The 127,739-nt window shown below is 52.6% G+C and overlaps 4 protein-coding genes across 8 annotated transcripts in view; 3 read left to right on the top strand and 1 right to left on the bottom strand.

Moving 5' to 3' along the window:
• CREB3L1 (cAMP responsive element binding protein 3 like 1) overlaps positions 1–27,761 on the top strand; it is a 45,214-nt gene extending 17,453 nt beyond the window's left edge. The window contains exons 2-12 of one of the 3 annotated variants that reach the window (XM_041460172.1): positions 6,413–6,641; positions 11,584–11,744; positions 13,298–13,376; positions 14,293–14,453; positions 15,066–15,215; positions 15,992–16,050; positions 17,859–17,927; positions 20,207–20,306; positions 24,311–24,431; positions 24,882–25,125; positions 25,524–27,761. In XM_041460172.1, coding sequence (XP_041316106.1) covers positions 6,413–6,641; positions 11,584–11,744; positions 13,298–13,376; positions 14,293–14,453; positions 15,066–15,215; positions 15,992–16,050; positions 17,859–17,927; positions 20,207–20,306; positions 24,311–24,431; positions 24,882–25,125; positions 25,524–25,560 — 1,410 coding nt within the window. In that variant the 3' untranslated portion in view covers positions 25,561–27,761. The remainder of the gene's footprint in view (positions 1–6,412; positions 6,642–11,583; positions 11,745–13,297; positions 13,377–14,292; positions 14,454–15,065; positions 15,216–15,991; positions 16,051–17,858; positions 17,928–20,206; positions 20,307–24,310; positions 24,432–24,881; positions 25,126–25,523) is intronic. The other 2 variants (XM_041460174.1, XM_041460173.1) reach the window with 2 other exon arrangements.
• Positions 27,762–40,335: 12,574 nt separating this feature from the next.
• Positions 40,336–87,106, top strand: DGKZ (diacylglycerol kinase zeta). 2 transcript variants are annotated; one of them, XM_041459846.1, is made up of 33 exons: positions 40,336–40,899; positions 48,156–48,254; positions 60,333–61,133; positions 61,939–62,047; positions 62,754–62,849; positions 63,665–63,742; positions 64,066–64,122; positions 66,235–66,303; positions 66,701–66,772; positions 67,081–67,197; positions 67,282–67,353; positions 67,635–67,730; positions 67,997–68,079; positions 68,268–68,328; positions 68,722–68,835; positions 69,228–69,368; positions 69,888–69,966; positions 70,254–70,309; positions 71,386–71,448; positions 71,695–71,768; positions 71,875–71,986; positions 72,232–72,431; positions 72,728–72,828; positions 72,965–73,044; positions 74,451–74,520; positions 78,783–78,823; positions 79,407–79,597; positions 80,083–80,114; positions 80,867–80,910; positions 81,277–81,397; positions 81,925–81,961; positions 82,242–82,341; positions 84,708–87,106. In XM_041459846.1, exons 1-33 carry the CDS (start codon positions 40,364–40,366, stop codon positions 84,822–84,824), a joined length of 4,119 nt encoding a protein of 1,372 aa, XP_041315780.1. In that variant the 5' UTR covers positions 40,336–40,363; the 3' UTR covers positions 84,825–87,106. The 2 variants fall into 2 exon arrangements, with proteins under 2 accessions (XP_041315780.1, XP_041315781.1); XM_041459847.1 differs by lacking the exons at positions 48,156–48,254; positions 60,333–61,133 and having other exon boundaries at positions 40,342–40,899.
• Positions 87,107–92,781: 5,675 nt separating this feature from the next.
• Positions 92,782–95,647, top strand: MDK (midkine). The gene is made up of 4 exons (XM_041459999.1): positions 92,782–93,979; positions 94,080–94,241; positions 94,349–94,510; positions 94,927–95,647. Exons 1-4 carry the CDS (start codon positions 93,901–93,903, stop codon positions 94,950–94,952), a joined length of 429 nt encoding a protein of 142 aa, XP_041315933.1. The 5' UTR covers positions 92,782–93,900; the 3' UTR covers positions 94,953–95,647.
• Positions 95,648–96,181: 534 nt separating this feature from the next.
• CHRM4 (cholinergic receptor muscarinic 4) lies at positions 96,182–112,328 on the bottom strand. 2 transcript variants are annotated; one of them, XM_041459985.1, is made up of 4 exons: positions 112,233–112,328; positions 99,509–99,550; positions 97,474–98,974; positions 96,182–96,935 (listed from the first exon to the last, which is right to left on the bottom strand). In XM_041459985.1, exons 1-3 carry the CDS (start codon positions 112,288–112,290, stop codon positions 97,497–97,499), a joined length of 1,578 nt encoding a protein of 525 aa, XP_041315919.1. In that variant the 5' UTR covers positions 112,291–112,328; the 3' UTR covers positions 96,182–96,935; positions 97,474–97,496. The 2 variants fall into 2 exon arrangements, with proteins under 2 accessions (XP_041315919.1, XP_041315920.1); XM_041459986.1 differs by lacking the exon at positions 96,182–96,935 and having other exon boundaries at positions 97,420–98,974.
• Between the last annotated feature and the right edge of the window lie 15,411 nt (positions 112,329–127,739).

Consider the following 127,739-nt stretch of genomic DNA (forward strand, 5'->3'; position numbering starts at 1 on the left):
CGGTCCCTCCTAGGTCCTGTGGCGCCTAGCGCTGGAAATTGTAAATCCAGGCCCTTGGCACGGATGTGCGGTGGAAGAAGGTTTCCACAGTGAGTTGTGCCTGAGCCTTGCAGGGACGAGAGCAGGCTCAGGAGAGACCTTATCACTCTCTACAAGTAGCTGAAAGGAGGTTGTAGCCAGGTGGGGGTCTGCCTCTTCTCCCAGGCAACTAGAGACAGGATGAGAGGATGTTAGGTTGAACATTAGCAAGAATTTATTCAGAAAAAGGGTGATTGGACATTGGAATGGACTGCCCAGAGAGGCAGTGGAGTTACCATCCCTGGAGGTGTTTAAGGAAAGACTGGCTGTGGCATTTGTTGCCATGTTCCAGTTGATACGGTGTTCAGTCACAGCTTAGACTCTGTGATCTCAGAGGTCTTTTCCCACCTAAGTGGTTCTACAATTTTACAGACAACAGCAAATTTTGGGTCTAGTTCCAGATCAGGTTCAGTCAAACCCTGCCACCCTGGGGCGTCTGGAGTGCTTGGTCCACCATACATGCCAAGGTTGTGATGCTGAAAGTAGGCACAGGTGACTTGGGCATTGATGCAGTGCCTGGGAAAGATGGGGTGCTGCTGCTTCAGATGCTGTCCTGCTGATGGAGGGGAACAACAGTGGTGTTCACAGGCAGTTTGGCCTTTGGTGCTTTGGCCATGCCACCCATAGAGGTAACAAAAGCAAGGGGGTAGCAGATCAGTGGCAAGCTGTTCAGGCACACCAGGGGCCTGGGTGGACCAGGCATGGATCAGCAGGGATCTGTGATATGTGAGATACAAGAGCAATATGGGTTCAGGATAGAGGAGCAGCAGAGGGATGGCAGCCAAGGGGTGGTTGGATGATCACCTGTGCCCCTTGGGGTGCACATGCACGGTCTGGCTGTGTGGTGAAGTGTGCACAGCATCTGTCCATCCTGCCTGATTCTTATTAACACAGTTGAGAACTTCACTTTCATAAGGTCTAAAATTCTCTGCATTTTAAAGAGAGCAGAAGGACTGTCTGGAGTGTATGGGCTCTTCTTTCCTGGAATGTAAAGAAAACTTCGGCTGTGCAGCTGGAGTGCAGGGGGCTTCATTCCTTAGTGAAAGCAGAGAAGGGAAATGCAGATGTCACAGCTGGGACAGGAGATTTATCTTGGCAAGCAAAGAGGAAAAAATTTTCAAAAGAAAAGAGAAAACTCAGAAGAATCCCCTCCCCATCTTCACTGCTTGCCAGCACGAGCAGAACCTCCAACCTGCAAAGGCCTTTCGTCTCCTGGGCCTGGGCTGCCGCCCAGCTGGATTTAGCCCTCGCTGCTTTCTCTTTGGAGCGAGACCATTGTGGTGGGACGAGAGAGGCTGTGAGAACCAGGCTGATCCTGAAGGAAGACTGTCCAAACAACTCAGCTGGAGGTGGGAAGGGGAAAGTCACAGTCAAAGAATGGAAGCATGAAAGGGAAAAGGAGGGACAGATGCAGCCAGGATGAGTCCAGAGAAGTGGGTCCAGGGGGAGGAAGTTATCACCTCCTCAGCCATGCATGGTGCCACTGGACTACAAGAGTGCTACCTTAAGGCATCCCATGTGCAGCCGGGCAGGGGAGAAGGCTTTGTGCCTCTCTCTCCCCTTGGGGCTTCCAGAGTTCTAACACCAGCTCTGGATGGGGGTATATGTAGAGCTTGCATTTGGATGTCTGGATGCCTTGCATTAGCTCCCAAGATAACTGTTGTACAACAGGAAAGGGTGTTTGAATGAGAAGTGCACGCACACACATACAGTGTGCTATTTAGACAACCCTAAGCATGAGGTCAGGATGAAAACATGTGGTGGAAATATGTTTGGAAGAGTCAGTGCCTATGTCAATCACCAGGAGTGGGAGGGAGCAGAAGTCAGGAGCTGACAGATTCTCATTCTCTCCCCATGGCTGAGGTGGCCTCAGCCTGAGGAGATTCTACTGTGGCACCAGGAAAAGGCTGTCTGTAGGGCCTGGAGATGCAATGGTTGTTGCCTCCCCATACCTGTACATACTAGCTCATCCTCTTTGGGTGCTGCCTCCCTGTTCTCCTAGAGTTTGAGGGGGACGGGCAGCCAGAAATCAGGCTTGGATCAGGAAATTCAGCACATCCTCGCCATTGCATTTCTGTCCCTTGGCTGCCCCCTCCCTGACCGCTCACTGGTAATACAGCTTTGGAAACACATCTCGTGCTATTTCTTGGCTTTGGAGCATACTTAGAAGAAGAAGGAAGGAGAGTGTGAAAGGGAGGGGAAGATAACAGGAGCGAATAATGCAAAATGAGACTGTGCTCTGAGCTTTGTATCCCATCTGGAAACTGTTTTCCCTCAGTACACTGCACACCCACTCCCTCTAGGCCAGGATGGTAAGGGTCAAGTTTCCCAGTTGACTGGTCCCCCTTGCTAAAGCCAAACCCATCTGCTTGAAAGCTACTTGAAATATCTTAAAGGAGAATCTCAACACAGTTGCTGAGCCCTTCATTGTCACAATTAAAACTCTTGGCCATTCTTCTGAGGAGCAGGAGCTGGCTGATCTCAGCCTGGTTGGAAGGCACTCTCAAGGAGTTTTGGTCTTCAAGAAGCTGTGAGAGGATGAGCCTGCTGTGCTTGTGAGTCTCTGCCATCCCACTTTCATTCACACCCAAGTTCCATGGATTCTTTCTTGAACCTTCCCTGGTGTGCTGAGACCTTTGTTGCCGTTGTGTTGGAAAAAGTCTCCCCAGCCTAGTTATGTCATTTTGTGGGAGCACATGAAGACCTTTAGCTGTGCTGGCCCCAGCCTGGGTGGGAATGGAGGGCTAGTGACCACCCAGCACCTTCCATACCAGCAAGGATAAAGCTGCTATCCATTTGGTCAGGTGATAAACCTGCTTCTCTTCATTGCTCAGAAGCTTGGAGCACTGACCCTGCCATGTGCTGCTGTGATGTACACAGCCCTGAGTCACCATATCCTAGTTCCCTGAACCCTCTCTCACACATGCAAAGGAGAAGTATAGCTGAAGTTTTGCCAGATAAGTGCAGCTCCCAAAATTAGACTGGGTGGGAAAAAATTTGCATATTCTGGGTTAACAGGCTCAATCTAAGCTAATTGGTAGTGGTTTTGATGGCATCTACCCAAAATAAACTGGGCTGCTCCTCACTGTGTCCATCACAGTTGGATCTTGACAAGAGGACACTCTTTCTTCTTACCATGTGGTTGCATGCACAGCTGTCTTATACAAATTAGAAGTCTAAAATTAACAATACCTGTTGACTTCAGGAGAGAACAGTCACCCCAAGAGCCCCAGTAGTCTTCCTGGGATGTGGTGACAGCTTCCTGCTGGTCCCATAGTTTCCATTATGGGTATGACCAGCTACAAACCTTTGTTATTATTTTTGTTTGCTTTACTCTTCCTTCTGCTTCTTTCCTCTGCCTATTGCCACCTTCTTTGAGTAAAACAACAATCTCCAGCTTTGTGTCAGCTCTAGGTGCTCTCCCTCCTTGAGGGTGTTGGATCCTTGGTGCCCCCTTTGATAATAACTGTAGTTATGGCAAATCTCATGGGCTAGTTCCCTTCTCTCCGTTGTCTGTGTTTGGAGATGTTGGACTGATATCTGTGTGAGTGGTGAGAGCTGAAACAGACAGCTTTGATGAGAAGGCTTTGCCAGTATTTAGGACAATAAAGACCCAGAAGCCCAGAGAGGGGTAGATCCCACAACATTTCTGGACTCCCAGGGAGGGGTGCAAGTTTCATTCTCTGCTCATCAGCTATGTTTTTCCTGTACTGTGCAGTAGGCCTCTGTCTCTTGGGAGAGAATGGTCTCTTGGGGACCTGAACTCCTGCAGCTCTGGGAGAACAGTGTTGCCTTCGTCCTCATTTCCAAACAGAGAGGTCTTCCAGCAGCAAGTCTTCTGAGTGGTGTCTAAAATAATGAGAAACCTGAAATTACTCCTGCCACTGTTGGTGCCTGTGTTAAGCCTCTCATACTCAGTCCCTTGCACTCATTACTCATCTCTCACCTCTCAGCAGCTGCTGGGGTCATGTTTTTTAGTTTCAGAATAAAGCCAGAGACACATCTCCGCCACTTCCCTCTAGGTAGGTTTGTCCAACAATAGAGAGATTGTTGACTGACCAAGGGATCATTGTTCTAAATGTGGGTGGGATGCCGCTAAAAGATAATCTGTGTAACTACTGCACGGATGCATTTTCTTGACTCTTCAATCCCACCTCTGCCTTTGTTAATGCACAGTTGTGAAAGAAATTGGAAGCACGTGGCAGTGTCACAGACAGCTCTCCCCACAGCTGTCCCCCCAGCTCCACTTCTCTTCCATGGCTACACAGTGGTTCTAGTTTTCGTGGTCACAACATGAAATACGATTTGAGCCTGCTCTGCTGTGTCGTGGTGCATTAGCAGCCAGCACTCTGAATCCCTTCACTTTTCTGTGGTTCTCGCCCTTACCATAAGGCTATCGTGTTCACATCCTGTGTTTGCTTGTGTTGTTTAGAGAACACAAGACAAAGAACAGCTGTTACATGAGCAGACACTCTCTGGGGTTAATGCTCAGGACTCAAACTCTTTTTCCTTCTATGCTGTAGCATAGGACAAAACCTGGTTTTCTAGTGCTTTTTAGATAACTATCTAACCCAGTTCCATCTGCTGACTCAGCTCCCTCTGAAGTTACACTCCCCACAGATGGTAGGTGTTTTCTGTTACTTGATTCAAGTGCAAAAGTGCTCCTAGGCAACTTGGAAATGGCTGGGTGGATTTTACCAAACTATCCCGCCAACTCTGCTTCTGCTGTGGGAACAAGTGGAGAAAACTTTAGCCCTGACATCGCAGGGAGGGCCTCAACACTAGGATTTAACATGAGTGTGCCTTCTCCACCCTACTTGCACATGCAGTGTCTGGTCTCCAGGGAAGCCTTGAAGGATGATGTTGGAGGATGAAAGGCACTGATATGTTGGAGATTGCTGTTGCTTACCATCTCCCTCCCCCACGTGGTGGAAAGTGTGGGTCTGTTCATCTAGAGTCTACTTCCCTCCCCAGCCTCACCCCAAAGCTCTGACAGCCAGTGGAATGTTGACAGAGTGGTACTGCGCTCAGGTAAAACAAATATACCTTCCGGTAGGAGCAGGAACCTACAGGCTCCAGCATCCGGGGTCCTCGGGCCACCTCCTGCCTCAGTCCTAGCACTGGGGAAAGAAAGGACTGCACACAACCCCTGCTTCTCTAGAAGCCAGGCTCCCTCCTGAGCTGAGCTCTCACCCTGGAATTCATTGGCATTCATGTCTCCACTCTAGGACCTACGTGGTCTCTCCCACTCTCATTCATACCCTGTTGCTCTTGGTATTTCAGTATACTGCTTTCAATGCCTTTCTGCCCACCAAGATGCTTTTCCAGGCAGGGGGTGGGGGGACAGACCCAGTCTGACTCTGCTGAGCTCTCTCCAGTTCATTTAAGTTACACAGTTCTGTCTGTGTAATATAGTCACTTGAATCTATCTGTCTTTTCTTTCCTCTCCCTGAGCCAGAAGGCTCAATCTGCCAACAAATGGGATAATTTTTCAGCTGGTGTTTGGCAGCCATCATTTTTCTCCCTGCCCAACCAATGCTTTGTTGTTGCAAATGGAAAAGTTAGTGATTTGACTTCTGAATAGGAGGATATGCCTCAAAGGAAGAAGGTTCCCTGTAGCATCAGGAGCTCAGCTCTGCAGCACCACTGGCCAGATTTACTGACTGTTACTGGAATGATTAGTGGAATGATTGTTTGTTGTTAACAGCCCATCTGTAGTGTTTAAACTTCATCGGGGAGCTGAATTTCACAGGCATTATCTGGCTGAAGTACAGCCTCATATGGTCCACAGAGGGGCTGTTAAATCCCAGAGGAAATTAAATACAACAGGGGGCCTTCCTGTTATGTGGATCCAACTGATCTTTTTTCTCGGCAGCTGGGTTGATGTTCTCTGGGGCATCAATGTGCCTATTGCTGCTGGCAGAGAACATGAAAAATTGTCTGTCACTAAGGACAGGTACTGAAGACCATGACTTTGTGGCACACTTACATTCTATCATCACAGGAATCTCTTTCCTTGTCGTTTTGTTGTCACAGTGAGATGATGTTTAGAAGACACAGTTAGATACTCACAAAGGAAGGGGGAGACAAGATAATGTAGAAAAGTTTCATGGATGTTTGTGGCATAGATAAACATGCAGTGATGTACAGCACCACATCCCTTTCTATCTTAATTCGAGGTGTTTTTGTCAGACTGATGCAGGCGAGGAATAGAAACTGTTTTTTGCCATGCAAAAAGGTCCAGTGCTGAGGTTTGACTCTCAGTGCAGAGGAAGGCTCTCAGATCCCTCTTGGAGATGACACTAATGCTCTTTCTCCCTTTGTCTTTCCTCAGCATTTCTCAGAAAACCTGGATCACTTCTCAGAAAACATGGAGGATTTCTCCAATGACCTCTTCAGCAGTTTCTTCGATGACCCAGTACTGGCTGAGAAGAACCCTCTGCTGGACATGGACCTGGACCCACCCACTCCAGGCATCCAGGCAGAGCACAGCTATTCCCTCAGTGGAGACTCTGCTCCCCAGAGCCCCCTTGTGCCTGTCAAGACTGAAGATAATGCTAACGGTGAGCATGAGATGTGCACACTGCACAGCTTTGGGCACCTCTGTTAGCAGAGGCTCTGTCTGTCTTTCATATATAAGGACAAACTGGCTATTCCTTGGACTTGCACATGTCCAATCCGGGGAAAAATTTGATTTGCTGTTGTCAAATACAGCCCACATTTTTCCCTTCCATTTGTGCTGTGATAGTCACATTACTCCTTTGCCGGGCTTACTGTTAATTATGAGGATGATAATTGGCTGTGGCTTAGTGTGCTGCCAGCTTCTGGCAAGCAACAGGCAATGTCTTTTTAGAAACCTGCAAACTTGGGTGTGGATGCCCTAGATCCAGCTCCGTTTTGGCATCAGGCAGCAGGGTTTTGGCTTGCACATAGGAAGCATGAGTCTCTGGCTGCAACCAGTGCTGGTACATGTGGAAAGCAAAGTGGCTTCTTTACCAGCAGATCTTTTAGCAGGAGACAGAGGGGAACAGTCATTTCAAAACTTATTTTTAAAACAATTCATTTCGGGATAATTTATGATGGCTGGGTATTTTTAGAGCTGCCCTTGCAGAGAGTCCTGTAATTTGTGGGATTGTGTGGGTGTCCCAACAGCTGATGGACACCAGGCTGCCTGAAAAAGCAGTGGCAGAGGCTCAGGATACACATAAGACAGCTATTCCTTTGAGCAACAGTGAAACCTGGGACAGAGGCTTCCTCTCATGACTAGGAATGATCCCAGCTTTCTGGTACAAATGCCAAGGCAGAAGGAGAGAAGGCTGGCCTCTGCTACCTCTCTGGTCCTTGAAAAGGCACAGCCATCTGCCACATTCCTTAGGGGGATCTCAGAGAGATGCTGAGAGAGAGGTTTATGGCAGGCCAAGCAACTCTGCCTTGGTACCAAAAAAGCTTTCAATTTGCATTTCTTTTTCCTTAGTTTTAACCCCAAACCAAAGTCTTGGAGGGGACAACTAACAAAAAAACCCCAAACCAGTGTGAACAAATAAACACAACTTTCTTTTGCCCCTGAAAATGAATAGGAGGAGATAAGACTTGAGAATGAGAGAAGCCAAAAGAATGCATTTGTAGAAAGCAGTGAAATGAAGACTGCCGGCATGAAGCTATCTCAAGGACTCCTCTCTGAGACACTTAGCACCACTTCTCCTTCTCTCCACTGTCTGCACATGCCCTTCCTTCAGCTGTTATGTCTCAAAGGCAAGACCGTGACTCTCTTGAATGGAGTGTGACACTGATCCTTGGGCAGAGGCCAGCACAGGGTGTACAGTGCATAACCCAGGAGAGTTTGAGATGGGCCTGGCACTTGCTCTCTGAGAGTGCAGATCAGTTTTATAAGGGAGTAAGGCCTAGCATTACAATGGCAGGTATAGGAGTATCCATGCACCCAGTCCTGCAGCTAGATAATTCAGCTCATCTTTCCAGGGCTTTTTTGGCTCATAATTGCATGTGAGTCATATTCTAGTGAAACCCTGAGTCAAGTCCAGTATTTGCAACACTGTGCAGTCCTTTTGGCACAGCTCCATCCAGTCTCAGTCCTTTTAGACATTCAGTTCCAATTAATTACCCAGAAATGGTTTTTCTTTAACATTAAGCAAGCTCAGTCTGCAGAGCTCCTCAGGAATGCCCCTGCTCTGTCTAGGCTCGGAGCTGGCTGAGGCTTGCTTTTTATCAGCTTTCTCCCAGCTTTTCTGCAGATCTCCAAAACTCTTCCAAATCCTGCCCCTTCCCACATGGTTCCCACTAACACAGGTCAGCTAGGGCAAGCCACTGGGTGCATTGTGACCCTGCTTATCATTGGAGTCTGCTTTCCAGATGGCTTGTGCATACGGACTGGCTGCTTCATTCCTCAGTACCAGGCCTGAGTTCTGCAGGGTGTGATTTGATGCCAGGAGCAGGGAGAGCCAGGGTTGTGCAGAACAGTGAGCATTGGACCAGCCTCTGGTTAGTGCCTGCCCTCCTGTACAGGTTCTGCTTTCTCACTGCTCTTTGCCTCACCTCCTCAGCCCTGGGCAGCTGCAGATATCTCTCAGCTGTATTTCTTCCCAATACGTACAGAGCATCTACAGAATGTCTAGAGCAGAGGATGAGTGTCTTGGCATGCTTCATCCACCAACATACAGTGAAATCTGCAGTGTTACAGTGTTACCTCTGAAACATCCTCTCAGGCAGCAGAACCTGGACGTGTCCACAAGAGATGCCTACTCCTCAGTCCCTCATTGATCCTCTGATGCCTTATTTGTCTCTGATTCTGTAACCCAGTCACTCCCCAGAAGAATCTCTGAGGGTGGGAAAGAGAGCAGGGTCAGAATGTAGACAGGAAATGGGAGGACGGCACATACTTATTTGGGTGTCTGCTCCTTGGCCTGTCTGGACTGACAGCACTGGGGGCTGCTCCCTCACTGAGTCAAGTCTGATCAGGGAGAGCCCTTGGTGGTCTGCTCTCCCTTGTCTGGTAACTTGCTTCAGCAGCAGCCCTCACAGAAAGAGGATACCCCACACATCTGAGAAAAAGAGAAATGCAGATCTTTGCAACAGAAAGGATGAGGAGGAAAAGGCTTCAAATGACAGTAAGGAACTTCAGAGTAGTCAGTAGGCAAAATGTTCCCACAGTGGGCATAGCAAAACCAGAGAAGAGTTTAAATGGGGGAAGCTGTGAACTCTTCAGCACTTTTCAAAGGGGTAGGTTCAAGTGAATCATCTATCAGGACTGACACAGATTTACTTAAACTTGCCTAGAGCAGTGAGATAGACTGAAAGATCTCTCAAGATCCCTCATTTCTGTGAAAGGCAGAAGTCAGTCCAAATTTTCTGGGTACAAACACTTGCGGCTGTGTGACACTTTGCCTCCTTCCATCAGAAGGGGTTTGTCTGCATACCAGGGTAACTAGGACTTCACTACTAGCTGTGGGTTCAGTGTCCTTAGCAGGACAGAGAAAACACAATCCTCTCTGTGTCTACTCAGTAGGCTCTGTGTTGTCTCAGCTGTACAGTGCACCCGTGCCTGAGATGCTGCCTGATGACATTAGCCCTGCTGCATTGTGGGAAGCTCTAGAGAGCAATCCAGCAGCACTGAGAGCAGCACATGCAGCTGAGACACACAAGCAGCAGCAACAGGAGCTGTGTCTGTGCTTGACAACGTCCAGTCACAGAGGCAGCTGGAAGGAATGAGCATCTGCTAGAGAGACCTGTCTAGGCAGAAATAAGAGGTGCTAGACCAAAGACAGGAAGACAACACATTCCATTGGCAAGGCCAACACTGTGTTATCATATATAATTCTTGTCTGGTCTTTAACACCGCTGTGCCAAGCAAAGCTCAGAGGTAGGATTCTGCCCTGGCCTCTCCTGAAAACAGAGGCTGAGTAGGGCAAAGACAGTGTTAACGTACCTTTAATTTAGATCAGATGGCAGCTCCCACATGAACAGCTGCTTGTTTGTACTCTTCTTCGTGTGGGCTTTTCTGGAGCAGAGAAAGACCTTTATCCCTCTCTCCTCTTGCCAGGACATCTTCTAGACTGAGGCCTGTACTGCAGAAATTTAATCTGCAGATTAAACAAAGAAGTGTTTGTTCTATTCATTATCCAAATCACAAATTGTTACAAGCAAAATTGAGTTTTAGAGAAAACTCAATTTTTTTTTTACTTAATAAAGTAAATTATACTTTATATATATTTATACTTAATGAAGTAAATGCTTGTAAAAAATGTTGACAGGTATGATTACTTGTTTATACTGTTTTTAGAGAAAACAGAGCTGTGTGCTCTGGGCAGCAGACAGCTAGGCAACATCCCTGGGCCTGACTGAGAGTGCTGCATGCAGAAAGCAGTGCAGAGAGGTTAGAGAGTGAGTCAGACTGTGGCCTTGTAGAGGCACCTGGAACTCTGTCTGGTTCTCACTTAGCAATAGTCGGTCCTATGTCAAGCCAAATGTATTTTTGCTTGTGAGATAAAAAGGGAAAGGGAATGGATGAGGATTAGGAAGGAGGGTGCAAGGCTGCAGGCCAGCTAGGAGTAGCCTTTTGGCAGGCTGAAGTATTTGAAGGGCAAAGACCAAAACTTTAGAGCAGAGCCTAGGCAGCTCTCCTGCCTAGCAGTCCTTTTCCCATCTGATCTGCAGTTCATCTGGGATCTCTACTTCCAGTGGCAAGCCAGGCTCACACCACAGATGTGCAGGGACAGAGCAGACAGGAGGCAAGGGCAGCATGCCTCCATGGCTCCATTCAGTTCCTTTTCCCTCACTGGTGCTTCTTGTCCCTGCCATCAATGGCAGCAGGGTACAGCTGTGGACAGCCCAGGGGAGAGAAGAGTCTCAGAGGTGAGACTGAGGGGAGCAGCTGTAGAAGCAGCCTCACAAGCAGGTGCTGCAGTGGGCTTCCTTCCACAGAAATGGACCTTCCTCCTCTTCTGTCCTGCAGCAAAGCCCTGATAGTTGGCACATCATCAGGCGGCCAAAGCATCACTGTCAGCCTTTCACTGTCATCATGCTTGCTCTCTCATCATCTCTCCAGAACAGAGATGGTGCTATTCTTGGTAAATCACCTGGCAGCTCTGTGATGCTGACCATGCTGCCTAAGGAGCAACAGCCCAGCCTCCTCCTCTCACTGAGCCCTAAATATAAATAAGCTCCAGAGGATGAGACCTAGACATTACTGGGGGAAGAAACCCTGCAAGTGTCCTCCAGAGCTTGGGCTGTGTAGTCAGAGCCCAGCAGAGACACAATTCCTCTATCTCTATCATGTATGCTCCCCACACAGTGGGGAGCACATACTGGGGAGCACACACTGGGGGTTCATTCCCTTTTGTACTCTGTGTTGTGGGCCTGCATATGCTTGTGTGGTGACAGTGCTAAACTTGGAAAGGCAGCCTCCTCAGTCAGAGGAAGTTGTCTGCATGGCTTCTTTTCTCCTTACCCTCTTCTTGCTGGAGTTTGATTCTCATGTTGTGCATGTTTCAGAGCTGGAGAATGGAGTGTGGTCACTGGGGCCCAAACTCTGCTCCATCATGGTGAAACAGGAACAGAACCTGCCTCTAGAGCTGCCTGAGTCCCAGCTACCTGCCAGCTCCATACCAGTGCTGAACCTCAACCCTCTGCAGAGACTGCCACTCCCCGAGGAGGTGAGCCCATTTAAGATCTGTTGGGAACCTGGGCTCTCACACAGCAGCACCCCTGCTGGTGCAGACGCAGACATGTGACCGCAGGATCCTGCAAGGTGAACTGAACAGACAGGAGAAGGTGTTAGAAAGCCCAGATACTGTATTATTTGTCATTCTCCTCTTGAAATGGCAGCACAGAAGGCTTTAAAATCTTGCTTAAATAGAAGCATGTTTCCTTGGCACAAAAGCCAAAAGCTTTAAGCTTGCATCCACTGGAGATCTGTCCCCTCCAATATGCCAGTATTTCTGCAGCCACTCTTGGCTTATTTTCATTTTTCAGAGAACGGTGTCAATTAATGTGATGCCAGTGACCTCACTATTCCTCCATAGAGACTCCTGCTCTACCACTGTCTTTTTCATGGCTTTGGATTTGTCACATGGCCTCTCACTCTTCGTAGCTGCTCACTGGAAATGTTGGTCCCACTCCAGGTCCTGCTTGCTTTTTCCTATGAAGCAGCAGGATTTATTATTTCTGTGTAACCAGGGACCAACTCTTTTGGTCATATCTAGGTTCTTAAGAAGTCTGTTTGTCTGAAGGAGGTTCACTTATGCCACTGGTATGTGGGTGTAAGTTGAGGGCTTAGTTCAGCTGGCCTTGAGTCCAGCTGTGTTGGATGAGAAGGTCTGACCAGTCTCACACAGACCTTGCCTATCTTGTAGCAGCTCAGTAGATAACAGTAGAGCATCTCTGGGGTTCACTTCCTTTTTTCACTCATGTTGAACATCTTCCCATTTAAACAACCATCCAAAACAAATGGGTTCTTCCAGCCAAAACTGTGCACAAACTTCCTCTATTATTTACACAGCTTGAACTTGGTGTGCCCTCCAATCTCTGCTGTGTATGCTCAGCAGCCATACCATGGTGCTCTCTCAGCTGTGTTTACAGTCTGGAGGAGTTTGCAATGTGTCTGTTTAGTGTAAAAACTCCACTCTGTGGTGGGCTGGGGGCTGGCAAGCCAGGAGGCTGAGGGGCAGCATAACACAGATGGGAGTAAATCTACTCTTTATTCAGCTCTCAGTCCCCTTCAATTGGAAACAGTTGCCCAGTGGCCCTGGTGAAAGTCACATGAACAGGACAGCATGGTTGTTCTGTTTCTGTAAAACCTCTACACTCCCATTTATAATGAAGGCAAATCAAAGAGGGACTTCCCATGGTAATGCAGGGGTTGGTTTAAATTACACTGTCTGGGTCTGTCAAAGGAAGAACTGCCAAGAATAAAAGTCATCTCCCTTTTGGAGATACTCAGCTCGGTGCATTGCTTGGCAGCACATCCATCTTCCAGTGCCACTTCCTCTGTAAATGTGTTTGCACTCTGTGTGCCCAGCAACTGAGACTTCAGGGCTTATGTTTGAACTCTTGGTTTCCTCCATGGTGAGAGGCTCCTTTGGGGCAGAGCTGTGAGATGGGGCAGGACAGGCAGCAGGGGACCAGTGGCTATGGACAGAACTGGTGGGAGCCTCCTGGGCAGGGGACATGGCAGTGGCCAAGAACTCTTTCGGCTTCTCTTCCACAGGTTCCTATAGAAATGACTCCAGCACCTGTGATCAAAGCTGAACCCAAAGAGGTGAACCAGTTTCTAAATGTACCTACAGGTAAGAAGATAGAATTCCCTGGTCAACTATATTACTCAGCTGTAGATTGTTATTATACAGGGTGGAAAGACAAAACACTTAAAAGCAGAGCTGTGCATATGAGGTAGCACTGGGGCAGAGAAGAACAGAGAAGTGGGCACTGCACTGTTCTAACTCAGATCAGTGTCTGCATCAGGAGCCACAAACAAAATTGTTCAGACAGGGACTCCCAGGCAAAACAGGCTACTTCAGAGTTGGAAATATGCAAGAGTGCCTTTAAAATCCTCAGAGAGACTGTAGAGCTATCCAAAAATAACCATCTGAAAGTCAGGAAATTCAGGATCCAGTTTAATTTGAAAGAAACCCAAGCATCTGAAAATCTGCCGATGCACAAATGAAAGCACTATGGGAACTCCCACTGCCGCAGAGAGACATTCCTTAGGCATATTCCCACCTCCATTAAGGCCCCTAGGGCTCTCCAGTACAAAGTGGGGACAGTTTTCAAGTGCTTGGAAACCAACTGAGTGACCGGAGCCCTGTTGGATCAAGTGTGCTGGCAAGTGTGTGAGCCCTGCAGTGCTTTTGGAAGAGCTTTGCTCTCACAGTTTCCTGTACTTGTGAACAGGCTATGGAGCAAAACATCACAGGCTTTTTACTTCATTTTGGTTGACAGTGGAGGACCTTATTGCTTTGTAAATACCTTCAGTTCCTTGGCAAAGCCCTGCCAGCTCCTCTGCAGTTCCTAGTTTAGCACATTTGAGGTCAGTCTAACCTCTGTCTTGGGCAGTGCTCAGTCAAGCCTTTTTCTCAGACTCACCCCATCTTGTGAATTTCATCATCCTCTCCTTTCAGCCCTGTGTTATGGCAGGGGCATAACCCTATGCCTGTACCAACAGGCTGACATGAGAGCCATTGACTTGATCTCCTTATTCCTCAGTAGATGACCTGGTGCAGATGCCTCCAACTCCACCCAGCAGCCATGGCAGTGACAGTGATGGATCTCAGAGCCCTCGGTCCCTGCCTCCCTCCAGCCCAGCCCGGCCTGCTGCTCGCTCTTCTACTGCCATCTCCTCCTCACCTCTCCTCACAGCACCACATGTAAGGAGGCAACAGGGCTGGGACACAGGGCTCCTTGCTGCTCAGAGGGGTTTGTAGGATTTTCAGGGCTTATGTGGAGGTTCCTGCCCTTGCTGAGGTCTTCAGGCTGAAATGCTCTGTCAAGGCAATGTGATGTCAGCACAAGGATAAATGCTCACAGGAGTGAGAAGAGGCACAATGAATCTTGCATATCTACCAGCAGCTACCTTGTTTAGCAGGTGCTGTCTTTCATCCATACTTTGGGAAGTGGCCTATGCACTAAGAGGACTTTCTGAGAAGGCTAATGAAAGGGAGGAATTACTGGAAATTCCCATAACCAGACCATTTTAACTGTTGCCCAGAAGTTTGTTGGCACAGTGCAAGTGTGTAGCCAGACTCACTGTGAAGGAACAGATGCCCTCCCAAGTAAAAGAGGAAAGGAGTTGCTGAGCTGTGCCCCAGAATCAGGTTGAGAGTAGGAAAGAGCACTGCCCTGCACCTGTTTGGTGTCAGTGGGCAGCAGTGTATTCTGTTCTGACGTGTACAGCCTCTGGCTGCTCTGCAAGCCTTTAAGGAGGATCACTGGGGTAGAACTCCTTGCTGACACTGATGAATGCTCTCTGTGTGTTTCAGAAGTTACAAGGAACCTCTGGCCCACTGCTCTTGACTGAAGAGGAGAAGCGCACCTTGATCGCAGAGGGTTACCCCATTCCTACCAAGCTGCCCCTCACCAAAGCAGAGGAGAAAGCACTGAAGAGGGTCAGGAGGAAAATCAAGAACAAGGTGACTACAAAAAATGTAATCATTCAGTTCCCATGATTCCAAACCATCTTCAGCTGGCCAGTGCTATAATTACCCTCACCTCCTCAGCGCCACTGCAGCTCAGAAAAGGTGGGATTGTGCCTTTGGTGCACTAGCATGAGCCTCCCAACCCACAAAAATGCTGACAAAGGGCATCTCTGCTTGCATGCTTTGCATACAGCCATACCTGGGAAGTGTGGCTTCCAACCCAGTTCCTGGGAGTGTGTGGTGTGGAATAGGGTCCACAGATCAGACAAATTGGTCAGGTCAGGCCTTGTTGCAAGGACAGGGAAACCAAAGCCATTGCATGGTTCAGGACTGGTGATGCAGTGTTCACTAGCCAGGCAGAGGCTGTGATACTTCAGACTGGGATTAGAAAGCATCCTGTGGGAGAAATGGTGAGACTGAACTAATCACCCAGTGACTCAGAAGTGGCCTGGGGCAGAATCAGCCCGAATGGCCACAGCTCATACACATGTGAGTCAGTGGAGTGGAATGCAACCCCGAAGATGCTCTCAGCAGTAAGGGGCATAATGCAACAAATGGTTGCAGGCTACAAACCAAGGAGGGTTGCATACCTACAGCACCAATCCCCCCCACCCCAATTCTGACCTAGAGATCAGCAGGAATGTCAAACTGGAAGGCAACTCCCCATTTGCCTCTAGGATGCTGTGCGTGCAGGAGACAGACAAGATGCATGAGCCACAAAAAAATATCCAGAGGATTATGATACTGACTGCCCTCTGCCCCCCTAACAGATCTCTGCTCAGGAGAGCCGCAGGAAGAAGAAAGAGTATGTGGAATGCCTAGAGAAAAAGTAAGTTTCTTCTTCTCAGTCTTACTTTGAAAAAAGGAATCCTGACCATGCACAGGCTGCCTTTCTAGTGTTTTGTCTCTGAATTGCTCAAATAATACAATTCTTTGCAAGGCTGGCTGCCCAGGAGTTTGGTTTGGGATCCTGCCCCTACTCTCCTCCCTCCTAGAAATCCTCTTGCGGGATAAAGATTGGGCAAGATATTTTGTGTTTCCAACTGCTTCATTTGCTGTCCCCTGCAAAAGACAGGCCATTTTGGCTGCCAGCAAGGTGGGATTTTGGGTTTCCCCACTAGAAGTTGCTTCTATTTTGTCTGTCCCATAAGTGGCAAGCTCTCTGAGGGCACTGGTCATGGCTTTTTCCCCCTCTCTTCCCATGAAGGTGGACACACAAATACTTGACAGCAAGAAAAACTTTGCATTGCAGTTATTCCCCACTCTCCCCCACTTCCACTCTTTGCATTAGCTTTGTTTTTCTGCTTGCAACCTTGTTTTTCTATGCAAGGCAGGCATAAGCCTAAGGTGATGTCACATGACACTGACTGGGTGGAAAATAACTCCTATACTAGCAACCCCTAATGTGCATTCCCAGGCAAAGAAGAATGCTGCAATCCAGACACAAATTCATGTTTCTGTATAATTACCATCTTCTTCCCAGTTACTAGCACCATCTGAGATCAGCAAATGGAAAAAAACAACCCCCAAACCCAACTTTAAATTAACTCTTCTCCCTGATGCTATTTCTCTTCTCTAGTTGCACAGAAATGCTCAATTAAAGCAGATGATTCAAGGCGCCTCAGTGTGCACGGGTATGTCCAGGCATCAGAACACATCACCTCCAGCTAGTGTCCCATATGGGGACCTTCAAGCCAGGGCTGGGGAGCTGGCTGACCTCACTCAAAGGGCAGGTCCAGGGCGTTTGGTGCTGGGGCCTCCTCCCCAGATGTGGCTGTGGTGCCTGTATGTACTAAGCAGTTTGTTACGCTAGAGCATTGCTATGACAGATGGCTTTCAAACAATGCCAGGTTTAAATGTGAACCAAAAGCAGCATTCAGTGATTTTTTTTTTTTTAATAGAACATGTCTTTGGTCAGCTTGGCTTACTAAAAAGTGGTTTGTCAAAGCCTGTACTTGGGCCCTTCTCCATTCAGTTTGACACTTTTGCTGGTAGCCCAGTTTTTGCACGGAACGCCTGGTTCAAAGGCTGTGCTGCAAACCTCCAGCAGGATCAGGCTGTCTCTGGCTTGCTTTCCTCCCGACCTGGAGGCACTCCCCTTCCCTTGTCCCAGCTGCAGCCCAACCACTTTCCCGTCGGAAGCGGTGGGAAGGAGCCTGCAGGTTCTCTGCTGCCCTCAAGTGCCTGCAGTCGGAGCTGGCCCAGCATTTGCACAGAACCGCCTGGATTTCACAGCCAGGGCGCAGAGCCCAGGGCAGGTTCTCAGGGAGGGGTTTGACTTTGTCCCCCTCCTCCTTTTTCATGCTTCTTAGGGGGGTTTGGAAGTGATGGAAATGTCTGCATAACTTTGGGTCTGTCCTGACTTGATCTGCCTGTAACCAGGTGCTCCTGTCTCTCCCAACCCTCAGAAGACCCTGAACTGGGAACTGTCACATGTAACTGTCCACCTGCAGTCTCATCCCTGCTCCACTGGGGCTGGCTGCAGCCTGGTGGGCCAAGTAACATTTGATTTCAGGACCATATCTGCAGGTGACAGATGAAGCCACTGAGCCTCCATACCCCATGAGAAACGAGGACTGCATTGTCTTAATCTCTCTGGCCTTTGTGACTAACCGGCTGTGGGTTTTATTCCCATAGGGTAGAGACATACACAACAGAAAACAATGAACTCTGGAAAAAAGTGGAGACCTTAGAAAACGCAAACAGGTAAGAGGAGCTAGACTTGGCCCTCTGTGGGTAGGGTAGGGTGGGTAGGAAGGGAAGTCAGGAGCACTGGAGTGGGGGGACAAGAAGAGAAAAGCAGGCTTCTCCAGCTCCAGCACGGGTGCTGCTTGGTGAGGTGCTGGTTTTCAGCCCATGACAGCAACGAGGCAGCTGGGTTTGGTTAGCGAGCCTGGAATGTTTGTGTTGGGACACCAGGACACACTGCAGCAAGGGGAGGGAGGGAAGGCATGTTTCCCGTAGCGCTTCGTCCTTCTCCCTGCAATCCTTTGGGCTCATGCTGCCTTCTCCATTCCCCTCCAGGGCTCTGTCTGTCTCCAGGGCAGATGCATTGAGGCCTCTCGCAGCAGCCTCTCAGACCCGCTGTTTCTGCTTTTGGGCTCTTCAGAGAAATCAAAGGCCCTGGGTATATTGTGGCTGTTTCAGGTTTCTCTTGAGAGAGCTGAACAAACTTGGTGAATACAGGGAAAGCCCATTATTCTAATAAAAGTAGAGATCCCAACTCCCACCAGATCCGGGGCAATTTGTTGTGCTTGTGGTGTTCCAGCCCTCTCTCAGCCTCTTTTGGGCAAAGCAAGCCCAAAGAATCTCTCTCATCTGCTGCTACTGCTCACCTGAAAGGAGCAAGCTTGCTCCCACAGCCCAAAGTTCTCTCACCCAAGGCTCTGGGTTTCCTCACGGGAAGCTCTGGTGAGCACTTGTGCTTCTTATATGCAGAGCTGGCCAACCAATAACCAGGGGAATTTGCTTCCTTGGAAGCAAATAATGAAGACTTCCACCCTGCAGTGGGGATGGGCAGCTGGAGCTAGAGGAGAGCCCAGCTCTTCCCCCTCTTACTGGGCACAAAATGTGTGAGCAAGGGCAGGGTAAACTGCAGGGGATGCTTGTCTCTGTAGCTCCATTTTTATCAGCTCAAATTGAAGGGGAGAACCACAGCCAAAGAGCCAGTTCCTCACTCACTCCTCAGCTGCCATGACAGCTCATGGAGTACTCCTAGAGGCTTCACTGCACACCTTCCTCCCATCCACAACACGAGTGCATTGGCCTTGGCTTCCAGGCCTGACACTGGTGCTGGGACTGGGGCTTGCCAGGCATGATCTGGCTGAGGTGTGCGAGAGCCAGAGTCTCCTGTCTGCCAGAGATACAGCTGCTCAGCTGCTCTCGTGCATGGGGCACAGCTTGCCCCCCTGGCCTCTCTGGGAGTGCGGGCAGCTCTGCTGCTGGAAGAATGTGAGACCCACCCTGAAAAGTAGGATGCTGGCCTAAAAGCCAAGAGATTTTAATTTTTTTCCCCTAAAATATACATTGTGTTCTTTCTAATTAGGTTTGGATTTTGAGCACTGCCAGTGGGACACTCTGTGCTTCTCTCCCTCCACATGTACAGGGAGAAAAACAGGATTTGGAAAGGGATAAAGCTGGGATTCTCCTGCAATCTCCTGGTTCCAGGACCTGGCATTTTATGAAAGCTCAAACATATTTGTGTAAAACAGTCAGTGCTCCCAGAGGGAAAGTCCGCAATAGTCTCCATTTCAATAATATGAAACTCTTGGGAACTGTGCACTCTGTAGTCTCCCTCATCCCAGATTCCTTCACCAGCTCAGTAGCTCTTGGTAACACTACCACTGTTTTCTATTATGTGTGCAGATGCCTATGAACAGTTAAATGGGGCAGAGAGACCTTAGCATGTGTTCCAACCAGGGCAGTCAGAGAATTAATTAATTGCTGAACTCAAGATTTGGCTTTGCCTACATACCTCTGCAGAATTTGCCAAGACTGAAGAAGCTCAAGGGGATCACAACTGTTTCTTATTTCTCTCTCCACCACAGTTTGGGGCACAAGTTGAGCTTCAGAGTACGTCTCTGAATGAAGTGGGAGCAGGCAAGCCTGTGCTAAAGGTCTGACCTGTCTACAAAGTTCAGCCTCCATGCCAGAGCTTGGTTTTCATGGTATGCTGGCTCTCCACTGCTCTGGGAATTGACTGGCTGGGCTTTCAGGCACCCAGAAGTCCTAAATAACAGTCATTCATAATAGTGGGTAGGTGCAGTGAAGGTGGTGGTGGACCCACTGATAACACCTTTTTTTTTTGTTTCCCAACCAAGCCTGTTTGGTCAGAGAACTCAAGTAATGTACAGCAAAGGGGAGATAGTTGTTTGCACAAGAAGGGAAAATCAAGGTACAATGTGAAGCGGGTAGTGGTATTCTTGGCTCACTTACTGGCTTCTACCTCCTTACTAAGTTTTGATATGCATTGTTTCCTATCACAGGACTCTGCTCCAGCAGTTACAGAAGCTTCAGGCTCTGGTAGCTGGGAAAGTCTCCAGACCTTATAAAATGGCTTCCACGCAGACTGGGACCTGTCTAATGGTATAAGCTTCATTTCCATCTTCTTTATTGGCCATGCTTCTCCAGACAGCTTTGTTGATCGCCTGTCTCTGCCCTCTTCCCTGCTGTCCAGTTCTGTTGTCAGTTACATCTGCTCTTTCCTTTTGTGTTACAGTCACCAGAGCTGGGCCCTGTGTCATACATACATCAGTTGTTTATGCAACAAAATTAGAATAATTCCTGCATTTTCACTGCCTTCTTCTTTGGGCAAAAAAGCACTTTGTTTGCTTTTCATTACCTATTAGCCATTCAGCAAAAATCTTCAATGAGTTTCCATTGTAATGGGCAGAGTTTTCTTTTGCTGAGCTGGTAATGCTTAATGTTTAACTCAGCAGGGCAGATGAACACTCCAAGTATTCATCCCAGTGGGCTTTACCTTGTGTTTATCAGCAAGAAATGGCATCTGTTCTTGCTATGCCTGCACATAGGCTTTGTTAAATCCAGCTGGAATTCTCTTTGTCCTTTTGACTAACCATAATAATTTGGGGTTGTCTGTTGTTTTGGTAATCCCTATTTGCCTCATAGTGGAGGATCATGGTTAATAAATATTGGCTTCATTAAGGAGTTTTAGGGCATGCCAGTGTGTAGCCATAAATAGAATAAATTGCTTATTCTTCATCTTAAAAATAAAATCTTCACCCCTGTGATGTCTTTGCAGGATTGACATAGTAGCTGCTCGTGACAAATTTGTCAGTTAGTTTTCTATATCTGGTTATCACTTCTGTACTGTTAGCAGTCACAAAATGCAAACAGATGGTGAGGTACTTGCCCCACTTTCTCAGCATCCTCAGTGTCCTGAGGGATTGTTTTTTGGTCCCGGTTCAATGAGTTTCCTTGGTTCCAGAGCCCTCGCTCTGTAATTTCAAGCACTTCCTCCTTTCAAAATCTGCTCAACCTTTCACTACTCTTTGCTGCCCCCATGTCAGACCAGATTTTAATGACTGTCTTTTTTTTTTTCCCCTGCTCTCTGTCTTCATTCCCAAGTTCTTTCCACATTTTTGGGTGTGACCCAGCTGAGCCCAGTGACTCATTGCTCCTTAATGCAGCAGCTCATCAGAGCACCCCTGGCTCCAGCAATTCTTCATTGCTACTACCTGGAATAAACAAGTCTAGAAGAGGTGCCTTGCAGACATCCTCTGTGCTACAGGCTGATATAATATCTAATTTAGCTTCCCAACAATGTCCTAGGTCTCCTTGCTGCTCCCTTTGTTGCAGGCATCCCAGCCCACACACCCACTTCTCTCAGACTTCCTAGCTTTGAAGCATTTCAAGAATTTGTAATTTTCTTTTCTGTCTTTGACCAGTTCCTTTCATAAGCCTCTGAGTTCTCATTTTCCATTTTCAAATACAGCATTCCTTATTATGACAGATATATAGAATCATTGTGTCTTGCAGCATGGGAGTGGAGCAGGCTACCCTTCTTCTTTAGCCCTGTGTCATTGCTGCTGAATATTTGTACTGCCACTTCTTGAAGTCCTCCAGTGGTGAGCAGTCCTCTGCCTCCTCAGGCAAACCATTCCAGTGCTATGTTATCTTTCCCAGATAAAGCTTTCTTGCTATCTCATCTCAATCTTCCTTGCAGCAGCTTAAGCCTATTAGAACTTATTCTGCCCATTGTAAACAAGATCTGTTTATTCTCCCTTTGGGTACCTTCCTTTTACATATTTCAAAACTCTTGGTTTTGAGCAATTCCCTTCAGTTTGGTCTGCTAAATAACCATGATTTCTTCAGTTTTCCCTCAAAGGCTGAGCTACTGAATCACTGCTTGTTCCCAGAGCTATCTTCCAGATTTTCTCCAATGGCCCTGCATCTTCTTGGAAGTATAGGGCCCAAAGCTGGGCATAGTGTTCCACCTGAAGGCCAGTACAAATCCAGCCAGAAAGCCTGTTCATAATGCTTGGGCTGAGATTTGCCCTTTGCAAAGTGACACTGACCTGGACCCATCTTATGTATCAGTTTAACTCCCAGAGCCTCTTCTGTAGGACAGCTGAAACACATAGCCACTGATGTATTTCCCTTGTTAATCACTCCTGCCACCTCAGAGCCATCAGCAGGCCTCTACATTTGTCTGTACAGATCTTCCCACTGTTCTTTTGGACCACTTCTTCCCATGGTCAAGATCTTTCCAAATTTGAATACTGACCAGAAACCAGTCTGCTTGTAGTCTCTCCCATCTGCAGATTTGATACAGTCCATCATTTAAGTCAAGCTTAAAAACACTGAATCTTGCCAGATCTGTAACAGATCTCTCTGCTACTCCATCTGCTACTTCCTCACAGTTTGACAGTGAACCTTTGATAAATACACTCTCAGTATGTCTTTTTTTAATTATTAATTTTGCTTCCACCTTTCCAAATGGTTTTGCAGTAGTCTTCTCTAGCTTAATTTCCCTCAATTTTAAGAGGTCAAATAATGAGATGGTCAAAAGCTGTGACATAAATGTTACTCAGAATCAAGCCAAGAGTTCCTGTTATGAAGCGTTGTAGAGTTTGAACTAGAAGTGAATCAGAGCATCAGAGTTAACCTGAAACAAAACAGTAAAAACAGTGCTGTTTTGCAAAACCCCAGCTGAAAGCCATGTTAAAACAAGATGTTAAGTATACTGCTCTTTCTCAGCCCAAAAAGCCTGGTTTTTTTTAGAAGGAAAGAACAGACTTTACAGGGCTGGCTCCCTTTTCTCCAAGTTGTGTGTTTGGCTGTGATAATTCCAAGCAACATCCATTCAGAATTTATTTTTTCCTCTGTTTTTGTTGAATAACGATTCTAAATTTTTCATGTGCCTGATATGCCACGTTTAGACAGTGTCTATGCTGCCTTCATTTAATGTCCTTACTTTAAAACCAACCATGAAGAGTCTGGACAATTAAAATCCCTCTTTATATAACATAGTATCCCCATGTTACTATTTCATCTCCACATCTCCTGGAATCCACTGGTGGTCAAAATTACCTTCATGTACCAGCTTCTGTGTATTACTTAGGCACAGGTATTCCAAAATAGGTGACTTCTGAAAAGCAGTCAAGCAATTGCTGGTTGTCCTCACAGGCATCCACCCAGATCAAATTTGCTGTTTTATACATAGGTAGTAGACATCAGCAACAGATGCATCACCTCTTTGGCTGCTCAGTTTGAGCACTGAGCTGGCAGCAGGTAGTTACAGACCATGCATGGTGCATGAGTGTTCAGTAATTTGGCTCTGTACCATTTCCCATGTGTGTCTTCTTGCTCTGTACTGGCAGTTCCCTAAGCTCTATACAGTCCCTTATGATCAGCACTGGCATTTCACTCTGAAGCTTTACTGTTATGGCAGAATTTCCAGATAGCTCCCGACCTACCTGAGGGGGATTTCAGGGAAGATTTCCTGTATCTTTCTCCTGTTATCATTGCCTAGTAGCTCTGACTGAGCTGCTTGATAGCAGAAGGAACTGACACATGGTCCTGTGTACCTACATGTCAAGCATAAATTTAACCCTTTCCTAGAATTCTGCATCTTTACTATCAGGTATTAGGCAACTGCAGTTCTGCTTTCATTTCTGTCCTTGCATGGATAATAGCTTCACTTTTCTCTGTGTGTAGTTCCTCACAGATTTCTCCCAGAGGGGTTGTTTTCTTTACAGCCCACAACAGCTCCTGCTAAACCAATGGTCAGGTTCCGTTTTGTCAAGGCAGAATTTGTCCCTTCTATTGAGTCTCCCTTTTTTCAGCTTGTTTCTCAGCTATGCCTTCTACTATCTCTCCTCAATAGAACAGGCAAGTTCTCACAATTGAACCAGAAATACTCCAAATAAAGTAACAAGAGGAAGTTTCTGACTTTCCTTATTGAATTTGCAACAGAGATTAGTACAGCAAGCCCCTTCCCTGTCTGGGGACCACAGGTACCCAGTTGTCAGTGTGACCAAATCTTACACAGCCTCATGTTGTTGTGCTGTGGGGGGAGTGTTTCTTCATGGCTAGTGATACTGACTCTGTGCTGATGTCCTTTCCAGGTGCTGGCACTCTGCTTCGTTCTGATCCTGGGATCCCTGATGCCCTGTCTCCCTGAATTCTCTTCAGCATCACAGACAGTAAAAGCAACACCAGCACCAGACATTTACACAACTAGTAAGAGTGAGTCTAATGTGTTCCTCCATTTCAACTTGTCAAACCATTTCCAGCTCTTCTCTTGACACTCCCTGACCAAGCATAGCATCTTCACCTCTGTGCCTTCCCCATATGCTGGGACCATGGCAAGGGAAGACTCATATTCTGTCTGTGGTACAGACTCCATAACAACTCCTTCTTGGGCCTGTTGTCATGCTGTGCTAACCATTGTCCCAAAACTTGACAAGTGTCAAAGGAAGGAACATGAGGGAAAAGTCCCAGGGCAGACTGGTTGTCTTCTGAAGAGGCTGTATGTCCAGGGGGGCATTTGCTTCATGAAGCTGGGGGGAGGAGGGTATCCTGCACAGTTCCACATGGACAAGGCTGGGTGAGCATGTGCTGAAACCACCATCATGACCCACATCCATTGCAAGAGACCTTGTCCCCATTGTTAACCAATGCTCTCCTTTTTTCCAGTTCAGTCACGGAGCCTCCTTTTCTATGATGAGGGGGCTGGCTCCTTAGAAGAGAGCTATAGCTCCTTCCTAACCATGGACCATCCTGAGGGGTGGGAGGCCAAAAAAAGGCAGTCTGAAGAAGGAAGGCCTCACCTGGCCAGGACACATGAGACGGCTAAATATTTGAGCAAAACCCAGGGGGGTCCTGCCCAGAACCAAACCAACCCAACTCTCAGCCACCTCAAAGAGCAATTCCGTGAGAGGTAAGCAGGTGGGGCCTCCTTCTGAGCCCAAAACACGGCATGGTGTCTGGGGGTAAGCAGCAGGCACATCCATCCCCTCTGCTGCAAGCTAAGGACAGCTGAGCCGCCCAGGACAGGCAGCCAGCTAAGAGCCATGGCTGGAGGAGGCCAGTGCTGGCAGGGAGCATAAGAACAAGTTCATTTTCTAGAGCAAAAATGTGGCCATAAAACAGTGTTCCACTTGCATAAAGATGTGGAGGGCTGGATGACTCACATGGTCCCAGGTTTGTGGTCCATTTAGTGCCCTGGGGAAGGAGCTCATCCTGGTCAGAGCAAACTAGCTGGGCACACAGAGAGGTGGATTTGCACAGGAGGCTACAATGAACCTTGACTGATGCCTTGTCTTTTCTTTTTCTCAGGGAGACAAGCTCCAGTGAGACAACTGAATTCTTGTAGCAGCTGCTGGACCTCAAGGCCTCATCTGTCTGATTGCAGGATTCCCTCCTCACCAAGCAACTGAGGGGACTTGGCAGGAGAGGACACTGCATTTAGACACTCCTAAACTGGCCTTGGGTTCAGCTCCTCCCCTTCCCCATCGTCCCCATTAGTGCTGATCTCTCTGAGGGGAGTCACAGGACTGCCAGAACCAGCAATAAGTGTCTGGAGAAGCCCTGAGACTCCCTCTTCTCTGGCCTTACCTCCTGCTTAAATGAGCACTACCCTATGGATGTGGGCTCACCTTGGAGAGGAGGGAGATCAGGGGAAGCCCACAAACTATTCAGCTCACTCCCCCAAGCCTCCAGACCAAGGGGGCTGTCCCCACATGTGTACCCCTTGGCTACATCAGATGCACCTGAAGGAGAGAGAAAGTGCTGGATTTACTGTCCTGCCTGAGGGTTTTAGGAGTGGGTGAAGCTGGTGCTGAAGAGATGGCTCTGGAGAGTTTGAGCTCATTTCTTGCCCTCCATATGTTAGTATATTTCTGCTTCCATTGAGAGAAAACCTAGTTCTTCCTTGCTCTAGTTTTCTCTTGATGGACATGCCTACGTAACTTCAACACCAACTATCTGCAAAGATCTGCACACAAACGGAGTAGGGGAGAGAGATCCCAGACAGATAAATCACCATAAAAATTAGCCAGCAGCTTCTGGGTAACCAGAGCTCTGAAAGAGAGAACAACTTTCCCTCATAATCCACTTCTCCCCACCCTTAGCACTCCTCTTTTGGCAGGGGTGATATTTTTCTTTCTGTTCCCAGCTTGGGCCCTACAGTGCAGTGCTAACCAGGTCAGTGGTCTTCTCACTTTCCATTCTGCAAGCCTCCCCCTTTGAGAGTGAGTGAGAAAAACACATTCGCATAACCCAACCCCTATCCCAGCTCTTCATCCCTGATTCTGCTTCATGCCTAATGGGTCTTCCTAGGAACCACCAACGAGAGCTCTACAACCCATTGGAGGGCTGTCAGATTGTTCCCCTCACATCCTCTGTGTGCACAATAGTGTTGTAAAAGCCACTGAGGACATACTGGCATTTCTGGAGACAGCTACATCTGTCAGGAAAGAGGTGTTATGTTGGAATTGGCCAGGGTCACCAAAGATTAGACCTCTTCTTTCTAAATGCTGACAGCAGAGATAGCAAACTCTTGCCATACCACCTCTCAGGCCAAGTTTGGTGTTGAAGTGACATCATATCAAGCCTATGCCATTCTCTTTAGCACCCAGACACCCATTTCTGACCCTTCTTCCTCTCCAGCAAAATTCCTGCAAAAAGGCAGAAGTGTCTCCTCACACCATTCCTCAGCTGCCATTTGATGGAAGGACAATGTGGGACACGAGTGTCAGAGATCTGGGATGTGGCAGGGTGCCCCTGTGTGACATGGGAGTCCCTGTGCACTCTGCCAGGTCTCACAGCAGGCTCCTCTTCTGCTTGTTTCTCATCAAGCACCCTCGACTCACTCTGCACTGCCCCAGCCTCTCCCCTCCCAGGCCGGGAGTGGAGAAGGCTCCCTTTAGAGGAAGGATGGGATGGCTCTTGCTCAAGGACTGAGAGAGGTGAGGGAAGGGCCCTCACATCCTTCTTTTCCCCCTATTGAAAATTGGTTTTGCCCCTCCAAGTCATTTAGGAAAATTTGGACACAGCTGGCTGCAATCGTGCATGCGTGGCCAGTGGGGTGGTGAAGAGGAAGGCTCTCAGCATTGCTCTGCTCTCCCCACAGGACCCACTGGTCAGCAGATACCACTGCATTCCCCATTCTCCACCCCAGCACAAAGAACCACTGCCGGGTCCAAGCACACCCTCCTCCACCCAAAACTTCCACAGAGCATGTCCCCATGCCTCCCACTCCCACCGTTGTACAGAGATCAAGAGCAGAACTCGTTTGTACATAATGAAACTTATTTTGTATTATTGCCGATCCCTTAAGATATTGTATTTTGGAGACTCTCAGATCCTATTTTCAGTATTGTATTTTATTAAGAATTAATAGTGCGGGCTTGGCATCTATGAACTTCTTGTAGCAGCTCACTTTCCACTTATACTCCAGCAGCTGCTTCTTCTCTCTTAGTTTTTTTTTTGTGTTTTTTTACTGTTTTGTTTTGTTTTCAAGCCACCCTTTCTCCTCCTTCTATCACTTGCTCTGCATTTGCTTTATGAAGCAAAATAAAAATAAAATAAAAAGATGCAGCATCAGCCCTGGGTGTACAGATGCTTTTATTGAAGCATGGTTGTCATGCCAGCCCACATCACAGCTCCTCACCTCCTGCTCCCTCTCCTGTTTCCTGGCCATGTGCAAAATTGGTTCAGTACTGAGACTTCATGCTCCATGTCAGGAGCTAGAAACAAACTTGCATGTTTTATTTCCAGCAGCACTGTCATTGTAATTTCTTCTGCAATTCTGAACAAGTCAGAACTCTTCTACCTCAGTTTCTTTCCACCCCCTTGAAATACCACTATCATCTTCTTGGAAGGAGAAAGATCATGGAAGAAAGTATACGAGGAGCAAAGAGCTACTTCAATGAAGAGGCTGTGCAGGTATCTGTACAACAAAGACATAGCTCATAGCATGGTGGTCCTATCCTGTCTGAAAAAATACCTGAATCTTTTCATTAACTGTAAAAGCAGAGCAACTGTGCTTAAATGGGGAACAACCTTGGTCCTGGCTGTCTGTCAGCCTGTACCTCTGACAGTCCATTTACACTTGTGAAAACTCATAGGTTTTGTCTTGATTTTGTGTGAAACACAAAGTAACCGAGGCTCTAAAAAACAAATTTTCCTTTTCCAGCAAGCTTCAAGTGGGTTCGTTAGAATTTTGCCATTGAAGCAGCTCTTGGAGTCAGCCCTCCATGTCTGGAAGGCAGCCCAAGCAGGAGCACCTTTCAAAGATGCTATAAGGTGTCTTTATCTCCCACCTCTGGCTGGGCTGGTACAGCAGGACTGTGCCACAGCAGAATGTAAAGCTTGGGGCTTACAAAGGTCTCTTTCTGCAAATTATAATTTCTTTGTGGAGAGGAGTGAAGCTGTTGCCTCGCTGTTTTGACTGAGCTGGCCATTGAACAGTGTCTGGGAGAGACAGGAGTTCTCTCTTCTGAGCCAGGTCTGTACTGCCAAGAGGGAGTTTGATGTGTGATCCATGGCAGGTTAGTCTGACATGGTTTTGCAGACCCAAGCAGAGCTCCCTTCCCCCTGCCCACCCACCGATGCAAGGAAATGCCTGACCTTGCCCTGCAGTTTCTTCCTGGACCAGAACTAGTCGTGAGTTGACAATCTGATGTTTTCCCTGCAGTTCCCTGCAGCATCCCATCCAAAAGCAGCCTCCTCACCCTGCGTCAGTATGATGCACCTTCCCCCACTACGGGGTGGGGCTGCTCCATGCACTCATCAGATTTCATCCAGAGGAAGGGCTCAGCCCTGCTTTGCTCAGCCTTGTGAAACTTCACACAGCTCTGGGAATTGCCTTCCAGGGAGATTTTGGCCTGCACCCTTCATACACACTCCAAAACAGGTGCAAGAGGGAAGTTCTTAAAAGAATGAGTTCTCAGGCTTTGGCTGCTTAAACGTGGCCAGACCAATCAGAACCCTTCCATCAGGAGAAAATTTCCCTTCATCTTGACAAATCCTCCTAATTCTGCAGTCTACCAGATATCTCTGAGCTGCTCAAAGCAGACGCATTAGGATCTTTTGATCCCCACTATGCCTCCCAAAATGCACCAGCCAATCACACCTATCAGTTTGGCTACAGCGACTAATTAGAGCAGATTGAGAGAATTAGCAGAGCAAGAGTCACCTTCCTTACAAGTCACCTTCAGCCTCACTCAGTTGTGCTTGGTCTGCTCCAAGTGCCCCAGCTGAGTTCTGCCACAAGCTGAGCTTCTGCCCAATCTGGGTCACATTTCTCAGAAGCCTCTGTGCTGTCAATTCATACAAGCCCTGAACGAAAAAAATGCTAACAGAACATGGACTTTGTTTTTCAGAGACAAATTATTCCCAATTGTTCTGTTACCAGGCTAATTAAAAAGAACAAAAAAAGGTAAAATACTTAGGTTTTGTGGCTTGCTGCTGCCAAAAGGGTTACATGGCAGCAGCCTGGTGGGTATGTTTTATTTGTTTTAGAAGGACATGGGCTGTTAGGGCTCTCAGGAGTGTATCCATGCTCTCCAAGCCTGGCATGATTCCTCTTGCTGTTCCCTTTTAGGAGCTGTGCTAGCAGTTGTCTCACATATCCATCAAGGGATAAACAGGCTTTGGTCCTGCTACGAGGAAAGAAGCCTGGGCTTTTGGACACCTTCTGGGGAAAATGCGGTAGTTGCACCCCCTCACATCCCCCAGGTGCTTGGGGGGCTTGTTAACAGTGATAGCACCTGGATGGACCTGGCCTGCCTCAACAAATCTATGTTTTGATTTTCTGATCTGGTGGCTGAAATGAGGCTTAGAGGTGAGCAGGGTGGAGGATTTTCTTGTGCCCAGGGAAGGTGACTGTACCTTCACAGAGCTTTACTCACTAGAAATGCTGCTTCCTAGAAAGCTCATGTCCTGCCTATGCCTGCAAAAACAAGGATGGGGTCTGTATGGTAAATACCAATATGCCTTTGCACTGTCCCCCATGCCCACACAGAAGGAAATCAGGGCACAGGAGAGGCACACTCCTGTGTGTCCTGCAGGCACGCAGTAGGCACCAGGTAAGCAGGTGACTTTGCTCAGCTGAAGAGTGCCAGGAGGACAGGACTGACCCAATCCTACTGTCCAGCCCCATCATCCTCAGACAGCATCTGCCTGCTCTTCCCAAGTCTTCAGGGAGCTCCAAGTGAAGGGTGACCCTATTAATGACAAAACACGACACATCCAGCAGAGTCAGGTGGGCAGAGAGAGGTGCAGAAGCCTGTGCAATCCATTACATCACTTCATGCAGGCATATCCTGGGATGTCTCCTCCAGACAAAATTTGGCCCGCCCTGCCTGTGTGACAGCTATACAATGTGGCATGTGGGTAGAAAGTTAGAAATCCTCTGTTACCAGCTTCTCCCCACAGAGAGGATTTCTGTGGAGCAAGATCAGGCCCCTTGGGAACCCACTGTCCAGGCCTTTACTCTGACTTGACCAAAGGTGCTGTTAGTTCAGGGCTCTGCTGTGCCTGGCTCAGGGGTCTCCTGTGCCTGCAATAAGGGCCTCTGCTTCCCACCCTGAAGCTCCTTTCCTATGGCATTGACACAAACACCAGTGAGAAATGCTCTGCCTTCCTTCCTACCTGGAAGTCTGGACCCTGCTCTCACCCAACTTCCTGTTTGTCTCCATCCCTGACTGGTCATCCACTTCCTCAGCCTGGTGGCCACAAACTTTTTTAACCATAAAGGACAAGACAGATGTTTCCCAAAACTCCCTGGGAGCAAGAGGGGACCAGCATTTTGCATCCCCTGTAGCTCCTCTGGGTAGCCCATCTTTGTCCTGCCCTGACAGCCCAGCTGGCACAGATGAATGTGGCTCCCATATTCCATGGCAACAGAGGCTCCCTAGGCCAGGAAGAGCCCAGGGCAGAAAGAGAAGCATCTCACTGTGGGTGGTGAGAAGAACAGGTGCCACTGGGCACCCGCTGCTTCTCTTTCCACAGCCTGCTCCCAGCCTCTGTGGCAGCAGGAGGATGGAGCGGGGCCATGCACCCATGGTACTGGCAAGCTCCCAAGCAGGTCTGTGTCCCCGCAAGGGAGGATGAAGCTGCTTCCCCAGGGCCAGCTGTGCTTGTGCACAGTGCTGCTGGGGGAGGGCTCACCCAGCAGCGCTTCAGCTTTCAAGGAGAACAAAACCCCTGTGGGGGATGGAGGGGCTGAGTCACACAGTGAGGAACGTGGGGGTTCCCTGCCAGTCACGATTCCGTGGAGGAGTGGGCTTGGGGGCTGTTGTGGCCCTGAGAGAAGCAAATCCCCCAGGAGTGCAGCCAGAGAGAGATGTCATTGTGACTTTTAGGGCCAGACAAAGGTTCGGTAGCTTGAACTGGAGATGCCAGTGGAGTGTGGTTACCAGGAAAAGACACAGCACTTCCTCAGCCCCTGCTGCTTCCCAGGTTGAGGTGAAAAGTGGCATGGGAATGTGCTGTTCCACAGTGCCCTGTAGCAGAGGTGCCACAGGGCGATATGGAGGTAATGAAGAGTGCAGGCACAAGGGATGAGATGCTCCTGATGACTCCAATGGTGATACAACAGAGCAGGTTGAGGACAGATTCCTGCTCCCATCACGCCAGACTTTCATGGGAAAACACTGGGATTACAGGTGACTGCAATGTGCTCTTCATGCAATACATGACTGTAGGACCTTGCCATGATGCAGGGGATGGCTCTTATAGACATAAACTTTGAATTTTCCAGGGCCTAGCAGGTAAAAGCACAGCATGTGAATCTGGGACAGAACAAATCAGGCACATATGGGAGCTTTGTAGGGATCTCTTACTCCAGCTGACATCCACAGCATGAGGGTGGGCTTGGACTTGGGTCACAAAGTCCAGCCACAGCCCGGGACAAATAAATGATGCAACTTGTCTGATGTATGTGGGCAGAGGTCGTTCCTACCTCTGGATGCCAAGATTGGAGAAAAATTGACTTGAATAAGGAAAAATCAGGAATAAAGTAGCCTCCTAAGTGGCAAGGATCTGAGTGAGTCAACTGGAAAGATGGGTACCACTGTCCACAGCTGGGGACCCTGTCCCTGAACAGATGTCATCCGTGGTGGATGATTGGACACAACAGCAGGTACTTTGCTCTGCTGGGGCTGCTGCTGTCATGCAGTTTTCCAGGCCACCGGACTTCACCTGAGAGCAGGTCTGGTTAAGACAAGTGGCCAAGACCCAGCTCCCTGAGCAGCCCTTGCAGGCAGGCAGGTACCAGCTGGACTGCGGGCAGAGAGGGGCAACTGAGTTGTCACCCTCCTCTGCCTTCCCAGACTCCGAAGAGTTAAGTGCCAGTTTCAAGTGTCTCTAAGGTGACACCAGGCTGCCTGCTGGATGCAGCTCCCCGCAGCCCCCTCCCCACGCACACAGCACACACTCATGCTCACTTTCTGCTTTGTCTTTTGAGAGCTGCTCCAGGCTTTGTGCACAGGCACTTTCCTCGCTGCCTACCTTTCCTTGCTGCTCCTGCTCAGCTGCTGCTGCCGGGGACAGTGACGGATGTGCCTGGCTCCAGAGGGACCTTGCAGAAGGCAATCCAAGCTCTTTTTTGCTCACTTGCAAGCATCGCTATCCCTGGACTGTTCATCTTCAGTGAACACTGTGTCCCTCACTCCTTCCCCACTGCTCTCACAGTGCCAGCACCTCCGAGGATCAGCACCAACATCTCCGGGTGTGTGCCAGATATTCCTCCGCTTCAGAGTGGCAGGGCAGTAGAGACAGCAAGAGGCTGAGCTGCTACATCTGAGCTATTCAAGCTGCTATCAAGAGGCCAATAAATATCACTGCAAAAACTGGACACTGTTTTTTCTCGTGCTTGTGCTCCCTCAGGAAGTTAAGTCTTGCTGGGGTGTCCCACAGCCTTGGGGAGACGAAGTGGAGCAGCACTGTGGGACTCTGTGGGACAAGACCAGGCTGCCCAAGAAGTTCTGGGGGCAGAGTGTGATTCCTCGCCTAGAGAGACACATCACTCCAGCATGGCTGAAGGTCCTGGGAGCCTGAAAGACTTCTCCCCTGCCAGGAGTGATGGTGAGGTGACCAGGGGAGCCACAGCAAACTTCCAGGGAGCAGCAGATACAGAGAGCACTGGACGAGCACAACGCTTGGGCGTCCTCAGCATGGATCCAGCTTGGGAGGAGACGAGAGGGGCAGTGGCTGTGGCGAAGGTGGAGGAGCAGTTCCTGCACTTGGCCATCAGAAAGCAGGTCTCCTACAGGTAGGAACACCTGGGTACCCAACTGTCAGGGCTGCACTGGGGCACTGGAGTGGCCTGTCCCTGAGGCATCTCCCTCTCATGGGGTCAGGGTTGGCTCTTTCCACTGACCACCAGCATATTCCCACCAGAAACCATGTCAGCACAGACAAGGTAACCAGTTAGTCCAGTCCCTCCCTCACATGCAACAGCCTCCTCTGCAGTCTCATTATTACCTTTGCAGATCCCCTTATTTTCCTTCTACCCAACTCCCCCTTCCCATCCTGGGGCTGTGATGCCTCCTAGGCAGTGGTCTGTGCTTTTTGAAAGTACCTGGCAGCAAGAGGAGATCTGTCCTGTCTTTTGGTGTGACTCTTCTGTTGCAACTCCTGTGCTTTCCCACCCCTGCTATCACCAAGCAAAGCTGGTAGAGGTGAAGAGTGGTTCTCATAGTTCTCATGGGGGTTATGGCAGCCACTGCCTGGTGATACCCAGGTGAGCTCCTGTTCCCAACTCCAACCATAATGTCCAAAATCCTGCTTGGGTCAGTATCTCCAGGACTTCAGCTCTATTCTTCTCAGAACAAATAAGGTCTGGTGTACCTTTCTTTCGCTAGAAGAGTGTTTAAGCCCTTCTGTGATTTACTACTCCCCATCTTTGCAGAATGCCTCTCAGGTGTAAGTGAGGAGAAATCCTTTGACCCTGCATATGCCCTGACTAGACATGAGCATTGCAGGACTGACCCTGGACTGCTGTGAGAGTCTGGGACTGAGAGGAGGAGCTGCCTTCTTACCATTCTCCAGAGCTGGCTTGGCACAGAGATGTCTGTGTCGTTCTGAGCTTCATGTCAACATGTCATGCCATGCTCAGCAAGTGCCACATAGTTTACAAGCAGGTGGAAAACTGACATGGAGGACTTTGGTGCCATGCCCACTGCCATGGCAGACAGAGGCTGGAGGAGCAGTCCCGCCTCTGTCTGGGTCTTGGAGACCCTGGGGTGCAGAGCTCTGCCAAGGGGAAGATTTTGGGCAGGAGCTGTTGGTCACCCCCCCCCCCCCCATCTGCACTGCCACATATACAGCAGCCCTTTTCCCCCCCTTGCAAGGGCTTCAGTGCAAGCTGTGAGCAAATTGCTCTCTAATACTGCAGTAATGGGAATTAATGGGAAAAATTATTAGAGCCTGCAGAGCAGGAGGGGCCTCGAAGCTGACTCATCCCCAGCACTTGTTATTCATGTGGTGGGTGGCAAGCAGAAGCCAGGGTGGCAGAGACCTCCCCAGGTACCCAGTGTCCCTAAGCCTTGCCATGAGCTGGGCAACGTGCAGCCCTCCTGGTCCTCCTTCTGCACCTAGGGCTGCTCACTGAGGCACCAGACAGAGCTGGGATGGTCTCTGCCCTGATGGCACAGAAGATGAGGAATTACTGTGCCAAGCAGAGCAGGATTTTCTCCTCTTAGCTGTCTTCTCCAGATGTGCACAGTGCATTTTGTGAACAGATTAGCCAGCTGCAATTTTCCATCCTCCTCAGGGCAGGAAGGGACCATACTGCAACCTAAATTATCAGCCTGAATTTGTTCCAGAATTATCCAAGGTTGCTAGGGATTTTAAACAAACTGCCCATCCCACCCCAGCCACCCCAAGCAGGTGGCTCAGTTGACATACTCCAGCCTTTGCTGCCTTTACATAAAGCCCCTCTGTTCTGCACAACCCTCACAAGGGGTCTCTTTGCAAGGGACTTTGTCCTGTCCAATGCAGGCTTTGCAGAAGGGAGGATTCTGTGAGGTTGGAGGGAGTGCTGCAGCAACCTGCAGGCCAGCAGCAAAGGAAGAAATGGTGCTTGGATGGTGCTGCTTCCACCACTCCGTGTTTTGGATGGCCAAGCAAAGGGAAGGAGAAACGGGAGAGGAAGTGTCTGGGGGTGGAAATCTTCTTGTTCTGTCCTGTGACACCCGTGTAGCTTTGGGTCTGTCTGCTTCCTCAGGCAAGTCAGGTAGTAATGGTGCTGTTACCCAGAGGTGGGCTAACCTTCCATCACATGCCCCTCCTGCAGCATGCAAAGTCCTAGAGGACTGACAGAAATCCTCTTGCTGTGCTGCCTAGCTCTGGAGACACTTACTGAACCCTGGTACAGAGTTTGGAGGACCTTCTCCATGGGCTGTGGGCATCACAGTTATCCTCAATGTCAGCTGAAGGTTGGAGGCCCCAGTCCCCTTGCTGCCAACCTACTAGCTCCTGCTGGGACCCATTAGTCATCACGAGGGGCAGGTGGCATAAGCTACTATATAAAGCTTTTGAAATGAGCAGAAATTATATTAATCCCATGGAAATAAAGTTCCTTCCATAAATAGCTGCCACGGTGTATGGAGGCGCCTTGGGCGGGTGGAAGAGAGCTCAGCACTCAGGTTATATTTAGGGCTTTGAGTAGCAATTTCGTGCCAAACTTATTAATGATGCTGGCTTGTGCACCAGATTTGCACCTTCTGGGACAATTTGCCCAGTAGGGAGGTGCCTCTGCAATTCCAGAAGGACCCAATGCCCTCTGTCACCACAGCAAACCCAGAGCAAACACCAGGGTTGTGTGCCTCAATCCACAGACAGTCACTTCAGCCAAGGGGAGTCTAAAGTCAGCTCCTGCTTGTCTTGAGTGTCTCCACCAAGGTTTTGTAGTGGGGCAGGATCATCTCTAGCTCCCAGAGTGGGGTAGCTCCAGTGGCCATAGGGCAAGCTAGAGGCTGGCAGAACTTTGCTGTAGGGAAAGCCAACCTGGAGCCAGAGAGGCCAAGGACAGGTGGTGGCAGGTCACAGCAGCACCCTGCAACCTCTCCTGAGCAGTTGTGGGCTCCCTCTCTATTTCATCATTGCTTTCAGAGTGATGCTTGCAGCAGTAGCCTTTGTCACTGCCACTGCTCTCAGCAACCCAGCTCGGAGGGGTGTTTACCCAGAAAGGAAACCACAAGCGCACAAAAGCTCCTGTACGAGCTCTCTGCAGGCGCTGCCAGGTGTCAGACTCGCACCCTTCGGCTCTCAGTCACTTTCAGAGGTAGCGCCCAGACCAGCCCACGCACCAGAGGGCTCCACACAGCCATCTCTGGCAGCGGGAAGAGGGGGTCCTGTGTCCCTCTGTGCCCCCCCGCCAGCTCCCGTCCCCACTAGGGAGATGTGAGGCACCTCGGCTGTTCAGTGCGGTCCTCAGCTGGCAGATAGGACGCAGCTAATGCAACTCACAGGCTGTTCTGTGCCAGGGAGCTAAATATAACCCGCAGAGCGGAGCAGAGGGGGCTGCTTTGTAATGTAAATAGCAAGGGAGCTTGGTCATAGAGCAGGCAGGCCAGAGGGGAGAGCTGGCAGGAGCTGCTGGTGAGAGGGAGGTAGGAACCCTGAGCGGCCCAGGGGAAGACGGTTGCAACTTTCTGCTGTCTTCTCTTCCCTTTGTCTTCAGATCTGGACTCTGGACGTTTGTGAAGTCTCAGGATAGCCTGGGAAGTGCATGGGCTGAGGAAGAAGGAAAGGAGAGCCTCCACTGTCAGCATGAAGAAACAGACAGAGAGGCGATCTCCTTCCTCCAAGTCCTGCCTGCTGGCCTTTTAATCGTGTTAGCCCTGCTCTGCAGAGCAGCATAATCAAATTCCCATTCGTTTCCAGCAAGCCAAGCCCATTCTACTCTGACAGAGGCATCTGTCTCTGCGTCCCTCTGTGCAGCAGGAGAGAGGAGATGGGTGGCACAGCCAGAGGGAAGTGCTAGAAATGAGCAGGTGGCTCCTCACAGGCTTTGGTCAGGGGTGACAAGCATCTCACTATCCCCTGCCCCGACTCTTTCCAGAACCAGGGACAACCTCTGCTGGGTCCCGCTGTCAGACACAGGCTGTAGTGCATGACGCAGGGGTGGGATGGGTTTGGAGTTGGCATCACCCTGTGTTTGGAGCACAGTGCTGGTGTGTGTTCACTTTCATTCTGGGTCTCATTCTGCATGTTCCTACGTGCAAGACAGTGGTGACCTGGATATGGGACTGTGTGTAACAAGAGAGAGAAACATCCAAAGAAGCAATTTTGGAGAAACACTGAGTGTGGGTACAGCCTGGCTGTGTAGAGACATACCTGCAGCATGCCAGAGAGGGATGGCATAATGCAGCTCCAAGCCCTGTCTTAAACCAGACATACTCCCTGGTTTAAACTGCCCCAAGACCCTGCTGCTGCCGGAGGGGATGGTCCTACCCTTCCTCCTGCTGTGGTTTTCCACATCAGGCAAGCCAGGCCAGCTCTCTAAGGCAGCAGCACACAGCTACCCTCCCCTGCTTGTCCCCACAACCACAGCCTCAGCCATGCACATGGTGTAGGTGTGCCAGGGGACCATGGGGTGAGACTCCCTGAGTAGGCCAGCAGGGAGGTTTTTAGGGGCACTAACCAGGATTAGGGGCAATTCCAAGCTGGACCAAACACTGCTGTGCAGGGAGAGCCGGGATCCCTGAACCAAGAGCCATCTCTTCCCTTGATCACTCCCTCCCTTATCTGATCTCTGTTCACAATGAATCCCACAGGCAGGTATCCTGCTGAGTTTGGCTGAAGCAGGCAGCTTAATCCTTTCAGTACCAAAGTGATGCACAAACTAGCATGAAGACAAGGGTGCCAGTTCACAGTAACATCCAGCACAGTGATTCCCATCCCTCTCCTGCACTGCCTACAGAGAAGCCTTTGCAGCAGGGTCTGTCTCCTCTGGTCTTCTCAAGAACAGCCAGAAATGGGATTTCTAGGGGCTCCTCCACAGTTTTGCACCAAGCCCAAGGGACAGAACTGTGAAAGGACACATGGACACAGCACACAGAGGATGGTGAAGGACCCAGGGCAGGGTGTGTTACTTCTCCAACAGCCCCACCAAGCCCCAGTACTCCTGACGCTCCTGGGTAAGACTAGACATCAACACCACAAGACAGTGCATGAAACATGAAAGGGAAATGTCTGCAGGCAGGGAGAAAATGCAACTAACCCATCATGGCATGCAAAGCAGCAGGATGATGAAACCTTTCCGCAATAACAAAACTCTCCCCTCCCTGATCTGTGAGCTGGAGTTAGGCATCCAGGACCTGCCTTTTCCTCTCTCTGCACAGTAATTAATGCAGTGGGTTGTGTTCAGTTTTAGAGGTTGCCTGGTGAGATCAAGGTCTGTCAATGTTTTTTTTTTTTTTTTCTCCTTTTGATGATGGAGTTTAAAGCAAGACCATGTGCCCCTTTAGAAATGCCATCTGTGCAGGCTGCCAGGACCAGCTTTGCTTGTTTTCTTTTCTCTGGCCCATAGAAGCTGACCACAGACCCTCTTGGTGAGCTGAAGCTTTCCTGGAGCCAGAGCATACCAAGTAACATCTGGTTGTGAAGAGCTGGGGTTTTTGGAGGTGGGGACAGGCCGGGCCTGCAGGCTTAGGCTGTGCCGCCCCAGACTGGGGGATGGATGATGAATGTCAGGCTGTTTCTCCATTCTTTGGAGGCTGGCCGGGAGCCTCCTACATGCTTCTACTTTTCACACTGCCCATTCCTGGTTTACCAAAGCGTTTTTTCAATGAACTCCAGTGCAGATTGAGCAGATGCTGGAGGTTGTTTTCAGACCTGCCACACAGGGAGGACATATACACCCAGGGGTTGTGAGTGCTGTGGTGCCCTGCAGGGTCCAACCCAGAGGACAACCCCACTGCTATGGTCTTGGTGTGCATGGCGGTGCTGGAGCAGCTTCGGGAGAGGGGGCTGTCTCAGGTCTGGGGGCATTCAAAGAACCACCCAGCAAGGGAGGTGCGGCTCATCGGCGCGCAGCCCAGCGTGCCAGGACGTGCTCCTGCTTGCTGAGGGTGCGCACGAGGCTTCACTGGAGACGACCCGGCAGAGGAGGTGGCCAGCGCCGTGGGAAGAAGGCCGCGCAGCTGGCTGCAATGACAGCCGCCCTCACACTTCCAGGAAGTGCAGAGAGAGGAACCAGGTGGAGGGTGCAAACAAAGCCGGGGCCCCGGCCGGCGGCGGAGCACTGCCAGGGACCTGCCCTCGGGATGACTCCGGAAAGCGGCTGCTGGGGGAGGAAGAGCGAGAGTGAACCCCGGGCTGGCTGAGCGCATCAGCTCAAGCTGCGGCAGATGTGGCGGCATCGCTCTTGGGACGTTCCCCAGAGCCCTCCGGGGGACGTAGATATAAGGTACCCACGGAGCTGGGCTCTGCTGCCTTCCTCTTATTGTTGGGGGGTTAAGGTGCTGTGGCGAGTGCTGACAGCCCGTGATTTGGGGGCTGGGGGAAAGGCTTCCTGTGCTTGCCCAGCGCCCTGCCCGCAATCCCCTCCTCTTCTCGCAGTGCCTGGGCTTGCGCAGCACAAGCTCCCAGCCAGGATGTCCGTGGGCTGCTCGAGCGCTTTTGACGCCAAGCCTGTGAGCACAGCGGGCCAGCCCGGCTTTGCCCGAGCTATCGGTTTCGGGGAAACTGGCAAGTGTGTCCCCATCCCCACCAGTCCTCCTGGAAACAGCTGGTGTTCGAGTCTGCCAGTGGGACCTGACCCAGGGTGTTAAGGGTCGGCAGGAGCACCGTGCAGCGGGCAGCCAGGGCCCTGTCCTGGCAGCCCCCACAGCCCCGGCTTTCAGCCTGGCTCCACACCCTTGGGAAGCGGGGAAGCTCTCCTTGAGGCCGGCACATTTTCCATGCAAAGGAGGACTGGGAGAGCTGCTCTTTTCCTGGACTGGCAGCCATGGAGAGCAGGCCAGCCCCTGTCCCTGCCGCTGCCCGCTGAGCAAGCGGTGTCACTGGGCTCAGGGAGAAGCGGGGCAGGCGCTTGTCGGGCTGGGTAAGAGCCTCGCTGCTGGCCTCGGCGACGAGGCCGGTGGTGGCTCCCGGTCCCTGGAGAGGGCGGTGGCGGCGGCGGCAGGACTGCTGGCTCCGTCCCCTCCGTCCGGCGGTGAACAATGGGGGGCGGAGGCGGAGGCAGGGGGAGGCTCCGCTTCTGCCGCCGAACCTCTTCCGAGCGCGGGGCGGCGGCAGGGCTGACACGCGGCTTCCTGAGGCGGCGGCGCCGGGCGCGGGGCCACGGGACGGGCTCCGCCGCCGGCCCCGATCCCCGCGCTCGGCAGGCGGCGCTGGAGGCGCGGCCGCCGGTGCCACCGGTGAGCGGCCGCACTTCCTGCCCGCCGGCCCGTGGCCCCGGTGGGGCGGGAGCCCGAGCCGGCCGCGCCCCCCGCCCGCCCCCGGTGCCCTCCTCTGGCTCGGAACTGCGGTGGCGGCGGCGCCGAGCCTTGAGCTCGGCCATGCAAGCGGCTCGGCCCCCGCCGTCCGGCGGTTCGCTCTCCGCCGCCTCCTCCGACACCGCCGCCGCCGCCGCCACAGCCGACACCTCCGGGGCGTCAGGCAGCGCAGAGCCCGAGTGGGGGCCGGCGCCGCCGCCTCCACTGGGCCGCCGCCACAGCAACAAGCGCTTCACTGGCCTCAAGCTCTTCGGGCGCAGGTGAGCACCGGCGGGGCGGGCGGCGGGACGGCGGGTCCCGCCGGGCGGCGGAGCTCCGGATGGTGCCTGCGCCGCCGCTCCGGCACCTGGCGGCGGAGCGGGATCGGAGGGAGCTAGGCTCTCGGGCAAGGGCTGGCTGTAGCATCCGGAACGGAGGCGGCGGAGCACCGGCTCCCAAAGAGCCTTCCCCCGCTGAGCCGTCAGCAGCCGCCTCACCAGGCCCGGTCGAAGGGTTGACCCCGGCTGAGCGCAGCCGCAGGGGGATGCGGGACAGAGTGTGAGGATGGAGCGGGGTGAGTTTGCTTTTCCCTCCTTTCAAGCTCTTGGGCACGAGTGATGGGAAGTTGGGGAGCATTGCCCTCGCTGAGTGCGCTGTCGTCCCCGTGGAATCGGAGCCTCGTCTCTTGGGGATTCGCTTCCACCCGCCCAGAACTGCCTGTCTCCATCCCCGCACGCCTGTCCCGTGCTTCGCCTGCGACACTGGCAGCCCTGCCGCGCCGGGGGATGGCTGTGCTCGTCCCGTGCTGCCGGCTGGGATCCCGGATTCTCATGCGTCCGTCCCAGAGACAGCTGGGCTCCTTGTGCCTCCCTTAGCCTCTCTGTTCGTCTCGTGGGCTTTGGACCATGTAAGCGAAGTACCTCGAAGTACCAGACCCTGGTACCTCTGCTATCTGGAGGTCTTTGAAAACACTGAATAACTGAGGTCTGAAGGAGCCTCTGGAGATCGCCTGGTCCACACTGCTGTCTCAAAGCAGGGTCGAATTTGATCAGGCTACTGATGTTGAGTTTTTGAGTGTTGCCAGGGTGTAGAGAACACAGCTTCCATGGACACCCACTCCCACTCTGCTTCAGCTACTCAGAATTTTTTTTCCTCTAATAACAATTAAGTTTCCATTGTTGCAGCCTGTGCCTGGTCTCTTTCAGGTTGTCACCGTTCATATCTGGGCAGCATCTGACCCAGTCTGCTCTGTACTTTCCCATCAGGTTGCTGGAGACAGTAATAATGTTCCCCCTCAAACTTGTCTGCAGGCCAAACCGCCCCCATTATCTCATACTCTCCTTGTACTTGGTAACTCTTACCCCCAGCCATGTTGGTGGCCCTGTGACAAACTTTCTACATCTCATGGGTATTTTTGGTATATGGGAGCAGTTGAAGCAGGACGCAGTGCCACCAGAGCGGTATCACACATGCTGAATGGAGGGGAAAGGCTCCAATTTCAACCTCCACATCCAAGCCAGACCTGGGAGTGGATGGCTTGCAAGGTCACTCCACCACAGAGTGATGTTCTCTGCTCTGGTTTCAGAGCTTTCAGCAATGGCTGCCTTGAGCTCCTGCCAGTCTCTGGCCTGTTCCAAATACTGTGTGGCATCTCTCTCTGAGTCCTTGGGCTTCACACTGCTGTTTCTGCAATGTAGGTCAGAGCCAAGGGGAAATTCTCCACATGTGAACAGCGTTTGGCAGCGTGGACACATGTGGAGAAGCAAAGTGGAATGGCAGGAGAAGCTGGAGGAGGCCAGTAGGCCCACCAAGACAGCTGGAAATGGCCACGGGGTGGTTTAGTGCATTCTTGCCCTTCTGCTGCTGATGGAGGAACCCAGTTCTTCCCCCTGGCTCAGGGTGATGAATGCAGCACCCAGAGCTGCAGGGTAGTGAGGAGAGGTTCCCATGAACCTCTGAGACTGAAGGGGCTCCCACTCACACCAGTGGGAGGTAAACTCAATGGGAAGTCATGCAGGGTAATTGGCTGTGTGCCACTGAATTCCTGCCCACCTGAGCGTTGGAGCAGAGGATGGCATGAAGTTTCTTCACCTCCTCTGAGGGAATTACAAGGGAAGGCTGAGCTACGCTTCCTTTTGTCAATAAGTACAGCCGCCCCTACCCACCAAATGCTTTCCAACAGCTATCAGTGAGGAAATTTGTACCCACTTCTATTCTGAGCTTTACCCAGAGCCATATGTGGCTGGGAAACAGGCCTAGAAGAAGCTTAGGTAATTGGGAAGAATTTGCTCACTGGCACGAGTGGATCTCTGGAGAGCCCTGGCTTCAAGGAGAGAGATCTCCTGAGGTGGACACCCTGTGCTGGACTCTGTCTGTAGCAACACTGGGAGGCATGGCAAAGGGAGGCAGGGGTCTGCAAAATGGCAAGAGAGCCTGTCCTGTCTCCAGGGCACATGAGCCCTGAGGGGATTTGAAGCAACAGAAAGGTGAGCCCCCAGGCTCTGGCCTCCAGTGGTATGATATGTGTTTTGCAAGCAGGCTTATTTCTGTACCTTGTAATTGCCTTAAAGGAGGGTGGAGTAATTGGCTCTAGAGCCTACAGAGACAAGTGCACAATACATGCATCCGGCATGGATGGGTAATTCTTTTAATTGGGCTGATAAAGAGATTGGGGCTGATCAGATAAGAGGTGGTTAGGATTAAATTGTCTTTCTAGGTGCCCTGTTTCTTGTGCTATGAGTAAACTGCAGTTTACCCTTTCCAGGGAGGAACTGGGGACAATGCCTGTTTCTTGCTTGCCCCTGTGCCAGTGGAGTGGGATGCCAGTGAAATGAATCTTCCCTGTGGGCTTCAGAGCTTCTGTAACAAATCACCCTTCAAAGGAAGTATGTGTAATGGCTGGTGCGATAGCATAAGCAGGGGCTGTAAGCACCAGTGGGGCAGCTGGCAGTCCAGCAGAGCATGAGACCAAGTTTTTGGCTGTGACCCCTCAGCAGGTCTTGTGCTGGAGCCTGCAGGTGAGCCTGGGGGTGCCTGCCACTGCCCCAGGAAAGGTTTGTGGGTGGCACAGCCTGTGGGTAAACGGCACTCAAGAAACTGAGCCGAGCACCCGCCTACATCTTTCTGGGACGTCACTTGTCACTGTCTTTCTTTCAGCTTGATGCTTACATCTATGTGAAAGCTGAGAATAATGTACCACTGGGACAGCAGCCCAGCCTTCCCCATCCCTGCTGTGTGGGGGGTGCCCTCGAAGCTGCTGGCCCTTGCACCCACTTTCCCCCGTGCAGGTGTGGCAGAGAGGCTGTGCAGTGGTGTAAGGCCCAGGTGCCCTGGGGGAAGACCAGATGGTAGTGAGGAGCCTGAAGTTTGTGCTCTGGCAGGCTGACAGCAGTGTTTCCCTTGGGACAAGCTTTTTCACAAAGCACCTTGCTGCCAGCTAGCTGTTGAGCAATCATCTTCCTAGTTCTCCTCCATGCATGCAGATTTTGTATGCCTCAAGCTCTGAAACCCTCCAGCCTCTGTTCCACATCCTGCTCAGAGGTGGTGGCTGGGTAGCTTTGTCTGGGCCTGGGCCAGTGTCACCTGTGGGAATCCCCAGCTGTCCCCTGCAGTGATGCTTGGGCTTGTTTGCAGGGCAGATGGGAAGTGCTGAGAGAGCTGTTTCTGCTCCTGAGTTTGCTCTATGATATCTGCTCAGGGACTTTTTTTTCTGGGGGGAAAATAAAGCACTGGGCATGCAGTCATACCTGTTGGCAGCCAATGCAGCCTCACAGCAGAGCCAGGCTGGGACAGCTGCCAGCTCACAGTGGGGCTGTGAGATGGGTCAGGGAAGGATCAGCATGGGAGGGTCTGACTGCTTCCAGAGGGTGAGGTCCTCCATGATGTGGACCCTACCTGCCACTTACCTTGTCTCTCCAGTCCCAAGCACTCACTGGCAGCTCCCCAAGATCATAGCAGGGACTGCTACAGTGACATGTGCCTGCTCAGAGAAGGTGTCAGGACCTTTAATTTTAGCCTCATAGAACGGTTTAGGTTGGAAGGGACTTTAAAGATCATCCAGTTCCAACCCCCCCACCATGGGCAGGGACACCTTCCACTAATCTTCTTAGGAGTTGGAGCATCCTTTCCAGGAAACACTGTAATCTCCTCAAGGGGCTGAAAGGAGGAAGGATGAGGGATCGCTTCCCTCCTTTGAAACAAAAACAATAGGAAGAGTCAGGCACTGAGAGTGGAGACAGGTCTTTGCAAGGATATGGTGTTGAGAGGGAAGAGGCAGAGCTGTGGGTAGTGCAAGCAAGGGGAGTTTGAGAGCTGTTTGACTGTGTGAGTTCTCTTGGGAACTAAGGAGGTGCTGGTAAGGGGAGGCCAGCCCTCGGCAATGAGGACGATGCTCTCACGAAGGGCAACCTGAGCTCTGGCAGGTGGTGGGAGACGCAGTGTAGAATTTCCTTCACTCATCATCATGCAGTGCCTGGGGAGCAGACAGTCTCCCCAGAGACTTGGCAAAGCCTCTGAATTTAACTTGCAGCTCTGCTCTTAGTGGAGCTCTATTTTCTTTTCCCCAGGTGACTGTGTGAGCTGAAGCTCCTGAGTTATCTCTCAGGCATGCATTCGCTTGCTTGCGGGTTCTTTTAAACCAGTGCTGACTTTGAGATGCTGAGTTCAAGAGTAGAGTGAGTGCTGCAGGCTAAGACTCCTTGACCCTTGGGCCCACGAACAATCGTTTTTTGGAAGATGTGGTACTGGCAGGTGAATGGCTTCTGCTGGAGACTTTTGGAGGTAGAGACTCTGGTGCAGATCTGGCTTGGCAACACAGGCTAGACGTGGAAATAGGGGAAACCTGTCTTGCTGGTTCTTGAGCTGGCACCAGGCTCTGGGGATAATAAGTGGCTCTTTGCAATCCTGAGTTCAAGAGCTTTCTCTAGGCCAGCTCTCCAGTAATACAAAAGTATACTCTGTGTATCTGTTGCAACCTGCAGATCCAGCAGCAGCTGCAGCCGATGTTTGGGAGCTGGGAGGCTTTCTTCTCCCCATCAGGACTCCAGGTGGAGGGTGAAGCTCTGCCAGGGCAAGCAGTGAGGCTGCGTTGGCCAGGCTAGAGCTCAGTAGGGATGGAGTCCTGTTCACACCAGATGTGTATGTGTTACACCCAGTGCTGTTCTCCTCCTGCCTGCAGTTTAGGGGTTGATGCCTTCGGGTGCTAATTCTGTACTTAACTGTGAGCTCTGCCCCAGGGGAAGCTCTTCCTCCTTGTGCCAGGATGACCAGCTGAGAGGATCTCTTTCTGCTCCCTTCGCTCCCAGAGAGTAGGAGTTAATGGGCCTCCTGTCTCAGTCCTGGCTGCCGGGCAGGTTGTGCTGTCTGGGTTAGCCTGTGAGTTCCAGTTTCTACCTGTGACCATTGCTCCCGTGCCTGGAAATAGCATGGCTGAGCTTTGCCCAGCTGATGGCTGTCAGCCCTTCCCAGTGGTTCAGGGCCTGGGGAAATGAGCTAAGCATGCCCCACCTCAGAGAAGCCCTGCCCAGCTGTGAGAACTGGAGACCTGTCTGTGGGGGGACTGCAGGATGCTGCGCAAGCTGTGCATGCAGGGTGGCAGGTACATGGCACTGGTGGAAAAGCCCCACTCTGGGAGCAAAAGGAGGTCTGGCTGGACATAGTCCCATCCTTTGGCTGCTGCCCTGTCCTCTATGTGCCCCGTGTTGGTGGGAGATTCCTTTGGCATGTCTCATGGGCTGTTGCTGGCTCCCTGACATTATGGCATGATGCCAGCTTGTGGCAGGCTCTAGTCCCAGCCACACGCAGGGGCACCCAGCCAGGGTGTGAAAATCCCACCCAGCACCAGTAGGCAAGAGCCTAGCTTTGCCTTTTTCCTGGCTCCACTCACCCTGTCTTCCTTTCCCTGCTTCCCAGCAGCATCTCATCTCATTGCAGGGCTGGAGCAGCCCTGGCTCCAGCACATGCTATGGCTTTGAAGAAAGTCATATGTCCCATCTGGCTGGCCCAGGAAGTCAGGGCAACTAACATAGAACCTTCTTGCAGAAGGTTTTCCCATTGTTTTGGTGCAGCTTGGCTTCCACAGGAAACGTGTGTGCCAAACAGCCTCGCTTGCCATTGTCAGCCCAGGTGTGGATCCAGAGCCAGAGAGCAGGGGGACTCCTTGCTGCCTGCTCCCCACTGGCTGTGGAGGGCCCCGTCTCCACTCTAGGGCAGGACTCTCCAACGGGATGAGGATAGAGAATCACGGGATAGAAGTACATAAGATGGTTTGTAGCCTCCTCCTGAGCTCCCAGCCTCTGGCTGTGGCCTGTAGCCATCCAAGAGAGGGAGCACAGGGCAATGCAGATGGCCACATACCATCCCCTCCATGTGAAAGTTCCCACTTGGTCCGATTATCTGTACATCATCCTGCCTTGCTACCCTGGCTCTGGCCAGGAGCCTCACAGATCCAGGGCTAAGCCTCTTACTGCCCAAGCTCGAGGTCACCACAGAAGAGGACATCGCGTGGGGCACTCTGGCAGCTAGCACATGGCAGCTGTCACTGCTGAAGTGTAGCAGGGGGTGGGGTGGGTGTTCTCTGCAGAGATTTTGCACCGGTGTGAGGCTGGCAGATGGCAGGGTTATGAAGCTACAGGGCTTCTGTCCTGTGAGAGCTGCCAGGATGCATGGAAGGAGGTATCCTGCTCCCCAATTCAACTCCTGGCAGGGTTGCAGGTCGGCATGGGGCCAGGAGATTTTCCAGCAGAGGCTGAGGATTCCCCACCTGAGCTCAAACAATGTTACCCGCCCTCAAGTTTTCTTGTTGTTTCAATGAGTGAGGAAGCAGATGTGGTGGAGGGATCCCAAGAATGACACTTCCCATCTACACTGGGTCGCGAAGAGCTTTGCTACGCAGCCCCTGGCTGGTGGTAGTCGGGGCTCCTAAGGGTTGGTGCCTGTGCACAAGGGCCAGAGAGTTGGGAACAGGTGAACCACTCTGCCCTGCCCAAACAATGCTTCTCCGTGCAAGGCATGGAGATTGCCTTCATGATTTATTTGAAATTCAAATCCATGAATTTCGACCCAGCAGTCGAAGTAAAAGAAAGCAGCCAGGAACCAAGCCAGCACAGGGAAGGATGAAGGGAAGCGGGGCTCTCTTTCTGTGCCAGCCTGGCGCTGGTCCCTGAGTTGTGTGCTCTCTTGCAGCTGTCTGGGTTGGGCTGGAGGTGGGCAGTTGGCTGGGTCTGAACTGGGCTGGGTTAGCATCCCAGATGCAGGAGTGTGGTGCTTCATGTTTGCTGACTGGCTCTTTAGGGAAAAACAGCATTGCTGACTCCAGCTTTATGGGCGAGTTGCCTGCATTGACCTTCATGGCTGACAGCATGGGTGGTGGCCCAGGTGCCATTGGAGCCCCTGGGATCCGCAAGTGCCAAGGCAAGGGGAGAGCATGTGGTGGAGAGATGGCACTGGGGCAGCAAAACTGGGGTGGGGGAGGATAGTGCCGTGTGCTGAGCAGCCAGGCGTGTTCATGGCTTGCTGACCACTCTCTTTGTGTCCCTAGACTCCACCTGCCCCACAAAGGTGTCTTCCCTTGTCTCCAGGGCAGCCAGCCCAGCCGATGGGGATCCAGGAGGATAAAGCACCGGCCAGCGGTGTATAAGTATGTGGTATTTTTATTGCCTTGCACAGGCTGTGCAGTCCCAGCAGCTGCTGCAACATTTCTTTTTAAAAGCTCTCCTCCCTCCCACCCACATCTCACCCCACTTCACCCTCATGTGTCTGTACTAACCAAGGCCACCAAAAGCCGGTCTGCTTGCCTCATGCCTGTGTCACTAACTTTGTTCTAGAGAGCAGCTTGCTACTGGACTTTGATCAACTAACATGGCAGCTTCTGTTTTGCTGGAGTTTGGATCGAAGGTCAGTTGAGCTCTTCCTCCTTTATGTCCTAGCCAGTGTGGGCATGAGCACCTAGACCCAGTGCATGCTGAATGCTTGGAAGACCTAAGGTGACAGCACTGAGGGTGGTTTAGCTAAATGACTAAATTAAATAATAATAAATAATAAAATTTAGCTGAACCAGTCTGAAATTCAGTAAGGCTATGACTGCCAGAAATGGTGGAAAAACAGGGCCTGGGAGACAATCATCATTGCTGGGATGTAGTTGCTGTGTGGGAGCCAGTTCCTAGGCTAGCCATGGTGTTGGGAGCCATTACCTCATTCACAAGTGCTCCTGAGGAGATGTGGAGGTAGGGACAAGTCCTGGGGTCCATTCCTGGTCTCCCGATGCCTTGGTCTTTGTAGAGCAGCACATCAGCCTGGTCAGGATTTGGCTGCACTTGTGTGAGTGCCTCAGCAGAAGACCCTTACTGCTCTTCCTGGCTTCTGCTACACAGTTTCTCTGCATGGCATCCTGGGCCTTACTGAGTTTGCCACACAGTCTCTTGTTTGTCTGATATTGTAGACACAAAAATCTTGTCGCAGGGCTGCTTGGGAGTTCTGTGGTTGGAGGTGTTGGGAGCAAGAGGCCGTGTGGCCAGTTAGTGCTCTTCAGAGGGGAGGCAAATGAGTTGGAGAGGTCCAAAGAGCCATGGGTTGAACACCAGAGGGCACGGTCGCTCTTTGGAGCTCTGGTGCTCTGCTGTGCAACTCCAGCCCTTTCCCTGCAGCTGACTTCAGCTGGGTGTTGTGACATGTCCCTTCTGCAGGGTTGCTGGCCTTGACTCATCGCTCCTGGTTTTGCTTTCCTCCCTTCTGCAAAAAAGGGATTGGCAAAGCATCTGCATAGAGCTTTTTTTATGCTGTTGTGGTTGAAGTGGCTGGTGAGCTTGATGGCTTAAACTGGTCAGCTGCTGCTGTGGGCTAGCTGATGCTCAGAGGCAAGCCTCCAGCCAAGGCAGCTGTCAGCCAACTCCCCACTGCACAGGCTTGCGTGTCCTGGTACCACACAGAGCCTCATAATGGCAGCCACCCAGCTTCTGCACCTGGAGTTTGGGTCACTCCTCCCACACAGCAAGTCTCTGGAGCACCCAGTGTCTCTGTGGGCATGAGAGGAGGAGCTGAGAAACGCGGGAAGCAGAGCAAGGCAGCCCTGTGTTACTGGTCTGTACTAAAGTGCTAGTCCATTCCACAAAGGGGGACAGTGGTCTGCGCTCTGCATGGGCATTGCTTCTTCCCCTCTCTGAAGGATGATGAGAGAAAAAAGCCCATCAGTGATTCTGGGGATGTTAAGATGAAAGAAGAAAAGGAAGCACATAAGACCAGATATGCTGAGGTCATTTAGAACAAAAAGAGTGGAGGAGAAAAAACCCCAAGTTTTACTCCTGCCCTCCCATTTGTTGCAGTGGGACAAGCTGACATTCAGCAAAGCCAAGAAATAATAGATTTAACATTGTTAAAAGGAGTTACTTCAATTTTGATGTGAGGTGCGGGAGAAAAAGACTTAGTCACTTGCTGTCATGAGGTGAAAAAGTGAAACCAAAGGTTAGACATTATATCAGTAACAAGGTCACAGTTAACAAATGCCACTTGTGTGGCATGCCAGCATGTGCTTTGCTTAGTCACAGGGTCATGATGAAGGCTTGGGAGGTGTCTTTCCTGTCTCAGGCTTTGTGGTGTAGAGAGATCACTGTGGACTGGGTTTCTCAGGGATGCTGAGCAGTTCTCCCCCTTGCAGACAGCTGCAGGGGCTGCTACTTGTGATGTGGTTTCAGGTGCGTGGGACCAGGATCTCCTCACATGGAAAGTCTTGCTCAGGGCTGCGTGGGCTTGGGGAGCTTCTTGGCCTGGAGCAGTGGTTTCTGCTTGAACACAGCAGACTGAAACCTGTGACAGCAGCATTGGGAGCTGCTGGTCTCCATCACAACTCATTCATTTGTCTGCATGTTAACAGGCTGAGGGCTTACTAAGTCGCGGGAGTAGGAGGAGAATGGCAGCAAGGTTTGCATGACTGAATTTGAGGAGAGGGCTCTTAGACTTCCTGCTCCTGCTGCCTCCAGGGACTTGGAGAATTAGTGCCCTGGTGTCTTGGTGGTCAGGTTGATTTGGAAGGGATTTTGGGGCCACCTGGAATCCACCGTGGTCACTGTTCCATGGTGTTTCCATTGGAAAAAATAGCTGTTTCCATTTGTCAGTCTAGGTCCTGCCAGCCCAGGAGGGAGATAGGATTGTGGTGACTGTGAGGAACAGCAAGTGGTATCAGCAGGAGCCTCTGCTATGCATAGACCATAGGGGACAGGAAGAGCAGGGTGGTCATGGAGCAGTTGGAGACAAGCTGGAAGCTTGAACCCTCCCTGGAAGAGTTCAAGGCCAGGTTGGATGGGGCTCTGAGCAACCTGGTCTAGTGGAAGGTGTTCCTGACTGTGATAGTGGGATTGCAACAAGATACCCTTTAAAGTCTCTTCCAATCCAAATCATTCTGTGATTCTGTGCTAAGGTTCCTTGGCTGGAGGTGGGGCTGGCGAGGAACCACACATATCTCTTATCAGGCTACTTTGCTCTGAATGATTGACTACTTGCCACACATTCTAAATTTTCTCTTTGATAAAACATCCTGCAAGTCCCAGTAAGTGAGTCTTAACAATGACGGACTGGGGACTGTTCCTAGAGACCCTTCTGCACCTGGCAGCATAGCTGTAACAGTGCTGGGACCTGCTTGACCACTAGTGGCAGCTGGCTCTTTCCCGGCAGTGGGAAGAGAATTCTGAAGGATGTGTAGATAACCTGTGTGGGGAGGGAGGCAGAACCTTCCATCCTTCATTGGCTAGCAGTTTTGAGCGCAGAGAGGACTGACCCAGGTGAATACCTGCCTGCCCTGGGTATCTCCAGCTGCCTTTCCTCTCTGGTGTTGTGAGAAAAGGGCTGAATGAAATCCTCAGCAACTTTGGCAATGGATGGGTTCGCTCACGTGTCCTCCCTACCCCTCTCTCCCACTGATTCACAAAGGCCACTTGCTCTTTCTGTCATGGTGGAGATGATAGCAATGGTGGTAGCTCAGCCTTTGGGCCGGCTACCCTCTATGAACGGCTTTCGCGACACCCATCGGGGAAGGCAGCTGGCTGCCTTTGCCACACTGGCTGCAGCCTCTGTGACATTTTGTTATGATTGTGTTACTGTAGTCCTGCTCCAGCCCCAAGGAGCACTGGGCACCGTCCAAACACACACACATTCCTACACACAGAGGAGAAGAGCTGTCTAATTTTAGCCATGACATGTAGGCGAGGGGAAGGGGCAGGCAGGAGGGGGCAGAGTGTGAGAGGACAAGATCTCAGCTGCAGCCTCCTGCACTGACTCACTCACTATGGCCTGTGTATGGGCTCTCGTCGCCTGGGTAAATGAGCGAAATAACAATAGCTGGTGACGCATCGTAGAGTGAGCTGGCCTTTGGCATGACCTTCCCTTCCTCTCTGCAAAGACCAAAGAGGAGATGGGTTTTGTGGCCCCAAAAGAGAGATGGGTTGTGTTTGGCTGTGAGCAGATCCCTAGAGGCAGCTGGGGAACCCGGATAGTGGTGAAGCATGACGGGGAAGTCCCCAGCCTGGCTGTGAGAGGTCCCATGGAGGGTTTTCACGATGAGAGAAGACACAAAGCTCCTGAGACATCTGTGGAGCCTGCCTGGACCAAAGACTAACTCAGAAGCAAGTTACCTCCTGTGCACGAAGACAGGCTCTCTGTGGCTGGCAGCCTGACTCTCATCAGCCATGCAGACCCCTTTATCCAAGTTCCAAGGAGTCAGGAGAGAATCGCCACTTTGGCGCGTTCTCCCCATGTCCTCCTGCTGCCGCTGCCAGGGAAGCTGCGCCATCCCCGAGCCGCAGTTGAGTGTTTGGAGAGCAGCTGGCTCCGTGGGGACCCCTCTCTTTCCGGGCCCGCTGTGGTGCATGCGCCTAAGGCTGGGGACGAGCCAGCCTCGGGGCTGCTCGGAGAGGAAGTGCAGTTGGCTGTTTTAACGAGAGCAGCGTGGGGAGGAGCGGAGGGAGAAGCCAAGCACTCTCTCCAAACTAGGACTTAGTAGGGGAGGGCTGGCCCGCTGCTGTGGTACAGCCACTGCCACCCACTCGGCACCTGCAGGACCCCTGCACCGCTCCGGATCAGGTCAAGGGGGCTTTTTCCCACTATCTCCCCTTTCTTTGTCCTGCTCGTCCCTCTCCCTCACACTTGATGCTTCTGTTTGTGCTGGGTGGGGGATGGGAGGGGACCTGGGTTGAGAGACAACCCTTAGTTTGTAGGTATGGCATTTGGTTCCAGACCACTGTGAAGGGCAGGGGAAGCAGACCCCAGAGTCATCCCCAAGACCCTGAGCTTTGCTTCTGTCGAGCGCTGTTTGCTGCCAGAGCCTGGAGCAAAGCTGATCCACAGCAGTCCCCAGGGCTCAGGTGAGGGGTCTGCAAAACACAGCCACCGTGGCACTCAGTGGTGCCTGTCTGCTGTTTCTGTGGGGTTGCCCTGCCAATGGTGTATTTCCAGCCACCCATCCTGCTGCTTTTGTCCTGACAGTCCATGTGGCATGGGGGTGGCAGCAGGAAATCTGCAGGTGGCAGAGGACAGGGAGCTAGGCTGTGCCTTGCCAGGACCCTCAGTCCTCAGTAACTTTGCTTTGGGGTAGTTTAGGAAAGCAGGACAGATTTGTGGACTCCTGGCATATCCTCTGGTGCTGGTGGCACTGTGATTCCCTGCTTATGCCAGGAGCAGTGGGATACCCTTCCTGATCCCTGCTGTGGGCTGGAGGGAGGCATGTGATTCCCATCTTTCTGATCAATGATCAGTGCATGTTGTGGAGTGCCTGAGGTTTTCCTGACTTTGCTTTGGGAGGTGCAGAGACTTAGTAGCCCTGGGAATCACTGCATGTATCTGTATCTGCCACACTGCAGCTTTGTTGTTACACAAGGTTTATCTCCTCCTCCCTGGGGCTGCTGCCCTGGGCAGACACTGTGTATTGCCCTGCCTGGGGCAGCACTGTGGCCAGTAGTAATTTCTGTGCCAGGATTTTGTCCTTGTGAGTTGGGAAAAACTCTGGGGCTGCTCTGGGAGTTTGGATCCAACAGCTGGGCTCTGGGACTGGCCACCCTTTAAATAGTATGTCCCTCCTTGTGAGGAACAGAGCTGTGTGTACTGAACGAGGGGACCACCTCTGGGTCTGATAATGGCAATCTGCAAAAGCAACCATGGTCTGAGTACCTAAACCGCCAGCACACCCTGGCTGAGGCCCCCGCTGCTTGGCTTCATGCATGTCACTCTGGAAAGGAAGCTCAGAGAGAAGAAACTCTCCAACTCCTTCCCAGCCTGCATCGCTAGTCCTGCTGATGGGACCAAAATAGAAACTGTGTGGCCAGCCTCTCCCCCAGCCCCTGCTCAGCCTCAGCCCCAGCACCATGGGTGACGGTGGTGGCTCATCCTCTGCGTTTCAGCCCTAGTTAATTCATGGCTCAAGGCTGTCAGTCTTGCTGTTCAGCTCCTCAGCCAAATGCAGCAACAGATTGTTTACATCAGTGCTGTCAGGTTTCTTGATTGCTGGGAGGCAGATTATTTACTGTAGTGGCGTATAAACTTCATAACATTATGATGGTGGAAAGTTGTCAAGGGATATAAATGCCCAAAGTCAGCCCAGGAGGCTCCAAGGAGATGGTTTTGGTTTAAATTAAGATAAAACACTGTCTTCCATGGATTTTGGGAAGGAAATCACTTTGTTGTAATGGGAACATTACTCTGAATGTTAGGGCTGGCAAACTCTTCACTTTATGAAGTCTGTGTGGAGGATCTGAGCTACTCTGGCAGATGTGCCTTAAAACAGATCTCACATTTGCCCTGAGAAGGTGGTGACAAAGGAGATGGCACCATGGCATCATGCAGAGCTGGGGGTGAGGTGGGATGAAGCTGCCATGAGAAGGGTGTTGGGAAAAATGCTAGGAACTGTATAAAAAGTCTCAGTCCCTTCTGCTCCCAGGCCCTGTTCTTCTCAGAAAACCAAATGTGAGCATTTTCTTGTGGAGGGCCAGGCATGAAGGTGAGATGGCTTTTGCCTTGCTTTGTTTGAGGCATGGCTAGGCAGTGTACTTCCACCTGGCTCTGCCACTTGGAGAAGCCCACTGTGACAAACTGCCAAACTGAGGTGTTTGCCTTGCTACAGTCGTTCCCCAAGGCAGCTGCTGGTCCTTGGTGTTGCATCTGTCACCCTAACTTGTTCATTCAAATAAAGTATCTTAGAAGTTGTATCTCCTCCCTGTGGTCTTCCCAGCTCCTGACTGGCTGTTAGTTGTGCTCTTGCTCAGCCCAGTACAAGATGGATACAGAAAGTCTACACTGATGTAGCTGCCTGTCCCTTGTGAAGCAATGCTGTCCTGGCACCTCCAGGTTGGCCACCCAGAGTGCTCAGTGACAGTGACAGTCTTCTGAGCAAGTTGTCAAACATGCTTAGATATTGCCAGGGGTGCCTTGCTCTCATGCCCATGCCCAGTAGCCCTGACAGGGACCTCTATGCATCGTGTGCAGGCACCTCAGGGACCACAGGGCTGGGAGGAGGTCCTCTGCAGCTGCATGCATCTGACCACCAGCTGGTTTCTAAGCACTTACCTTGCTTTCTCACTGGCAGAGATGTCTGAATTCATCTTGATCAGGTCCAGGACTCACTGAGAGATGAGCTGAAATGTATCGCCCTCTGAGTACCCTGCTAGGATCAGAAGCTGACTTCTGCAGCTTGGAGGGGCAGCCTTACAGTTGCAGCAGTAATCCCCTCCTCTGCAGGGTGACAGTGCAACTGAGGATGTCCTTATCCTTGTTCTGGGAGTACCATGCTCCTGCAGCCCAGAAGCCTGAAAGTGGCCCATATAGGTGGTGGCACTTGTTGCAGTAAGTCAAATGTATGCATCCTAAAATAGATGAGTACAGCCCATAGATCACTCCTCATGGTTCTTTGAAAGGCTCATGGCTTGGATGGAGCCTCCCCTCCCTGCTGTGAGGAGCCCCGTCTCCTTGCTCATACTGGACTCAGTGTGGGGGAGCTCCTGACTCTGTTTTATTTGTGTGATGGTAGGAGAGATGACAGCTGGAATGGAAATTCTGAGTAGAAGCTAAGTGCACAGTATGAGAACTTGCTGATTACTGCACACCTCACTGCAACCAAAGCCTGAGGGCTGCACCACATCTTGACCAGCATTTTCCCTTCCCCATCTGGCACAGGGGCACCTTCCTCAGCAGACCTCATCTGTGCAGGTTGCTCTTGTAAGGTCAGAGAAGCCTGGCTGGGGAGCCCCAGGGAGAGGAGAGGTCGGTGATGATGCGTGGGAAGCAGGACGGGAGAGCGGGGACAGGATCGCAGCAGGGGTGGTGTAAGGACAGTAGTGTACATGGGAAGATTGAATATCAGAGCACTGAAAGGGCATTGTGGGTTGTGCAAGCTTGTGATGGAAACAGAGACTGAAGGCAACCAGTGGTGTGCCAGCGGGGTAGGAATGAGCAGCAGCTCTCTGGATGTGCTCCTGGGTCCCTCAGTCACTCCAGTGCCCTGGCAGGGAGGCAGAAGCCCAGGAGATCTTGCTGTCACACAGGAGTGGCTTTTAATAACACACTCTCCTTTTGGCTGATCTGTACGAGTCAAGTGTCTCTGCCAGGAGAAGACAGCTTGTAAACTGAAGTGGGATTCTGCTCACACTCTGCCAGCTCTGGTGCCACAGCAGCTCCCCAGCACCCACAGCTAGCCAGGACGCAGGAATCCAGCCAGCTGCCATCAGGACAGGTACTCGTCATGGAACAGGGCAAAGCTTTCGGACTTGTTTCCCTGGTAGTCCCGTGGTTGGAAAAAATGCTTTCCAGTTGACTAACTGGAGGTTTGCTGAAAGGTCAAGAAGAGCTGATGGTGTTATTATGTCCAGACTTCTCTGTGGCTCAAGGCTTGTGCATTTAGTACCAGCAACATCCTGCAATGGGGTCCTCTTGCCTCCTTTGGTGCCAGGAGAGGGGTGCCAGATTTGTCACTGTATGAAGGTAACCTGAGATCTCTCTCGCTTCTGGGCACTGGCAGGCATAGACCAGGCTGCTGGAGGGACAAAGGGAATAATAATGTGGAGGAAGGGCCAAGAGGGTGTATGGCACAGGATCCCTCTGGCTATCACAGAGAGCCTCTTAAGTATGGTACATGGGAGTTTGCTCAAGGCTAGCGAAGCAAAGCAGAATAGTGGAGCTGAATATCCAGATTCTATTTGTGATGTGGGCAAAGATTATGTCATGGGGACACTGCATGTTTAGCCCTAAGAGTTAGCCTGTCTGGTTTTGGAACCACCATCACCAAATGAGGGATAACTGCTGGATATCTGGAGAGATGTCTCCATAAGAGCTATTCACAAGCTCTATGGCCACTGCAGTTACAAGATGCAAGTTTTTCCTCTTTGATCCCTGCTGTGCTTTCCAAGGGAGTTTAGATCTTGATGGGACATGTTCCTGCTTCAGCAGCGTCTCTGCACTGAGGCCAGGCAGGGTGTGTAGGATGCTTTGAGGAGTGTGGTAGTAGAAAACACCCCACCTTTCAAGAGCTCTGATTGCAGATCATGAGCAGACCAGAGCTGCTGTCACCTTCCTTATTCACAGAAGGAGATTGAAATGACAGTGTGTATCTGTTCATAAGTAGAGTTGATATTCCAGTACAAGCCATAGTACTTCCTTACTTTGCACCCTGCAAATGCCAGGCTGCCTCGATCCAGCCTCCTTACTTAACTGAGCCAAGTAATGTGCTCTACAGAGCAGCCACAGGTGCTGGCTCCTCTCCATCTTTTCTCAGTGACAAACAGTGGAGATGCCAGAAATGTGCTGGTGTTAGGACCGGGGCTTCCAAGGCTTAGCTCTTTTCAGGCTCCTCTCTGCCTATTGCACGGTTCCCCAGCTGCTCTGCACGCAGCTCTGCTAATGCATATGAGCCATGGGCAGCCCCAGCAATTCGTCCATCTGCTCCGCCAGCAGCAGCTCTCACACCTGAAATACACCATTTGGAGCTCAGGTTGGAAGTGAGATGCAAGAGGTGGGGATATGTACACCCAGCATATCTGAGCTGCCACATGCTGCTGTCATGGGCTGTCAGATGGCAATCTTGTAATAACCTTCACTACGGGTGGTCAGAGCTTGATTCCATGTGCCATTTACAGACAGCCCTGAAAATAAAAAGGTCCGCAGTCAGCTAGCGCTCAAACATAAATGTCAAACCAAGGTTGTAGCAGATTTCCTCACGAGACTGGTGCAAAAAGGAAGGAAGCTGTGTTAAGAGATCTTCCTGCCCACCGCAGCAACACAGTAAGCAGTGGAGCAGCTTTGTGCTGGTGGAATATCTGGGGTAGGCGGGAACAGCCATTCAGCTCATTTGAGGTGCCTTTGGTCAGTATGTCTCCTCCAAGAGCTAAAGCTGGCCAAAAAGGGTCTGTTGCAATGTGCCACATCCTTTGTTCTTGCTTGTGTTTTTTAATATGTTTTATTTGTTCAGACAGTTTTTAATACCTTTTGGTGATGATGCTCATTGGTAGCCATCTGAACATGATCCAGCGTGTGCCAAGTGGCCATGAAGGCCAGCAGTATCCTGGCCTGTGTCAGTAAGTGTGGCCAGCAGGACTGTACTCGGCACTGGTGAGGCTACACCTCGAGTGCTGTGTCCAGTTTTGGGCCCTCCTCCTGTCACTGAGGTGCTGGAGCACATCCAGAGGACAGTGCAGCTGGTGAAGGGTATATGGAACAAGTCTTAGGAGGAACAGCTGAGGAAGCTGGGGGCTCCTGGGAGACCTTATTGAGCTCTATAACTGCCTGGGAGGAGGTTGTAGCAAGGCGTGGGGTCAGTCTCTTCTCCCTGGTAACAAGTGATAGAACAAGAGGAAATGGCTTCCAAGTGTACAGGGAAAGTTTAGATTCTCTGATTCTGTGCTGTTTACTGTGCATCATCTTGCAGATAATATGGAGAGAGTACATGAATGGAGCACTGCAGTGTTGGGAACAGGCTGGAAGCAGGGTCATCAGCAAAATGCTGATGCCCTCTGCAAAGCTGCTTGGGCCTTGGCTGGATTGAACCTTCTGGTGACCAAGTACCTGCCTGCATTGCTTGCAATGGTAGGACTTGAGAAATACTTCTGAGGAGGTGATGCTTTTTCTTTGCTTTCAGTTCAGCCAGGCTTTAGCTGCCCTGATGCTGCTCTCTGGATGCCATTGCCTCCCTCGCTCCCTCCCCTACATTACTGAATACAGGCATGGTGACAAGCCTATAGAAACTGAAGAGCTGGCAAGGGCAGAGGAGACCAAACCAAGCCTTGTCTTTTCCAAAAGTACAAACTCAGTTTTGTACTCATCTATTAAGCCTATAGAAACTGAAGAGCTGGCTTCCTTGTCTGCAAGGGCAGAGGAGACCAAACTAAGCCTTGTCTTTTCCAAAAGTACAAACTCAGTTTTGTACTCATCTATTAAAAAGAGGTACATCCCAATGGGCTGCTTGTGCTACAAGCACTATCAAAAACTCAATTTTGTCCAGAAGCTAAAACCTATGTCCCATCTTACGTGCATTTCCCAAATAAACAGGGAAGAAGCTTCTGATAAATTCACCTGTTTGTGTGGGCCTTAGGTCATTTGACGTTTGGGCCAGAGTGATCTCCTGAAGGTTCTCTGATATTACTGACCCATAAGAATGTAAAAGAGCATGGGTAGAGAGGAAGATAGAGGAAGGGGAGGAGATGTCAGCCTGCGTGGTGAGCAGCATGCTCATGCCCTTGTGGTGGGTAGAGGAGATGCCTTGCACAGCATGGAAATCCTTGAGAGTGGTGGTGGTGGCTTGTGTGTGCTTGCAGGCTGCCATGATCGAGTCCCCTGCCTTGGGAGCAATTGAAGAGAAAAAGTTTGCTTCTACCAAGCTGTGGGTTTTGGTGGTTTTTTTAAAGTTGGCCTTGAATAAATCCTCTAGCAGCTGAAGAGAGGTGGCAGCTGGGGGGTGGGAATTAAGCACTGTCTCTGGAGGAGGGGAGCACTGGAGCTAGCCAGACTCAGCTCCTTCCACTGAGGCCTTTGTGTGCTGAGCCACTCCACTGAAGGTCTTGCAGCATCTTCCACCTGTGGCTTTCAACAGACTGCTGCAATGTCCAGGCAGCCTGTCAAGCTTTGAGAGCTGGGCATGGAAAGCATGAGCTTTCCATAAAGCTCTTTATTCCACGAGAGGGAAGTTTTGCTTAGGACAGATGGGATGATCTTCCTAACTCTCCTCTGCCCTGCTCCTGCCTCTCTCAGCTTCCAGCTCTCCCAGACCTCTTCTACCAAATTTTCCTGCCCTGGTTTTACTGGCCTGGTTGATTTTCCTCTGTACTCACAAGGGCTTAATTTAAATTTGCTACAAATTTGGTGGGACTGATACCTAGGCTGAGTGGTTCCTATGTGGAAACCAGGTGGATCAGCATCAGGAGAGTGGTAGGGGTAATGGAGGTGCCAGGGCTGATCGGCACCTTGGGGTGCACAGGGGTTCTGCTTAGTGGAGTGCAGGGAATGCAGAGGGTCCTGGCTAGGTGGTGACACCTGCCCTGCCATTGCAGCCCTCTGGGCTGAGCTGTGAGACTCGTGAAGCAGTAAAGTTGTGGGGAGCAACACTACCACATGCCTCAGGTAGCATTGCCGTGTCTCCCACTCCCTGCTTCAGCCCTCTATCCCTTGCTTCCCACTGTCCCCTTGCCCTGACAGCCACAGTGTGGCCTGGGACTCATAGGGGAGACTACTAAATTCCTGGTCTCTGTGTTAACAGCCACCATCTGGATGCAATGGAAACCTTTTTTAGGCGGCACTTTGGGCAGAAGGGGCTGCGGCGCAGCAGCGTGGTGGCTGTGCCCACGGGCAAGGCCAGGCGTCGCTCCCAGGTGGGGCTGCCCTCCACCTCGCTGGCCCAGTGCCGCCGCGGCTCAGGCACCCCAGCGGCATCCCTCTCCTGCTTGGGCCTGGTCCGGCGTCCCGGCACGCGTCGCCGCTCCAGCACCACACCGCCCTGCCTCAGCCCCAGGTTTGCCGTGCAGAAGAAGCGCGGAGGCCAGGCACAAGCCATTGATGCCCAGCTGCTGAGTCCCACTGTCCTCCTGGCCAGCCTTGTTCCCACGGGAGAGGAGGGGGACAGGGCTCACTGCACTGACAGCTCCACATCTGAGTCTCCAGAGGACGGTGGCACAGCAGCAGGAGCTGAGCAGGGCCAGCATGAGCATAGTGCTGAGGAGACGTGGCTGGCCATGCTGCCCCAGCTGCGCCCGCTCCAGGCGGGGCTGCTGTCGCGGGGCCCCCGCTGCCTGCGGCGCGCCTCCTCCCACCGCCTGCCCGCCGAGGCCCTGCACGGCCGGGCTGCCTACGGCCTGCCAGGCCGCTACCGCCGCCTCAGCCAGCGCCGGCGCTCCAGCGATGCCCGTCAGCCTGGGCTGCTCCCCTCTGGCCACCCACGGCTGCTGGCCCAGCACTGTGCGGGAGTGGCTGGAACCAAGCGCCCCTCTGCCACCATTGGCAAGGGTTTGGGACCGGAGCCCACCTGCCACACCACCCCGGACGGCTGGAGCCCCCGCCTGCTGTATGTATGGTGGCAGCATGCAAGCAGGCAATGCCTTGGGGAGGGGAGAGGGGGAGTGCAGACCCAGGTTTGGTGGGGAAGGAGGGAAAAGACTCAGCACCATTGGCCCTGGCTGCCGTTGGTTGTCTTGCAGTGCTGCTGACGTACCAGAAGCATCTTCCACTCGGGCCAATGCTACCACTGATTCTCTTAGTGTAGTTCCTGGGGCTTGTGGGTGTCCTCTCCTGTCAGGCTGGGACCACAGGAATGTGGTAGGCCTGGTTACTGGCTGGAGATACACAGTTTCTCCTGTTGGCTGGATTTCCTGCTCCTTTCCTCCACCCTAGCACATCTGGGAGAAGCTCACTAGGCCCAAACAAACAGCTGCTTTTATTCTGGCCAGTTGTACTGGTCCCTGGAAACAGCCCAGGCTCTGAGGTGCCTGAGAGGTGCAGGGAGACTGTTGGACAGGTGCTCTAGATTGTACCTGCAAAGGCAGTCCCACCACTGCAGCTCCGTGGAAACTCCCAGGGTGTTTTACAATGGAGCTCTTACCCCTGAAAGCATTAACCCAGCAGGCCCAGATTGTGCCTTCTGTTGGGTACAGGCTGTCTGGCTGAGCTGTCAGCAACGTGGCCAGTACCTCTTCAGCCCACAGGACTATCTCACAGAAACAGGTACTTCTCAGCCAGCTGGGATGGAAATTCACCTCATTTCCAGCCACTTAGTCCTGAGGAGGCTTTTCTGCTCCAGCCTCACATTGCATCTTAGAAGCAGGTTGTGCTTTGCATATATATTTAATAGCCAGCCCTCCTTTGTCTTCCAGGAAAGCTATTGCCAAATCCAGTCTCCAACACATGGTAGCCCAGCCAAACCCAGCACTGGCCATGAGGAGCGACTCGGAGAGGCAGATACGCAGCACTGTGGATTGGAGCGTAAGTTGTACTGTGTTTTGCTGGGCATTGCATGGAATGGGCTCTTGGCCAAGAAGCAGCAGGCTCTTCCCTGGGTTGAGGCCTCCCAGGTGACTGACTTTGACACATTTATGGCCTCTCCCATTGCCACCAGCTGGTGCCAGCATCTGTGCTCCTGGCAGCACTACTTGATGCTGCAAGAGAGAGGCTGTGGAGGCACAAGTGTTTCCTGGAGGGATGGCATAACTACTCCACTCCCAGCTTTTCTGCTTGTCACAGCCAAGATCTGTTGGTTGGGGCCAAGCAATAGGAGTAAGCCCTTGCTCCTTCACAGGCGATGCCTCATAGGTTTTAAGCTGCATGTTCAAGTTGTAGAGCAGAAGCTGGTTCAGGAGTGTCCCCTGCACTGAGTTTGCCCTGATGCCTCATCTCGGGGTGATGAAAGCAGCTCCCCTGTGCAGGACACTACAAGTGGTTTGTAGGTCTTGGGGTTGGTTTCCTGTGGCCCTCTTGTTTACAGCAGGTGGGCCATGGCAGCAGCTTTCTGAGGTTTCCTCTCTCTAGATGTCCCTGGCTGTTGTATGCATCTTGTCTCCTGGCCTCCACCTAGCTCCAACCTCCCACCCCCAACATTGTCCAGTATCTTGTCCCTTGCACAAAGCATTTTAGGGGCTCGGGTGCCTCTCTGGGGGTGCTCTCAGAGCTTGTGTTGTCTTGTGTCTTTCAGGAAGCTGCGGTCTATGGGGAGCACATCTGGTTTGAGACCAATGTCTCTGGGGACTTCTGCTACGTTGGGGAACAGAACTGCATGGCAAAGCTTCTGGTGAGTCGCCTGGGGCCACCTGCCTCGGCAGCAGTGGCCACAAACCCGGCTGTGCTGTCACCTTATAGGGAGACCACAGAGGCCACGCTGTTGCTGTTGCTGCTGCTGCTGCTGCTGCTGCTGCTGGGAGACATGCAGGGGTCTGGGGAGCTGCTGAGGCAGGGACTGTGTCCCTCCTGCCTCTGCATACCGAAGGGCCTAGTCCCTAGTTTCTGCCAGTGCTGGTTCTCAGTTTGCAATGGGAACCTGATGCAGGGCTGCCACTTGCTTGGAAGGTTCCAGAGAGAGGGTGTTGGTATTCCACACCTTTGGAAGGACAATGTGAATCCAAGACCTTTCAACAGAGGAGAAAAGTGAGCTCTGGAGACCCAGGCCTGTTGCCTTCTGCCCCTGCAGTCCTCCCTCCCAGTTTGCAGGCCCAGTCCCGCTCGTGGTGCAGGACACGGAGCACTGATGCCACCCTCTGCCTGCCATCCTGCAGGTGCCTGCCGCTGATGGCACCCTGCAGGTGCCTCCCAGACCAGCTTCCATGGTGCTCTCAGGCAGTGTCAGAAAAATACAAGGACTGCAGGAAAGGACAGTAGGGAAAGTACCTCCCTGCTCTGTTCCAGACTTGAGAACATCTGCTATAGGCACATGCTTAGACCCCTTCACTAGATAAGAAGTCTAGGTTGTATCTAACTTTTCAATAGGGCTTGTTCTGTATTCCGATACTTAAGAAGGAGGTGTTGTAGGAGGCTGAGCTTGCCAGGTTCTGAACACTGTGTATTTTCATTCACATATATATTTTTTTCTCCCCTTTTCTTACCCTTCAGCAAAAACCTCTCTCCAGGCGCAAGTGTGCAGCCTGCAAGATCGTAGTGCATACACCCTGCATCGAGCAGCTGGAGAAAGTGAGTAGAACCTGTTAAGCCCTCCCTGCAGCTCGCAAAAATATAGCAGCCTTCTCTTGGGCAGTGAAACACAAGAAGATTGGGGAACGGCAGTGTGTAATTGCAGAGAGGGGTCCTCTGAAAGACAGTACCAAAATGAGGATCTAGTGACATAATTGGGACCCCAGGCCTCATTTTGTTCAATAACCAAGATATGTGAGGGTTTTGTGGCAAGTACAAAACAACTCCAGAGGTTCTAAACCTTACTGTAGTGCAGTAAATTCCAGTAGATTTCCTTCACGTATGGTGGTTTTACTGGTTCCTCTCATGTGTTCTTCCTACAGATAAATTTCCGCTGCAAGCCTTCCTTCAGGGAGTCAGGATCCCGGAACATACGGGAGGTGAGAGATGTGCCTTGGACACTGCCCACATCTGCAGCTCCCATTTCCAGTTTGGTTGTAAAGACACCAGATGCTGCCTGCGTGTTGCCCATCCAAGTGGAGGCATCATGTTCCTTCCTGCTTAAGGGGGTGCTACCATAAAAGAGATGTTTCTTTGCAAGGCAGCAGCACAGACTGGGTGTGAAGAGTGAGCAGTTTGCAGGCAGCAGATGCAGAGCATCCATTGGTTTGCCTGTTCTGAATCTGCATGGGAGGAACCTACAGGCAGTGTTTTGTGGGAGAGACTTTGCCCCTTGTGTTGAGTCCTCAGGCACATAGATGAGGCTGTGGCAAAACAGCAGGTCCCCAAGTCTCCTGCAATTTGGAAGGAAGCAATGTGGGCTCATTTCTGGCTTTGTCATCAGCCCTGACCTAGGTGCCACAGGTGGCAGTGGAAGTTGCCCACAGTAGTGGTATCAGATCCCTTCAGCCCATGTTGTAATGTACTGGGCATAAGGAGTGGCCTGGAACCTGTCTGCTGACCTGCACTAGTGGAAGCAGCTGTCAGCCTTCATGCTTCACCCTCCAGCCTATGGAGCCAATGTAGCCTGTGTAGTGCTCTGGAGTGGGTGTGGGTGGCTCAGTCATGGGCCATTTTGGTAACAGAGCTGCCTCCAGCACACTGTGTTTGTGCTGGCACAGCAGACCTAGCTGGGGAAGGATATTCAAACACAGGGCTGCCTGCTTTGAAGTGACGGCATGACGTCATAAAGGGAAGCTTTCAGCATCACTTTAAACCTTCCTTTCTTGCTTTTTTTTTTTTTCTTTCTGTGCCTTCCCATATTGCTCTTAGTCCAGCTCCCTTATTTGTGCTTCACTTATCTTTTGGGCTCTGCTAACAGCTTGCTGCCTCTGCTCAACTGTCCATCTCTATTTTTCTTCTCTCCAACCTCTACAAATTTTTTCCCTCCTGTTTCTTGCTTTTTCTTTTTTCTCACAAATTCTGCTTCTCCGTCCTGTCTTTCTAATGCTTCTCAGTTCCTCCAAGGCCTCTTCCTTCCTGTTTCCCTAAAAAGGTGCTCTTCTAGCCTTTGTGGTGCCAGGGATCCCCTTCAGGATCAGCCCTTTCCCTATGATATGCTTGCTTGGACCTGGAGCTGAGCTCAAGGCATAGCCCTCCTTCTGCTCCTACTGGATTAATACCTGCTAAAGGCAAGAAGACTCTTCATCCCCTCCCATGTGCTGCACTCAGAGGCAACACTGGAGCTCACCTCAGCCTCCTGCCAGTTTCTGCCTCTCATCATCATGATCCCAAAAGCTGTCAGGAGCAGGATGTTGGGCCCTGTCATGCCAGCCTGTGAACTTGCACTCCCTTTCTCTTTTTGCTGCTCTTTCTGCAGTGCTGTTCCCAGTCCAGGGCTGGAAGAATAGTATGGGATTTAGAACAAGTGGTACTTCATTACAAAACTTCTGACTCCCTCACAATCACTTCTACAAGTCCCAGCCCTGAACCCACCGTGAGCCTGCAGGCAGAGCAGAGGTGCTGGCGAGCAGCCTTGCTGCCCACGCTGGGACTGAAGCAGGCTCAGGATTGGCCTGGGGAAAGAGCAGGGGGAAGTGGGTGTGGAGGGCTTTGGGGCTGCCACTCTTCTCGAGGAATGAGGAGCGAGGAGGTTCCCTGCTTAGCTGCAAGCACTTCCATCTTCTTCCTGTGGGCACAAACTGTGTCTCTCCAGGGATTTTCACACCTTCCACCAGCACATTTTTCACCTGGCACTAAGGGCATCTGGGCAGAGATGTTAAGGGGCAGAAATGTGCTACTGCTTACCCAGTCTCCATTGGATCTGCTTTGTGTGATTCTCAGTCTTCAGTTTCCCTGTCCTCCTTCCTATTTCTTCTGGTTTTAATTCCCTTTTCTTGGAGCATCTTAATTTGGCCTCTTGTCCCCTGATTCTTTGGCTTTGCTGTCTCTCAGCGGGTGGGGGGCTGGTCCCTATGAGCAGTGGTTTTGCTGTGAGAGCAGAGGTTGGCTGGCCTTTGTCCATTTCTTCTGCCTGTTCCTGTGTTCCCTCATGCACTGGGCCCTTCACTTCTTTTTTTTTTTTCAATTTTCTTTTTTTCTTTTCCATTTAGCCCATTGTTGTCCGACATCACTGGGTGCACCGGAGGCGGCAGGAAGGGAAATGCCGGCAGTGTGGAAAGGTGAGAGGGCATCTCGGGCATTTTGCTCAACCTGAAGGTCAAGCCAGAGACACGCACAGGGCTGGGAACCAGGGACATCCCACCATTCCTGTTTGGCAGCAAAACCAAGACACGTGCCCTGCTTTTCACAGTGAAGCACTATGTAAGTGCTTCCTACATAGAGGAATTCTTCCCCTGGGCCCTGAAAGAGACTGTCTTCCTGACATGCTTTCCTTGAGCAATAAGGTCACCTCTGCAGAGCACAGTGGCCTCTCTGGTGCTGTTATTATGGTTGGGACTGTCTGACAGGATCTGGAGGGCTCCAGCTGCAGGAATGCTCTCTTTGTTAATGTCTCTTACTGTTGGATGGTAGGAAACTGCAGGAAATTCCCTAAGCCTCTTATCCTTTCTTCCTTAGGGTTTTCAGCAGAAGTTTGCCTTCCACAGCAAAGAGATTGTAGCCATCAGCTGTTCCTGGTGCAAACAAGCGGTGAGCAGAGCCCCCCCTGAATGCCTTACCAGTCGGTTCTGCACTAAAGACCTCTGCTTTCTGCCGGGACTCCCCGAGCTGCTGCTCGCAGCCTGCCCTTAGCAGCTCCCCCTGCTGGGAGAGGCTGTGCTATGATATTTGCGAGCTCCTTTGAGAAACTCTCTCTTCATTGCCTTCCCGTTACAAAATTCCTGCATGGTTTCATCCAGCACTCCCTGCATTGGCATGGGGAACCTGAGAGGAGGAGATGGTGGCTGTGCCCAGCAAACTGAGCAGCTGAGTTTTCTCTCTGTCTTCTCCTTGGCCAGTATCACAGCAAAGTATCGTGTTTCATGCTGCAACACATTGAAGAGCCCTGCTCACTAGGGGCTCACGCTGCTGTTGTCGTTCCTCCCACCTGGATCCTGCGGGTCCGGCGGCCCCAGGTAAGTCACTTCAGCTCTTGGGGCTCTTTCACAGTTCCCACTTGGCCAGTGGCTCCTCACAGAATATGTTCCTTTTCTCTCTAGAATCCACTGAAATCTAGTAAGAAGAAGAAGAGGACATCATTCAAGCGGAAATCCAGCAAAAAGGGGGCCGAGGTAAGATATGAGGAGACTGGGAATGACCTTGTCTTGGAAGGGCAGAGGGACTGAACAGTGAGGAGCAAGGCTGAGAATAAAAGTGGGCTTTTCTGGATCTGCACTGACGTTAAGGAGGTTGAACTGGATGGAGCGTGCCTGCTGGCAAGGTATATGCCAGATATAAAGTTTATGGGGTGGCTGGGATGTTTTCTTCCTCCTGCTTCTGACCTGCATGATGTTAGGGCTCAGCTGGAGGTGGCAGTTTGCATTTGTTGAAGGATCTATGGTATCTCTTGCAGGAAGGGAGGTGGAAACCTTTTGTCATCAAGCCCATGCCAGCTCCTCTCATGAAGCCCTTGCTGGTGTTTGTGAACCCCAAGAGCGGTGGGAATCAGGTATGGCCTTGTCTGGTATGTCTAAGAAGACATCTCTGTGAGAGCATTGCCATTTGAGTGCTGGGCTCTCATCATAGTTTTGGTGATGCTTCAGCTGCACAAGAGGCCACAATGTCAGTTTGCTGCCCAGCAGTTCCTACCTTGGCCAGGCTTTGCCCGTGTCTCCTCCATAATGGTGTTGTTTTAGCCTGTCCCCAGGCAGGACCAGATGCCTCCTTCTGCTGTCCACTGGGAACTCAATATTACCTGACGTCTTCTCCCCATAGGGAACCAAGATCATCCAATCCTTCATGTGGTACCTCAACCCACGGCAAGTTTTCGACCTCAGCCAGGGTGGACCCAAGGAAGCGTGAGTACTGACGGGGGCAGCACCTTTCTCTTCCCCAGCTGTGTCCCAGGATTCCTCCCGAGAACTCTTCCCCCAGCTCATAGAGGGAGGCATGGATGTGTTTTTGTGAATGCCAAGGGCTCTGTGAGGCAGCCACTGTGTAACACCTTCAGTAAGTCTCCCCTCCTCAACCTCCCTGTTCCCCACAGGCTGGAGCTGTACCGCAAAGTCCACAACCTCAGGATCCTGGCGTGCGGGGGAGATGGCACGGTGAGTCTCCAGCCCCTCCATCCCGTGGTGCCCCTTTGCCCAGGCCTTTCCAGTGCGGGCAGCAGCCCTCCTTGTTGTAATCCAGAACAGGGCAAATTGGGCACACTGCATCCATGGTGCAGCTGGTAGCATGTGCCCTCGTGCACTGTTCCAGGGAGTGCTAGTCTAACATGTCTGGATTTGTAGTCCTTTTGAGGGCCAGTGTCCTGACTGGGGTTACTGGTATCTCCTGCAGCACCTGATTAGAGCTTTAAAGACTGTGAATAGCCTCAGTTGTGGCTAAGGAGACCCCATCTCTGCCCCTTTGCCATCACTAGTGCTTCAAGTCACCTCTGCCTGCCTGCTGGTTCCTGAGATAACTAATGGTTTCTTTGCATTCTCTTGCTTGAGCAGGTGGGCTGGATACTCTCCATTCTGGACCAGTTACGCATCAACCCACCTCCTCCTGTGGCCATCCTACCTTTGGGGACAGGGAACGACTTGGCCAGAACACTGAACTGGGGTGGGGTAAGTGATGGGCACAAGAACTCACTGCTGGCAGAGCAGGGCTGAGTGCTTCAATCCTTGTTTCAGACACATGGTGGGAGATTTGCATGGGCTCATGTTTCAACTTCCTGTAAATACAGACCAACAAATAAGTGCAATTTGGATGTTGCTGTTCTTCTGACATTTGAATGGTTTTGCATTAGATTATACAAAAGCAATTGCCTGTTCAAACTTTGGAAAGTTTTTAGAAGGAAGATGTATTGTTTTAAATTCCAAGTCCCATTTTTTTGTGCATTCAAGTAGAGCTGATCTCTTCTACATCTTTTACTCTGAGATGCCTTACCAAATCCTGCTGTCTGGGGTATCTCTCTGGGAGGCAGGCATGAGACTCCCCAAGTCCTTCTCTTCACCAGGGTTACACAGATGAGCCTCTGTCCAAGATCCTATCACATGTAGAAGATGGGAACATAGTACAGCTCGATCGCTGGAACCTCCGTGTGGAGCCAAACCCTGACACAAACCCTGAGGAAAAGGATGAGGCAGCTGCTGACAAGGTGGGACATCTCCTCTCCATGTCTATTCCCTGTGCTAGACGTCTGCATTCTCTCTTCTGCCACTGGCTTGGGCAGGCCCAGCACTTGAGGCTATGTTCTTGGGTTGGTGTTTCCCTCTCACTCCTCCAATTCCACCATTCTGTTCATGGCTCTGATCCACAGCACTCATAGCAAAAGTGTATGTAGAGTTCATAACTAAATGCCTACCACAGGTTTTTAACCACAACTTGCAACAGGTATAAGCCCAGTATTCTGTGAAACTGTTTTCTTTAACAGAAACATGGGTGATTGCAGAAACCTCAGAGAGCAGAGTGTGTCCCCTTGGACTGTTTCTCTTACCCCTAGGAGCCAGGAACTAATCCATCATCTCAGGCTGGTGACCTCTGTATTTTCCTAGGGAAAAGGCAAGCAGGGTCCCTCAGCCTCATGAGCACTGTAATGGCTCTGCTGTAACCTGACCTCATCTGTGCCATGGGCACATGCTGGCAGCCTCATCCTTATTCCTCCTTTTCATTTCAGCTTCCTTTGGATGTCTTTAATAACTACTTCAGCCTTGGCTTTGACGCACGGGTGACGCTGGAGTTCCACGAATCCCGAGGTACAGGGCAGTGGCAGGACTTGGTTGGGGTCTGTGGGATGGGCCTGTTCTCGTTCGTGGGTTCCTCAGGAAAGTGAACAACAGAATTGCTTCAGGGACAGAGCTGGAGGTGAAACATGAGGACCAAGTCCAAGCTGCAAAGGGGGAAGAGGGGTGCCTGCACAGGAAAAAAGCTGGGGGCATACCCCTGGCTGAGGCTGGCTGGAGAGCTGTGTCTGAGGAGAGCTGGCAAGTGAAATATTTCCATGTGTAGGCCAGTGACCTGGACTTTTTTCTCCTTTCCCTAGAGGCCAACCCAGAGAAGTTCAACAGCCGGTTTCGGAATAAAATGTTCTATGCTGGGGTGAGTGTGTGAGGGATATCTGAGCCTGCAGTCATAGCAGCCTTAACGTCAGCTACAGCACAAGCATGGACCTGCCTCCTGCCTCACCCATTTAAGCTACATGGACTTTCACGTGCACCCAAGCTAAGCCCCCCAGCCCAAAGCTGGAAAGTTGCTGGAGAAATGCTGCAGCACTGGGAGTCACAGCTCCTCTTTGGCTGTGAGGCTGCTGGCAGTACAGCTTGCTCCGTGTCCTGCAGTACAGTTGCTGTATTGATCTCCTGCCACTATTGTTCTTGATCTCAAGCTCACGGGTGGTCACCCAGGCAGGACCTCCCTGGAGCTGTGGGAAGGCAGACTGTTCCCCCTGCAGAGGATAAGGAAGCCTTTCCATCACAGTCTGCACACTACTTTGGTCTTTTATTATATACCTTGGACCAGTTACACCTTCCTGGCTAATTACACCACCTTCCTATGTCTCACCTCTAGAGCTTTGCTTCTCGGTATCATCTTTGTTGCTCTGTCTCCCCATCCTCAGTGTACTTTCTAGCCATGTGCCTGGTAACTGGTATTTGAGCAGTACTAAAGGCCAAGTGCTGCTCTGTGCCATCTCACATCTGTCCTGCTTGTGTCTCTTTTGCTGTCTGCACAGTTAAACCCAAAGGGGACCATGCTGCCCCTCCTGGAATCTCTAGATGGGGTCACTTCAGCTCTTTTGGGTGGTGCTTCATCACAGCTTGAGACTGAATTTGTCTCTTGTTACTTGATTCTCACTGGAGGAGGCTCATCTTGTCAGCTCTTCCCTAAAGTCAGGACTGAGGTGGCAAGGGAATACTAGAGCATGTTACTGAAGCTGCCTCAGGGTGTTTGGTAGGCAAAATAGCAAGAGGAATGGATCGGGTTGTTTTGGAGGAGAAGAAGACTTCTGACAGTGGATGAAAAGGGGGTTTGCAGATTTGAGCAGCTGAGGTCTGTGTCAGGTCAATGGCAGGCTGAGTTGCAGGTCAGTGGCAGGCTGAGTTGCAGGTCAGTGGCAGGCTTCTGGCTGCCCATTCTGGTGAGCATGTGGGCACTAACTCTGTCTCTTACCTTGGCAGACGGCCTTCTCTGACTTCCTCACCGGGAGCTCCAAAGACTTGGCGAAGCATGTCAGGCTGGTTGTGAGTGTGCTGGGGTGCTCTGGTCCAGGGAGGGGGTGAGCTGTGGAGGTGTGAGGAATGTCCCTTGACACGCTGAGTGTGTCAGGGTTGGGGAGTGAACGGGGAGCTTCCTGGGAGCATCAGCTTCCCCTGACTTGGAGAACATTCCCTGTAGGGAGTAGAGGAGGGAGGCCATTTCTCCCTAAGTGGGTATGATGGACCAGGCTCCCCCTTACAGCAGCCTGAACACCCCTGTGTTGTCTCTAGTGTGATGGGATAGACCTGACCTCCAAGATTCAGGACCTGAAGCCCCAGTGTCTGGTCTTCCTTAACATCCCAAGGTGAGCACCCCCAGGATCTGTCTTCATACGCTTTTCACACCTGTGCTGTAGATCCCTTCCTGGGTTTGGGGTGCCAGTCCAGGCATTTCTTCTTGTCCTTTCACAGGTACTGTGCAGGCACCATGCCCTGGGGCAACCCTGGGGAGCACCATGACTTTGAGCCCCAGCGCCATGATGATGGTTGCATTGAAGTTATCGGCTTCACCATGACATCACTGGTGAGTCAGTGCTGTTGACAGTTGTAGATAGCAACCAAGGGGGTGAATAGTCCTATATGACAGTGTCTGCTCTCTAACATTTAGGTGAGGTGCTGTCATGCCCTGGTCTCTGTGAGTCCCTTCTCACTGAAATCATACCTGAGACCCTCAGAACTTGGTTCACTTGTAACATCCAGATGACAATGGATGTTTCCCTCATCCACGTATCAGTCCATGTTCTGCTCTCACTCTATACCCTTTCACAGGCTGCCTTGCAAGTCGGTGGCCATGGGGAGCGTCTCTGTCAGTGCCGGCAGGTGGTTCTCACCACATCCAAGGCCATCCCCATGCAGGTAGATGGAGAGCCCTGCAAGCTGGCGGCTTCCTGCATCCACATCTCTCTGCGCAACCAAGCCAACATGGTGCAGAAGACCAAGCGGCGTAACTCCATGCCTCTGCTCAATGAGTAGGTTCCTCAGATTGATCTGCCACCTCCTGTCCAAGGATGGATGGTTGGCAGGGAAAGGGATGGGACTGACCTGTGACTGGCAGAGGCATTTCAATCCTTTGTTGGGTAGGGTCTGGGAAGGGATCAGGTCACAGAAGTAAAACCAGACCCTGATGCTGGAGAAGCTGCTGGTGCCAAGCTCCCCAGCCCAGTCTATACAATACTCTTGCCTGTTTTGGAGGGATTGGAGTAATAAGGAGAAAGCAGGGTGTAATTTTCTGATATCTTTCTTTTTCCTTGCCCCCTGCATACAGCCAGCAGCCAGTGCCCGAGCGGCTGCGGATCCGGGTGAGCCGAGTCAGCATGCGCGACTATGAGGCACTGAACTACGACAAGGAGAAGCTCAAGGAAGCCTGTGAGTGACCAGCTGAGTGACCAGGGGGTGGGAGCTGCAGTCCCCAAGTCTGGCAAAGCCTGTAGTTAAACTGTGTGACGTGTTGGGAATAGGGCATGGGCTGCTCCCTGAGCTGAGCCTGTGCCCTGTCCTGCAGCTGTGCCACTGGGGATCATCGTGGTTCCAGGAGACAGTGACCTGGAGTTGTGCCGGACCCAGATTGAGAAGCTGCAGGAGGTGAGTCTGTTTGAAAAGTGGTCGTAGCTGAATACTGAGGATGAAGGGACTCAGGGAAAGGATTTCTAAGCCACCTTGACCTGCACACACCACCACACACACTCTTGCTTTAGGTCATGCTTAGAGGTCATGGGTTTGCCTTCACCATGTGGTGGAGGCAGGGTGCCAAGCTGGATGCCTTGTTGCTCCCTGCTGTCTGGCAGCTGCTTTTTCAGCATTGCTCTTCTGACTGTTCTCCAAGCCCAGAAAGTGACTCTGAAAAACTACAGGGTAGTATAGAAAGCCAGCACACATCCTGTGGGGGACTATAACCATTCAACCCTTCAAGCCTTCACAGGCTCTGTGTTTCCTGTCACAGCTCTGCCTTCTCCAGGTGCCTGGATTAGGTTTGTAACCCCTCCCACTCTTCTTATTTGCAAGCACTAATTTTTGTGTCCTTGCCAATGTACTAGCATGTGTCTGTGACCTGTACACAGACTGTGTTACTCTTGCTCCTGGTGAACAATGCCTTCTAAGCCCATAGTGTGGCTTCTGAAGCTACACTGCTCAATCTGATTGCTGCACAGAAGACTGAAGGGACCTTTCTTTGTCTGCTGTTGGCTGGCTCTTGTGCCTGTGGGAATCCCATCCATTGTATGTGTAGAGTCCCTCAGAGCTGAGTTGCAGAGCTGCTTGCCTGGGCTGGCACACTGGCATCTGCCTGTTGCTGTGCCTGCTCTGTGTGCATGTCCCCTGCCCACTTTGTGCCCAGGCAATGGTGAGGACACACAGGCAGGCACATAGCTAGCAGCTCCTGGGTTCACAGGGTAATGCTCTGCTGCTGTCAGTGTGGTAGACAGATGCTCCTGCATTCTCCTGCACCTTTAAAACTGTGCAGTGTGGCTGGTGTTCCTTGGTCACCTCATGGTTTACCTCTTCTCAGTCCTTGGGTAAGCTCTGTGCTCCGATCTTAAAGCCAGGCAAGGACCAGGTTACCTTGGCCAGACAGTGTGTAAAGCCAGATATGGCAGCACATCAAACAACTCTAGTGGGATGAGAGAGGGACTGAGGGGCTGCCCAGACACAGGCTATAACAGGACACCTTGCTTTTCTGCAGGATTTCCCTGCACAGCCCTCTGCTTTAGAGCGCCTGCTCTTCCAGGTGTGTATGGCCTCTCTCTGTCCTCTGGGCCCATCTGTCATGTCCACTGTGCCGGTCTCAGGGGCTCATCTTGTGACACTGCTCTACAGTCAGCTCCAGTTTGTCCCATGGTGCTCCCTGTTGCAGTGTGCTGTGCCTGTGTTCAATTTCATCCAAGTACCTGTGGTCCTCTCTGTCTGCAGGGACCTCTCAAAGCAGGAGCAATGCTCTGAAGAGAGATGCAGAGGCCATAAGCTACATTTTTATCCTCTCTTTTATTATGCAGGAGGGAGATGGAGCCAAGCCGAAGACACTGTCATTCCAGAAGCTGTCACCCAAGTGGTGCTTCCTGGACTGTGAGTATCACCCTCCACTAGGAGCTGGGTCTGATGATGTGCTGGCAAGCTCCTTTGGTCTGCCAGCTCAGTGGAGGTAGGGGATGGAGATCCACATGGCTGCGAAGATCCAAGGGTTATTGATGCCTTAGAAACCATAAAAGCACCTGAGAATTAGGGCATAGGAATTGCAGCTCCTATGCCCAAAAAAGTGGAGGAATCAGTAGCCCAACTGAAGTGCATCAACACCAATGCATGCAGCATGGGCTACAAACAGGAGGAGCCAAAAGATATGGCCGAGCAAGAAAACTATGACATATTTGCCATCACAGAGACATGGCGGGACAAGTCACACAACTGGGGTGCTGCAATGGATGGCTATAAACTCTTCAGAGGGGACAGGCAAGGAAGAAGACCAAGCTGATCTCTTCCTGTGTCGAGATGACTTGCTCAGTGGATGAGTGAAAAGCTGTGGATGTTGTCCACCTGAACTTCAGTAAAATGCTTGACACGGCTTTCCACAGCATTCTCCTGGGGGAGCTGGCTGCTCGTGGCTCACATGAGTTCACTGTTCACTGGCTAGAAAACCAGCTGGATGGCTGGGCCCAGAGTGGTGGTGCCTGGAGCTACATCCAGCTGGTAGCCCATCACCAGTGGTCATCCCCAGGGCTCAGTATCAGGCCTGGTCCTGTTCACTGTCTTTGTCAGGATGAGGAAATCAAGCACACCTCAGTCACTTGCAGACAAGTTGCGTGGGAGTGTTGATCTGTGGGAGGGCAGGAAGACACTGCAGAGGGATCTGGACAGGCTGGATCGCGAGCCAAGGCAAATTGCATGAGGTTCTAAAAAGTAAATGTCCTGGCTTGGGTCACAACCACCCATGCAGTGCTGCAGGCTGGAGAAATGGGGGCTGGAAAGCCACCAAGCAGAAAAGGACCTGGAGGTGCTTGTCAGCGGCAGCTGAACATGATTCAGTGTGTGTGACTGTCAGAATCCGATTACTAAGGTATGCCCCTGCCCAAATTAAGGTGAAAATGAGACCATGTGTCAGTGACAGTAGTATGGGTTTCGTTTGACTTAAATATGAGAGAGAGAGATAGAGAGAAATAGAAAGGGGAGGACAGAAAGAGAGTAACAGGGACAGAATAAGGAAAGTATCATCACTCCATGGATCCCAGTGATGCTTCATTGATTCTCTCCAGCTGGTCTTCTTGGTGGTGAAGGTCCCCTCGAAAAGAATAGAATCTGATGAGTTAATATATGCTCAGGCCATATAGGAAAATCCAAGCACCTCCTTGGGGTAGGGGGTGAGTTTGCCATTGTCTCTTCCATATTTGTTGCATTATGTGTAATCCTGTGGTGCAAGGCCTCAGGAATGACTATGGGGGCACTTTGATTGGCCTTTGATGGATTAGTGCACCCCCTCACCTGCCCCTCACGTGAATGTCCCGTGGATGTTGCCTTCCAAGGGTTGGGGGTTCCATAGCCAGTGCAAGGGAGGATGGGTTCACAGCCCCTGAGCAGAAGTTACAACGCACCAAAACTTCCTACCCTGACCTCAGCTGGGGGAAGGGGGGGAAATCTGTGCAAACCTGCTCCCAGCAAATGGGTCTGTGGGCTACGGCCTCCCCCACCCCAAAGCAAGACAAAGATGATTCTTAGCATGACTGCTGGTTTTGGCTCATATTCTTGTCCTTCTTTACTTGTTTGTTTCAGGTGATTGAAAAATGGGTTTTCCCTTTATTTAATCTCAGCAGTTTAAGTTTCAGTCCAAAGTCCCAGTCAGGTATCTTCTGGGAGGCTTCTTTGGTTGTAGCTTCTTTATATAGTTTTTATCCAGTTACAATGAGTAAAACTTTATATCAGTGTTTGAGGCATGAACTATTTCAGTCTCTGACAGTGTCCAGGTGGCCAAGAAGACCAATGGCCTCTTGGCCTGGATCAAGAAAAGTGTAGCCAGCAGGACCAGGGATTGTTTCCCTGTACTCAGCCCTGGTGAGGCCACACTAGGAATCCTGCATCCAGCTTTGGGCCCCTCACTGCAAGAAGGACATTGAGGTGCTGGAGCGTGTGCAGAGAAGGACAATGGAGCTGGTGAAGGCTCTGGAGCACAGATCTTAGGAGGTGTAGCTGAGGAAGCTGGGGTTGGTTAGCCTGGAGAAAAGGAGGCTGAGGGGAGACCTTATCACTCTCTACAACTACTTGGAAGGAGATTGTGTCAAACTGTGTTGGTCTCTTCTCCCAGGTGACAAGCAAGAGCGATGACCTCAAGTTGCATCAGGGAGGTTTTTTTCCCCACTGAAAAGGGGATCAAGCATTGGAACAGGCTGCCCAGGGAAGTGGATGAGTCCCCATCCCTAAAGATACTTAAAAGATGTGTAGATGTCGCACTTAGGGATGTGGTTTAGTGGTGGACTTGGCAGTGTTGGTTTAATGGTTGGACTTAAGGGTCTTTTCCAACCTAAGCAATTTTTTTGATCATTCTGTGGTTCTATGAATTTGCGGGGGGTGAGAGAACAGACATTCACTGACAAGTGACAGGGAACCATCGAGGCTTGCGACTCACGGATGTTGGGGTCTTTGGGGCTGAGCACAGCAGTGCTTTCCCCCAGGCTGCGTGTCTGGCTGCTGACCGGAGTGCAGCAAGGGGAGTCTGTGGTTCTCTTGACCCTGGAGCTGAAGGCAGCTTGGTGGCATGTGTTTGTCACTGCGGGACTGCTGGGGATGCTCTCCTGTGTTGTGCAGGCAGGGGGCCCCCCTGCTCCAGCATCCCCGGAGCCGGGCTCACCATGAGCATAGCAGTGTTATGGGAGAGCAGCCTCCCTGCTGGGCTCCAGCTGCTGTTTCTTCCCTGCCTGAAAGTAACTTTCTCTTCTCCCTTTTCCTTCTCTGACCAAGAACTTCTCTGGAAGCTGGCTGAGTGAAATGCCCACTGGTAGCATTTCATCTCTCTGATATCCCAGCAAGCAGCACGTAGACCACAGCAGAGCACAGCCGTGGGTTGCAAACTGGGTCTGTGAAGCCTTGTGCTAGGCAGAGAGGGTGCAACTTCTCCCTTCAAGGTTCTAGCCCTGTGTGTGGTGTTGCTGGTGATGCTGCTCCCCAGTGTCACTAGCAGGACTGCTGTAGCAGGGCCGCTTTCCCTTCTGCCAGTCTCCCAGCAGCAGGTTCTGGGCTCAGGAAAATGTATCAGGGAAGAGGCTAGAGTCTCATTCGACACAGCAAAGGTTCATTCAAGTAGCTGAATTATAGGCCTTGAACAGTAGCTCCCTGGATGCAAATACCCAGGATAAACATGGCTCTTTCCCTCCTCTCACCTGCTCTAGCACATCCCCATTCTGTTTGCAGAGAGACTTCCTTGGGTCTGCGAGGATCCCACTGCAGCAACCTCTCCTGGACTGGCACCAGCAGCCTGTCAGGATACTGGGGAAATGCTGCCCTGCATAGGAATCCAGCTGTCCTGGCACTGTGCTTTTACCTGTCCTGGTCTCCCTTGGTGATGCCCTAAATCCATAAGCCCTCCCTGCTCCCCTGGGGGTGATGACCATGTGTGTCTGGCTCCAGCATAGCCACTTGCTCTGTTGGAGCTCCCCTCTCTCTGTGATGATCTCTAAGGAAGAGGGATGCACTCAGACAGGCTGGAGGCTGATTTGAAGCTCTCCTGCCATCCTAGTCCACAGGTACTTGGCTCTACAGCTGATGGTGGCATGTTCTGTTGTGCCTGGCAGTCACATGCTCTGAGTGGCCTCATGAAGGTCCTTAGTCAAGTCAGCAGGAGGCTGAGCCCTCTCTTCTCCCAGCCTCCTGTAGTGCCCCCATTTCTAAGCACTGTTCAACAAGGTGCACCATGTTAATCACAGCAGTTCTGCACCTGGTATAAGTGAATGCTGAGATGTGCACTGCATGGCCCTGAGCTTCCTCTGCTCAGGATAATGCTGGAGCACCTGAAAGCCCCCAAAAAGGCCATGGCATCAGCTAGTTGTGTTCCTGCCTTACCTGTGGCTTCCTGCCAGGAGTCATTGAGGAGGAGGTAGCAAGCAAAGGTGTGCTTCACAGGGACGTGATGGTCTGTAGGCCTAAGGGGCTGCCTCTAGGGTGAAGACACCAGCAGATTCATGAAGGGAAGTGGTTTGCTCCTGGTAGGGGCTGCTGTTTGCTTTGCTGTACCCTGTGTGCAAGCCATGAAGTGGCTGGATAGCTCACTGTCACTGATGGTGGGAAGAGGCTGTCTCCTTTGTCTCACACCAAGGATCAGCCCGTTTCGTTATGTTCCTGTCTTACAGCAACCACGGCCGATCGGTTCTACAGGATAGACCGTGCACAGGTGAGTGCAGCCTCATTCTGCACCATCATCCCCTGGGAAGGTGCTTGGGTGTCCCACATGCACACAGACCAACAGGCAGGCATAGCCTTAGGGCCACACAGGTCTCATAGCACTGCCCTGGCCTTTGGCATCCCCCAAAGGGATGGCATGACGAGCCTGGCCCAGGACCAGGCTCAGCACCTCCAGGTTTCTAGAGAAAAGGGAAGAAGCCTGGGTGGTAGCACAGAACCTTGGGTTGAAAGCTGCCTGCAGGGCCCTCCAGTGCAGCAGGTAATGAATAGCAAACATAGCAAGACTGGCCAGAGGACCCGCCAGCTGGGATCATCTTCACCAGTATTAGATACTTCCCCTAATGATCTGGGGAGGGGGACGTGGAGATAAGTTTGCTAAGGCAGCAGGAGATAGGAAGCCTGAAAAGAAGAAGGAAATCCAAAGGCTTCCAGGCATAAGACTGTTCAAGCCATCATTGCTCTGCTGTGCAAATAGGTGGGCCACAAACCCACCCACTTGGACATGAGGAGATGTAGTTTTGCAGAAGAAGGTCTTGCTTCTGAGGAAGCATGTTCTGACTTGTGTCTTTCAGGAACACCTCAACTATGTGACAGAGATCTCTCAGGATGAGCTCTATGTGCTGGACCCAGAGCTAGTGGTCACTCAGACTGTGAGCACTTCTCCTGCCATGCCTGACCTCGTGGACTCATCTGCCACACCCCCTGGGCACCATTTTACATTTCCTTCCTGTTCTTCCTCTCCACCCTCCTCTCCTGCCCCCAGGTGAGTCTGAAATGGGAGTGCAGGGCCTCAGGAAGAATAGACAGTGATGGGAGAGCTAGGGTTGGCTTCACAGCATTGATTCCTGGGACAGATTACAGGGGAGCTCCCTGGAAGTAAGCAGGAATTCAGTGTTGAGTAAGACCAAGGGATGAGATGCAGTCCTGTTTTCCTTGTTCCTCTGCCAGTGCTACCCTATGTAGTGGGGCATCACCAGGTGGCTCAGCCGTGGGGTCAAGCTCCAGCACCTGGCCCGTGGGACAGAGGACAAGGGTGTCTCTCAGCCAAACTAAGGCCAGTGACAAATATGGAGCAATGGTGCCAGGAGCAGCAGTAGAAATGAGAGTGGGGATGGGGAAGAACCCACATCAGGGAAGAAGGAGTGCCACAGGCAGGTTTCTCCATCCCTCTAATGGTGGCATGCCCATTAGGGCCATCTGCTGCCAGGACTGGCAGGGTTAGTTACACTTTCTCTTCTTCCCTTCCAGCACTGAGCCTGAGCGCTGCCTCCCACATAAGGGTGAGTGCAGTCCTACCCCTGGTCATACCCCATCTCGGGTTGTACTCTTGTTTTCCTGCCATGGGTTTTTTTGGCCTATCCTTTCCCTGGTGAGCAGGGAGGAGCCCTGTTGTTCCATGTGTTCTGAAACATGGAGCCCTGCAGGCAGGTGACCCAGAGGTGATCACAAGAGACCTGACAGTGATTTGTGGAGTGGCCCAGCCAGACGCCTTCCCAGCTCCAACATGCGGAAATGGTGTGGCAAGGGGTTAATCTCCCACCTGCAGAGCTGAGCATTGTGGACTGGGTTGGGAGGCTGTCTCTGCCTCTCCCTGGGGAGGTGGGAGCAGTAGATCAGGGGCCTCACCAAGCTGAGCAAATGGAAAGAGTTTCCTGAAGCATGATTGGAGCCTGGAGGTGTGAGTGAGTCATTGGTGAGAGGCATCTTGGCTGCTGGCTGATGCCCAGGAAACCTGCTCCCCATTTTCATCACAAGTTATCCTGCCCAAGGGCAGAGAGTACTCCCCCTGCACCTCCCTGGAGCTGAGATCTGGCTGCACCCCTAGCTACATGGTGTCTCTTTCCTTTCCCTGGCTTGTTCCTTGCATTCCTGAAGGTGGAGAAGGCATGTAAATGCAGTCTGGCCAAGGGGTTAATCCCTGAAGGAGCTTGTGCTCCTGTTCCACACCTCTGGTGCCCAGCTCTTGTCTCCAGGTTTAGATAAGCAGTGTTCCAGATTGACTTTTCTGACCCTGACACATCTCTCTTTGCAGATGACCTTCTGATAGAAGCTGCCAAGAGTGGCAACTTCAGCAAGGTAGGTACTCCAGCAGCCTGCTGCAATGAGCAGCCAAGGCGGGCTCCTGGGCTGGTGTGCCCCTTGGGCTAAGGGAAGCCCTGCCAGCCGTGCTCTCCAGTTGCCCTGGAGCAGTGCCTCCCAAGGGCCTTCCTTCAGGAGTGGTGGCTAGAAACCAGGCAGGCATCTGGCAAGGAGCCCTGGTTCGTCTCCTGGGAGACACAAAGGGAAGGGAGAAGGGAGGGGACTTGGTAACATGGCTGAGCTGGACAAAGTTCCCCACCACCACCAAGTATCCACACAACCTGTCAGACACTCCAGGCACATAATACTGGGGCTTGGAGCTGGGAAATGCAACTCATCCTGAGCAATCTGACAATCCTATAGTTCCAAGAGCTGCACCAAGCTGGAAGAGACCTGATGGTGCGAGATTCCTCGGGCCAGACTGTCCTCCACCATGCTGTCAAATCAGGAAGCAAGGACATCGTCAAATACATCATTGAGAATGGTGAGCTGGAGTTGGAGTGCCACTCTTAGCAAAGGACTCTGGCAGCCAAAAAAAAAATCAACCTTCTGCTCAGAGGGAGTGCTCCTGGGCTTAGATCCCTTCCCTCTGGGTTTGCTACATCATCCTTCTGGTGTATGGGCTTTTCCTGGCATCTGTCTGCCAGTACTGGGGTGTCCTCATGGCTATTGCTGCATCCTGGCAGGGCTCAGCATGTCTCTGGGGAAACATTTCTCAGTGTCTTGCTTCTGCCTTCATGCAGCTGACCAGTTGTTTTTGGAAGTTCCCACTGAAATACAGACAGCTTTATTTTTATTTAGATATTTATCTGTATTAAGTCCACAACTACTTCTTTCCTGGGATCAGGTGGGCTCAGATGCCATTGCTGACCTGAGTTCTTTGGAGCTAGGACTTTTGCAGACAGCATGAAAATAGCAGCCCCTATGGAATGATGCAGACTGTGACCAGGGAGTAGGCAGGTCTGTCTCTGCCCCAGAGCAAGGTCTCACTCGCACTCTTTCTTTCCACAGCTCCTTCAGAAATCCTGGATGCCACAGAGGAGGAGAAGTAAGTCGCTGTCTGACTTGCATTACCTGTTGGCCAGACCCTCTGTGAAGTGACCAGTTACAGGGGCACTTCAGCTGTAATTGTTCTAATTGACAGCCATGATTCCCAGTCCATTTTGGATAGACTGCCCCTGAGTAGCACCCCCTCCTCTGCCTGGACAAACACATAACTTACCATCAGCTGATGCTGCTGCTGAATTGCTGTCCCTTGCTGCCACCTGCATGTGCTGATTGTCCCTGTTCAGGGGGACATCTCACATCTCCTGCTTTCTCCTCCTCAGCGGTGAAACCAGCTTGCACCAGGCTGCAGCCTTACGCCAGCGCACTATCTGCCACTACATCGTGGAGGCCGGGGCCTCGCTCATGAAGACAGATCTGCAGGTGACAGTGGCAACGGTGGCAGTGGGACTTTCTGGGGTGACCAGAGGGCTGGCAAGGAGCAGAACCAGCAGGAGAGCAGAGCAGGGGTGCTGTGGGTGAAGTGTTTGCCAGTCAGAGAGGAGCTGACATGGAGTACCCATGCTTGCCCAGTAGAGCCCAGCTACAGAGGGGTTAAATCCCTCTTCTCCTGGTGCTTCTCCCTCTGTTGTTTTATTAAATTAGAAGCAAGGGGCTGGAATGTCTCATCCCTGTCTCCCCCTTCCCACCCTCAGGGGTCAGAGCAAGGACATTCTCCTTCCCAGCTGCAGGACTCCCCCGCTCTCCCCCACCCACCGGCAGTCATGATGGGGGATCTGGGAGCTCCTCTTGGCGGGTGAAGCTGGCCTGCGGGGGGCTGGAGCAAGCAGTGGCAGCACTTTCTCTCACATGCCGAGTTAATTGAGCTGTGCCTTAGTGTCAGGGAATTGTGCCAGCCCTGGCAGAAGAGATGCAAAAGGGGAGGGCCTGGGGCCATATTTTGGTACAGGAGGTTCCCAGGGCTGGCATATGGCAGAGAGGATGTGGTCAGATATCTCTGGTGGAGGCTTGTAGTGATAGGCTGTAGCAGAGGTGATGTACAACAAGCCAAGAAGGTATGACCCATTAGGAGCCCAGTTGAGGGGTGCTGGTGATGGTGGAGCTTGGGCTTCAATTCAGACAATGCACATCCCTCTTTGCCAGCTGCCAGGAGAATGCAGTACAGATAATCTCTGGCTCCCCGTCTCTCTTCCTTGGTCCTGTCTAAGGCTTAGGCCTTGCACAGTGCCTAGAGTGGGGCTGGCCTAAATGGAGACTCAGCTGGCAGAGGCAAGAGGAGAGGGCAGTTTGGGGTGCATGGCCCCTCTCTGTCCCCAGCCCCCTCATTTGACTGAAGGAGAGGAACAGCCCCCAGCCTGCCAGCACAAAAGGGAGCCTTGCTCAGGCATGCATGCGGCTGCCCCAGGGAATGGGTTTGCACGTGCCTGTGCAAAAGCATGTCGCATGTCGGGTTTGTGGCTGCCTGGAGACCCCGCTGTGCTGCTGCACTGACCTCTCAGGGGCTCCAGGTCACAGCCTGCCTGCACAGGCAGGATCCACCTCATTAGAAACCCCAGCGGCAGACCTGTAGCACGGGTTTGGAGCAGACTGATCCTGCTCCCTGCAGTGGTGAGGGAGGCTGAGCCTTATCAGTTGGAGTGCCTCAGCCCAGCAGGGCAGGGAGGCCCTGGTAGCTCCGGTTTCAGGCTGCAGGCAGGCAGTGATGAGAGGGGCTTCTGCAGGGGAACAGGAAAGAAGCTTAATTCCTCCTCTGTTAAATGAGTGATTGCATTCAGGGGATGTGGGGAGGAGGCCATCAAGGAGAGCCAGCACCAAAGCACAGCATGGTCTCCATCCCCTGGTGGTGTGGCTGCTGGGGGTTGTGTGCAGGACCATGGGGTGTGCCCATGCAGTCTTGGGGAGCACATCCCAAGGAGATTTCTTGCTGCATGATACCACTCTGCAGCCACACATGGATGGGCTTTTGTGCACAGCCAAATGCAGGCCCAGGGGAGGACTCTGCATGTCTGACCATTGTTCCTGATGGAGAAATATAGCTGGGGGCTGCTCTGGAGGCTCCAGCACACTGCTGCAGCTGCCTGTGCCCTGCTGTGCACCAGGGGATGAGCCGGGCAGGACGGGTATCCCTTCCAGGGCTGGTTTTCAATGGCAGCGGCAGAGCGCCAGGTTTCTGTGGCCTTTCTCAGTGGCACAGCAGAGCCTGGGCACTTGGAGAGGTGGAGCAAGGAGCAGGGGGAGGGAAAGGGGAGAGAAGACAGAGCTGGGAGCTGTTAACAGATTTGCTTTTTATGGAGTGCGGGAGTTCATTAGTGGACACAATCCAGATGGCTGCAATAAGCTGGTGAAATGTGATCCTCCTTCGGGAGCTGGAGCGCTAGCCAGGCTGTGAGAGGGAAGGGGGGTTGGTATGCTTGGGCATTCCCCAGACATACCCCTCATTCCTCACCCTTTCCCGCCTGCCTCCCCAACACGGGGGAAGAGCAGGTCAGGGGGACCAGCCTTTGTCTCTTCTTGGGTGACTTGTGTTGCCCAGGGTCAGTCATGCCCTAGCCTATGCCTGGAGCTGATGGCCCTTCAGGGGACAGCTCCCAGGCCTGCAGTAGTCAGGCTCCCCAGGAGCACACTTTGATCCCATGGTAAGCACATGGGCATTTGGCTGCTGCCTGATTTGGGGTTTGGCTGCAGGCTCTGCTGGACCCAGCCACATGGAGGAATGGGGATGCCCTTGGGTGCCAAAGCAGCCTTTAGGCAGGGTTTAACGCTCTTTACTTCTCACCTCCCCTGCGCAGGGAGACACCCCGAAGCACCGTGCTGAGAAAGCCAATGACCCTGACTTAGCTGCCTACCTCGAGAACCTACAGCACTACCAGATGATCCAGCGAGAGGACCAGGAGACAGCTGTGTAGTGCTTGGCGTGCCTTAGCCCGAGCCAGCTCATGCAGGATGAGAAGAGTACAATGCCAACTGGCAGAGCTGTATCTGGCCCAGCCCTCCCCAGATGCCAGCCTGGTCCCTGGAGATGGATGCAGAAGAGCTCTGCCCCAGGCTGGGCTGGAACTCTCTTTATGAGGACAATGGATATTTCAGACTTGAAGCCTGATTCTTTGTGTGTCCATCCCTTCACCTGTCATTCACCACATTCCCTGCCCTAGATGGGCTCTATCCCCCAGCCATGTTGGAGCAGGCCAGGCTGAAGCCCCCAGTCACCCTTGTTCATGGGAGTAATGCCAGTGCCCCCTCCCCTCCTACCTATAATCCTTATGGGATATCATTGCTCAGCCCCTCTCTCTGCTGGCAGTGCCCCTCTTTTAGGTGCTTGGCTAGGTTTGTATCCTGTTCCTCCTGTCCTGTCTGGCACAGCTGTGGGAGGCACAGGCTGCATGGACAGACTGCAGAGGCTGTGAGCTGCAGACTGCCCCAAAGGAAACACCAAAACTTACTGGTGCTGCCTTCTCCTCCCTCCTGGGGCTGCACCAGCTTTCTGTGTTGCCCTACCCAGAGCCTTCTACAGCAGGAGGGAAGTCACTTGTGCATCCAGCCGTTCCTCAGAGCACCTGGGTCTGGTGCAGCTGGAAATAGGGCAGCAGGTGCTCTCCTGATGGGCCTTTAGTGCTTAGGTAGCAGTCTGACTCAGGGCTGGGATGGCATGGAGGAAGGCTACCAAACTCTCCCACCATGCTTCTCTCCACGGGGCTGGGTGGAACAGTTTGCACACCCACTCTACTGAGCATCTCTTTGTGAGCCCGCTGCAGGATGGTGGAGAGCTGCACTCAGCTGGTGGCAGTGGCAGCAGTGATGCCTGTTATATTTCCCAAATGCTGAGTTTGATTCAGCTGCTCTCCTTGCTTCAGTTTCCCCCTCAGTGCTAGACTTGGCACGGGGCTGGACGGGCAGTGCTGGGGTCAGTGCTGCTCTCAGGGATCTCCTCCTGCTCCCCAGCCTGGCAACATGCATCCTCTTAGGCTGACTCCTGCTACTCCCCAAACTGGGTGCAGAGCGTTGCAGGAAACTCACCCAGCTGAGACACAACCCACCTGGGCAGACCATGAACTCACCCTCTCCAGTTTTAGTAGAAAGAGGGATTTGGATTCCCAGGAACCATTGGGGCTCGTAGCCCTGAGTCATGCCTGCAGTGGGATGAAGTTTCACCACCTGCCTGCAATGGGGCATGAGGCGCCACAATCCATCTCCTGTTGATGCTGTGAGCACTTAATGCCAAGACATCAAGCCAGGCCTTAAGCAAGGCTTTTGCAGAACTGAGTCTCTGAGACCAGGAAGTGCCCACAGAGGAGGAAAGCTGATGGCTCTGAGCCTAGCAGACCTGCTTGGCAGTTTTAGGTGGGCAGTGGTTGTGAAGGGGGTTGCTGTTCACATCATGGCTCTAGGAGAGGATACTGCTGCTGCCGTGTGTGGTCTGTGCAGTCCCTCTGCACTCACACACAGCTGTGCCCACTGGGTAGTGCTGGGTAGCATTGTTTGAATCCCTCCTACTACCAAGAAAAGGGTATGAGGATATTGTAGGCAACCAGAATACCCTTCAGACTTTTTGCCCAGGGGCTGGGTTTCCTTGAATGATGGGGCATGCTGTACTGGGGAACAGAGGCGCAGGGCAGTGCAGGGTGCCCAGGGGCCAGTGTCAGTACTGGCAAATAATAATGATAGTGTACTAATGCATTGACAGCTGGGACACTCCAGAAGTGCCTGGAGTTCTCAGCGGCACTGCTGGCAGGCCACTGACAGACAAGGCACTGTCGTCTTCTCAGAGGTCCAAACCACTGCTGCCCCAGATAGGATGCCCAACTTGACCCAGAGGCATTTAAAGCCTCAGCTTTCCCCTTTCTCCCTTATAGGTTTTGTACAGGTAGTTGAGAGACACACTGTCCCCTTCCCTAACTGGCCCCTCCATGCACCTGTGAGCTGAGTTGCTGTGCAATTCCAAGCCTGCTTATATTTTGGTGAAGAAGGAGGGGGTGTTGGTTACCCTGACCCCTGAGGGCAGGGGTTCTGTGCAATACCTGGGTCTGTGTTTCTTAGACACTGTTGTAGGATTGTATTTTTGTAACTATGTGAGGGTGCTGGCTCCAGCCGGCCCAGGGCCTGGCACGAGCCTGTGTTCCCATTGCTTTTCAACTTTGATTGTTTGGATGTTGTTGTTTCTTGCCATTGAAATAAAGAGATGGATGTTTTAGTTCCTGTCTCCTTGCTGCAGCCAAAGATTGCAGCGGGCAGTGCACAACAGATGCCCTGCAAGGCACAAACAAGGTTGGATCCCAAGGCCTCTGCCTCTGTCCAAACTTGGGGGTACTTTTGGGAGTTCCCTGCTGGCCCTTGTCCTTGTTCACTTCCTAGCACAGCGTCCTTCTGATACTGTTGCTAGATACAGGGTCTTTGTCCTGAGGGACCTTCTCATTCTGCGTCATACATCAATGCTCATTGTAATGTGGGAAAGGGAGAAAGTGCACTGCCTTCCCAAGTGATCCAGAAGGCCTTGGAAGCATGAGTCAGCAGCCTGCTATTCCTCCTTGGGGCAAAGGCAGCAGCCCCAGCAGCTGCCACAGCTGTCAGTGGATACTACAGCAGCATCCAGCCTCCAGTTTCAAAATGTTGTTTGTTGGCCTTTTTTTGTGGTGAGCTGTCCCCAGCCATGCTGCTCTGCGGGAGATGAACCTGCCGGGGGCTCTTCCTATTCATTTCCAGCTCCAGCAGGGAGCCTTGGGCTTCTGCCTCCAGTGCTGAGCACTGAGAGCAGGGATTATCTCTGCCATTCTGGTGGAAGGACTGCTTTCTGATTACAAAAAGGATTAGGGACACTTCTGCTTCCAGCCTCAGACTCATAAGGATGACTGTGGCCAACACACTTCTATCCTGTGGAGTTTTCTTTGAAAAAGGAGGTAATTGCAGTGGTCAATGGCATGCTGGTGATGGAGCCAGTGGGTGATGAGGAGCATGCTCATACCTCAGACTCGTATTTCTAGGGGCAGTTTGGCAGCCTGCCTAGTGCTCCTGCCAGCCCCACTCTGCCCAGAGAAGCAGCCTCCTTCCCTGCCTGCATTGTCCCTTCTACCCCCACTGTGCCTCTCTTTCATGATCTTCAAACTTCAGCTCCTGCCCAGAGCTAACAGTGAGGATCTATAGCAGGTGTAAGGCACACCAAATTGTCCTGGCCTCCCCAGGGACCAGGTGTACGTGCAACTGGGAGGAGGGGGCCCACTCTGTTTCAGTGCCTAGACCCCAGCCTGCTGGCGCTTGGCCCACACCTCAGCAGGGAGGCTGTCAGTAACCATGGCAATTGGAGTCTTCCAGCCGCCCCAGTGTCAAATATACAGTAGGAAGAAAAGCAGTCCCGCTATGTGATCACTCTGCTGAGGAGTGTTGGAAGAGGGGCAGTGTACCTTTGGGGCAGAGTCCTGCCCTTCTCTCCAAAGGGTGCCAACATCCTCTCTTTCTCCTTCTCAGTCAGGTGCTGGAGGTTCGGAGGTCTGTCTGCCCTCCTGTGGGATGGAAGCACACCTGGGGTGCAGGCACCAGGCACGTGTGCAGGCTGGGGAAAGCAGCCCCAGCTAAGCAGGGCTGGGGTGACAGCAGTTGAGCATGTTAATGATTACCTGGCACACACCTCAACAAGGAAAAGGTTGTTCCTCTCCCATGCATGGCTGTGTCCCTGCACTGACACTGCAGCAACATCCACTACCAGTTCCCCAAGGACCAGGCTTTGACCAGAGATGGAAAATGCAGACCTGACATGCCATGAATTAGATTGTGACACTTTAAGAGGTAAAAAGCTCAAGTTAATTGCAGGGAAATGCACCTGGGTTGGTCACACTCCCTCTTTTTTCCTTCTTTCCTCAATATGAGTCCTCTTTCTGCAGTCACGGCCTTTTGCTGCTAATTTGAGTTGGGGAAGGAGCCATTTCCCCCATGTCCCTCAGAAAGAGCCCAAAGGGACCAAGCATCAATGTGATGTGCATCAACGCATCTCTGCTCTCTCACACAGCTAGCACTTGTCTCCTGGTCCCCTGGAACGAATGAAAATTCACACAGGGCTTCACTGTACCTTATGCTGCTGTGCCCTGGGGACTCCAGCGGGATCTTCAGCTCCTGGCCAGAAACAGCTGGAGAAGCAGCAGTGCTTGCTCCACACCTAGTTCTTCAACAGCTCTATAGGCCCTGGTTTGCTCATCACAGTATCGTGATTCAGACGTGCAAACCTGATGTACACCTAGGTCCTTCTTTTTTACATTGAAGTTTGTCTCAGCAGCTTTCTTCAGCTTGAGTTTAAAGGCCCAACAATGGGGGGAGGTTACTGGCTTTGATACCTGCCCAGCTATCAGGATGCATTTCTGCATCTTGGGCTCAAACATACAGCCTGGCATCTCCAGATCTCTCACCATACAGGACAGTACCTGTTGCTCTGTGTGCAGCAGGAAGGGGAGATGACATGTTCCCACATTTACCAGTTCTCAAAACCTCTGCAGATGTTTAGGAAACTACTGGCAGACTGGCAATTAAATGTGGCAATCTCTTGAAAAGTGATTCCCGGTTTCAAAGCAGCTCATAAAAAACAGCCCTGCCCTGCAACCCCACCTGTGGCAGCCCTGCTCTCAGCAAACTTCTTCCAGAATAAGAGGCAGAGAAATGGCTCCATTCCCTACCAGAGCCCCATTTTTCTTGCATGACACTCTCTTTTCTGGCTGCTAGCTCCAAAAAGGAATTGGCTTTGCTGCTGCCTTGCTCACTTCCCAAGAAAAGATGGTAGATGGGGGAAAGGAGCAGTCACATCTGCAAGGTCATTTTCATCCCCCACCAGCAGCTGGATACCACTGCTCAGTCCAAGGAAAAGGGCTGCAGCATGGCTGAGCTGGGGACGGGCAGGCGGGTCACAAGGGATGGAACTGGGGCGACACTTGGGACAGCAGGTAAGTGATGTGCTGCTCTGGGTGCTGAGCAAGTACCCCTTTCCTGGCAACTTCTCATGAGGGGCAGAGCAAGCAGAGAAGGGTGAAAAGGGCAGAGATCATGAAAGGTCTGTCCATTGATGCCAGTGGCCTTGATGGAGGAGACATCCACGGAGCTGGTGGAGACACAGGGTGGTTCCCTTTACTCCACCGAGGCCCGGGGGTGCCCTCGGGGCCAGCTTCCATGGGAACTCAGAGCAGCAGCCCCCAGGGAGACGCTGCCCGGCTGTTCAGCTGTGCACCCTTGGGCCACTCTGATGTTGGGTGCATGGTCAGCTGAACCCGCACAGCTTCCCCGGTACCGCACCGCGGGTACGGGTTGGAGAGCACAGCAGGAAGATGAGAGGGGACAAGGGACAGGGGCCGTGCCCCGCGGGACCTGACGCTCCCCGTCCCAGCTCGCCGCCGCTGGCCCGCGCTGCCCCCGCCCCACCGGCCGAGGGGCCAGCCTGCCCCCGGGCCGCCCCTCCGCCGCCCTGCCTTTGTGCCTGCCGGGGGGCAGAGGAGGAGCTTGCGAAAAGTTTTGGGCTAAAAACCCACCTTTTTGCTGCCAGCCGAGCCCGACGTCAGGGGCCGCTGTGCGCCGCGCGGGGCTCCACACGCGGCCGCCACACAAAGGCAGCAGCTCCGCTCCGCTCCGCTCCGCTCCGCAGGTGAGTGCGGCCCCCGCCCGCAGTTCTGCGGTCGGGCCCCCTCCGAGATGGGCGCCCCGGGCGAGGCGAGCGGCGACCGCCCGTCACCTCCCCAGGGAGGCGGCAGTCATCCAGGCTGAGGGCTCCCCAGAGCGGGAAGGGGCTTTGCCGGGGTGGGGGACAGGCTCTGTCTGGGGAGAACCTGCAGAAAAGGGCGACTGGGGCCGAAGGACCGGGGGCGATGCACAAGCCCCCCCCCCCCCCCCCCCCCCCCAAAAAAAACAACCAAACCACCAAAAAAAGGTGCTGGATCGCCTGAGAGGAGCCAGGGAAGAGCCTGGAGATGCAGAAGGATGGAGTTTGGTAGAGAGTCAGGGCTCCTGAAGAACAGACGGCTTGAGGTCGTGGCCCGGTATCCTACCCCCCATTCCTCTGGGGAAGCACCCCACACTGGTTCGGGGAGAACTCAGCCGGTGGAGATCCTCCGATCGGAGCCCGGGGAGCTGCCCCGGAGTGGGGCTCGACCACCGCCCGCCTCTCCGGAGGGCGAGGGAAAGAGGCTCCAGGGGGCTCAGGGCACAGCATCTACCCTGAGGAGGGAGCAGAGGGCAGAGGTGCGGAAGGGCGCTCCGGGCTGCAGTCTCTGCCCTCAGTGCAGGGGCAGAACCCTTTTCCCTTGGAGCACCTTCTCGTCCCTGCCAGGGGAAGGTGAGGCCGCCTGCTGGAGCGCCCCACAGCCCCCCTGCTTCCCTCAGCACCTCTAGGAAAGCCTCCCGTGCCAGCGCCTTGGCTCACGGGCACATGCTCGGTGTCCTCTTTCCAGGCAGCAGGAAACTTCCTGCTGTCGCGGTGCTTGTGGCTCCAGGCCACGGGCTCCCCGTGTGCTGGGCTGGCTCCTCGAGTGCCGGGCTGCCTGCCCGGAGGCTGGGAAGCAGCTCAGCCCGCAGAGGGAGGACAGCAGTCCTGCGCCCAGCACTGCCGGAGCAGCTGCAACCTGAGCCGAGCAAAGCCCAGCCGAGAGGTCCCGCTGCTGGAAAAGGGGCTGTGAGGGGGGTGCCAGCCCGGCCGCTGCTCCGTTCCCGGGAGCGCATGGGGTCAGCACTGAGGGATCAGGAGCTGCGGAGGATGTCTGGGCCGCATTAGGAGAAGTCGGTGGCACTACCTGCCCCGGAATGGTGTCCGGAGAGAGGTCCAAGCCTTCCCCTTGCAATAATTGGTATCTGAGCTCCGCTTCAGCTTCACCAGGTGATTTTTCTTTTTAGAGCTTCAGCTTCACCAGGTGATTTTATTTTTCTTTTTAGAGCTAATCCTTGATCATAAAACCCAAGAACAGCTAGAGGAGGGGGAAGGGAGAACAGGGACTGATGTTATGCGAGAGCCAACCAGCATCTGAGGAGGAGAGAAGCCAGGGCCCCGCAGGGATGCAGGCGGAGTAGGGCTGTGCAGGCAGGCCTGAAGGTGCTGCCAGCCCTGCCAGGAAAAACTCTTGTTTGCCTGGCTGTTTGGAAAACCAGTTGGGAAACTCCACTGCCTTTTCCTTTTGAAAGCTTTAGGATGAGCCATGGCTGAAGGCTCCTGTAGACCTTTGCCTGGGGAATACTATATGTTGGGTACAAATTCAGGGGTCCCTGGGGCTGTAGCTGGTCATCCCCTCAGAGGGTATCCTTCTAGCAACCCTGTGTATGTGTGGGCAGGGCCCACTGCACCCATGGCAAACAGAGGGAGTCTGTGCCTGGAGGTGAGGCAGGGGTGAGCACAGCAGCTGGGGCTGTCTGCCCTGGGGGCTTAAAGTCCTTGTCAGAAGGGCCTGAGCAGAAGGTGCTGGGCTGGGAGGTAGGTGCAAGGAGCACAGGATGCTCTGCAGCAAAGGATGGGAGAAGTTAACAGAACACCTGAAACCAGGGGGATTGTGTGAATAATGTGGATGTCAGAGGTTGCTATCCCATAAGAGCTGCTGCAGAAAGTGGGACAGCCCTGTCTGTAAGTCAGCTCAGCTCCAGCCTTGTCATCTGTAACCAGTCCATCTTGGCTGAGCCGTTGTTCCCTTTGAAGGCAGATGGATGGGAGCAGAGCTGAGCCGTGCTGTGCTCGGCAGGATGGCTCCCAGCCGGGCTGGGTGAGGGGGAAGGCAGATATCAGCCCACGACTGTGCCCTCAGCCAGCCGGTCTGTGTAATTCCCTGTGACAGTTCAATGCAGAGCAAAGCTGGCAGCTTGGCGGCGGATGCATGAAAGGTGAGTGCACTGGAGCCTGAATAATGTGGGATGCTGCTCTCTCTGGCATGCTGCCCAGGAGCCATGGGGAGGGAGCGAAAACTGACCCCAGGCTCTTCCCTTCATTGATGTCCATTGGGGCCTGTAGTTCATGCTGTCCTCTACAGCCCAATTCTGCAAAGCCCATCACAGAGCCAGGGCAGGTGCCATGTATTTTCTGGAAGGCTGCTGCCACACAGATATGGGTGGCATCTTAAAAGGCTTTGGGGAACAGGGATGGGGTCTCCAGATTTCAAATGCTGGCTCTGCATGCCTGCACTCCTCTTCCCACTGAGAGCAGGATCTGGGACCCCAGTGTTGGCAGCAGCATCGCACAGAGTCTCGTGGTGGCAGCCAGAGAGGAGCCGTCATATGGTCCAAGGCCACCGGGGCAGGGGGACAAGGCTCAATCCCCAGAGATGAACCCTTATGTGTGTGCACCCTTGTCCCCAACGTGCTCCCAGGTGTGTGCACACCTGCACACTCCTGCATGCATGGGTGGCGTGGGCAGCAGGCTCCATCCCTCCAATGAGCTCCCACATTGTGGATGCTTTTTTTGGTGTTTAATCCACTGATATAAACTTTCAGACCTCTCATGAAAGCAGGTTTGTTTTGCTGGGCTTTTTTCCTTCTCCCTGGCATCCTCTGGAACAGGAGTAAGGTACTCTGGGAGCTGTGTTCCCTGGCCCCAAGGCTCTTTGGTATGGGGCAGCAGCCTGCTGGGTCATGGATAAAGGATCCACAGAGGAATATGGGGGTAAGGGCTGGCAACTGTAGGACCTTCCCCAGATGCTGTGTGGGCTGTGGGGTTCCCCATGGAGAGCATTTTGACTACACACAGGGCAATGGGGGGACTGCAGGGGTGGGAACAATCTCTCAGCCCTGCAGCTCCCTGGTGGGAGGCAGTTGTTGAGATACACAATTAACCTTCCTTTTGCAATTAGTGAACATGTTCTGCTGGGCAGCAACGAGCAGGGCACGGGGGTGTATGTACACACACATGCAGGTGAGAGTGTGCAATGGAGGCAGCTACTCCTGTCTTACTCCCACACAGGCTGCCCACAGCCCACCATGCCCCTCCTCAACAGCACATTGCACCCCAACCTCCAACCCACGTAGCTCTCTCCTTCCTCCTCAGGCAGGATGCAGGTCCGGAGTCTCTTCCTCCTCCTGGTGCTGATCCTGGTGGCTGCCACCGCCGAGGCTGGCAAGAACAAGAAAGGTGAGGGGCAGCCTGGGGCAGGGCACCAGTGGGGCAGGGGGCAGAGTGGGGCATGCTCCCCTGTCCCTGCAGAGAGCACCCACTCCACTTTTCCGCACAGAAAAGGCAAAGAAGGATGGCTCCAAGTGTGAGGACTGGCGCTGGGGACCCTGTGTTCCCAACAGTAAGGACTGCGGCCTGGGCTACCGCGAGGGAACTTGCAAAGATGAGAGTAAGAAGCTCAAGTGCAAGATCCCCTGCAACTGGAAGAAGAAATTTGGAGGTGGGTACATGGAGGTGGGGTGGTTGGGGACCACCCTGTGCTGGGTGACCAGGGCTAATGTCCCGCCAGGTCCTGGCTGGTTCTGATGCCTCTCCCCTCTCATCCAGCCGACTGCAAGTACAAGTTTGAGAGCTGGGGAGGCTGTAGTGCTCAGACAGGCCTGAAGACTCGCTCTGGCATCCTGAAGAAAGCCCTGTACAATGCCCAGTGTGAGGAGACTGTCTATGTGACCAAGCCCTGCTCCTCCAAGATCAAGTCGAAGTCCAAAGGTGAGTTCCCACCACTCGTGTCCCCAGAAGGGTCCTGTTGCAACCCTGGCCAGGGGTTTTTCAGAGCTACCTTGGCCTTGGGCTTGGCTTTGCTGGTGGTGTAGGGGATTTCATAGGATGCTCTTTTCTTTGCACTGCGATGTCCAGCTGCTGGCTGGGTAGGATGCAGGTGCTACTAGGAAAACCCTGGTCCCCCACCAACCACTGCCATCTTTGCTGGGATGGGGATTCCCTGCTCTCCTCACTAGGACTGGTGCAAAACGTGGTTTGGCATGGCAGAAGGCTGCCTGCAGGGATGCAGCCTCTGCACCGTGCTCAGCCAGCCATGCTGGCTATGTTTCTACCACAGCAGTGTCTGGGGCACCATGAGCTGCCAGCACATGCACTAACTTGTCTCCTGTGCTTCTTGAATGCAGCAAAGAAGGGCAAGGGGAAGGACTAGAGCAGGAAACCAGCGTCCTCATCGGCCCCTCAACACGGTGCCTACAGGACTGGATGTCCAGCTGCAGCTGGCCCACACTACAGTCTTCCTCCTCCTCTCCTTACTCCTTTCCATGACCTCCTCTTTCACTGAGATGCCTTGTTTTAATCATTAGTGTTGTAGAGAGCAAACCCACCCACGCTGCAGGACAGGCTGCCTCCTTCCTTGCTGCCCCTTGGGCACTACCAGTGCATTCTGCTCACCTCCTCTGGGCTGGTGTTGGGGTTCACTGCGATGTGCTCTGAGAGCTGGGATGGAACACATATTTTTCCACCTTCCAGCACAAATGAGTTGCCTTTAGCACATACTTTTGCAAGCCCAGGAGCCTCTTTGCTCCTCCACCAGGTACCAGTGCCAGAGGGAAGGGCTGGCTGTTGAATGCCTGAGTAACCCCATCGCTGAAGCTTCTCACTCAAGGACTGCTCTCACCTCAGGGGGTTTATTCCAGCATCCCTTTGGCTGGAACATGACTTACCTGCAGCAGTTGAGGAAAACACAACCATCACCCTGAGAAGCAACTGTGTCTCCTCTCTGTCACTTCTAACCATGTGTGTCCATGCTGGGGCTGCAGCCCCTCTGCCTTTGCCATGCCAACACCAGTGCTGGGTGGGAGCTCTCCTTTTGGAATTTTTCTTTTTCTTTTCCAATAAAAATCTTTTTTTAAAAAGTATCAGAGCTCCCCTGTTGTCCCCACAAGGTGCTGCTGTGCTGGAACCCCAGCAAACCCCAGTTTTGCTGACACCATGGCACCAGCAGTGAAGTTACCATGCAGCTGGCAGTGTTGGCCTGGGTGCCACATGCACATGGTCCTGGACAAAGCACCAGACCTCACAGCCTCTTTGCAACAACGCTTCAGGTTGCACCCCCTTGCTCTTGGCAGAAGGGATGGGCTGCAGGAAATGTCACCAATGGGTGACACTGGGAAGCAGGGAAGGAGCCAGCCAGGTGATGACTCATTCATTCCTCACTCCATGGACATTAGTTTCCTGGTCCAAGGTCTTTATTTGTCTTGGGGTGTGTTGGGCTGCAGCTGTAACCATTTAAAAATACCCAGAAACCCACCAGGCATTTTGAGTACCCCTAAAGGCAGTGATGGAGAGGCTCCCATCTGGGTTGGGGCAGCCTTTCTGCCGGTTGCACCCTGGCATCAGGACAGGAAGGACATACGGACACAGAGTTTTCCAGTGCTAGAGTGGCCCCATCCCATCCCTTGCCTGCACCTGGCTGCATCCACCAAGGCTTGCACCTGGCTCTGGGAGAAGCTGGGGAGCAGCCCCAGGGCTGGGCTGCACACAGGGGTGGGCTGGGAGGAGGCTGGGGGTGCTGGCTGAAGCCTGCATGCTGAGGGCTCTGCCACAGCACCCATGACAGCGTTACATCCATTCACAAAGCTCAGCAGCCGGCTCCTTCGGCCTCCATGGAGGAGCCCCCTGCGCTCAGGGCAGGAGCGGGGCTGGAGGCCACCATCATCCTCTCCTGACTCCAGAGCCATGCATCAGGCCTCCCACACCCACTGTGGGGAGAGCAGGGACCTGCTTATGGCCCAGATGAGACACGGGGCACCTTGGCCACACTGCAGACCCTCTTCCCACCCTTTTCTGAGACCCCCAGGTCCTCCCTGTCCCTCCCAAGGACAGTTATTTTCACAGTCACTGCTGCCCACCACTCAGGGGCCCCATTCCCCCAGGGCTGTGGAGTGAAGTCCTGCACCACACCAGGGCTTTTCTTTGCAGTTTTAGTTGCCATCGTTGTCAGAGGCAACTGGGTTTCACACTCCTCACCCAGCAGTGAAATGCTTGGTTAATCTGTCTGTCTTTCCAGCAAATTGCTGTCTGAGGGCACAAACAACGTGAAGGGGAGAGCAGAGCCAGAGCACAGGGAAATATTCTGCCCCAGGACCCTGGGTGAGGATGTCTGTTGGCACTCTCAAGGGAAAGGAAGCATCTTGCCATATCTGTTAAGGTCCAATCTTGACTGCCTTCACGGGGGCCTGGCTGGGCCAGCAGGACCCATTAACCTGCCTGAGCCAGCCTGGTCCAAGATGCTAGTAAATGTTTGACCCTGGTTTCTTTTCATTTCTTGGGTAATAAACGCTTTATAAGCCAATGGAAAGCATCCAGCATTAGCCCGTCTGCATGCAGACAAGCTCTGATGCCTTGGAGATGGTCAGCTGGGGAAAAAGGTACATCCAGTCTTAGGAGAGACACTGATGCCATTTGGCCAATCTCAAGAGCATGGAGCTAGGAAGGGCTCCTGGTGACCACATCTCCTCTTGCCTCTGGCTTTCCCAGTGACTCCCTGATCTAGTCCCCAGGCCCAGGGCAACTGGAAGGACCTGCAGCTCAGAAATGCCTTGGATTTTTGTCAGCGTTGGATGAAGGGCATCCTCTGCAATCACTGCACAGTCTGCACTGTAGTGAGTGGGGAGCAGAAGAACCCCCGCTGGCAAAGGAGGCAAAAGGAAGGGTTTCCATAAGGATACTGAAGTGGTCCCTGAGTACCAGTTTATCTGGCTGTGCCAATGTTCCTGTACTGGCACATGAGAAGGTGCTTGAAGGTTTTCTTGAAAGTGGCATTGCAGAGGGCATAGCAGGCTGGGTTGATGGTGCTGTTGACATAGCAGAGCCAGTAGCCAATGGACCACACTGTTTCGGGCACGCAGGTCTCACAGAAGGTGTTAATGAGGACCATCACGTTGTAGGGGGTCCATGTGAGTATGAAGGCCAGCAGGATGGCAAATATGGTTCGGGTGACTTTCTTCTCTCGGGCAGCCATCTGGCGCTTCTTCCGTACTTGGCTCCTGGCGATGCTGGCAAACTTCCTGGCAACATTGACTGGGCGGCTGTTGGCCAGGGAGTTGTGGTTAGAGGCACCTGACTTGGCTGGGACAATCTCAATGGCGGTGACGCATTCAGTCCCAGTCTGCTTGGTGACAATCTTAATCTTGGACCACTTGGAAGTTGGGTTCACTCGGGGGTTGGCTGGACTTTGTCCTTGCCCTGCTGGCAAGACTTCTGCTGTGGGCTTGTCTTTTGTGGTCTGGGTCATGCTGACAGTGCTGGACTCATTGGATGTCTCCTTCTCCTCCTGATGGCCAGTGGCCTCTGTCTGGGCGGATGGCTGGTCATCCACTTTCCCATTCCTCACCTCCTCCTTCACCTCCACAGCCCTCTTGGGAGAATTATTGTTGTTCTGTTTGACCACAGGGCCCTTGAGGAATCTGAGGGACTTGGCTTTCCTCTCTTTCCTGCTCTCAGGCTTGTGCCTCCTTACCCTGCTTCTGCTGGCCAGGGAGATGTGGATGTACAGCACCGTCATGATGACCACGGGCAGGTAAAAAGCAGCAATGGCTGTGCCAAATGTCACCGCTGGGTTGGAGAGGAACTGGATGTAACATTCCCTCTCAGGGACTGTCCTCTTGCCCACAATGAACTGCCAGAACAAGATGGCAGGGGCCCAGAGAATGAAGGACAATATCCATGCAGCCGCAATCATTAGCCCTGCCATCTTGGTGGTCCTCCTGGCCGGGTACGTCAGGGGCTTGGTGACACAGAAGTACCGGTCAAAGCTGATGATGAGCAGGTTCATGACAGAGGCATTGCTCACCACATAGTCCAGAGCCAGCCACAGGTCGCACACCACGGCCCCCAGTGGCCAGTAGCCTTTGATGATGTAGACCGTGTAGAGGTTCATGGAGAAGACCCCGATGATGAGGTCTGCGCAGGCCAGGCTGAAGAGGAAATAGTTGTTGACAGTCTGGAGCTGGCGGTTCACCTTGATGGAGAGCATCACCAGGATGTTCCCCACCACGGTGACGAGGCTGAGTGAGCCGGTGACAGTGGCAATGAAAACCAGCTCCACTGTCTTGTAGTTGGTGGGAGGCTGCACAGCCACCTCAGAGCGGTTGCCCAGGGTGAAGTTGTCATAGGTCAGGTTGGCCATCTTTGCCTGCCACGGCTGAGCAGAGAGGTTGTGCATGGGATCTGCAAGGAGAGCAAGGACAGAAAGGGAGAATATCAGACCTGCCAGCCTGTCCTGGCAGCATTTCCTCAGTTTCCCAGGCCAGCACTGCTGTTGGTTAGTGCTCAAAAATCTCCCGGCATTCCTGGACTTCTCTTTGTCACTCCAGGAGTCCGTTGGAGGCATTTTTTGTATCCCTATTTAGCAGTAGAGGAGGCAAATGAGTTGCAGGGAGAAAAGCAGGAATGGGGCTAGGACAGTCCCATGTTCCAGGGTGTGATGGTCCCTTCTTTCCCTATCCCAGCAGGAGCACAACCTCGTGTGGCCCAAAGAGGCACACAGGGGGGCCAAAGGGATGGGGAAAGAGGACTGCAGAGCCCAGGGGGGATGCACATACAGCACTCACTGCCAGAACAGCACAGCATGGAGCCAGTGCCCTGCCCCAGGGACAAGAGCAGGTTTATGGCATGCCCCAGGCATGTTCCACTGACCTCCCCAAAGCACTCCCCAAGAGGGGCCTAACCCACAAAACCCGTGCCGGGGTCCGCTCGGCTCACCTGTGTCTCTCGCAGCAAATAGTTCCTGCTGGAAGATGAAATCTGGGAGAAGGAAAACAGCAAGTTACACCACAGCTTGTGTGCATCCCACAACATCTTACTGAGGGCACCAGCCTGTCCAACACAGGCAGCCCTGACCAAAGGGTGACACTGCTGAGATACAGGTGCTGAAAAGCCAAGAAAGGCTGAAATGGGTGGTCTAGCCTGGCGCAGTGCACAGTGCAGCAGGCTCAGGAAAGGGAGGGAGCTGCACAGTGCCATCAGTCAGTGACACTGGGAAGTGGTGACCCCTTCCCCCAGTCCCACATCACAGTGCAGCTGCAGCCACCCAGGCTAGGAGATGTACAGTGTGGAGACACCTCAGCAGGATACATGGAATTATTTATGAAAAGCGATGAGGATTACAGAGAGAATTACTGCCTTCATCCAAACCAAGATGCCTGTGGTTAATCACCCAAGGTAAGAGTAGAATGGACCTTAAAAAAAAAATCAATAGATGAGAAGTGCTGTATTGAGATGAAAGGGAATTTCCTGGAAAGAAAAGGAAAAGCAAAGGCACTGAGGGAGTTGGGCTGGACAGAAGAGCTTCCCACTGAACCTGCCTCTCCTACACTATCCAGGCCTCCAAAACATGCTGGGCCTTCACCAGCCTCACCTTGGCTTCTGGGGGCATTCCAACCCTGCCAGACCATCAAGGGCAGCCGCTACAGCAGCTCCTCCTGGTGCCTGGGGCAGGGGTTCAGCCCCATGGGCGCTGCTGCCAGGAAGCCAGCAGGAGCCAGTGAGTGTCCCCACAGCGGGAGCGCTCAGCAGTGTGGCTCTGGCTTGGGAGATGGCTCCAAATGCCTGGGAAGCCTGAATGCCTGAAGCTGATTTTGCTGAATGTATAGACGTGCCATTAACACGCACCTCTTCCAAACAGGGTCTGGCAGGCTTTGAGATCAGTTTGTCTGTTTTAAGTATTTGAAAAAAAATGCCCTTGTCTTTCATTTGTGGAGAGGGTAGGGGATGTCTGCCATCAGCAAATAGCCAAGTTGTTAATACAAGCACTTTCTAAAGAGATACAGGTGTAATTAAATGGAAATGTGGCTGCTGAGATGCTAAAGCCAGGGTCTGATGTAGCCATTTAGACAGCTTCTGCATTAGCAAGGATACAGCTGCGATAGTGGTGGAGCTCCTCTTACAGGTGCAAGGAAAAGAAGAGGATGAGGGACAAAGAAATACCTTTCTACCATTATCCTCTAAGCATGTCTGTGAAGACAAAAGGATTTTAAAAGAAAGCAATGCCCTTTGGTAGATGCTACATGCCAGATACGGATGGGGTGAGGAAGCTGGTGCACTGCTCAGGCTTGGAGCTTTGCACCCAGCTCCAAGCACAAGGGATGTATCAAGGGAGAGGGAAAGAGGTTTCTGCTGCCATCCTTCCTGGGCACCCAGCCAGGGATGTGAGAAGAGGTGATAAGTGTATAAAATGGCTTAGAAATATATAATCATGGCAGTTTGGGGGTTGGTTTCAGTACAATTGAAATGAGTTTTAATTTCTTCACTTTGGTGAGATGGGGAGATTTAACTGTCATTCTTGTAACAGCTAATCAAACTGATCAGACAAGCTAGCAATCATACAGACATCTACCCCAGCTCTTCCAAGAAGAATTTGAAAGTCTTGAAAAGAAACCTTTCCATCGTCTCTGCTAAAATGTGGGTTTCAGTTTTCTCACTTTTGTTCATGAACTGGCATCCTCTTCTAAGCGTGTCTAATTAATTATCAACCTTGACAGAGGCTTGTGTTCGCAGTTACCCAAAGTAAGAAAAGTCCATCTCAACCCTGAACTGTTGTGTACGTGTCCCAAGACCGGGAGGAAAGGCTGCGGCAGCCCCACAGGCGAGCCTTTGGATGCCACCCAGAGGTCGCGCTGCAAACTGGTGAGAGGAGGCACAGGCAACTGCCGCCTCAGGGCGGAGGCTCAAACGCTGAGCACTTAAGCACAACAAGCCTTCACCTAAAAGCAAGAAAATAAAGCAATCCCCTGTTTGAGGGAAGGAGGAGGACTGAAAATGCTTGAAGGTGTGAAGAAAACATACACCACAGACAGAGCAACACGTGTGAGCTGGGAGCTGTGGACGCTGCTCACCCTTGCCTCAGATCCCCTGGCTATTCTCTGCTGTACCCCAGCCCACCGGGCATCCCTTCTCTCTCCATCTTCTACTCTCCTTTCCCCTGTCTCACTTTTCTGCCCCGACACCCTCTCTGAGCTCACTGGGACCGCTCAGCACTGCCTTTGCCTTCCCGCACAGAGGAGGCAGCTCACTCTGGAGCTGGGAGGAGGCCAAGGATGCTACAAATTCGGTAGGTCTGTGCAGCTGACCAAGCCATGCATCATGCCTGAATGGGCACTAGGGATAGATCTCTGCCTCTGAGATGGAGAGCATCCAGGCTGTGTGGGAAGGGCCTGGGTGGGGGCACAGCCCTCAGGCAGTCACACCTCTGTCTGCATCCCCATCATGTGTCCAAAGATGGAGAGAGCACACAGGAGAGCTGTGGAGCTGCACCAAACTCAGCAGTGTGACACCATCTCCACCCTCATGCCAGCCACATCACTGTTCCCAGTGCTGTGACACCAGACACCAAGGGACCTCTCCAGGACTCGGTATCTCCCCACTAAATGCCTTGCCTGTGTACTAGAGTGCCCAGTGCTTGCTTCCTGCACTTCCAGGAGTGCATTTCTTCTCTCCCTCCCCTCAAAGCCTGCATCCTACATCACCCTCTCTGTCTCCATTCCCTTTTTCACCCTACTTTCATGATGACACCACAGACAGGGAGGAGACAAAGCTGAGAGAACACTTCAGAAGGGCTCCTAGGGCTGACACCCTTACCTGTGACACCAGTTGGCTTTTCAGCCTGCACACAACCATTCTTTCTCAGTGGGTGCTCTCTCACACCTGCTTGCACCAGCCAGATACAGCGAATTCCCTCAGACTTCTGGCAGTGATTTACAGCTGGTTTTCTCCTCTCCATCGAAGCTGTTGGGAGATTCCAACTCCTTACTGATAGCATCCTCCAGTCCAAGAGTTTCTGTGGCTGCTGCAGTGGTCACCAATACCTTTCCCTTCCCACACAGCCACAGATCCAAGCAGAGAAAATTGTCATTTGGGTGGGGTCCAACTACTGTGGGCAGTGGGCACAGCAGGGTTTCCACTGCTGCCAGCAATCATGGGTGTGACCACTCTTGTGTGAGAATTCAACTCCAGAGTAAGAGCAAAGCCCGTGCTCTGTCACAGGGTGACACCCGAGACCACAGCAGAAGACTCCTGCTATTTCCTTGCTCCACCTCATGTGCCTTACCAGCAAGCCTTCCCAGCCTGTCAGCTCCTACCAACTGCCTCCAGCCTCTTGCCAGGTAGCAGAGGGGAAAGCCCTGTCATGGACAGGGTGACCATCCTGAGACCAAGGATCTGCAGTAGCTGGATGCTGGTGTTCCATCAGCTGCAGTTCGTGACTGAGCCCCTGCTGAGCACTCAGCTCACGTGGGATGGAGGCTTTAGTTCCCTCCCGCCCCTGCTGCTCCTTATGTGGAAGAAGCTGGCCACCCTCTGCACCAGCACAGCCAAGGCAATGGGAGAGGTTGGTATTTACACACACCCGTGTGATGGATGAGCTCCTGGAGCAAGCAGCCCTCCTGCCCCAGGGTTCCCCACACCTTCTCTCTGTACTGCACAGCCTCCCTCTGCTCCACGGCCCCTGTCCCACATGTCATCACCAGTCATCTCCTTTTCCTGTCATTTCCTCTCCTCTCCCCATCCCAGCACCGTCCTCAGGGCTGGGGATACCCATGGAGCAGGTGCAAGTGGGGGCAAAGCTATGTCTGGTCCACATGTGGCTGAAGTGACATTCTGCCTCTGGGAATGAACAGAGCTCTGCAAGGAACCCCAGCATAAAGCGAGCTCCATGCTCACACACCAGCCTGGGGAGGAAGATGTTCACAGGGGAAGGAGAGGAATCAGAGAAAGACGTGTTTTAGCGGACACCTATGAGCACGAGCTGCTCCCAGGGGAAATGAGCTTTAGCCCTGCATGGGTTTGGAGCCACAGCACAACTGAAAGGGACCTCGAGCCCAGGGACAGGATGGAGGGGCTGTGGCTGTCAGCTCCTGGCTGAACGGATCCTGTGGGGCTCTGGGTGCTGCCTGCCTCCAGCAGAGAGGGAAGGTGGCCCCCTCCACCACAGGCACATTCCAGGAGAAGGCACACATCACCTCCTGCTCTGTCTGGGTGCCAAAGACTAGGCCTGGGCACATCACATTTGCTGTCACATTTGGAAAGAGCCAAACCAGACCTACTGCCAGCCCCCTGCTTGTCTTGGCCTTCCCAAAAGTGCAGAGAGGGTAAAAGTCTTAAGGGGATTAATCCTGTCAGGTCAAACTGCTGATGTGATGTGGGGCTGGGCAGTCTGTGCAGCCACCACCACGAGCAGGAGAGGAGAGGAGAGGAGAGGAGAGGAGAGGGAAAAAAGAAGGAACAGAAGACGCTAGACATTTATGGCTCACACTCACAAAGGGAAGGTATCCTTAGGGTAGGGTGGCAGTTTGTGGCGCTAATTGCATTATCTAATAGCTGTTAATTAGTTCCTGAATCATGGCACCACTTTACAGCTAGTGAAGGGTTGTTCTGGTTGACAGATTCACACCCCTCAGAGTGTGAAAACAGAATTCCTAGATACTGGGAACAGGCACCTTAGAAATACAACATACGAGAGAAGATGGAGGGCAGGCCCTGTGTCTGGCAGGGGGAGGGTTGGTGTTGGTTTGTTTCCAAGCCTCTGCGTTGGAATGATGAAGGCAATAAACAACCAGAAAAACAGAAAGGAGATGAGGGGCCAGCAGGATCTGTTGCATTAAAATGGCAGGGCTCCTCCTGCCCTCCAAGCTCCAGCTGGTAGCTGTGCTTTCTCCCCTCTGGTCAATAGATCCCTGTTGAAGTCCTTATCCTGCTCCAGAGATCTGAGCCATTGTGGAACAGGAATTGTTTCTTGTCAGTAACATATGGGGTGGTTCTGGGAATTTGTTTTTTCTATTGAATAATTTATTCTTTCTTCCTTTGCTATTCAACTGGTCCTCATGAGGCAAAGCAATTGCCTCCATCCCACAAGTTAAGGACCTCTGATAGCTTTTCCTGGAGCCACTGGAGAAGCAGTAAGCTCAGTGGCACAGGAGCAGCCAGCTTGCAGGGGGAGGCGAGGGGGCCAGGGAACCCCCCCGGGCCTGATGTGTGTTTGCGCATCAGGTTTGTAAAATTTGCTGTCCCCAGGGCCAGAAGGGAGTGTTGCAGTTGGGTAAGCCCGCCACCCCCCAAGCAAGCCAGAGCCTCCCTGCCTTCACTGTGGCTAATGCTGGCTTTCAGAGTGAAGCCGAGGCTGCACCCGGCTGTGGGAAGCGCTCTCAGGTTGGAGCCGTGGCTGTTGAGCTGCTCCTGCAGGTAGAGCCCAGCCCAGCAGGCTGACCAGCACCCCACAGCAGCCGTGGCTACACCCCTGCCCAAACTTGCCTGTGCCCCCAGCACTTGCCTGTATCCCTAATGTGCTCTTTGCAGGTTGTAAGGGGCCGCACGCCATTTAGCCACAGCATCACCAGACAAGAAGCAAGCCAGTGAGAAATTGTTTTTTAAAAAGTAATTGAAAGGTCACTCCTATAAATAGCTTACCAGCACACTGGTCACTCTGACAATTAATTAACCTCCTGTCACCCAATTATTAGGCCAAATAAATAACCTATCAGTGGAACGCTACTAGCAAGTGTGCATGGCAAATGCCACGCAAGCCAAAGTCCAGCCTTACCCTGCTGTGCCCAGCCTGCAGCTCCCAGGCACCGGCGACTCCCCAGCAGCTCCCACGCCTGCGCTGGCTCCGGTGGTAACATCCCGGGGGGAGAAGGCTCACCACGGCGGCATCGCACAGCGGGACAGGGGACACAGTGCCCTCCCTCCCGTGCCCTCTACCTGGGGCACCCCAGGGCTGCAGCTCCCTGCTGGTGGCAGAGCTCAGGCCATGTCACTGAGCTAGGAAGGTGCTGGGCTTCCAGCTGAGCCTGGGCTGGAGCCACACTTCTCCCCTCCCATCCACTGCATTAATGCTCTCTGCCTCAGAGAGATGCTCATGTTCTTTTATATGCCTGGGCTGAAGCTTTAACAGAACCCAGCTGTTTGAAGGCAGCACAGCAGAAACAACCCCGCTGCAGCTACAGGTCCCACTGCCGGGAAGGGCTCTGGGACCAGCCAGCAGAGAGGAAGGAGGGGAGAGAGACAGGATTGCAGCAACAACTGACTGCCTGGATTAGCTGGGCTCTTCCCAGGAGTCGGGACCAGATGCTTGTGGGAGAGAATGGTGGAGGAGCAACTAAGAGCTAGAGGGGCAAGTGTTGCAACACCTAAGAGCTATTTGCTTAGAAGAGCATCTCCCCCTGCCCCAGGGACAGGCCTTGCCTGGGGATGACAAGGGGGAAGGGCTTGGCTCTGTTTGGGAAGCCAGCTGTAGGGAAGCTCCCTCACCCTGCCACGGCCCCACACAGCCACAGGCGCCCGTGCCAGGTCCCTATCACCCACATGGGGGGTCTGCCCCCCAGGACTGTCCCAGGTGCCAGGGCTGGTGCTGAATAAGGCAGGGGCTGGTCCCCACACAGAGACCTGCAGCACCCTGCCCTCACCCTCTTTGTCCCCAGGGTCCCACGAACCGTAGGTGGGGATGCAGCTCAAGCAGTCAGAGATGCAGTGCTGCTCTGGCAGGGGGGACATGTAGCTCATCCCAGAGCTGAGGCACTGCAGGGAGCAAACAGTAAGGTGCTCATCTGAAATTTTAAAGACTTGACAATGGAAACAAGAGCCCCTTGCCCCATGGAGCAGCATGAAGCTCTACAGGCTTTGATAGGACAAATGAGCCAGCTAAGCAATGGATGAGAGAAAAGAGCTGATGCCCTGAACCAAGAGCAGAAAATCAGGCAGGAGCAAGAGCCCTTCTGGATGGATGCATATGTGAGAGCCCTAGTTCTAGGGGCAGATAGCAGATGGGAATCTTTGAGGTGCTAATGAAAAAGGAAACTGAAAATATGGGACCCTATTTGGCCACAAGACCTGCCAGAGGATTTGGAGTTGGAGGTGGTGCAATGGGATAGAGTGAAGAAGAGGAGCTGTGAAGAAGGTGGGCAGGAGAGCCCAGGGCATGGACAGGCAGAATGGAAAATGCAGGGGTCAGAGTGCCAGAGGAGGACAGCAGGTAGGAAATCCCTAGAACAGAGAAGGGGAGGGATGGAGAGGAAGGAGGTGGGAATAGTCTTGGTCTGCCAGGGAGGCATTACTTATCTCCTCTACAGAAAAGTCCTAAGAAAACCTTCTAAGGAGGAGAGACCTCACACAGAGACATTACCTGCAAACCTCTCCCTGCTGCCTTCTCTAGAGGCTCCCACCTGCTCCTTGCTGGGCAGAGTGGGAGCCATGCTGGAGCTGCAAACCTCTGTGGGCTGCAGCTCTGCGGCTCAGGCAGCCCAGCTCTGCCTGGAGTCACTTCTCTCGCTGCAGGATGGTGATCCCCAGCCTGTTGTGCTGGTGCTGAATAAGGCAGGGGCTGGTCCCTGTGCAGAGACCTGCAGCACTCTACACTCACCCTTTTTGTCCCCTGGGTCCCCATGAGCGGGGATGCAGCTCAGGCAGTCAGGGATGCAGCGCTGCTCACCCCACAGCACAGAGCAGGGGGTTTAGCCCATTGACTGGGACAGCCCGTTGACACAGTAGCAGAGGGTTTAATGAGTTGAGCATCACTTATGGGCCTTGGTGAGGTATCTGAGCTCTGCAAGAAGCATAGGGACCACCATGCTAGACACTGCTCCTAAGTGCTGTAGAAAGGCAGGCCCAAGGCCAGGCAATTCATGCCTGTTTTCAGGCAAAGGCAGATGCCAGAGGAATTTCATTGCTCTCCACTCCTCTCTGTACACATGCATGCACATTTTTGGCCTTATCTGGGACTGCACATGATGTAACTGTCAGCAGAGGAAGGATCCAAACTATCCCAGAGGCACTAGAGGTGGCGAGATGCCGGGTACTCTTTCCCATCTCAGTCATTCCAAGATCCCTCAAGGACCTTCATCCCTTCTCATTAGAGCCAGCTTGCCGCGCTGCCTGGGACCTGGGGGCTGGCATTGACACTGGGAGGGTCTGCAAGTGAGGGGTCAGTGAAGCACGGTGCCATGGAGGCCTCTGGAGAGCTGCTCTGTGACCTGGAGCGCATGCAGGGGCCCGGGACATCATGTTTGCAGACTCATTTTTTCAGGCTTCAGTGTTGCACAACTGCAGCTGAGTTTCCCACAGACAAATCAATCTTATTCTGCTTAAGGAGGCTGAAGACATTAACCTCTTAACAGGCCAATGCAAACCAAATTGACCAGGATCCTTATCCCTCCTGATGACATTTCTCCTCCAGACACTTCCAGCTGAGGCTCCTGGTGTCAGCCCCCACTGCCTCCTCTGCCAAGCTGCAAGGTGCTATACAATATGCTAGATTTAAAAGCAGTTGTGGTACCAGAGGGGCTGCTTCTCTTCCTGGCTTTTTTGGCTGGAGGAACACAGCCACCCTCAATAGCTCAGTAACACACCGATAGCTCAGGCCAAGCCTGCTGAGCTCAAAGAGCTCCACGGTTTGTACTGAGTTCTGCCTTTAAAGGACAAAATTCCCAGCTGCTGCCCCTCCTTCACCAACTGACCTGGGATGTAACTCCTCTTGGAGGCTCTTGAAGACAAGTAAACAGCCCTGTGCTTCCCCATGTCCCTCTCCAGCTCTCTCTGAGTCACAGGAACAGGTGGGAGAGGTTCCCCTGCAGCTGCACACCTCAACCTGCCCAGCGCTGGGGCAGGAGGTGGGAAGGGAACAGGGCACTTGGGCATCTCTGCCACTGCCTCATGCACCGAGTGGGAATGGGGCACACATTGCACAGGACATAAAGGCATGATGGCGACAGCGTCACAGAAATGCAGAAGAGCCACTGTCACTCACACAGCTCTGATTTGCAGGACCTCCAGCAACAGTTTTGGGGATTGTCAGACAGACAAAGCACTGTGCCTACAGCCATTGCATTTGCAGGCTTGGACAGACTGGTGATGTTAATTTTCTCTGCAAACTTGCATCATACAAGGGATAAGCTGAGCCTTTGCTGGAGTTCCTCCTCCATGCGGTGCAGCCTCAGGGCTGAAGGCATCTCTGGAGGGTCCCAAGAGCAGCCCCGGGGCGAAGGCGTGAGCAGCTGTGCCCGGCACGCAAGGGCTGGGGCTGGGGAGCATCTCCAGCACAGCCTCGTTTGCTGTGCTCACAGTGCCAGGGTCTGAAGATAGGTCAAATGATGTTGTCCTGGCACAGAGTCAAGTCCCAAGAGGACCAGTGCATCGATCCACAGGGAAGGTGGGATGGCTGCCAACAGGCACACAGAGTGAGGACACCCAGGTGTCTCTAGCTGGGGGAACATGGACTGGTTGTGTGTCTCCTGCTAAAACTCTGTGTCTAAGCATCAAGGGGAGGATCTGTATATGAGACACCTTGCCCTGTGTTCATGCACCAGCAAAATACTGGAATCATGGGCCAGCCTGACTTGCCCCAGATTAATGAGTCCAGGAATTGCCTAACTCCTTGAAGATTCAGTAAATGAATTTGTCTGAATACAGGGCAAAGGTCCACCTCGGTATGTTCAAGGGTCTGGATGCAGCAAGGCTGTGCCATGGCTAGAGGCTGGAAAGGATGTCATGGTGGGCTGTACTCCTGGGGACAGTCAAGGCTGGCACACTCCTCCACTTGGCTGTGAGTTGGACAGCAGCCAGACATTCAGGCCCTCACCTCCTGGTCTGCCAGGGCCCTGGGCAGGAGAGCACATGAGTCTTCCTAAAAGCTGGTATCTGCTCTCTGACTGGTCACACAAATCCCTCAGAAGAAGGATGTATTTGGCATGGTTCCAATCACCAGCTTGAAGAGGCTTCAACAGTGCCTGGGTGTGAAGCCTCACTGCAACCACTGGTACCTGGCACACTCATGGTGGGTGCTGGTGCTTGGGCGGGCTAAAGAACAGTCAGCAGGGGATGCTGGGATGGAAATGGAGAGAGAAGAGGAAATACATGGGAATGATCTGGTCCAAAACTTTCATTTCCTCGCTGTGTCAGGTCCTGCACTCTCATATCTCCCCAAAACACGTCTTGTAATGTGCAGTTTTAGTGCCAGCCCAGAATGGATGCTGAAATACAAAGCAAATCTCCTCCCTTGGCTTACTGGAGAGCAATAAGGGCATAGACTTAGGAGCAACTGGCTCGAGGACAATGCCCACATCTCCAGAAGATGCCCAACAAAGCCCTCACTTAGCATGCCAAGGAGAAGGGGTCAGCTTGCACACAAGAAACAGTTGCTGCGTGTCTGTCCATGTGGAAAGAGGAGGTGTGTTTGTGCAGAAAACGGCAGCCCCTTGCAAACAGTCTCCATCTCTGTATTCTCTCACAACTGATCTCGCCGCTGCCTTTGCAGAGCTACATCTGCCACCTCGGCTGGGCACTCACCAAACCTCTTCACCTCTGTGGATGCTGCTGGTCAGGGCTCAGCAAGGGCAGGCAGAGAAGGGATCAACACAAAGGTGTGCTAGGGACTGCTCTGAATCAGCTGCTCCTCCTGGTCTCACTATTTTTATTCCCTGGTTTTGTCTTTTTTCTTTTTTTTCTTTTTTTTTTCTCCTGGGGAGATGTTTGTTATTTTAATTTTAAAGAAGAAAACAACAAACCCCCAACCATGTCAAAACCTGCCATCAGTGGGGTGGGGACACAGCTTGTGGGGACAGTCAAAAGAGAAAAACCATGCTCCTTCTGCAAACTCAGAGTAATTGGATCACAGCATTAATTAATAATTTCAGTTCTTCTCTTCCATGAAAGAAAACAGACTGACCTGCTGAGATGGGTATGCCCCTCGTGTGAATAAACAAACCATTTTTCCCAGTAGCCCTTCTCCTCCTTCTCCCGCCAGCTTTCCTCTGCCCACTCATCAGGTCACTCCCAGAGCTGCTGCCGCTCCATGCAGCAGCCCTGAAAACTTGCTGCCACTCTGAGCAAAGGCACATTGGCTGCTGCCCACCCCTGCACCCTGCTCCCATCCCCACCTTCCACCTCCAGGGCTTCCACCACCGGCCGCCATCCCAGCTGAAGGGTGAGCCAGGGATGGGTCGCTGGTTAGGATCTCCACTGGATGCTCTGCTCTTTGCTGGATGTCTCCTGGGGGCCTAGTCCGGGCTGGAGAGCAGCAGCAGGTGCTCAGATCACAGGAGTTAGGGCATTAGGAAGGAGGAGGTGGTGCCCAGCAGTAGAGACAGCGAAAGCATCTTGCTGTCACCTGTGATTTCAACGTGAGCATTGTCTCTGGTGCTGTTTCACCAAAAGCCTGGGTTCTGGGATCCTGTCACCTGAGTATTTTGATAGACAGTGCCTGCATCAACAAGCCACCCAACTGCATTGGTAGCAACCCTTCCAGCCCCTCTGTCTACTCTACAAGTTGTGGCAGAAGTCAAACCACCTTTGGAGGTCACCCCGGGCAGCTGTGATAAAGCAGGGAGCCTTCAAATGCTCAAGCAGAGCCCATCTACCAGCAGGGCACAGGGTTCCAGGGCATAGGGAACCAGCTGTTCCTCAGGTTGGGAAGTATCTCCCCAGCCTTGGCTTACCAAATACCAGCTAGAAAAATCCATTCACAGCACAATCAGAAGGGTTGAAAACAGGTCAGACAAAAACCAGTGCTGCTTTTAAGAAAAATTTTAAGAACTGTTCCCTGATTTGAAGCCAATGTCATTATTTTGGAAAGAAAGAAGGGTGTGGCTGCCCGACTCTTGTCCATGGTGTGCCAACAGAGAGCACGGGGCAGCTCTGTCATTACCAGCAGAAGGGGTGCAACAGGACCAGAAAGGGCTAAAGGGAAGATGAGATCTGCACTGAGGGAGAGAGTGGGCAAGATCTGTCTCCCTTGCAATGCCCAATCTGGCAAAGGGCTCTGTGAGGAGGGGGCAAGCTTCTGCCTAGTCATGTCCTGGGAGGTGGCCACAAGCGCCAGAGAGGTTTGCCCAGTATGGCGACAAAGTATCCAAAAGATAGGGGATCCTCTCCCTGTTGCTCTTGTTGGAATAGTGAGGGAAGCAAAGAGCGTGCAGGTAGTTTCTCGTCCAGGAATGTCTCCTTCCCAGAGAAGGCACCAGGGGAGCAAATAACCCCGTCCTGGGTTTCCTCCTGGGGGTGCCTGCCCCCGGAGCCGCAGGCTGCTCGTATTCCCTACTCAGGGTGCTGACAAGGCTGTTTCCTGGGTGACTAAGAGGGGCCCGAGGTTCCTCGGGCGACGGATCCCGGGAACGTTGTTGGTTTGGATGGGAACAGGGAAAGGGGGTGCCAGACATCGCCCCGGTGCCCTGGCAGGCTGCACCGCTCCAGACATCCCGGGGCAGCGAACCAGCGCGAGGGGCCCGACCCGCGGGGCACCCCGGCGTTCCCGGAGAGACGCAGGAATGTGGGAAAGTTGGCAGAGACACCTCCCCCATTCCTGGGGCGACCGCGTGCCACATCCCCCGGGGGTGCGGAGCCCCCTCCCCATGCACCCTGAAGCCATGCTGACACCCCCGCCGGACGCTGCGGGGGATGCCCTGCGCCCCCCGCCCCGCGCACACGGCCCCGAGCAGCGACTCACCGGGCAGCCCAGCCCAGGGCGCGCCGCCGCCCGGCGCCGAGCGGTTCTCAGCGGCCATGGTACCGCGCCGCGCCCGCGGGGGCTCCGGCTGGCATGGCCCGGCCGGCTCCCGGCTCCGGTCCCGGCTCCCGGTCCCGGCGGCGCCGCGCGCGGCGGAGGGGCGGGGAGAGGGGAGGGCCCAGATGTGTCGCCCCCAGATGTGCGCCCCCCTCGCCGCCACGAAAGCGCACCGGGACGGCGAGGGGGAGGACGGGGGCTCAGGACGCCAGGAGCCGCTGCCAATCCCCCCGCCGCCGTTCCCCGCCGGCCAGATGTGCGGGAGCGCTCTTGCAGCACCCCGGACAGCGCTCCCGGGACCGCCCGCTCCCGGCGCCGGGCTCCGGCCCCTGCTGCCCCCCGCAGTCCCGCGGGGATGAGTCCCGATCCGTACAGCCGGCAGCGCCGGGAGCACCGGCGTCCCACGGCGGGAGAGAGCGAGGAGCAGGGAGGCGCAGAGCGGGGCCCCTCACGGCCTGGGCAAAGGGAGGCCTCGACGCCTTCCCCAGTCTCCAAAAAACTCTGCCGGGCTGTCACTAACACTCGGAACTGCGGTGTTCATGCAGAACAAAAAAACCTCATCGGGCAGTTCCACAACCAGCTGTCTGACTGTCCCCCAGGTCTGGCTTTTGATAATGAGAAAGCATCAAACAAGAAGAAACAAAGGGAAAAAGGAAAAAAAAAATAGCATTTCTTTTCCTGTACACCTTTCCCCATCCCCCCACTTCAAACCCAGAGCAGCGCCCTTACCCACTCCTCTGCCTCTCACTCTCGCTCTCTCACAGACACACGCGGGTATCATTTCCCATCTGCTCGGCTCTCACACACACATGCATAGACACACATAAACAAATAAATGCCCCACTGTAGCCCTCCTTTGAAGCAATTACAGTAGCAGATGGGTTCCTACCATCCATTCCTTCACCTCCTCACCCTCTTCTCATACCTCTCTGACTCTGGGAGGTGGCACTTAACAAAAGCACAGTATTTTATGTCAATGTCTCCTCTAAAGGTGTGTCCAGTTCACAGACTGGACCTCTTTTCCGCATAGATCCTGCAAACTGGTATCTTCTCCCTGCAAATGGAGGCACATTTCTGAATTCCAGCAGAGAGAACATTGTTAAGGTAATTCAGACAATTTTCTCTGATGACACATCTCCCACTCCAGGTGCATCTCTGCACCCTGAAAAGGTTAAAGCCTTTTGGCACTTGCATCTGGTGCTGCCTTTGCACACCAAGAGGACCCTGCCACAGCAGGGAGGCAGATGCACCACCATTAGTTTGATCACCATAGGCCACATTCTGGCATTTTTTTTTTTTTTAGTGAGTTCAGTCAACTCATATTTTTTTTCCTTCCTGCCTTCTTTGAGAAGGAAGAAGACAAAGCTTTCCAAAAGTTGGCTGGTGCGGAGCCAGGCAATTGCACTGAGGCTTTGCTGGCTCTTTTCAGCTTAACATCTGCCTGCACTCTTCTTGCAGGCACTGACCAAAACCCATCAAAGACTCCAGCCAGTTATTTGGAGTCTCTTGCCTTGTCCAAAGTCCTGACCTCAAACAAATACCACCCTCTCCTCCTCCCTCTTTCCCACTAAAAAAATTTAATGTAAATAGACCTTTGTCATGCTCTGTGAGAACTCATCAGACTGAGGAAATATCTGCTTCAAAGACAATTTGATTGTACTGGAGTTGGGTTCTTTGATTGGACTCTTGTTTCAAACTACAAGTCCCCATAGAAAGACAAAAGACTGTAATGAACAGTGAGATACAGTCTTCTTCCCAAGCTGATCAGTCATGGAGATAAAAATGTGTAACCAAATTGAAAACTTTCCAACTTCTAAGTCTTAGCTTAGCTATATGCACTCATTAGTCAGAAGTAGAATTTCTGAAAGTCTGGACTCACCATCCATATTCCAATTAAAGGGAGCACTTCCTTCTTTTGGCTTGACATATTCACACATTCCCTTCTTGTGGTCTGGCAGCAAATTTCACCAGCCTCTCTTGTTGCCACCGAAGTGACATCACATTCCTTCCTGGGCCGTGTCAGCACTGGTCATGAACAACAGTTAATGCACTCCAGAACCAGAACCCAGCTCCAACCATTCCCCTGGCCATGTACATTGTGACAAGCTGTGAGGTGGGACAGGAGGGACTTGTGGTTTTCTCATGGAAGAAGCCAAGGCCTGACTTGACTTCATATTCAATGGCCCAGGCAAATTAAGGGCCTACCTTACTCTCTTTTGGAATTAAGACCTGTGACAGTCCAAGACTCCTGCTATCCTTCTGGACTGACCCAGCTTGGTCTGGGGCAGTAACCAGCCAGGAAACCCAGCATCTATCACCTTGTAGGGATCTGGGATACTCCTGGAGCTATTTTTCATATAACCGCACAACTCCTGCTTTTTTGCATCACTTCACTTTTAGCCTCTATTTTTGGAATGGCTTCTTTGTCTTATTTTTTCTTTTCAGCCATGCTGTGCTGTGCCTGCTCTCTAATCAGCATTAGCTAGTCTTCCATTATCAGTTGGCAATGATCCATCATGCTCCTCCATCTCAAAAATTGCCCTTGCACCAAAACACCACAAACACCTAGGAACAGACAAAGGCACTCCTCTCACCCCTGCCTCTGAAGTGGGGGATATACAGAAACCAATGGCAAGTGACCACCTCGGTACTCCACCTTGGCTTGTGACAGCTCCCATCCATAGCTATCCTGAGGCAGAGTGCTTACACCATGGAGCACGTGCTCAGGAGATGAATATTTCTGAAGAGCAGGAAAAGCTGATATGGGTCATTTACTCTGGTTTCTCCCACAAGGCTGGGAACATCCACCCATTATCCCTGACAGATTCCCAGTAACTATACTCAAACCTGCAGCAGCCACAGCAGCAGCCAGCACTGGCTCCTGGCACACAGACTAATGCCAGGCTGTGTCTGCTGGGAGACTTGGGGAGTTCATTGCTGGTCCTGCAACCCTACACTCATCCTCAAGTAAAGGAGCAGTTTTCACCCATCCCTGGAGTACACGGGGCATGCACCAGTTCAGACACCAGCCTCTGGCACTGAGCTCTGCTAGTGACAAATCTGCTCTGGCCAGGTCTCTCCCTTCCTTCCACAAGTCCTCCCCTAGCCTGACAGTCTCTGCCAGCCTCCAGCAGTAAGAGTCCAGCCCAAGCCATGCCTCCCATCCTGCTCACAGAGAGTTGCACTCCTGCATACGCTCGCATGCTCACTCTCCTTTCTTTCTGTCCTTCTTCAAGGCACTCACGTTTTCTTTCTGCCTCACACACCCTTTCATGCTCCACTTCCTCCCTCTGCCACAGATCCCTTTGTCCTCCGGTGGATCCACACTGCTTCCCCAGCACAATGCAGGCAGCCAGTCCCCCTCCCTCTGACAGACGTACTCCCACAAACTTGCTGAACCCATCTACAAGGCTTTAATATTCATAAAAGTCAACCTTAGTCTAAAGAAAATGTGCTTGATGACGAAAGTATTTACATTGCAAATCACTTTTAATAGCCCTCTGGTAGTCAGCCTAGTGATAAATGCTAATCCATCTATCAGCTCAAAACCAAAATAAACCCAGCTCAGAAGGAGAGAGCCAGAGAGAGAAAAAGCAGCTGGCAACAGTGAGAAAGGCTCAGGTCTCTGGACCATCACTGCCGCAGGAGACAGGTGTGAAGGCTCCGCTCAGCAGTTGGTGAGAGGAGTGAAGTGCCCCACAGGGAGCAGAGGCAGCTGCTCTACCCGCTCTTGGCCAAGCAAGGAGATGCCCTTCACTCACTGGAGTGGATCTGGCATTGCCTGGCAGGACAGAGCTGTCTGAATGCCAGGGAAGTAACTCAGACTCCATTCCCATGCCCAGGGCTGCAGGCAACAGGGTGATGCCACCTGTGGGTGGGCTTTTGCTCTGTCTGTGCTGCTGGGTGAAACACAGCCATGAGGGACATGGATCTTTCCCCTGGATCAGTGTCATCCCTGTGGGAGATGGAAGAAGGGACAGCACCTCGTGGTTACTTGCCTCTGTCCTAATAATTTGCCTAAGGACATGGGATGGGACATTTGTAAAGGGGCTTAGAACTGTTTAAAAGGTCTGAAATAAATACTGCTTTCAGGCCACATTTGCCTGGAGCCACCCACACCTGTTCTCTCCATTGAGGAGGTACAGGATCATCTGTACACAAGTCCTCTTCCCCATCAGTACAATCCCCAGAGGAACACTTCTTTCCCCTCATTCCAGCTGTCCCCAGGGCACATCAGGAACAAACAACCCCAGACATGATTCCTTGCGGGAGTACAATCACTCATGGGTGCAAGGTGAGCCGGATCCCAGACCATGCTGGGACAAAGTCACACTGCAGGGAGCAGGGTGGGAGGACTTGCAGGGCCAAGGAGAAGCAGGTTTGCTGCAGCCTTCCTGAGAGAGAAGGTGACTGAAGGCACCCAGCCATGCACTGCTGCCTCAGCCAGACCCCCAGCAGTCATCCAGAGCCACATCCTCTCATGCCTCATGGCATGCCTTAACTGGAGACAGAGGGGAAAAATACCGATGAGGAAGCTGCATTAAGCACATCACTCAGTGCTCAGCTGTTTCCCAGCCTCCCAGGTTGCTTGCAGAGACAAGGTAATGAAAGATTCTTTCATTATTTGGAAAATGTCGTTTTTAGCACCGGTGAAGGATGCCAGAGCCACAGCCCCAGGGAGGGAGTGACTGTGTTTAGCCATGGAGCAGGTGTAGCCCCAGTGGCTGGGGTGATGGTGGCACCGGAGACCCCCACTGGCCCTGCTGTCCGTGGCAGGGCACAGCCAGGAAAGCAAGGTATGGACACTCTGGCCCATGCAGGGAAGCCAGGTGAACATGGAAGAGCAGTGACTGATACAGAAAGCCATCCTGCCATGCCTGGCTCGTCCGCAGGCATGCAATTCACACCAGTCCATAGGCCCATGAGCATGCTTGAAATGCCAGGGAAGCACCAGACAGCTGTGCTCTCAGCCTGGCCACAAATATCAGTGCCTTAAATCGAGCGAGGGGATATGGCAGGTGACACACACTTCTGTCACCTGATGCTACCCTTGGAAAGCTGCCTGTTGGGCATTGCCAGGCGCTTGAGCTCAGCAAAAGGCAGGAGGGCAGCTGCAGCCTGTGCCTGATGCAGCACCTCTGGAGAGAGTTGAACACAACAGCCTGCACCCAGCCTGGTGTGCTGCAATCTCTTCAGTCAATAATCATCTGCTTTTTGTGTTTTAAAAGATTGCTGCTGCTATTTTAAGGTTGCACTCAGTTTTGTAACATTTGCCATATAGGCACGACTTCAAATACTTCAATGCAATTGTTTTGTTGCAGTCCCCACTCTTGCAACTTTTACTTGCTTTCTGGGTAATGGAAGGGGGAAAGTGCTTCTGAATTACTTCTTTTATACCTATTATTAAAAAAAAATTAAAATCAGAAAAATAAAAGAAAAAAATTAGGAAAAAAAAAAAGAGGAATGTAAGCTTGTGCTGTTCTCCTGCCATTTCTCACATGACACAGAAGAGAGCACATCTTCCCTGGGACTGCTGAGCCCATGGGCTGGGTCTGGCCTATGGAGCCAGGCAGCGTGTGGGAACTCTGTGCCTGCCTGTGGTCACCGTGAGCTCCCCAGGGCCCTCTCCCAGGCACTGTCACACACAGCTTGCTGCCCAGCCATCAGAGAAAAAGCAACCAAGGGCTTGAGCCCCTTTAACAGATTAGTCTAATTAGTTAATTTTCCAATTCACTACTTTGTTAATTCATGAATTCACTAACCCACCATGCTTACTCACACGGCAGTTGCCTCGCTGGCAGTGTGAGCCCAGCTTCCTCCCCAGTGTGGCACGGAGCCCCCAGCAGCCCCGTGGCCAGTGCCAGAGCCCTCCTGACACCGAAGGCTTTCGGGGTCAGCCGCCCTGCTGACACCTTCCAGCTCAGGTGATCCATGCAAACCCTGTCCGCTGGGTTCTGCAGGAGGTGCCAGCGGCTGTTGCAGAGGTGCAGGAGAGGATGTCCACAGGAAACCCTGGTCCCTGGACTACAGGGGTTGGAGCTTCTAACCCTGGCAAACCTCCATGGAGCTGAGACCACCTTCAGCACATGCAGCCACTCCTGGAGGAGAAACTCATCCCAAGTGAGGAGACAAGCCCCAGTCCCACATGGGCACTGAAGCACTCAGCCCAGCCTCCCGGTGGCCTTGCCATCCTCCCTGCACTGGGGCACTGAGGCAAGCCCAAACCTCCCTGGGGGCTTCCCTGCAGCCCCCCAGGATTCTCCACTGCAGGGGCACAGAGCCAGCAGCCCTGCAGTGCAATCGCCCTGCCATCAGGCTTGCTTCACCGAGCAGCTTGGCAGAGCCTGCCTTCTAAAACACATGCAGCCTAATAAATGCATTCCATGTTTTAAATGCATCTTCTAAAAAAGAGCATTTCCTGGGTTTGAGGTAATCACTGGCACTGCTGGGGGACAAAGAGCTCTATGTGTGTGCATCTCACTTCAGGCAGCTCAGCTCTGATCCTCACATGGACAGAATTTGTGCTCCCCACAGGCACATTTACCTCACACAGAGGCCCCACTAAAGTTAATGCTACCTACTGTGTCCTTCACAGGGAAGGAAACCAAGAGGAACACAGTAAGCGTGCAAAATCCACAGCAGGTGGAAAACAGTCAGCAGTTCCTGTGTAAAGAAAGCATTTAGTGCAGCCAGAAGGAAGCAGATCCTTGCTTTCCCAAGAAAGATGCTGCCCCTGCCCTGCATCTCCCTGTGCCTGACAGGGACCCGGCCCTGCTCTGGGGGACGGTACAAGGCCGTGGGTCACTTGTCTTCATCCAGGGGGCACCGAGTGTGTTGCTGGGCAGCCCCCCAGCACTGACATCTCCCACACAGGAGGCTGTCCCTCCTCTCACCCCTTTTCCCCAGCCTCTGCCCACTGAAGTTTACCCTGGGCAGAAGAGCCCACCGTGGGTTGGCCACGGGTACCGAGCTGCCATGCACTGCAGGGATGAAGGCAGCCTGCTGCCATTGGGGTCTTGCATTCACCCCACAGGTCTGTACCCCCACACCCAGGCCCAGCACTCACCAAGGAGACTTCACCACCCCAAACCAAGCCAAAAACATGGATAAAAGTATTTTGTTATGGCAAGAGGCCATATCTCAATGCAGAGCCAGGGACAGAGGAGGCTCGAGGCTGCAGGATGCAAGAGCTCTGTTCTCTGATGGCCAGGCTAATAACCCTGTATTAAATTACAAGCCTGGGTTCAGTTGTGGTTGTTTTGTTTTTGTTGGGTTTTTTGTAAGCTGTCTGTTTAGATTTATCAGCATAATTCCTGATACTGCCTTGTCGGACATCATTACGATAATCTCACTACTGTGTCTGCCAGGGAATTGGGAGGCGAGCAGGAGGCGGCTGCAGAGCAGGGCAGCGGTGGGGCCTGGGCTGCCTGCAAGGCACAGCCCCAGGACCACTCACCCCAGAGCTGGGGACCCTGGGGAAGCTGGAGGCACAAGCCCCCTCAACAGGACTCTAAAGTCAAAGAGAGCAAGCTCACACTGAGGGACAAGGGATCCAGTCTCCAGCCAGACAGGTCACCATCCCTCCAACAATCTCAGTGAGGAAGAGACCCAATTAACTCTCAGGAAAAGGGGAGGGGGCACACAGAAAAACCTGGAGGATGTGGGCAAGTTGGAAATGAGCAGCCTCTGTTTTGGCAGTGATCCCTGCCCTTAATTCACAGTAATTTAATCATTAATTTAAATAAGGTTTCTCAGGGCAGAGAGCACAAGAGGAAGAAGGCAGGAGGCTGCTAGCCCAGCTCTATCCCTCCATCCTTCCATGCTGCAGCCCTTCTCTGCTCTGTGGGTGCTCCCTCGCACACACACAGTGTCCACACTCATGCACACACAGAGCCTTCCTGTCTTCTCCACAGCCAGGCCTGCTGTGCTCCACCTTGGCACAGGTCCTGTGCCAGCCCCCAGCCAGGGATTTGGGAAGCCGGGCCAGGCAGGCAGCAAAGTGCTTCTTCCTGGGGACCTGGCTCTGAAATGCTCACCTGAGGCAGGGGGATGCTCCAATGCAGCACTGCAACTCCTCAGCAGCTGGAGTCGGGTCTGCAGCTTCCCTTCCCAGCAGCTAGAGTAGTCTGGGCTGAAGAGCTGTCTTGGGCAGGGATTTGGAGCTTTGGGATATTTTGGGCATGACATAGAGCAAAGGTACCCCTGAGAGTCTATTCACCCACAAGAGGCATCCCCCTCTCCATTGGGCTGGGCCTGGGGGAGCCACAGGTGGGAGGCAGGTAATCACATCAGCAAAACAGATAAAAATCCCAGCCCAGCCTGGAGATTTTATTAATGAAAATGAGCCTGTGATGGGAGGTAATTTCCAGCCCCTGGGTGATTCGGCTGGAGGATGGAGCTGCAGACAGGGATGAGTCCAGGCAGCCAGGCAGAGATTCAGTCAGGGACCAGAGGCGCTTCCAAGAGGGGACTGTGTACGTGGCCTTGAAACCTGGAATGTGAGGAGAGGAGCTGTCAACACCTCCAGAGAGCAAGTGCTTCCAACTGTGTCGCTGGAGATGCAATGCTACCAGCCACTGTCCCTTAGTGGGAACTGGCTGAGGTCACCACAGGAGCAGGGGGATCTTCAGACCCCATTTCACAGCACTCCTATCCCCACGCTCTGGCTGTACCTTCCCAGATGCTGGTCCATGCAGCTCCTTGGTTGAACCACCCTTATTCAGCTCCTCCAGACTCCCTCCATGCACCCACCAAAGCAGTTGCTCACACCAGCACTACTTGCCCCCAGCTCTTGTGGTGTGCCAGCATCCCCCAATAGTGCTGGGAAGCGGGATGGCAGGCATTTCCATAGCACGATATAAAAAATAGGATCCCCTCTTGCTGCTGTAAAGTGGGGAAAATCTATATTAGTTTTCAGAGCTGAGTGAGAGCAACATATTTTGAGGGCGAATTTTCTTCTCAGGCATATCACATTCTAATGAGCTGAATTAATTCATACCCATTTGAGTGTCTGACCCTAAATAGGTTGTATGACTGAAATTTAAAGAAGTATTATTGTAGTGATAGTATTTCAAAAGAGGAAAGTAAGCAGCTGCAGTCTTATTTGTTTGAAAAGTAACACTATTTTATGAAAATTTACTTTTTCCACCCATTCAGGGCCTGAGACCTGGCCTGGAAACCTTGCAGCATCCCCAGCGTAGAAGTCAAGACTTCCCTCACATTAGCTGTGGAGCAGGAGCTTGTCAGCCTTGTGAGGAAAGCTGCATGAGAACCCTTGCAGCACACAGCCTGTCTAGAGAGTGCAAGCAAAGCAAAGCAAAGCAGTGCTTAATAAATTTCCTCCAAATAGCTGAAGATGCCAGCAGGAAGGAACAACCTTTTGGGGCTGCAAAGGGTTCACACTAAACCAGTGGGGCTGCAAGCAGGGTCAGGGCAGCTGGAGAGATAAACCCCATGCTCCTGCCAGGCTCAAAGGGCTTTTCCAGTTGTGTCCCAAAGGATGGGACCTGTTGCATCTCCAACCATCCCTACAGCAGTAGCTGCCAATGCCTCGGGGAGACCCAACCAGAACCAGCCCACAGCTGCCATGCAAATGCCCCCCTGGTCCCTCAGCTGGGCCAGCCTTCCCACACTGGGCTACAGATCACAGTCCCTCTGTCCATCCATCACCTCCCCAATGAATTGAGGCAGATGTGTCGCTGGCCAAAGTGTTACTGCCAGCCCCAAGCTGGCAGGCTTCAAATAGCTGTGCACTGCGATACAAATTGTACTTTGATGAGGTACATTAGGCCATCTGGACAGCCTTAAACAGCCTTGATGAAGACAGAGCAAGGGCTGCTCGAGGTGGGAGGAACCTCAGCAGTTTCAGGGCTGTTCGCTGTTCCTTAAGCTAACATTTGTGCAGCCAGTGGGGCTGGGGCTGGCAGCATTGAGGAGTTCCACATAGGGTGCGTCTGCCCAAAGGCAGAGCTTCAAATGACCAATGAGTGATCCCCACAGTGGATGGATCCAAATCCTGGCAAGCATCAAGGACACCGCACTCCCATTAGTCCCATTACCTTTGTGGGAAGCAGTGCTCCTAGGAAGGAAAGCCCATGCTCACTAGTGAGCATAAGATAAATAATGTTCCAGAGGGGGAGGAAACAAAATGCAGGAGATGGTTGCTAGAGAAAATCACTTAGGCAGGGGTGAGAACCAAAGGGCAGGGAAGGAAACAGGGGAAAGGAGCCTCAAGAAACCGGGCGAAAGGTGCTGTCCCATCCTGCTGAACCCTGCAGGAACTGACAGCACCAAGGAGGGGAGCAGCACGTGGGACCCGGATGGGAATTCTGCTCACTGGCAGTTTTCTGACTGCTGGTACCCCTGAGCTGGCTCTTTTGTGGCACCTTGGAGTCCTGGTGGAGTTTTAGCTGAGCACTTTCTCAAGTTTAATTTCCAAAGTAACTTGTAGGGAATGAGCTCAGTCCCTGTGCGGGACAGGCCCCAGTGGTGCTGTGGTGCCCTGACCTTTGCCTGGCTGCTGGTGCCGTGCAGCCCTGTCTCTGCTGCGACCTACATTCTGCCTCCCCAAACGCAGGCCTTGCACTCAGCTGCATTAAACCCACGGAGCGCTGCATAGGGCTAATTTCCCATCAGGCTGTCAGGAGGTATTATGTCAAATACCTTACAGGAGCCTAAGCATATTATGCCAACACAGCTACCTTTGTCAACCAAATCTGAGATCTCATCAAAAAAGCAATGCTGGGCTTAGCCATCCTCAGCGCCTCTGGAGCAAAGCCATCTCCAGGGCTCCTCCTGGGTCACCGCACCCCGAGCGCTGCCAAGCACTGAGCCTGGGGCTGCAGCTCTGCGGGGAGCAGCACCAACCCCCTAGCAAGAGCCAGCAGAGCTTGCGTGACACTGAAATAAAGAGTTCGTGGAGCAAGATCTTCACTCCCACGTTGTGGGTGGGAAAGGCTGGGTGCAGGGCAGCATCTCGTGCCGGGTTACTGCTGCTTTTGCATGCTCAGCTCTTGTCCTCCTTGACTGGGACCTGTGGCCCAGGTGCTCCCTATGCCTGAAAAAACCTTGTCCTTCTTAGTTATCACTTGTCCTTGCCAGTCACACTAGGTACCAGAGCCCTAAAGCTGCTGTTTAATGGCTGTGCTTGTCGTCCCCCCCCCATCCCCCGCCAGCAATGCAGCAGGACCAGCCTCAGTCCCTCCCTAAATAATTGTTTTAATTAGCATTCCCTTTGATGTAGGTGATTAACAGAGGGCTGCTGACACGGCTTCCATGGGAACTTTTGCAGTAGGCAGGCAGATAAGTACAACGCTCTGTACTGCTGTAGCACTTAAATGTTTTAGTATCAGCCTCCCCAGCAGCAGCCAGTCAGTCTTCATTAGCCCCTCTGAGCCTTTTCTAATTCTGCCAGAGGCTGGAGGGGGAAGGAGTTTATGGCCCCTGCCCAAGCAAGGACTCCTGGGTGGAATATGGCCCTGTTTGGCTGGATGAGCAAACACAGAAGTAATGACCCCCAGGGAAAGGGCAGAGCCACGACCACAACACCCTGGGGGAGTGTGACAAGGACCCAGGGGAAGGAGAGAAGCTGGGCTTGGGTACCAGCCAGCAAAGGGCTCTCAGCAGCGCCTGGTCAGCAGCCAGCAACCACCACTTACTCATCCCCCATCCCCAACGTCTGCAGCGAAAACAGATAATCTGCAAATTAAAGTTTCCCTGCAGTGGGGTGGCAGTGCCCCACGCTGTGCTGGAGAAGGGACTGGAGTCCATCTGCCATCAGAGCCAGCTCCTGATCCTATCAGGCTATTACTGTATTATTGAACTGGGGATTGAGGGACAGGCTTTAATAGCTGTGATTGTATCAAGGGTACAGCATTAAACTCCAGGAAAAGGCCATGAAGATGAGCCTAAGAAATAGAAAGAACAAAGCCTATATTACCACATCTCATGTCTGCTATTTACAGCAGCCTCTGTGAAGCTGAAGAGCTCCTAGCTGAAGAGTAGGAGCTCAGAGGGTAAGGGTGAAAGGCCAGGGAGCTTCGGGTGTTTCCTGAGCTTGGAAAGAGCAGGGACTCCAACATCCAACTCCACCAGCCGAGCTGAAGCAGGGCAGGATGCAAGCACAGGAAGACAAATCTTAGCAGCTGCCAAAATCCATGTGCCTGCCTGAAGCTCACTGGCTGGCCAGCCACAGCTGAAGTGAAGGCTCAGAGGGGTGACAGAGACCAGCTGCAACTCTCCATATACACAGGGGTCCAGTTTCAGCAACAGGTCCTCCTGGAGACTTCTGTGTCTGGCTGCCTTTTCCAGTGGTGGCATTTGCTCCCTGCTGCGCTCACATCTCCCACTGCTCACATTTTGCCTGTCCTGAGTTATTTGAGCTGCTTGCTTGGGACCCCCAGTCCCTCCCCTGTGGCACCACTGAGCTGGAGGAGCCTGGCCTGCATTGGCAGGCAAGATCCTGGCACAGAAGGTGGATGCTTGGAGAGCAAGCAGCAGCATATTGATTTTCAGATGAGAGGCAAAGGGGAAGCCCCACAGTGTCCTCTCTGGGATGCTGGCTCCTGGCAGAAAGAGCTAATGCCCCAGGCCAGCATCCTGGGGTAGACAGCTTGATCCCTGCCAGCTCCTACCGGTGCCACATGCCATCAGCAACTGCTTGAAAGGCAAAACAAAGAGGAGCCGAGGGAGCTCACTGGGAGCAGATGAGAGGCACTTCTGCTCGACATGCTGTGGGCAAAACAAATCCTCGTGCTCAGCGGAGTGCACTGAGTGGCCGTATGGGCCGGGCAGGGAGGGGGGAGAGGCCGCTGCTCCTGGGGATGAGGGGAGAAGGACACGGGCATTAATTGGCTGGCAGAGTGGCAGCTGGATAGACTGCTTTGCCTTCCAGCTCCCTCGTGTGCTGAGGACCCCCTCCATGCAGAAGTGGTAATGGCATGACATTTATGCACTGCATACCGAGATCCCAGTTAGTGGTGGATGGCTCTCATGCTGCACACTTTAATTAATTTGCCTTTTCCTGTTGAAAAATAACTTCTCTGACAGATTAGGATTGAGCAGAGAGGGCAACTACTCCCTAGCCAGGAGCCTGAGCAGCAACTGGAGGTACCAATTATGGGGCTTGGCTTTGGCATCAGTAATAATGACATACCCCACATACCCAGCTGTGACCAAGTCCCTGCCTTTCCTTCCTGCCCAGCACATCTCCTGGTGGTCACATACAGCACCACCCAGCTACAAGGTCACCCCACAGCAGCCACATGTGGGGTGGGACTTCTTGGGGGGGGTCAAATAGAAGTACTTGGAGATGGAGCAATAGATAAGCCAAGGAGTGAGGGCAGAAAACCCAGGACTCACAGGAACAATCAGGCATCACCACTTCACTGTACCACCACTGCCAGGGCTTCAGCAACCTTCTCTGAGATCCCAGGTTTCCCTCCAGGCAGTGCTAACCCTCTGGTGTGGTCCAGGCCCAGGAATGCTGGCTGCAGCAGCACCCATGCAGGTTTCCATCTGTAAAGGATTCATACAAAAAGTCCCCTTCCAGCACAGAAGCTCCAACCACTACCTCCTCCCACTGCCCCAGGTTTCTGGCACATTCTCCCTTCCTAGCTAACCTAAATAATCTTGTATCATAAGCTGTTCCCCTCCTCTTTCAGCTCATTAGGGCTTTTAGAGAACACTGGCTCCTACTGAACCTGACCAACCCACCATTAACCTCATTCCATGCCAAGAAATGGCTCTTACTTTTGACTCCAATTCCCACAGCTTCTATCTCCAGGAGGACTCTGCCCCTCACCCTGGAGGTGACTAAGTTTCTTTAATAGCCTCTTGTGAGGGACTTTATCAAAAGAGCCTTTTGAAAGCTAAATAAAATTCTCTGCACTGTATTTTTCCTTTCCCCAGGATTTTGTTAGCACATTTAAAGGCTCCTGACAGTCTATGGCTGAGAAAAGCTTTCACTTTTTAAGATTATTTCCTGCTCCTACGCAGCAAAGCTCTCACTTTGCCTCCTAAATTGGGCCAGCAAGTATGCATAGCTCTGGTTTGGTTTCCTGAAGCAGCTCTTGTTGAATTTCCATGCTGCTCCTGGCACTGCATTTGCCTCAGTGCTGCATTGTCACACTGCAGTGAGCAGGTAAAGTTGCAAGGCTTGGGGAAGGAGCCCTGAGCTGCTGTGGTGCTGTCCCTGGCGTGGGCAATCCCACTGCCTGCTGTTCTGTGCAGGGCTCCAGGCCTCAGGTCACCACACAGATTCAGGGGTGTTGCTTGAGGATACACTTATCAGATCAGCCCTGCCTGAAACAACTGAGGAAAACTGCTGGGCTGGAGCAGGGTAGTCCAAAGCAGATATAGACTTCTGTCCCACAAGAAGCATGGGAGGCATAATAAATAAATTGGGCTGGGTGTGGGTGAGCCCATTGCCTAAGTGGGCCCAATTTTCCCTCCTGTCCCCTCCTCTTCTCACCCATTCACCCACGTAGCTCCGTCAGGTCTCAGGCAGGGATAATCTGAGCTTTCCTAAGTCTGAAACTCAAAAGAGAAACACTGCTCTCTGTACACATAAGCCCATCACCACTGAGGGCACTTGCTCAGTTGTGTAGCAACAGGTCATCTAAAAAGCAAGTCCAAGGCAGCACCAGAAGATTAAGCCTGTCCACAGCCACTGTGCCCACAGCCTAAAGCCTGTAGGAACGCAGGCTGCAGTCAGGCTCAACTGATAGCAGCCTTTTGCCCAAAGCTGCCTGCTCTGACCAGGCCTCCACTCTTACCTCATCAGGAAGAGCATCCCCTTCAAGTCTTGAATGGAAAAGTTTAGAGCTTCAGAGACGTCCCACGTCAGTGGCAAAGACATTGGCTGTGGTTTGTTCTGGCTCCCACTGGAGCTCACCCCCTGCTCTGCCACAGTCTCCAGTGGGGGCAGGTCTGGACCAAGGGGAAGCCATCAGCAGAGCAGGCTTCAGGCCTCTGCACAGCAGCCCGGCCAGAGCGCCCGGCAACAGGGCACGCCAGGCCTTGAGAATCTGCCAACGCCACAGTGGGGCAGCCCAGAAGACACCTCACCAACTGAGATGGAAATTTTTCTGTAGATAGCTTGGCTCATTCTGAAAATGGATATCTATAAATGCTCTGCAACACATCTACCAAGAACAGGCCTCAAGATTCTTCCAGGAATCATGCAGGGAGAGGGAAGAAGTGATGTCAGGCTGAGCTGAAGAGTTTTTTTTCCAGGCTCTGTTTTAGTTTGTTTTCAAGTAGAGCAATAAACAGCACTGTCTAGACCTGCACTGCCTTGTCTGTCCATCTGAGACATAGCTCTTCTGGCTCCCAGCTACCAGCACATCCTCAGGCCCCTCCACAGTAAGGCAAAACAGGGATGCATGAAACGTTCCTTGCCACACAAGGGAATCGCATTTTTCAGGCTGCTCTCCTGTCAGATCAGGGATG

This window comes from Pyrgilauda ruficollis, unplaced genomic scaffold (genome assembly GCF_017590135.1).
Source record: "Pyrgilauda ruficollis isolate IOZ18807 unplaced genomic scaffold, ASM1759013v1 scaffold14, whole genome shotgun sequence".
Lineage (NCBI taxonomy): Eukaryota > Metazoa > Chordata > Aves > Passeriformes > Passeridae > Pyrgilauda > Pyrgilauda ruficollis.

Bases quoted from the DNA above. Each gene is read 5' to 3' on its own strand.
- MDK (XM_041459999.1), top strand. From the start codon at position 93,901: ATGCAGGTCCGGAGTCTCTTCCTCCTCCTGGTGCTGATCCTGGTGGCT. The intron at 93,980-94,079 runs GTGAGGGGCAGC...TTTTCCGCACAG, and splicing joins GGCTGGCAAGAACAAGAAAG to AAAAGGCAAAGAAGGATGGC. The intron at 94,242-94,348 runs GTGGGTACATGG...CCTCTCATCCAG, and splicing joins CTGGAAGAAGAAATTTGGAG to CCGACTGCAAGTACAAGTTT.
- DGKZ (XM_041459846.1), top strand. From the start codon at position 40,364: ATGGGGGGCGGAGGCGGAGGCAGGGGGAGGCTCCGCTTCTGCCGCCGA. The intron at 61,134-61,938 runs GTATGTATGGTG...TTTGTCTTCCAG, and splicing joins GGCTGGAGCCCCCGCCTGCT to GAAAGCTATTGCCAAATCCA. The intron at 70,310-71,385 runs GTGAGTGTGTGA...TTACCTTGGCAG, and splicing joins ATAAAATGTTCTATGCTGGG to ACGGCCTTCTCTGACTTCCT.
- CHRM4 (XM_041459985.1), bottom strand. From the start codon at position 112,290: ATGGCCGCTGAGAACCGCTCGGCGCCGGGCGGCGGCGCGCCCTGGGCT. The intron at 99,551-112,232 runs GTGAGTCGCTGC...TCCTTCTCCCAG, and splicing joins GCCCTGGGCTGGGCTGCCCG to ATTTCATCTTCCAGCAGGAA. The intron at 98,975-99,508 runs GTGAGCCGAGCG...CTCTCCTTGCAG, and splicing joins ATTTGCTGCGAGAGACACAG to ATCCCATGCACAACCTCTCT.